We start from the raw sequence: 144,179 nt of genomic DNA, 5'->3' as shown, positions 1-144,179 counted from the left end.
TGCTCCATCAGATTCTACAGCCTGAAACATTAGCACTCGGGTCAAATGATCTGTGCTTCTATACATCTGATGGTGCTTTTATCTGGAAGGACTGTAAACTTTATGCCAACAGGCCTTTCGTTGTATGGTTGGAATTTATTTTGTTGTGATACAACATTTATGATGCTGCCTCAGGCTGCAGTAATTACGACGCTATTTTTGTATAGTGTAGGTTTATCTTAGTAATGTATTTGGCCGAAACCTTCGTAGGAGCCCAACATGCCAACATTCGTCGGGCCCATTCCAATTGGGCTAAAAACGATTACGGGATGAAATTGGCATGTAGCCCACTAAAAATATCTGGGCCTAAATCAGCATAAGCTTTCATATTTTCCTGGTAGGCCTGTGCCCATAGTGGGCCTTTACCAGGCCTAAACATAATTTGGGCCCTCAGTAAAAATAGGCCGTTTACAGGTGTAAATATCTCGAGCCCATAAAATACATGGGCCTTTAATAGACCGAAAGTGAGATTGGGCCCTGATTGTGCCAAATAACCCACTAGACTTTAACAAGCCAAAATTCGGACGGGTCGTAAATGCGCCGACCTAATACATGGGCCTTTAAAAGGCCGGAACTTCAGTCAAGCTAGATTATCGTCATTTTTATATGGGCCGTTAATGGGCCCGATATGACTTTGGGCCACATATGGCCCATGGATTTACGTCCGGCGTTAACAGGCCGAACATGACAATAGGCCGAAAGTGGCCCAAAGCTATAGTGGGCCACTAACAGGCCGAATGTCAGACATGGCCGAATATGACCCAAATCCTTCACGGTCGCTTATGGGCCGAAAGTTTTGATGGCCTGTAAATGGGCCCAAATGAAGCCGGACCTTTAACAGGCCGGAAATACACCGGGCCGTAATTCGGCCCAATTACTTAGCGGACTGTTAACGGGCCAGAAGTGACCATGGGCCGCGTTGATAACAAGTTTAGGACAGGTCGTTGATGGGCCGATTTGACAAAGAATGTTGGGCCTTTAGCTGGGCCGGCCCATTATGGTCGGCAGAATCTTGTGGGCCTTTAGCTGGGCCGGCCCATTATGGTCCGCAAAATCTTGTGGGCCTTTAGCTGGGCCGGCCCATTATGGTCTGCAAAATCGTGTGGGCCTTTAGCTGGGCCGGCCCATTATGGTCCGTTAAATTTTGTGGGCCTTTAGCTGGGCTGGCCCATTATGGTCCGCTAAATCTTATGGGCCTTCGGTTGGGCTGGCCCATTTAATCTTTGTGGGCCACTTTTGGGCCGCCCCACGTGTCAACATATCGTAGGCCCATCTCAACCGTTGGATGAGTGACACCTGTGCCAACGTGGAGCTGACGCGTGGATCCGTCAGCCAATGAGAATTTTACACATGGAAAATCGGCATTGGTCGTGGCTGTTAATGGGTTATCGGATCCAAAATCCGACCCGATAGCTTAACGGTGTTCCGTTACAGTGGATGCCACGTGTCAGTCACCCTTGACGAAAGCACTTCTGTGACGCGCGATTTATCGTCATGGAAGTGGATATTTCCGTGATGATAATTTTGGCAATGTCATGGAACACTTCTACGACAGCACAAGTATGACTATCTTGATTCTGTCATAAATTTGTCATGGATGTACATGCATGATAGAAAACGCACCTACTGTGACAAACACGTATCATCACGGAAGTGTATTTTTTTGTAGTGCCTCTACAGGGCGTGGAACCGTATTGGAAGGATGGCTCAACGGACCTTGCAAAATTCATAGTACAGCGGATACCATACCAACACACAGCCTTAGACCATGTTGGGTACTCCAGCAGGTGGCCAAAAGTGGTGAGGATCTTCTCATCCGAGATGCCACAGAGCACCATCCCGGGGAAAACAATACGGTATTAACAGTCTTTGAAACCTTCGCATCAAATAATAGGCGCAAGCGAACAGTCTGCAGCCTTGCCGAAATCTGCCACGTGGCAGCAATAAATCCATCGAGTGACACGTCTATTTCCTTCAATGCCAGTGCTGAACCTAAATTCCGAACAACCCGAGCACCAGCTGCACTGGTCCTCAGTCCAATTGTGGACGGATTTTGACTCACCAAAGTACTCAAGGACGGCGGCAGTGGATTAAACCTCATCTATGAGGAAACTCTTCAAAAATGGAAATAGACTGGAACCTTCAGAGGAATCATCCCCAGTCGGGAAGCACGTTGTGCTGGGAAAATCACACTAGATGTGGTATTCGGCACGCCGGAGAACTATAGGTCCAAAGAAATTACATTCCAAGTGGCCCCGTTCAGTAGCGGATACCACTCCATTTTACGGCGGGAGGCGTTCACGATCTTCCAAGCCATACCCCATTACGGGTACATGAAGCTCAAAATGCTCGGGCCCAATGGAATCATCACTCTCGCTAGTGATGCGGACACAACACTCTGTGCCGAAAACAAAACAGCCGCATTGGCCCACGAGGCATTATCTGAAGCCCTTTCGACCGAGGAATTAACTGCGCTACACTCCAAGTGGACAGGAACGACGTGATACTTGACAAGAGATCCAAGTCGACCTCTTTTAAACCAGCGGATAAAATAGTCAAATTCCAAGTCCACCCAACGGACCCTACAAAAACAGCCTCCATTGGGGCATAGTTAAACCCCGCCATGGACGCCGCACTACGAGAGTTCCTGCGCGAGAATTGGGACATATTCGCCTGGCACCCCTCAGACATGCTAGGAATCCCACGCAGGCTGGCCGAGCACAGCCTTAATATTCTAAAGGGATTCAAGCCGGTCTAGCAGACTCTTCGGCGTTTCTCTAAACCTAAGAGACAAGCTATGGGAGAAGAACTAGCCAAGTTATTTGTGACGCCCCGAGACCAATGTGCCAGGTGTCTTCCAGTTATTTGCTATTGTTGACATGTCATTTGCTTTGTGTTGCATTTCATCATGTCATCATGTGTATTGCATCATCATGTTTTCAAAACCTGCATCCGTCCGGGTTCCCCCAGTTCCGTCCGTTGTCCGTTCTGAGCCCAATCACACTTGCATGCGCCTGCGGCATGTCCGAAATAGTATTTTATAAGTGGCCGGAAAATGTTCTCGGATTGGGTTGAAAGTTGGAGTGTGGTCTTATTGTAGTGTAGATAGACCGCCTGTCAAGTTTCATCGCATTCGGAGTTCGTTTGATAGCCCAACCGTTAAACTATAGCGTCATTATAGTCGGTCAATCGTCGGACGTTTTCAGTCTCTGGAAACAGTTGCCGGGCCTTTCTCTCTTCTCTTTTCTCAGCCTAAGGCCTTCTGCACAGCCCACTACTAACCACCAGGCCCCGAAACCCCTCCTTGCACAGTGCATCGGCCCCTCGCGCGCGTCCGAAAGCTGTCCCGGACCCGACCCGGACAGTCGTCACCGTTGTGTCCGGATCATCCCCAAACATCTACAAAACGTCTCTGTTTTCTTATTTGGGCTCCCTAGCCTATTTTTCCCGACCGTCCGATTATGATCGAAGGGACGGATTAGCCCCTACCCAAATCCACTCGGTATTTATAACTAGATCAAACCCTAGAATCTAGGATCATGTCCCATCCATCCCATCCCCACGCCGCCGCCACTTCTCTTGTTCTCAGCGCCGAACCAACCAACTAACCAGCCTCCATCTTGCCTGATCCAAACCCAATCTCCATCGATCCAAAAATCCTTTCGGCCTCCATCCAGCGCCTCATCCCCCCTCCCGTGCCTTGATCGAGGATGGATCGAGAGCAGCACCGTCAGGCCCTAGCCACACCGCGCCATGGCCCTCGCCGTCAAGCCGCCCCGACCCGCAAGGCCTCCTCCCAGTTTTCTCGCTGTTTTTCTCTTCTGCTGCTACTAATCGCGTGGTGACCGTGTTTTCTCCTGCAAAGACTGCGCCACCAATTCAAGAACGTCGTCGGCCTTGTCAACTCTCCTTGTTGCTCGATCTGACCACATCCAGCATCAAGAACCTCCGTTCCGAGTCTCATCTCCGGCCTCCCTCGTTTTTCCCGCGTCACCGGAGATCGCGCCAAGTACAGCGCCGCCTCGTCCCCTTGAAGGAGCCGCGCCTGTCCATTGCTGCTCGTCTTCATCGAGCTGGCCAAGTCCAAGGAAACGCCATGGCCGCCCCTCTCCTCCTCACGGGTCCTGCACCCCTGCGCCTTGTCACCGGCATCCAGCGCCGCCATGGATTCGCGCCAAGGGTTCCTCACCACTGCCCCGTTTCTGCCGCTGCTGCCTGCGTCCTCTGCTTCTACCAGGACGCCGCCGCCTTGGCCTCCAGCTCCGCCCGGCCGCTTGCCTTCCTCGCCGGTTGGAGCAGCCACTGCATCGCTTGGAGTCGCCGTGGCTAAGTCCCTCGATCCCCAACCGGAGCCCACCTCCTTGCTGTTCCCAGCGCCGTCGCGCACCTACTCCCGCTGCTTCGAGGATGAGGACGACCAACGACCAGTGCACGCGTTAACTCCCTCCGTTTTGACCGAGCGGCCTCACTACCCGACTGGGCTGCCTCCCTTCCAGCGCCAAGGCACAGTGCTCGGCCTCCCGGCCCAGGCGCTTCCTTCCCCTGCCAGCCTCTACAACAGCAGGCCTGCTAAGGCCCAATGTGATCAGCTCCCCAGCTCTGTTCTAGATCCAGCCCGTTACGTGTTTTTTTTCGTCCAGCGATTTTCCTTTTATCTCAGGTTTTACAGTTTTACAGTATAGCCCCTAAACATCATGCATTTTATAACTCTCCAACCATGCATCGGATTAAAACAAACTTAATATGAAACTTGCTTAGAATTTCATCTAGTTTAATAATATGCAACTTTCATCTATGTTTAAAATGTTTAAAAAGTTGTTTGTTTAAATTTGCTTAAATAACTTGCTAAAACGGTTTAATTCATAACTAAATAACCGTAACTCGGTTTGTAACAAACTTTATATGTAAATGGGGTAGAAAAATGCCTAGTTTAACATGGTGTACTCACTTTGCATGTTTAATAACTCTAAAATTGTGTTTAGGGAAGACCAGTACCAAACCTATAATATTGCACATGAGGTTTTCCAGACTTGTTGTTTGTTGTTCCGGCCTCATTTAAACTTGCCTAGCTAGATAGTTTTCATTTGCTTCACCCTCTTGCCATGTTTAACAACATTTAATATTGTTGGGTACATAAACGAGATCAAACTAAATAACTTGAATGTGGTGTTCCGTTAATATGCAACCCGTTGCATATTGAGCTCCACTTAATTTGTAGGGTTGCTTGTGCACTTTGCCATGCCATGCTTCATTAAACTGGACATGCATCATACTTGTTTGCGCATTGTGCCATGCTTATGTGATGTTTGTTTACTATGTTGTTTGCTTTCTTTCGGGTGTACTTCTTCTCGGTAATCCGGTAACGTTGCGTTTGTGAGGATCCTTTGGCTACGTCTGTTTGTCTTCTTCATGGACTCGTTCTTCTTCTTGCGGGATTTTGGGCAAGATGACCATACCCTCGAAATCACTTCTATCTTTGCTTGCTTAGTTGCTCGCTCTTTTGCTATGCCTAATCTACGATACCTACCACTTGCTTTATCATGCCTCCCATATTGTTAAGCCAAGCCTCTAACCCACCTTGTCCTAGCAAACCATTGTTTGGCTATGTTACCACTTTGCTCAGCCCCTCTTATAGCGTTGTTAGTTGCAGGTGAAGATTGGAGCTTGTTCCATGTTTGGAACATGGTTATTTTGTTGGGATATCACAATATCTCTCATTCATATTAATGAATCTATATACTTGGTAAAGGGTGGAAGGCTCGGCCTTATGCCTGGTGTTTTGTTCCACTCTTGCCGCCCTAGTTTCCGTCATATCGGTGTTATGTTCCCGGATTTTGCGTTCCTTACACGGTTGGGTTATAATGGGAACCCCTTGACAGTTCGCCTTGAATAAAACTCCTCCAGCAAGGCCCATCCTTGGTTTTACCATTCGTCACCTAGCCTTTTCTTTCCCTTGGGTCGGCCAACCTATGGGTCATCTTTATTTTAACCCCCCCCCCACGGGCCAGTGCTTCTCTAAGTGTTGGTCCAACCCAGAGCACCGTGCGGGGCCGTCCCTTGGCAACTTGGGTCACATTGGCTCCCGTACGCTTAGCTTATCCGATGTGCCCTGAGAACGAGATATGTGCAGCTCCTATCGGGATTTGTCGGCACAACGGGTGGTCTTGCTGGACTTGTTTTACCATTGTCGAGGATGTCTTGTAACCGGGATGCCGAGTCTGATCGGATTGTCTTAGGAGAAGGAATATCCTTCGTTGACCGTGAGAGCTAGTGATGGGCTAAGTTGGGACACCCCTGCAGGGTTTTGAACTTTTGAAAGCCGTGCCCGCAGTTATGTGCAGATGGGAATTTGTTAATGTCCGTTTGTAGAAAACCTAAAGTTGATCTTAATTAAAATGCCCCAACCGCGTGTGTAACCGTGATGGTCTCTTCTCGGCGGAGTCCGGGAAGTGAACACGGTGTTGGAGTTATGCTTGACGTAGGTTGTTCTAGGATCACTTCTTGATCATAGTTTCTCGACCGTGCTTTGCCTCCTCTTCTCGCTCTCATTTGCGTATGTTAGCCACCATATATGCTAGTCGCTTGCTGCAGCTCCACCTCATAACTTTTCCCTACCTATAAGCTTAAATAGTCTTGATCGCGAGGGTGTGAGATTGCTGAGTCACCATGACTCACAGATACTTCCAAAACTAGTTTGCAGGTGCCGATGTTACCGAGCAGGTGACGCAACCAAGCTCAAGGAGGAGCTCAATGAAGATCTTATCCTTTGTGTTGTTTCGTTCTAGTCGACAAGTGGTGGAGCCCAGTTGGGGTCGATCGGGGATCTGTGTAGCATTTGGGGTAGTCTTATTTTATTTTGGTTCCGTAGTCGGACCTTGATTGTATCTGGATGATGTAATGCTTTATTCATGTAATTGTGTGAAATGGCGATTGTAAGCCAACTATGTATCTCTTTCCCTAATGTATTACATGGGTTGTTGTGAAGATTACCTCACTTGCGACATTGCTTTCCATGTGGTTATGCCTCTAAGTCGTGCTTCGACACGTGGGAGATATAGCCGCATCGAGGGTGTTACAAGTTGGTAATCAGAGCCTTCCCCGACTTTAGGAGCCCCCTGCTTGATCGAATCGCTGGCGTTGTTGAGTCTAGAAAAATGTTTTGAGTCATTTAGGATTATATATATATATCGGAGAGAGGACTTCTTTTTACTCCTCAGTCCCTTTGTCGCTCTGGTGAGGCATCCTGACATAGAGTTTTGACTCTTCTCTTCTCAAATTTCACTAAAAAAATTTAGGATCACGCGGGTATCTTGGAATCGTTCCGATGGTTTTGTGACGAGAACATTGTTCTTGTTGCCTCCTGACATTTAGGGGTTGTGGCAGTGTCCCGGGGAGTTGAGCTCCGAGGTGTTGCCGTCACAATTTTATCGTTGCAGTTCTGGAATACCTGAGTTCGCCGACATCAAAAATCTCTTTTATGCAGTTGTTGGTGAGATAACCTCGACGCCACTCAGTACTGGGGCAGGAGTTCGGGAGTATTGCCATAACTTGTATAACGGATACTTTTTGACGGTTGAGGTAAACGATTTCCGAAGGTTTATTGGTTATGTGTTGAAGGATGGATACAGTTGGATGTAGGATTTGTTAGTTTTGGGTGAGATATTATGCTTCCCCTGTATCCCCAACACCTGATTGCATAACCGGAAAGTTTCGGGAGTTTATAAGTGGGAATTCAAGTAGCTCTTAGGATATCTTTCCGACAGATGTATGATTTGAAATTGGGGTTCGACGTCTAGTGGTCCGCCTATCCACGGTTGGTTTTAAAGTGGTCTCGTTGTGCCTTAAAGAGTCCTTGGCTATGCTGACTCGGGGACGCTTCGTATGTCATGTGCACTGCCTTGTACATGATGGTTCTGCACGATCGAGCCTGTGTAGGCCCCACCACGAAAACTTCGGATGAAATCTCTATCATATGTTTGTTCCGGCTTATTCTGCAAGCCAATCCTTTTCTTTTTTGGAGTTGTGGTATTCGAGTTGCTTCGAAGTCAAATGTTGATTCCATACCTTTCCTAAGCGGTTTTCTCAAGTTCCTATGTGAATACCAGTCCTTCTCGATCATCGAGTCTGTCATGTCAATCCTTTTCAACCGGGGTGTTTTTCGCTTCAAGTGGATCCGATCATTTCAACATCTGCAAGATCAACTCACTTCTTCTAAACGGTGCTCATTTCATCTGTTCCAAGCTGCCTTTGTTTTTCCCGCCCTCCCACCCTTTTTCCTTCAAGGAATCTGATGTCTTAATCTAGCATCCTTTTATTCATGTGAAGTCTCTTCTTTCTTGTCAATCAATGTTTTATCCGGTGATTATCCGAAAGATTCTAACGGAGCTTCAAGATCATCATTCATGATTCTTTTCTTCTCCGGTGGATTCAAGTCAAGCTTTGTTGATCATACTTTTTCATCATTTCAATACCTTCTCATGCCGGTGCACCTCTTAATCATCCACTTCTCACTATTCAATTATTCCGGAGTGCTCAAGATATCTCGAAGATTAGTGTTTCCACTCTGCATTTCGTTTAAGATCTTTCGAGGATGTTCTCTCATTCAAGTCTTTTAATTCAACCGGTGCAATCTATCTTCCAAGCGACCTTTTCAACGGTGTTTCTTTTGAGTGGGCCCTAACCCACAAGTATTTTCCCAGGATCTTACCTGACTCTTCTTATTCTCCCGGAGTTTACTCTCAAATTCTTTTCCAAGTCTGACGTAAGAATTAGTTATCATCAGTCTAATGTTTTTCTCCAAGATTTTGTTTCAAATTCTTTTCATCGTTGGCTCAACCTCTTCGCTTTTGATTCTTCTAGAGTGCCTAATCAACTATCATGGTGGTGTTTCTCGTCATCATTCTCGAATCTGGAAGACCAAAGAAGAGTTTTACCTCCATATCTTATCCGTTCTCTCAAAGATTCGTCATTCTAGCTTGTTGCCATCCTCTCATAGTTGTTTTTGGATTGTGATAATTCTTGTCACCCATCCAGAGTTATTCAAGAGTCTTTTCAGTTTGATTCTCTGGAGGCCATCATTTCGGGATTATTCCTATTCAGCTTTCAGTTATCATTCTCCAACCATACCGGTGCATTGTTCAAGTGATCTCTAATCGGTCCGTGATCTATTCGTTTCACTTGTATCTAAATTCTCTCAAGCATCTTCGTTCATTTGAAAATTCTTCCCGGTGTTTCATTATCCTTTCTTCATTCATTTTTCAATTCTTCCAGTGGTCCGTTCAATACCTTCCCAAGTTGGCGCGATATCTATCTTAATCCTTTCTTCGAGAATAAGTAGTCTGCCAAATCCATGGTTTGTCATCTATTTAAATTGGTGAAGGATAAGCATAACGTAATTCCTATTCTTGTTTCACCCAAATGATTAATTCCTTATTCCGGAGGTTCATTAAATTCCTGATTTCAATTGTTTCATCTTCTCCTTTTCCCGGAGTTCCAACCTTTTTCAACTATTTCACCACACAGATTCATTTAAATCAGTACAAGGTTTCACCTTGTGTTTTCAACTTCTCCTTCATTTCGTTTGTTCGTTCTTTTCTTACCGGAGTTCTTCATGGAGGCACTACATGATGGTTCATAAAGGATTAAATCCTTCTCCAAGTGTTCATCTACATTATTTTCTAAGGAGCTCAAGCATTTCTTCATCTCGCATTCCGAAGTGCAATTCTTTCTTCCGTATCATTGGAGGTGGTATTATGTCATTCTTGATAATTTGAGTTCATGTTTCATGAGTCACATGTTGTTAAGAATGAGGTATTTTAAATCCATCAATCCCTTCGTTGGAGTTATCTTGTGTCATGTTTCACCTAAAGCCTTCCATAAGAATTGTTGCTATTTATGGTGCTCATAAATGACCCAAGTTCTCCATCTATCCTCCTGGTGAAATAGTTTCTCGTCTCCTTGTGAATATCAATCCAATCTATCGTTTCCGTCGGTGGCAGAATTTCAACTTAGTTTTGAGAGGTTCTCCATAAGCTCACCACAAGATTACTCTTTTTCGTTGTTGGTTTCCAACAACTCCATTCGAACCTTCTCCTAAAGATGCTTTTGCAAACACATTTAAGGTAGAAGATGTTGTTTTCTTCTCCGTTCTTTTGTTCCAACGATCCAACTTCTATTCTTTCTCCCGGAGGTCTAGTGAGGTTTCTATTTTCACTCCTCATCTCAGTTTGTCAAGATCATGTTCAATTCCTTCCTTTTCCAACCGGAGTGTCGTGTTTTCATTCAAGTATCTTCTCATCCTATCAAGTTCTTATTCAACTCCTTTTTCTTTTCAATCGGAGTGCTACCCGAAGTTGTTCTTTCTTGTTCCTCTTTTCTGACGGAGTGTTTTCAACTTCGTTCATCTTCGTTGTATTCTTTTCTCGAAATGGCTTAACCTTTTCAAGGTTCTTTGGTTTCACTCATTGGTCAAAGAAGCAACTTAGTTTTACCTCTTCTCTTTCTCTTCCGTTTTCCCTCCGGTGCCATTCTAGATCTCGGGACGAGACCTCTCGTAGTGGTGGAGTGTTGTGACGCCCTGAGACCAATGTGCCAGGTGTCTTCCAGTTATTCGCTATTGTTGCCATGTCATTTGCTTGCGTGTTGCATTTCATCATGTCATCATGTGCATTGCATCATCATGTTTTCAAAACATGCATCCGTCCGGGTTCCCCCAGTTCCGTTCGTTGTCCGTTCTGAGCCCAACCACACTTGCATGCGCCCGTAGCATGTCCGAAATAGTATTTTATAAGTGGCCGGAAAATGTTCTCGGATTGGGTTGAAAGTTGGCGTGTGGTCTTATTGTAGTGTAGATAGACCGCCTGTAAAGTTTCATTGCATTCGGAGTTCGTTTGGTAGCCCAACCGTTAAACTATAGCGGCATTATAGTCGGTCAATCGTCGGACGTTTTCGGTCTCCGGAAACAATCGCCGGGCCTTTCTATATTCTCTTTTCTTAGCCTGAGGCCTTCTACACAGCCCACTACCTACCACCAGGCCCCGAAACCTCCTCCTTGCACAGTGCATCGGCCCCTCGCGTTCGTCCGAAAGCTGTCCCGGACCCGACCCGGACAATCGTCACTGTTGTGTCCGGATCATCCCCAAACATCTACAAAACGTCTCCGTTTTCTTATTTGGGCTCCCTAGCCTATTTTTCCCGATCGTCCGATTACGATTGAAGGGACGGATTAGCCCCTACCCACATCCACTCGGTATTTATAACTAGACCAAACCCTAGAATCTAGGATTATGTCCCATCCATCCCATCCCCACGCCGCCGCCACTTCTCTTGTTCTCAGCGCCGAACCAACCAACCAACCAGCCTCCATCTTGCCCGATCCAAACCCAATCCCCATCGATCCAAAAATCCTCTCGGCCTCCATCCAGTGCCTCATCCCCCCTCCCGTGCCTTGATCGAGGATGGATCGAGAGCAGCGCTGTCAGGCCCCCAGCAACACCGCGCCATGGCCCCCACCATCAAGCCGCCCCGACCCGCAAGGCCTCCTCCCTGTTTTCTCGCTGTTTTTCTCTTCTGCTGCTACTAATCGCGTGGTCACCGTGTTTTCTCCTGCAAGGATTGCGCCACCAATTCAAGAACGTCATCGGCCTCGTCAACTCTCCATGCTGCTCGATCTGACCACATCCAGCGTCAAGAACCTGCGTTCCTAGTCTCATCTCCGGCCTCCCTCGTTTTTCCCGCATCACGGGAGATCACGCCAAGTACAGCGCCGCCTCGTCCCACTGCAGGAGCCGCACCTGTCCGTTGCTGCTCATCTTCATCGAGCCGTCCAAGTCCAAGGAAACGCCATGGCCGCCCCTCTCCTCCTCACGGGTCCTGGACCCCTGCGCCCTGTCACCGGCGTCCAGCGCCGCCATGGATTCACGCCAAGGGTTCCTCACCGCCGCCCCGTTTCTACCGATGCTGCATGTGTCCTGTGCTTCTACCAGGATGCCGCCGCCTTGGCCTCCAGCTCCGCCCGACCGCTTGCCTTCCTCGCCGGTTGGAGCAGCCACTGCATCGCCTGGAGTCGCCGCGGCCAAGTCCCTCGATCCCCGACCGTAGCCCACCTCCTTGCTGTTCCCGGCGCCGTCGCGCACCTACTCCCGCTACTTCGAGGATGAGGATGACCAGCGACCAGTGCCCGCTTTGACTCCCTCCGTTTTGACCGAGCGGCCTCGCTACCCGCCCGTGCTACCTCCCTTCCAGCGCCAAGGCACAGCGCTCGGCCTCCCGGCCCAGGCGCTTCCTTCCCCTGCCAGCCTCTAAAACAGCCGGCCTGCTAAGGCCCAATGTGAGCAGCTCCCCAGCTCTGTTCCAGATCCAGCCCATTACGTGTTTTTTTCGTCCAGCGATTTTCCTTTTATCTCAGGTTTTACAGTTTTACAGTATAGCCCCTAAACGTCATGCATTTTATAACTCTCCAACCATGCATCGGATTAAAACAAACTTAATATGAAACTTGCTTAGAATTTCATCTAGTTTAATAATATGCAACTTTCATCTATGTTTAAAATGTTTAAAAAGTTGTTTTTTTAAATTTGCTTAAATAACTTGCTAAAACGGTTTAATTCATAACTAAATAACCGTAACTCGGTTTGTAACAAACTTTATATGTAAATGGGGTAGGAAAATGCCTAGTTTAACATGGTGTACTCACTTTGGATGTTTAATAACTCCAAAATTGTGTTTAGTGCAGAACAGTACCAAACCTATAATATTGCACATGGGGTTTTCCGGACTTGTTGTTTGTTGTTTCGGCCTCATTTAAACTAGCCTAGATAGATAGTTTTCATTTGCTTCACCCTCTTGCCATGTTTAACAACATTTAATATTGTTGGGTACATAAACGAGATGAAACTAAATAACTTTAATGTGGTGTTCCGTCAATATGCAACCCGTTGCATGTTGAGCTCCACTTAATTTGCAGGGTTGCTTATGCACTTTGCCATGCCATGGTTCATTAAACCGGACATGCATCATACTTGTTTGCGCATCGTGCCATGCTTATGTGATGTTTGTTTACTATGTTGTTTGCTTTCTTTCCGGTGTACTTCTTCTCGGTAATCCGGTAACGTTGCGTTTGTGAGGATCCGTTGGCTACGTCCATTTGTCTTCTTCATGGACTCACTCTTCTTCTTGCGGGATTTCAGGCAAGATAACCATACCCTCGAAATCACTTCTATCTTTGCTTTCTTAGTTGTTCGCTCTTTTGCTATGCCTATGCTACGATACCTACCACTTGCTTTATCATGCCTCCCATATTGTTAAGCCAAGCCTCTAACCCACCTTGTCCTAGCAAACCGTTGTTCGGCTATGTTACCGCTTTGCTCAGCCCCTCTTATAGCATTGTTAGTTGCAGGTGAAGATTGGAGCTTGTTCCATGTTTGGAACATGGTTATTTTGTTGGGATATCAAAATATCTCTCATTCATATTAATGCATCTATGTACTTGGTAAAGGGAGGAAGGCTTGGCCTTATGCCTGGTGTTTTGTTCCACTCTTACCGCCCTAGTTTCCGTCATATCGGTGTTATGTTCCCAGATTTTGCGTTCCTTACACGGTTGGGTTATAATGAGAACCCCTTGACAGTTCGCCTTGAATAAAACTCCTCCAGCAAGGCCCAACCTTGGTTTTACCATTCGTCACCTAGCCTTTTCTTTCCCTTGGGTCGGCCAGCCCAAGGGTCATCTTTATTTTAACCCCCCCCCCCCGGGCCAGTGCTTATCTAAGTGTTGGTCCAACCCAGAGCACCGTGCGGGGCCGTCCCTTGGCAACTTGGGTTACGTTGGGTCCCGTATGCTTAGCTTATCTGGTGTGCCTTGAGAACGAGATATGTGCAGCTCCTATCGGGATTTGTCAGCACAGCGGGTGATCTTGCTGGACTTGTTTTACCATTGTCGAGGATGTCTTGTAACCAGGATGCCGAGTCTGATCGGATTGTCTTGGGAGAAGGAATATCCTTCGTTGACCGTGAGAGCTTGTGATGGGCTAAGTTGGGACACCCCTGCAGGGTTTTGAACTTCCAAAAGCCGTGCCCGCGGTTATGGGTAGATGGCAATTTGTTAATGTCCGGTTGTAGAAAACCTGAAGTTGATCTTAATTAAAATGCACCAACCGCGTGTGTAACCGTGATGGTCTCTTCTCGGCGGAGTCTGGGAAGTGAACACGATGTTGGAGTAATGCTTGACGTAGGTTGTTCTAGGATCACTTCTTGATCATAGTTTCTCGACGGTGCTTTGCCTCCTCTTCTTTCTCTCATTTGCGTATGTTAGCCACCATGTATGCTAGTCGCTTGCTACAGCTCCACCTCATACCTTTTACCCTACCTATAAGCTTAAATAGTCTTGATCGCGAGGGTGAGAGATTGCTGAGTCACCGTGACTCACAGATACTTCCAAAACTAGTTTGCAGGTGCCGATGTTACCGAGCAGGTGACGCAACCAAGCTCAAGGAGGAGCTCGATAAAGATCTTATCCATTGTGTTGTTTCGTTCTAGTCGATCAGTAGTGGAGCCCAGTTGGGGTCGATCAGGGATCTGTGTAGCATTTGGGGTAGTCTTCTTTTATTTTGGTTCCGTAGTCGGACCTTGATTGTATCTGGATGATGTAATGCTTTATTCATGTAATTATGTGAAGTGGCGATTGTAAGCCAACTATGTATCTCTTTCCCTAATGTATTACATGGGTTGTTGTGAAGATTACCTCACTTGTGACATTGCTTTCAATGCGGTTATGCCTCTAAGTCGTGCTTCGACACGTGGGAGATATAGCCGCATCGATGGTGTTACATTATTGGAGGCCGGATTCATTAGAGAAATAAAACACCCGGACTGGCTAGCAAACCTGGTGATGGTACCGAAGAAGGACAAATCCTGGCGCCTATGTGTCGATTTCAAGGACCTCAACAAGGCTTGCCCAAAGGATCCCTTCCCCCTCCCCTGCATGGATCAAATTATCGATGCTACCGCAGGACACGATTCATTGTGTTTCCTCGACGCATACTCCGGCTACCACCAAATCAAGATGGCGGAGTCCGACCAAGCCGCAAAGGCATTTATCACACCATACGACCCCTTCTGTTTCAACACGATGCCTTTTGGGCTCAAAAACGCCGGCGCAACATATCAGCGCATGATTCAGACATGTCTGGAGAAATAGATCGGCAAAACAGTAGAGGCATACGTAGATGATGTGGTCGTCAAAACCAAACACGTCGACTCTTTAATAGACGACTTGAGGCTCACATTCGACAACCTCCGAACATACGACATCAAGCTCAATCCGGAAAAATGCGTTTTCGGTGTACCAGCCGGAAAGCTCCTGGGTTTCATTGTCTCCAGTAGAGGAATTGAAGCAAATACGGCCAAAATCCGAGCTCTGTCACAGTTGGCTATCCCAATGGACCTCACACAAATCCAGAAATTAACCGGATGTGTGGCGGCTCTAAGCCGCTTTATCTCCCTCTTAGGACCAAAGGCATTACCCCTTTATCACCTCCTTCGGTGCACCAAACACTTCGAGTGGACGGACGCTGCCACAGCCGGATTGGAAGAAATAAAAGCCATACTAGCAACCAACCCAATCCTGGCCGCGCCAAACATCGGTGAACCAATGCTATTGTACATTGCGGCAACTCATCAGGTTGTAAGCGCAGTGCTCATCATCGAACGAGAAATAGACAGACATAAATCCCCCCTTCAAAAGCCGGTATATTATGTATCCACTGTCCTCACTCCATGCAAATCACGGTACCCACATTATCAAAAGATAGCCTATGCAGTATTCATGGCATCCCGGAAGCTGCGACACTACTTTCAAGAGTGTTCAATTACAGTAGCCTCGGAAGTGCCACTTAATGATATTACCAACAACCGCGACGCCACGGGCCGGATTGCCAAACGGGCCATTGAGCTCCTCCCGTTCGACATAACATACAAACCCCGGCGAGCCATTAAATCGCAAGTATTGGCCGACTTTGTCGCCGAATGGACGGACGCCGAACTCTCTAAAGAGTACGGCTTATACTCCATTGGATCATGCACTTCGACGGCTCCAAAATGCTGGCTGGTCTGGGGGCTGGCGTCGTCCTGACGTCCCCAACTGGAGATACAGTTCAATATGTACTACAGATACTGTATACAGACTCCAACAACGCAACCGAATACGAAGCCCTGTTACATGGTCTTCGGATGGCAGTTTCCATGGGCATTCAACGCCTGGAGGTGCGTGGGGATTCGAACCTCGCAATATCCCAAATAAATGGAGACTTCGATGCCAAGGATCCGAAGATACGGCCTATCGCAACACCGTCCAGAACATGTCAGCTCGGTTCGAGGGGCTCGAATTTCACCATGTGGCTCGGGAAAACAATCAGGCAGCGGATATCCTCGCCCGACTGCGCAAAACGCGATGCGGTCCCCCCAACATCTTTTTTGAGAGGTTGTTTAAGCCATCCGTGGTATGGGAAGGCAACACCGGTAACAATAGTCCGAACCCGGCCAAAATGCCTAATATCAAACACTCTGACATAATCGGAGGCTCTGCCACCGAAATAACACCTTTAGCCCACGTAATAATGGCCATCATCGCCCCGTGGACAGAACCATTCCTGGCCTACCTAACTAGGCAGGAGCTTCCCGAGGACCAAAATGAGGCACGCTGCATAGTGCGGCGATCTAAAGCCTACAGGGTCCACGAGGGAGAGCTGTATTAAAAAAAGCACTACCAGAGTCCTTCAAAGGTGCATCTCCGAAGAGGAAGGGCAGAAGCTTTTGGGAGAAATTCACGTAGGACTCGGCGGCCACCACGCCACAGCCCAGGCCCTTGTAAGCAAGGCCTTCCGTACAGGTTTTTATTGACCGACGGGCCGGGTAGATGCACAGGACTTGGTCCAACGCTGCATCGATTGCCAGCTTTTTGCAAACCAAAGCCACATGCCACCCACCGCCCTCCAAACAATCACCATTACCTGGCCCTTCGCGGTCTGGGGGCTTGACATGGTTGGACCCCTTAAAGGGGGAACCCATAAGAAAAAATACTTACTGGTCATGTTGGATAAATTCACCAAATGGATAGAAGCCAAACCTGTTAAAATGGCAGAATCCGCCGGTGATAGACTTAATATCCAGGGTTGTACACTGTTATGGCGTCCCCCACAGCATCATCACTGACAATGGCACGAACTTCACGGCCGACAAGGTAAAACTCTGGTGTAGCAACATGGGCATTAAGCTCGATTATGCCTCTGTCTATCACCCACAAACTAACGGCCAAGTTGAGCGAGCAAATGGTCTTATCATGAGCGGCATCAAACCCAAATTAGTGCGGTCCTTAAAGGAGTCTAACACGCACTGGGTAGAGGAGCTCGACTCCGTACTCTGGGGGTTGCAGACCACGCCGAATCGTACTACTGGATATACACCCTTCTTTATGGTGTACGGCGCAGAGGCGGTTCTGCCCTGTGACATAATTCATGACTCACCTCGAGTGCGCATGTAAGAAGAAAGAGAAGCCGAGCTTGATCGACAGGACAGTCTGGACACCCTGGAGGAGGAGCGCGACGTGGCAAAAGCCCGTTCCGCATTCTATCAGCAACAGGCTCGCAGATACCAAAGCAGAGAAGTACGGGCCAAAACTTATAACATTGGCGAGCTAGTTCTACGCCTGCCGGAGAAGAAAAAGACCAAGCTCGAGCCCAAATGGGAAGGTCCTTCATTATTGACCAAGTTCTGACCGGTGGAGCATACTGTCTGCGGGATGCATCGAATAATCGACTTGAGCCGAACCCGTGGAACGCAGCCAGGATCCAAAGATTCTACGCCTAGTGCCGGACTCTATGTTCGTCTCCTTCCCCTGTCCATTTTTTGCATATACATTATCTGTCTTTTTTCTCTTTCTTTCTTTTATTCTTTCTCAAGGCCTTCAAGGGCCAACTTGTGCCTTGCTTGCACACTATTGACGCGCTAACTGCGCTCATTATACCTTGGGGCTTCTTACGCAGAAGCTTAATTATTTATTTGGGCTTCATGCTCGCACATGTGTGATTCTTCTGCATGTACTTTTTCTTCGCCATTATATGCATCGATATGACTTAAGTTTTGGCCAAGCTGGGTCGCCTGGCTCTTGTATTAATGCCCTACGTTCCCGTTAATTCGGCTAGGGCATAAGGGGAGCACCTCTGCGATTGTTACTGCCGGGTCAGCCGGATGTGTACCTCAGACTAGGTGAAGCCGAAAGCTAGCGTTCTTAAGGGATATTCGGTCGGTGAACAAAAGATGATTTTTATTTATTTTCCATATGTGCCCCCAGATGTTTTTGCCTGCGTCTCCTCTCGCAGTCCGGACATGCAGTTTAGGGCACGCGTACCCAAGGAAAGGAACCCTTAACAGAACTATACTCCTTGGAAGATGTTTCTTACTACCCATGTAATATAACATAACTAGTTGGGTACTTGTCTGTTCAAGCACTAATGACCCCTACGCCTGGTTTCCATGCATACCTCGGTTCTTATATAACTGAGCGGGTATTCAGATACACTCCGGACTATTGGGTCCCGAGGTTGAAGCGAAAAGGTCCGCCATGACAAATGATTTACAATCCGGCTAGAAGGCATTATACATGTCACTTTAATTACATAGTCATGTAGACTGACTAAATTCCTCTTCTATACCATCCAACAGGCTGTCTAGCCTACTATCCTGTTGGGAATACTTTGCGGCTAATTCTTCTTGCCCATATACTAAGCTAACGGGGATCTCTTTCCCATCGGGCCCCACAGGTCTGGCCTCGGCCATGTGGTTTGGGTCAGCCTTGGTATACCGCGTCTTCACCATGGCTCAGGCTTCCCTGGCACCTTGACGGCAGGCCGATATCTTCCATAATCGGAAGTGCCGCGGTGCTCCCTTGAGCTTTCCCGCAAGCTCTCCAATGCCTGTTGGCAGGGAGACGGATGGCCACAAGGCCTGGGCAATACCTTGCATCACCTGCCGAACTTGTTCGTGCTGTTGTGAGAGCTCGGGTAGAAGATCACCCGCAGACCCGGCCATCTCCTCCACGGGACAACCCGTCAGCATATCTGCAGACATAACTCTGTTAGCCGACTTCTCCGCCGCACTATTTTAAGGGTTCGTTCAAGCCCTTACTAAAATTGCCGCGTCGAAGCCGCTTATTCTCCTTCACGGAGTCTGCAAGCTGGGCTCGAACATCTTTTAGTTCCACGCTCAGCTTGGTATTGGCGTCTTGGAGATTGTTTTTCTCCTGCATGGCCTTAGTCAGCACGCGTTCGCCAGCCTTTAGCTGTCGTACGACATGCTGGTCCTCCGGATTCTCTCTGGAGTCATCTGCAATATCTATTGTTAGATCTGCAGCCATGCCGCACACTATATGGTACCTATCATTCTTTGAAACAAATGTTACCAGCTGGGGACTTTTCAGGTTCCTTCAATGCGGCAACGGCGGCCCGAAGTTGGTTCTTGCATTCCTCTAGCTCCTATGACAGTCGAGTATTCTTCTCTATAAGAACCTGCACAATAAATGATCCTTAAATCAGTTGTGCCAACTGTTTCAAGTCTCAGGGACTACTGATATATATACTCATCAAATTTTCTTACCCGTACATCCTTTACATACTGGTCCATGGCTCTGGCTAGACCATGTTGAGCAGCACGGATGTACGCATCTCCCGAGTTGAATGCATCAAACACCCATCGGGAGAAACAAGCGTCATGGAGTACGGCTCGGCGACGCCTGTGATTCATGGCGCTCTCCACTTCGGAATTCGTAGCGGATATCTTATCCACATCCTCTGTAGAAGGAGCATCCGGCGTGTACCTTGTGTTAGCTTCCGCCTCTGTGTCTGGCCTTGGAGCCCGACTGGTAGAGGCGTGATCGGCGACCTCTCCGGATATTGTCCGGCGAGCGTTCTTCCTTCTAGGAAACACGGGTGTTATTATGTTTTTAAAGACAACAACCACAGAGTGAGGTGTTGCATCATACCTCTACGCCGGCGTCTCCGTCTGGACCGCCTTCCTTTCTAGCATGTCCGGCTTTGAAACCCCTTGTTGGCAAGTCGCCGCGGGCTCGGCATGGCGTCCCGAGGGCCTTCCCTATAAAACAATATTTGTATACGGTAGGTGAAGTGCATAAAAGGAAATCCTTTTCAAAGGTTGGGACTCCGGTCTCATTTACCTGCGAGGCTGGGAGTAGCCCAAGGTAGTCGGCTATAATGGCCACCATGGCGTCATCACAGCTTAGCTGATAGAAAATCCTATCAATCAGCTCCACGAATATGTCCGGATCCTCTTTCAGGCCGGGGTCGAGGACCCACTCAGGATCCTCCGGTTGTGGAGGTGGGCTATTGATCTTCCCTACCGCCTTACGCAGTTCCTGGAATGAAACGGCAAGGTAAATATTTATCACGAAAACAAGGGTAGGATGGAAGTAAAAAGAGCGGAAGCTCACCCAGCTTCGAGGGTTGTTCATGGAGAATCCATCCCGTGGCTTGATGTGGAGGAACTCCTCTTCTTCCCCCTTATACAGATCGGATAGAATTTTTGCTAGAGCGGCAACTGAGTCCAGTCCCTTGCGCCCGCAGCGAGTGGCATCATCTTCCCTGTTGAAGTGCAACATGGGGTGGCCTCGATATTGAAGTGGCTGCACCCCCTGCATAATGCATATTGCCATATCCTCGGTTATGGTTAGTCATGATTTGGCCAGCAACTTTATCCAGCCCATCAGATAAAATACGTCTCTATCATCTTCCTCCTTTGGGCTCCGTGGGCGCCAGCTTAGGCATTTCTTCAAAGGGGCGTTGTCGAACTCAGGAAGACCAATCCGGATAGGATCCGAGAGAGGAACATCCTCCATATAAAACCACTCCGAAGGCCAGTCCTCAGACGTCTTCTTCGGGGTACCAGACAGGTATCCGGTCCCGGCAATGCGCCCTACTTTGGCTCCGCGCACTTGATATATTGATCCCCTCTGTGTACGGGGCACAAGGCAAACCAACTTCTTCCACAACGCAAAATGAGCTTCGCAACCCAGAAACAGCTCGCAAAGGGCTAGGTAACCAGCGATATGCAGTATGGAGGCAGGGGTGAGGTTGTGCAACTGGAGGCCGTAGATCTCCAGGAGCCCTCAGAGAAATGGATGGATTGGAAATCTGAGTCCCCTTACAAATAAGGGACAAGGCATACCCGCTCTCCCTTAGAGGGGTTGGGAAAGCTCTCCGCTTGCTCCCCGCCATTATAGGTGGCGAGCCCGGCTCGAACCGGGACCATATACGCTGGAGGGAGGAATCCCTGTGTCTGTAGCTTCACTAATTGGTTGTGTGGGACGGAACACTTCTCCTAGTCTCCGGGCTTGGGGCTGCGGGGGCGAGAGGAGGAGCTGCACTGGCCAGCCTTGTTGGGATGGATTTTTTTGGGCACGCTCCGATGAATGCTCGCTGAGGGAGGATGGTGTGGTTTGGATCTGAGGATCCTCGTCTCTTTAATAGACAGTTCATTCACATAGATGGGGTGGTAAATGTAAAAACACCCTGGCTCCTCACATGCGCTTGACATGTGGAAGATGGCCATTATTGGACGCAGAAGCCAAGAAGCGCAACATTTACGAGAAGTGGGACACTATTTAGCAGGTACTCAGATTTTGAAGAAGAACCCGCCTTGCAATGCCGAAGACAATCAGCGCGCCGGACTCATCATCATTGAAGCCTGGTTCGGGGGCTACTGAGGGAGTCCTGGATTAGGGGGTATGCGGACAGCCGGATTATATCCTTTGGTCGGACTGTTGGACTATGAAGATACAAGATTGAAGACTTCATCCTGTGTCCGGATGGGACTCTCCTTGGCGTGGAAGGCAAGCTTGGCAATACGGATATGTAGATCTCCTTCCTTGTAACCAACTCTGTGTAACCCTAGCCCCCTCCGGTGTCTATATAAACCGGAGGGTTTAGTCCGTAGGACCAACAACAACAATCATACCATAGGCTAGCTTCTAGGGTTTAGCCTCTCTGATCTCATGGTAGATCAACTCTTGTACTACTCATATTATCAAGAGCAATCAAGCAGGACGTAGGGTATTACCTCCATCAAGAGGGCCTGAACCTGGGTAAACATCGTGTCCCCCGCCTCCTGTTACCATCCGCCTAGATGCACAGTTCGGGACCCCCTACCCAAGATCGGCCGGTTTTGACACCGACATGCGCCATCGGAGGCACTGCGAGCAATGGAGCAAGAAGGAGGAAGCAAGCAAGGAAGAGATGGGAAATGGGGGCTCCGCCCCCTCCCCATTTATAGCAAGAGAAGGCCAACCGGCGTCTCCCACGATCACAGGTAATGATGGTCTTCCTTGCATGTCGTAGGGACTTGTCAAGTCGTGCAGTCACCGAAGCAGCGTGGGGGAGCGGAGACGCCCACGTCCAATCAACCGCCACGCGTCAACCGAGGCTGCAGGCTTTGGGGGCCCGCGGCGCTTCGAGCTTGACCCTTGGCTTCGCCGCAAAGCCAAGCCTGCGTGCACCTTGGGCCCGGGGGCTACTGTTGGTGTTCTGGGAACGGGGGTCCCCAGACTTGCCTACCTGCGGCCTGCCGCGTGGCTAAGCCAGCAGGCCATATGGCCCATCCTCACCAACGAAGCGCCCAAGACCCTCGCGAGGGGCCAAGCCTCGCGAGGCAGACGACACAAGACCTCCATTGGAGCGTCCTAGCCCGGCAAGCTCACGAGGAGCGGAGATATCAAGGCAAGGCGAACCTCACGAGGTTCTCATGATGAGAGCCGTGATGATCGACACCAGGCGGGCGCCAGCGCGCACAGCGTCCTTGTTTCCTCTTTGGTGCAAAGGGGGCAAGCGCAGCCGCGGAGTACCAAGGCCTCAGGTAAAGGTTGCCATTTTAGTGCAACAAAACCAAGACCGAGGACTGCAAGACGGAGGTCACCGTGGAGCCTAGAACGGCGTCACCAATAGAGCTTTGTGCAGGCGAAGACTACCTATTGTCAGGATAGCTTGTACTGGCTGTCCCCCTTCAAATTAGCCCGCCATTGTTGGCTCCCTTCCCGTTCGATATTTGGGAAGAGGACCAGGGCCTCTATAAATAGGACTAGCCACCACAGTGGAAGGGGGATCCCCGGCCAAAAAGGAGAGACCACCTCACACACAAGCTCCCCGAGCACAAGAACGCCTCAACCTCAGGAGGCCGTTCTGCCCTTGTATTGTTCATCATCATCCCAAGAGGCAATCCACCACCACCACACTGGAGTAGGGTATTACACCACAACGGTAGCCCGAACCAGTATAAACCTTGTGTCCTTCTGTGTTGTGAGTTCATCGAGTTCGCCTGCGAGATCCTAGCAAGCTAGAGCGTAGATCAGTTGGAGGGAAAGACTTCGCGCGCACCCCAGTGTTCGAACCTTAAGGGTTTGCCGGGACCCCATACCCCAACATCATCACTTCCACATAGTTCATAGGTTCGTCGTGGTCTGGCAACATGACCTCCAGAACAAGATTACCATACCACTCTTGTCGTGGAAATGTCACGGCAGATGTCCTTAGTGTCAGGACTTAGTCGCGAGGCCAACGCATCTATGTGGTAGCTTGAGAGGGGTTGAGTGGGACGAGAGACACGATGTTTTACCCAGGTTCGGCCCCTCACGGTGGAGGTAAAAGCCTACATCCTGCTTCATTGATATTGATGATGATGATCACGGTTACAAGAGTGATCTATTTCGAGAGCTATTGTCTAAACCTAACTTGTCCCACTTCTGGAACTTGTCTATCTTCTCCCTTTTGGGGAGCCCTGCCCCTCGTTATATATGTTGGAGGGGCGGGTTACATGTGTAGTCCTATTAGTATTAGGACTAGTCTATCTCTAATACAAACCGGATATAAGTCCAGGTCTTAACTCCTTGTAGGACAAATATTCCTCATGCCTTTCCTCTTAAACCGGCCCACCGTTAAACGTGAACCGGCCTTCTAGGCCTTGGGCCTTGTCATCCGTCTGTCCCGCACGCCGGATCACCAGTGAGTCATAATGACCAGGTGGGTTGCTTGTAAACCACCAGGTCAGGGCGGGTCGCTAGTAACTCGCCAAGTGTCAGCGGGGTCTTCAGATAAACCGCCAAGTCCTGACCGGGTTAACTTCCGGCCGGTTTACGCCGCGGGGTATATCTCCGACAACTCTAGTGCGGATCTTACTCTGGTTGACCTACGAAGTTCGGTAGTAATTTGATCTGAAGTTTCATGATCATCATCATTAGCTTCCTCACTAATTGGTGTAGGTGTCATAGGAACCGGTTTCTGTGATAAACTACTTTCCAGTAAGGGAGCAAGTACAGTTACCTCATCAAGTTCTACTTTCCTCCCACTCACTTCTTTCGAGAGAAACTCCTTCTCTAGAAAGGATCCATTCTTGGCAACAAAAGTCTTGCCTTTGGATCTGTGATAGAAGGTGTACCCAAATGTTTCTTTTGGGTATCCTATGAAGACACATTCTCTGATTTGGGTTCGAGCTTATCGGGTTGAAGCGTTTTCACATAAGTGTCGCAGCCCCAAATTTTAAGAAATGACAACTTTGGTTTCTTGCCAAACCACAGTTCATAAGGATTTGTCTCAACGGATTTAGATGGTGCCCTATTTAACGTGAATGCAGTCGTCTCTAAAGCATAACCCCAAGATGATAGTGGTAAATCAGTAAGAGACATCATAGATCACACCATATCTAGTAAAGTACGATTACGACGTTCGGACACACCATTACGCTGTGGTGTTCCGGGTGGCGTGAGTTGCAAAACTATTCCGCATTGTTTCAAATGAAGACTAAACTCGTAACTCAAATATTCTCCTCCACGATCAGATTGTAGAAACTTTATTTTCTTGTTACAATGATTTTCCACTTCACTCTGAAATTCTTTGAACTTTTCAAATGTTTTAGACTTATGTTTCATCAAGTAGATATACCCATATCTGCTCAAATCATCTGTGAAGGTGAGAAAATAATGATATCCACCACGAGCCTCAACATTCATTGGACCACATACATCAGTATGTATGATTTCCAACAAATCTGTTGCTCGCTCCATTATTCCGGAGAACGGTGGCTTAGTCATCTTGCCCATGAGGCATGGTTTGCATGTACCAAGTGATTCATAATCAAGTGATTCCAAAAGTCCATCAGAATGGAGTTTCTTCATGCGCTTTACACCAATAAGACCCAAACGGCAGTGCCACAAATAAGTTGCACTATGATTATCAACTCTGCATCTTTTAGCTTCAATACTATGAATATGTGTATCTTCACTATCGAGATTCAAAAAGAATAGACCACTCTTTAAGGGTGCATGACCATAAAAGATATTACTCATATAAATAGAACAACCATTATTCTCTGATTTAAATGAATAACCGTCTCGCATTAAACAAGATCCAGATATAATGTTCATGCTCAACGCTAGCACCAAATAACAATTATTTAGGTCTAAAACTAATCCCGAAGGTAGATGTAGAGGTAGCGTGCCGACCGAGATCACATCGACTTTGGAACCATTTCCCACGCACATCGTCACCTCATCCTTTGCTAATCTTCGCTTAATCCATAGTCCCTATTTCGAGTTGCAAATATTAGCACCAGAACCAGTATCAAATACCCAGGCACTACTGTGAGAATTAGTAAGGTACACATCAATAACATGTATATCACATATACCTTTGTTCACCTTGCCATCCTTCTTATCCACCAAATACTTGGGGCAGTTCCTCTTCCAGTGACCAGTCTGCTTGCAATAGAAGCACTCAGTCTCGGGCTTAGGTCCAGACTTGGGTTTCTTCTCCTGAACAGCAACTTGTTTCCCGTTCTTCTTGAAGTTCCCCTTCTTCTTCCCTTTGCCTTTTTTCTTGAAACTGGTGGTCTTGTTGACCATCAACACTTGATGCTCCTTCTTGATTTCTACCTCCGCAGCCTTTAGCATTGCGAAGAGCTCGGGAATCGTCTTATCCATCCCTTGCATGTTATAGTTCATCACGAAGCTCTTGTAGCTTGGTGGCAGTGATTGAAGAATTCTGTCAATAACACTATCATCCAGAAGATTAACTCCCAGTTGAATCAAGTGATTGTTATACCCAGACATTCTGAGTATATGCTCACTGACAGAACTATTCTCCTCCATCTTGCAGCTATAGAACTTATTGGAGACTTCATATGTCTCAATCCATGCATTTTCTTGAAATATTAACTTCAACTCCGGGAACATCTCATATGCTCCATGACGTTCAAAACGTCGTTGAAGTCCCAGTTCTAAGCCATAAAGCATGGCACACTGAACTATCGAGTAGTCATCAGATTTCCTCTGCCAGACGTTCATAACATCTGGTGTTGCTCCTACAGCAGGTTTGGCACCTAGCGGTGCTTCCAGGACGTAATTCTTCTATGCAACAATGAGGATAATCCTCAAGTTACGGACCCAGTCTGTGTAATTGCTACCATCATCTTTCAACTCGCTTTATCAAGGAGCGCATTAAAATTCAACGGAATAACAACGTGGGCCATCTATCTACAACAACATAGACATGCAAAATACTATCAGGTACTAAGTTCATGATAAATTAATGTTTAGTTAATCAAATTATTAAAGAACTCCCACTTAGATAGACATCCCTCTAATCATCTAAGTGATCACGTGATCCATATCAACTAAACCATGTCCGATCATCACGTGAGATGGAGTTGTTTTCAATGGTGAACATCACTATGTTGATCATATCTTCTATATAATTCACGCTCGACCTTTCGGTCTCTAGTGTTCCGAGGCCATATCTACATATGCTAGGCTCGTCTAACCCGAGTATTCTGCATGTGCAAAACTGGCTTGCACCCGTTGTATGTGAACGTAGAGCTTATTACACACGATCATCACGTGGTGTCTTGGCACGACGAACTTTCGCAATGGTGCATACTCAGGGAGAACACTTGTACCTTGAAATTTAGTGAGAGATTGTCTTATAATGCTATCGTCGTTCTAAGCAAAATAAGATGCATAAAAGATAAACATCACATGCAATCAATATAAGTGATATGATATGGCCATCATCATCTTGTGCTTGTGATCTCCATCTCCGAAGCACCGTCATGATCACCATCGTCACCGGCGAGACACCTTGATCTCCATCGTAGCATCGTTGTTGTCTCGCCAAATATTGCTTCTACGACTATCGCTACCGCTTAGTGATAAAGTGAAGCCATTACAGGGCGATTGCATTGCATACAATAAAGCGACAACCATATGGCTCTTGCCAGTTGCCGATAACTCGGTTACAAAACATGATCATCTCATACAATAAAATATAGCATCATATCTTGACCATATCACATCACAACATGCCCTGCAAAAACAAGTTAGACCTCCTCTACTTTGTTGTTGCAAGTTTTACGTAGCTGCTACGGGCTGAGCAAGAACCGTTCTTACCTACGCATCAAAACCACAACGATAGTTTTTCAAGTTAGTGTTGTTTTAACCTTCTCAAGGACCGGGCGTAGCCACACTTGATTCAACTAAATTGGAGAAACTGATACTCGCCAGCCACCCGTGCGCAAACCACATCGGTAGAACCAGTCTCGCGTAAGCGTACGCGTAATGTCAGTCCGGGTCGCTTCATCCTACAATACCGCCGAACCAAAGTTTTCATGCTGGTAAGTAGTATGACTTGTATCGTCCACAACTCACTTGTGTTCTACTCGTGCATATAACATCTACGCATAAAAAAGGCTCGGATACCACTATTGGGGAACGTAGTAATATCAAAAAAATTCCTACGCACACACGGGATCATGGTGATGCATAGCAACGAGAGGGGAGAGTGTGTCCATGTACCCTCGTACATCGAAAGCGGAAGCTTTAGCACAACGCGGTTGATGTAGTCGTACATCTTCACGATCCGATCGATCCAAGTACCGAACGCACGGCACCTCCGAGTTCAGAACACGTTCAGCTTGATGACGTCCCACGAACTCCGATCCAGCAGAGCTTCACGGGAGAGTTTCGTCAGCACGATGACATGATGATGGTGATGATGATGCTACCGATGCAGGGCTTCGCCAAGCACCGCTACGATATGATCGAGGTGGATTATGGTGGAGGGGGGCACCGCACACGGCTGGGAGAGATCAACAGATCAACTTGTGTGTCTAGAGGTGCCCCCTGCCCTCATATATAAAGGAGCAAGGGGGAAGACCGTCCGGCCCCTGTAGGCGCGCTAGGAGGGGGAAAGGAAGGGGGAGAGGGAGAAGGAAAGGGGGGCGCCGCCTGCCCTAGGCCAGCACTCTCTTTCTCTCCACTAAGGGGGAGGGGCGCGTGGCCTGCCCTAGGCCAGCACTCTCTTTCTCTCCACTAAGGGCCATAAGGCCAACTATTTCTCCCGAGGGGGGGGGGTCCGGTAACCCTCCGGCACTCCGGTTTTCTCCGAAACCACCGAGAACATTTTCGGTGTCCGAATATAGTCGTCCAATATATCGATCTTTACGTCTCGACCATTTTGGAGACTCCATGTCCATGATCATATCCGGGACTCCGAACTACCTTCGGTACATCAAAACACAAAAACTCATAATACCGATCGTCACCGAACTTTAAGCATGCGGACCCTACGGGTTCGAGAACTATGTAGACATGACCGAGATAAGTCTCCGGTCAATAGCCAATAGCGGAACCTGGATGTTCATATTGGCTCCCACATATTTTACGAAGATCTTTATCGGTCAAACCGCATAACAACATATGTTGTTCCCTTTGTCATCGGTATGTTACTTGCCCAAGATTCGATTGTTGGTATCTCAATATGTAGTTCAATCTCGTTACCGGCAAGTCTCTTTACTCATTCCGTAATACATTATCTCGCAACTAACTCATTAGTTACAATGCTTGCAAGGCTTATAGTGATGTGCATTACCAAGTGGGCCCAGAGATACCTCTCCGACAATCAGAGTGACAAATCCTACTCTTGATCTATACCAACTCAACAAGTACCATTGGAGACACCTGTAGAGCACCTTTATAATCACCCAGTTACGTTGTGACGTTTGGTAGCACACAAAGTGTTCCTCCGGTAATCGGGAGTTGCATAACCTCATAGTCATAGGAACATGTATGAGTCATGAAGAAAGCAATAGCAGTAAACTAAACGACCAAGTGCTAAGCTAACGGAATGGGTCAAGTCAATCACATCATTCTCCTAATGATGTGATCCCGTTAATCAAATGACAACTCATGTCTATGGTTTGGAAACTTAACCATCTTTGATTAATGAGCTAGTCAAGTAGAGGCATACTAGTGACACTCTGTTTGTCTATGTATTCACACATGTACTAAGTTTCCGGTTAGTACAATGCTAGCATGAATAATAAACATTTATCATGATATAAGGAAATAAATAATAACTTTATTATTGCCTCGAGGGCATATTTACTTCATTGACAACCTCTTATAAGCGTCGGGTTGCAAGTATTTGTTCTTTGTGTGCAGGTAACGTTTACATAGTGGTGCTTGGTTCTCCTACTAGATTGATACCATGGTTTCATAACTAAGGGAAATACCTACATTAGTTGTGCTGCATCACCCCTTCCTCTTTGAGGAAATACGACGTAGTTCAAGCGACATCACTTGCGCAGTCATGGGGATTCATAGCGCACTTGCATCGCACATGGTTATACCACTACCTCCACCTCTGCTCGCGCTTGCGCAGTCATGGTGATTTCACAGCCCACTAGCATCGCACACGGTTAATCACTACCTACACCCTTGATCTCGCTTGGACAGCCGTGGTGATTTCACAACGCACTTGCATGGCACACAGTGAAGCCAGTACACCCGTGTCCATTGAGCATCATCCGAGTCTTTGCAGCAAAAAACGTCAGAGAGGGTCAGAAGACAGCCACACCAGCATGTGGCTCAAATATATATATATATATATATATGAGTGAAAAGGGTGGTCTATGATGTTCAAAATTCCAATGCACAACTTTGACCGCGTGGGCCCATGGTTGGGTGTGTCGTCGAAGATCGATGAGAGGGGTCAGAAGTCAAGAACCACCTGGAAGTGGCCAAATATATGTAGGAATATAGGGTGTGATGTTTAAAACTTTAAATACACAATGCACAACTTTGGTGGCACCTGCCTCGCAAACCCAAAAGCACCCTTGGATATATCTACAATGTCATAATGTTGTAGCTACCTAGCTAGGGTGCTTGACCCACCTCCCACTTCATGTCAGCGGGGCGGATGCACGTAATGATACTTTGGTCATACATGCATGTCACCATGACCTACCATGAGACGGACCAGTGAATCTATCGCCTGGTCAAAGGACAATTGTTGTTGTCGATAAAAAATGGATATATATATATATATAAACCGCTTGGGCCAATAGATTGAACCATCATCAAATAATCACACGAGAGGGACCACAAAACCAGCACCGCCTGGATGGGCCCCAAAATGATGTATGTCGGAAGGTGTGATTTGTGTTTTCAATATTGAATAATGTACAATTTAGCTGTGGCGCCTGCCTCTTGATACAGACAACAACCATGAAAGTCAGGTAATTAAGGACGAGATACGCAGGGTATGATGTCAGTCGAACCCACCAATCCGAGTGTGTGGGAGGGAATCCTGACAACGCATGAGGTCGAACTTTTGTTGAACGACATGTGACGGTGGCCGGCCCTAAAACAAACTAGGAGAAATCCTTTCATGGCCAACACATGTCCCTTGTTATCGGTCAAAGGGATGATATATACACTTTGAGAGCCCACAGATATGCGTGTCATCACAAAAAACTGCACAAGGGAGACGTGGTTGATCAGAAGACCCCCTATACACTGCATGCGGCCCGAAAATATGTATGGGTGGTGTGTGATGTGTTCAAATCCCCAATGCACAACTTTGATGGGGCACCAACTACATTACAAACTGAACACCATACCCGACCCCAAGCTAGGTTCAATATGTACGATGTCGGTTCCCCAACTTCGAGGCGCGCGGGGGGGGGGGTGTCGTCCAACGCATGTGCTCAAACTTTATTTGGTCTAACATAGCACACATAGCAATAGGAATCCATCATGATCAAACCCTTCTCGTATGTTGGGTCAAACAGATAGATTGTGTGGGCCCCCCTCGTTATCGGATAAGGATGATATATAGACCTCGGGGAGCCCACAGATATGTGTGGCGTCTATAAACCGCACAAGGGAGACGTGCTTAGTCAGAAAACCCGGCCCCCTATACCCTGCATGTGGCCCCAAAAAATGTACGTGTCTAGTATGTGATTTGTTCAAATCCCAAAAGCACAAGTTCGATGGGGCACCAACTACATCAGTAACATTACCAATAAAAAACATATTCTACAAATTAGCAAACAAGGATCCCAAGGTTTATATAATCGTCATGATAGGTCACTATAGAGACATTTAGATGGTAAATGTCTATAATGGTCATATCATAACGTTTAAATGAAGCTTGAGATACGCAACTTCCCACCGGGGTCACCCATCCTTAGACTAGTCCATCCCGAGCATGCTTAACTTCTGCATTCTCTTTGACTAGGTTAGCGGATGGGAAGCCGCCCCTTGCTGACAAGAATTGCCTCCTTGCCTTTAAGGCGTTTCACGCTGGTCACCGTATGGGACCTACTCCCAACTATCACACACGTTTGTGCTTTTGGAAACTGTGTGCAATATTTACATGGCCGGTGTGTCACCGCCTAGCCTTCCATGAGCACTAACACTAGCAGCGGGAAACCGATGGGAGAAGAGGCGGGAAACTGATGGGAGGAGTGGCGGGAAACGGTAGTGTGTTTGTATATATAACAACATTAATAGGGAAAACTTAGTAGAGAAGGAAGCGTGAGCTAGCACTACGCATGCGCACAATGCTTACCCACGGGTGATAGACGGTTGACCAGAACTGCTTTAAATATCCAAGGTTCGTTTGGCCTTTTTTATGAAGGAAATATGCCCTAGAGGCAATAATAAAGTTGTTATTTATATTTCCTTATATCATGATAAATGTTTATTATTCATGCTAGAATTGTATAAACCAGAAAGTTAGTACATGTGTGAATACATAGACAAAACAGAGTGTCCCTAGTATGCCTCTACTTGACTAGCTCGTTAATCAAAGATGGTTAGGTTTCCTAACCATAGATATGTGTTGTCATTTGATGAACGGGATCACATCATTAGAGAATGATGTGATGGACAAGACCCATCCGTTAGCTTAGCATTATGATCGTCTAGTTTTATTGCTATTGCTTTCTTCATGACTTATACATATTCCTCTGACTATGAGATTATGTAAATCCTGAATACCAGAGGAACACCTTCTATGCTATCAAACATCACAACGTAACTGTGTGATTATAAATATGCTCTACATGTGTCTCTAAAGGTGTTTGTTGAGTTCGCATAGATCGAGATTAGGATTTGTCACTCCGTGTATCGGAGAGGTATCTCTAGGCCCTCTCGGTAATGCACATCACTATAAGCCTTGCAAGCAATGTAACTAATGAGTTAGTTGCGAGATGATGCATGACGGAACGAGTAAAGAGACTTGCCAGTAACGAGATTGAACTAGGTATGATGATACCGATGATCGAATCTCGGGTAAGTAACATACCGATGACAAAGGGAATAACGTATGTTGTTATGCGGTTTGACCGATAAAGATCTTCATAGAATATGTAGGAGCTAATATGAGGATCCAGGTTCTGCTATTGGTTATTGACCAGAGATATGTCTCGGTCAGGTCTACATAGTTCTCGAACTCGTAGGGTTCGCATGCTTAACGTTCGATGACGATTTGTATTATGAGTTATGTGTTTTGGAGACCAAAGTTTGTTTGGAGTCCCGAATGAGATCACAGACATGACGAGGAGTCTTGAAATGGTCGAGAGGTAAAGATTGATATATTGGATGAACGTATTCGGACACCGGAAAGGTTTCAGGATGTTTCAGATATTTATCGGGGAACCGAGGGGTTACTGGAACCCCCCGGGGAAGTTATGGGCCTTAATGGGCCATAAGGGAGTAGATGAGGGCAGGCAACAAGGTGGCGCCCCCCCCCAAGGTAGTCCGAATTGGACTAGGGGGAGGGGGCGCAACCCCCTCTTTCCTTTCCCTCTCCCTCTCCTTCCCTCTCTTGGAATAGGAAAGGGAATCCAACTAGGATTGGGAATCCTAGTTGAACTCCCCCCTTGGCGCACCCACCTTGGCCGCCGGCCTCCTCCTCCCCCTTCTTTATATACGTGGCCAGGGGCACCCTAAAGACACATCAATTGTTCTTTAGCCATGTGTGGTGTCCCCTCCACATTTTACCACCTCGGTCATATTGTCGTAGTGCTTAGGCGAAGCCCTGCGCGGATCACATTACCAACACCGTCACCACGCCGTCGTGCTGACGGAACTCTCCCTCGACCCTCTACTGGATCAAGAGCTCGAGGGACGTCATAGTGCTGAATGTGTGCTGAACACGGAGGTGTCGTACGTTCGGTACTTGGATTGGTTGGATCATGAAGACGTTCGACTACATCAACCGCGTTACATAACACTTCTGCTTTCAGTCTACGAGGGTACGTGGACACACTCTCCCATCTCGTTGCTATGCTTCTCGTAGATAGATCTTGTGTGATCGTAGGAATTTTTTGAATTACTATGTTCCCCAACATTTTATACATTATAATTAAGTTTTATAAGAATTAATTTAATGTGCATAATTCGAATTACTGAACCAAAATGGCTACAAAAATCATACATGTGTCCTTGGATGCATGTTTAGGTCCCATGCAAAGAATGAGAATGAATTACAACTGTCTCGGCGTTTGGCTCGGCCTCGGACATTGAGAATCTCAGTTTTTAAATCCCAATAAATCCAAAACTCACCCGAAAATCGTGAAACTTGGCATGGTGTCACGACATGGCACATATATGTCGAGGAAAGAAATTGTTCATTTTGGGGCAAGTTTTATTACAAGCCATTTATAAACCCGAGCTTCTCTCCAGAAGCCTCGTGGTTTCGATAGGGAAACATGTCCCCCTTGTGGGCGAAACGATAATCACGGCCTCATTTCGCCTTGTATTTTTTACAGGAAACATGGAATGACAGGATTTGTTTGGCCTTTTGATACATTAATTGAGTTTCCTAGGCATTTAATGTCCATATTTCAAATCTGAACTACAGATACATTCCCCAGTTCACCAAAATGGCTAGAAAATTCATACATGTGTCCTTGGGTGCATGTTTAGGTCCCATGCAAGGAATGGGAATGAATTGCAACCGCACCGGCGTCCTGGCTCGTCATCTTGGTTTTTAAATCCCTGTAATCCAAAACTAACCAGAAAATCATGAAAGTTGGCATGGTGTCACGTCATGGCACATATATGTCGTGGTAAAAACATTGTCCAATTTGGGCCAAGATTTATTACAAACCTCTTACAAACTGGAGCCTCTCGCAAGAACCCTCGTGGTTTCTATAGGGAAACGTGTCCCCTTGTGGGCAAAACGATAATCGCTCCCTCTTCTAGCCTTATATTTTCTTCTACATGCGACATGGAACAATGGGAGATTCGCGCTGAACTTCGAAATTATTCAGGGTTCATTTGACCTTTTTATCCATTAATTGAGTTTTCTAGGCATTTAATGTCCATAATTCAAATCCAAACTACAAATACATGCTCCAGTGCACCAAAATGGCTAGAAAATTGTACATGTGTCCTTTGGGTGCGTGTTTAGATCCCATGGAAGGAATGGGAATGAATTCAACCGTCTCGGTGTCCTGGCTCGGCCTCAAACATTGCAAATCTTGGTTTTTAAATCTCCGTAAATCCAAAACTCGCCAGAAAATCATGAAACTTCGCATGGTGTCATGACGTGGCACATATATGTCGTGGTAAAAAAATTGTCCATTTGGGCCCATCTATATTACAAGACTCTTACAAACCAAAGCCTCTTGTGGGCGAAACGATAATTGCTGCCTCTTCTCACCTTGTATTTTGTTTTCTACGGGCAACATAGAATAACAAGAGTGTCGTGCTGAAATTTGAAACTGTTCAGGGTTCGTTTGGCCATTTTATATATTAATTCAGTTTTTAGGCATTCAATGTAGTCCATAATTCAAATTTGAACTACAAGCACATGCTAAAGTGAAGCAAAACGGGTGGAAAATCATGCATGTGTCATTGGGTGCATGTTTAGGTCCCATTGAAGGAAAGGAATGAATTACAAACGTCTCGCCGTCCTGAAACATTGAGAATCTCGGTTTTTTAATCCGAGTAAATCAAAAACTCACCCAGAAAACATGAAACTTGGCATGGTTTCATGACATGACACATATATCCCATGGTAAAATATCATCCAGTTTGAGACAAGGTGCACACATTAATAGCCAACGGTCCTTTTGAAACAAATAGCTGACACATTGATATCGCAAATGGTTGTATTATATGAACCGTGTGTTCCCGTGGATAGTACTACCTATGTCCTCGTTCATTGGTCATCTTTCTATTTTGTGCCAAAATTTAACCATACTCAGTGGCGTGTGTGCATCTGTTTGATTAGACGGGACGAGCAAGAGAAGTCCGCCATGCAGGCTGGACGGGACGCGTGCAAGCAGTCTGTCACGCAGGCTCGATAGGACGCATGCATCATGTCCACCTCGTAGGCTCGACGGGACACGTGCGAGCAGCAAGGCCGTCCATGCTCACAGGGAAGTGAGCTCTTTGACCTCCATCCACCAGCCGCCCGCCTCGCTCACAACTTCTCCATTAATGGAGGCCGAGCCGCTGTTTAACACACGGTTAATTAAAGCACCTGGACGGAGGGTGTTTGCTTGTGATCCCATGGCCCCGCTCAATGTTAGCATTTGCTTTGTTCGTGTTTTCAACTCGTATTCCGGATAATTTAAAATGCCACATAGGGCAAAAAATAATACGACAACGAATAAAATGGCAACGGATAATACGATGACAAATTTACTATGACGCGTATAATAATTGTCTTACATATTCTGGATAATTTAAAATACCACATGCGGCAAAGCCCGGAAGACACGGGGGCAAGTTAAGAAGGAAATCGCAGACAATTATCTGGCTCGCTACTGTCTCCACTCCTCGATGGATCGGCACGCGACGACATCCTCTAGCTCCTTCCAATTCCTCACAACTTTTCTTGACAGCAGCCATGGATTCCGCCACCTCTTGCTCGCGCTCGATTCGAAGCTTCCTCAAGTCACCCATCAGTTCCTTGACGACCTCTTTTAGAGTCATCCTCGAGGCATTGCTCTGCTCATGCAACATCTTCCAGTCGGCGGCCTCCTCCTTCTTCTTGGTGAGCACCTTGCGGAGCTCCGCATTGTCACCCATGAGTTGCTCGATGAGGCTGGTCGCCATCTCAACCGAGGCATCGCTGATCTCGAGTAGCTTCATCAAGCCGTCGACCAGCTCCTGCTGCTTAATGAGGCCAGCGAGAATGTCTTCGTCGCTGGCCAAGGACTTCAGCAATGCCAGCTTGTTGTGATCGCAGATGCGGTGAGTGCGCTTGTGAGAGCCCTCACATGCCGGTGAGAGCTCGCTTGAGGGCTCCGCAGCGCGCCGGGATATCTCTGTTGCGGCTGCGCATAGCGGCGGGACCTCTCTAGTGCTTCCACGGCCTTGGTCTTTGCTCCCTGGTTATATGTCCACCAAAAACTCCTCCTACCAGTCATGGCGGAACGACTTGATAAGAAAGGCCGGTTTTGTGGGTGATGAGCCATGGCGGAACCAGGAAAGTTGAATAAGGGGGGCCAAGTGTTGTTTAGCTTTGTTGGGTGATAAGTCTCCAACGTATCTATAATTTTTTATTGTTCCATGCTATTATATTATCTGTTTTGGATGTTTTATATGCATTAATATGCTATTTTATGTGATTTTTGGGACTAACCTATTAACCTAGAGCCCAGTGCCTGTTTCTGTTTTTCCTTGTTTTAGAGTTTCGCAGAAAAGGAATACCAAACGGAGTCCAATAGGAATAAAACTTTCGCGATGATTTTTCTTGGACCAGAAGACATCCAGGAGACTTGGACTGCAAGTCAGAAGAGCCACGAGGCGGCCACAAGGTTGGAGGACGCGCCCCCCGGCCTTGTGGTCCCCTTAGTGACCCCCTGACGTAGATCTTCCTCCTATACATATATTCTCAAATACCCCGAAAACTTCGAGGGGAGCCACAAAACCACTTTTCCACCGGTGCGACCTTCTGTACCTGTGAGATCCCATCTTGGGGCCTTTTCCGACATCTTGTCGGAGGGGGATTTGATCACCGAGGGCTTCTACATCAACACCATTGCCTCTCCGATGAAGCGTGAGTAGTTTACCATAGACCTACGGGTCCATAGCTAGTAGCTAGGTGGCTTCTTCTCTCTCTTTGTTTCTCAATACCATGTTCACCTCGATGTTCTTGGAGATCTATTCGATGTAATACTCTTTTGCGGTGTGTTTGCCGAGATCCTTGAACATTATTTGAATCTCCTCGGAATTCTTATATGCATGAATTGATATCTTTGCAAGTCTCTTCGAACTATCGATTTGGTTTGGCTAACTATATTGTTTTCTCTTGCAATGGGAGAAGTGCTTATCTTTGGTTCAATCTTGTATTGTATTGTTGTCATCGAGGATAACAAGATGGGGTTTTCATCATATTGCTTGAGTTAATCCCGCTACATCAGGTCATGTTACTTAATGTGTTACTATGTTCTTCTGAACTTAATACTCTAGATGCAGACAGGAGTCGGTCAATGTGTGGAGTAATAGTAGTAGATGCAGAATCGTTTCGGTCTACTTGACACGGACGTGATGCCTATATTCATGATCATTGCCTTAGATATCGTCATAACTTTGCGCTTTTCTATCAATTGCTCGACAGTAATTTGTTCACCCACCGTAATAATTTCTATCTTGAGAGAAGCCTCTAGTGAAACCTATGGCCCCCGGGTCTATTTTCCATCATATAAGTTTCTGATCTATAATTTTAGTTTCCGATTTACTTTCTTTGCAATCTTTTACTTTCCGTTCCATAAACCAAAAATACCCAAAATATTATTTAACCGTTTATCCATCTATATCAGATCTCACTTTGCAAATAACCGTGAAGGGATTGACAACCCCTTATCGTGTTGGGTGCAAGTTGGTGTTTGTTTGTGCAGGTATTCGGTGGCTTGTCACGTTGCCTCCTACTGGATTGATACCTTGGTTCTCAAAACTGAGGGAAATACTTACTCTACTTTGCTGCATCACCCTTTCCTCTGTGACACCCCAAAAATTTGGCCTTGTTTTAATGGATTAAAATTTTTGCCAGGAATTAAAACTTTGAATATCTGAGCTCCATTTTGATTTTTAAATCATTCCCTTCCCTGTTATGATGAGTTTTTCCCAAAGAGAAAACTTTTCAAGTATGTCATTGGACATATTTAATCTCTCAAGAGAAACTTTCCCTTATTTAATATAACTAATTAAATAATTAAGTTGCTTGATCTTTACTTTCTTGAAAATGGTTTTTCAAGGTTAAATGGCCATATTTGAACTACAACCATTTGATAAATTCACCTAAAATTCTAACCAAAATTTGGAGATGTCATGTGATGTTTTTAAATCACTTTTATGCAAAAATATATTTTATTCATGAAATATTTTGAGCTCTACACTCAATTTTTCTTCTCTAGTCCAGAGTGCAATTTGCACTACAACCCATTTAAATATTTCTTTCTGGCCTCCACCAAAATTATGGGATGTTGGTAGTAGCATATGAATCAACTTTATGCAAAAACCTAGTGCTGTTCTTTGAAAATTTTGAGTGAATCAACCTCATCTTCATTCTGGTCCAGCCTTGTGATTTCTACTACAACCCTATTAAATTTTGCTCCAATAATCTTGTGCTTTCTCCTACTTGTAGATAGCCCTACCAAACCCCTAAGTCCAGGAGCATGCCCCCATTGGCATATTTTTGGTTCATGAAATAATGTCATTTATTTCCTGTCCAGAATTGAAATTTTGTAAAACTTGCACTAGCAAGTTTCTCCTTTTGCCAAACTAACCTCACCACTCTCTCTTGCATCTAAAGAGACCACCATCTGGAGTTTTTGGCCACTCCAAGACCTGCCTAAGTGCCCCTAGCATTTTGTCGAACACTCTGAGTGCATAGCCAGATTTGGCATGGATTCAAGTTTACATTGTGAACGTGGCCACCTGACCTAACCACCATGCCCATTCATCCTCTATCTAACCCTAACCTAGTCCTGTTTCTTCCCAGCCTCAACCTCGACCTCTAGCATGCTCTGGCATTACGTCGAGCACGTCCCGTGCACGCCCGGAGCGCGAGCAAAGCGTGCGTTTGGCACGCACGTGCGCCGAGCCGACACGCTGGCCCCCACGGCTTTGGCTCGCTCTGCAGCACCACGCCACGCGCTCCCCTTCTCACCGCTACGCGCCAAGCCGCCCCTCGCCACGCCCGACAGGCCAAGAGCTAGCCGCTGCCGCCGCCCGACAGCCTCTACCCATGTCGGCGCCACCGAACCTTCCTCCGCTCGCCACCTGGCCCCTGGAGCAGTGCCCGCTCGTCCGCTAGCTCCTGCCGTCATCCCCAGCCACGCCACGATGCCCTGCTGCTACAGAACGTCGGTTCGCCGGAGAGCTTATCCGGCCGCCGCGGAACCAACCTCGACGAGCTATAAAAAGGAGGCCCCAAACCCATTCAAGCACACAGGCAACCTTAGAATGCTCCCCTAGTTCTCCCGTGGCAGCCAATCGATCCCGAGAGGTCTCCTTCCTCATCTCCGGCAACTGTAGCCGCCGCCACTGCCCCGGCCAATTCGGCACCACCAGAGCCTCCCACTCTCCGTTCTCTCCACCAAGAGCTTCCTCATCTTCCCGTAAGCCACCGGCGGCAGCTCCCTCCGTCCCCACCGGCCTGGCAACCACTGGGAGGACCGCACTGGAGTGGCGGATCCATCCCCGCCCTCGGGGCCCCGCGAAGAGCTGCCAGTCGCCGGCGACGATCGCCTGAGCTCCGCCTCCGCTCGGGACAGGGGAAGGAGGGGGAAAGAGAGACTAGTCAAACCTGACTAGTGGGGCTACCTGGACCCACTGTTAGTGTCTCACCGCGCCGTCCACGTGTTTAAGTGAAGGCGTAAATCCCCCCCAGTACGTTTTCCCCGCTCCGAAAGCGTATTCCCCTCTGAAACGTTTTCTTTTCTGTTTTATTTCAAATAACAGATTTTGACCAGATCTTTGACTGGCTATAACTTTTTAATTATAACTCCAAATGAGTTGATTCTTTTTCCTACCTTCCGCAAATTTGGTCTAGTTTATTTTAAGATTTATTTGAAAATTTTCCAAACAACTTTTTTGTACTGTTTTTGAAATGTGTGTTAATTCAAATATATTTTAAATAGGATTTTTGGAGAGAGAGAAGAAACTTTCAAAAGTTTTGGAGAGCACCTCACCCCTCCACAACTTAAAGGCAAGCATTCTGAACCCTGGCATAATGTTTTTGGTTGTGTTATTTGACACGTTTATAACACCACCTTACTTCGAGGACTTGTTATTTCATGTGACATGATCATTTGCATGGAAGCATATAGTGATTTCCTTGCTGTTGGAAATGAATATAATTGTGATGGTAATCATCCTCATGTGCCTTGCATGCATGCCGGAAAGGAATCCGGGAAAGCCTCGGCCTTGGGTAGGCGTGAGCTTGTCGCCGGTCCCCGTCGGGACGGTTATGTCCGGTATGGCATGGTAAGGTATATTGAGTGGTGATTTTGTTGATTGAAATATATTTGTTTACATGTCATGCAGGGAACTTATAAACCTCCTGAGTCGACCGTAGACCGAGTCTTGTTCCAGTAACCCCCATACTTGCTGTACTACCACTTGTCCCTGCCGCAGGTAGGGTATGGTTCAGTAAGTCGTCAACCCCTTTCACAGCACACACCGTACAGAGAGGCCATGGTGGAAGATATCGGTTGTAGCCGGTAGGCATGCCACCTGGTCCGGGGGCATGGGTGTTTCCGGTTGGGACCGAGAGGGGAGGCCACCCCTTAGAGCGCGCGATATAAATTTGATCCCATGCTACGCGAGGTTGTAGCCTCCCCACTTAGAGTTTTGCTTAACAAGTGTCGTGGGTGATTCCAGACACCGATGAGTTAAGCTGGTGTGTGCAAGTTAGGCGTGTTCTACTAAAAGACCGTAGACGGAATTAGTCCCGATGGACTAAAGGAATCCGTTACTCGTGGGTAAAGAGTACACCCTCTGCAGAGATTAAACCTATTCGAATAGCCGTGTCCATGGTTAAGGATTACAGTCTGGGATGGGTCAAGTGTTGGTCTTAGTGTCGGTCTTCGGAGGAGATATTGTTAAACCAAACTTGGATATCGACTGATTACTTGTGAACCATGATTATTATTTTGTGATGGACTAACCCGTTGCATTATTGTATTGTTGAGTGTCCCTGGGACGGTTCTACCTCCTGGATATTCATTGTGATTATTCTTATAAAGCCCTTTATGTGGTGTCGCTCAGACGCCCGACTGTGGCATTTCTTTTAAAGCCCTTTATGTGGTGTCGCTCAGACGCCCGACTGTGGCATTTCTTTTAAAGCCCTTTATGTGGTGTCGCTCAGACGCCCGATTGTGGTATTTCTTTTAATCCCTTTATGTGGTGTCGCTTAGACGCCCGACTGTGGCATTTCTTTTTAAGCCCTTTATGTGGTGTCGCTCAGACGCCCGACTGTGGCATTGCTTGTTATTTATTTATTTACTACGGCATATTATTTCTCACTCCATTATTGCTTATTCATGTTGCATGATAATAACCTGCTTGCATGCATAAAAGATGTTTTATTTATGACTGACGATGTGATCATAGAATATTTCAGTGCATGATTATCAATTATATTATCCCAGTGTTCATAATGTTTGCGAGTACATTCAAAGTACTCACTGGCTTGTCCCTGGCTATTGTCTTGGCCAGATATCTGCTTGGAGAGGAGCTGGCGATGACAGCCTCGAGACCTAAGCAACGGTGATAGCAGCCTCCCGAAGATAGGAGTTAACCTGGTCAGCTGTTCCTGTGGGAAATGGAGTCCCATAGACACTGATGTCTCACAAACCGCTTCCGCCATCAACCACTAGAAACCCAATTGTTGTACTCACAGGCCAGAAGGGTCTTGTACTACATATTTGGTATTTTTCTTGAGATTTATGTATCAAGTTTGGAGCCTCATCAGCTAACAGTAATCCTGGGGCTGATGAGCATGACGGTCTTTTCTGGAAATTTATGTCTGGAAAACCCGGTCGTGACAGACTTGGTATCAGAGCCAGGCTGACCATTGGCTAATCCTATCCTAGCCGGGTCTATAAACTTAGGCAAACCAACCCACCAAACCATAACCAAATCCCAGCCAAGCTTCTCGTGCAAGATAGCCACACAGTTACCCAACACTTTTTGGTAGTCGGTGCCCAACCTATCAACCTAACCTGTCGCTCATGCGCCAGTGATCGAATCTTAAATAGTCCTTTCTCGCAAGCGTGCGAAGGAAGACGCCGTCCCCTTTTTCCTATAAAAAGGGGCACACTAGTCCCAACACAGCACAGCACAACCTCTACCCCAAACCAAGCTACAATGCCTGGACCTGTCGTACACAATGAGACCACAGAAACCAACCTTGGAGGTTTTGTGACCATGCTCGCAAACCTCACCCGTCATGCCTATGCGTTAGAAGAGCCCCCAGAATATGTTGTGTACCAAGGACCCATGAGCGGTGAGAGCCGTCAATTCTGGGCCACTGTGCACATTTATGGTAGGGGACTAGAGCCCGAGTGCCCCTATAGGTTCACCGGAAGAACAACTTCCTTTGAGCTTCAAGCCATCCAACTAGCTGCTCGAGAGGCTATAGTTCATCTCCGGCACTTGTCGCCCAGAGTTAACTGTCGCTCGTTCCACTACTACCCCAGACGTGAAGGGTATGGTAGACCACCCCGAGTTGCCAACGGAGATCACGAGTCGGATCCTGCATTGTTGCACCTAGTGCGCTATGTAAGTGCACTAGAGCAACTGTGCGATCAAATCACTATTGATCTAATCGCAGCTTGCGGAGAGCTGGTTCGTCGAGCTCCGGCAAGAGAAGAAAACGAGCCCAACGCCGACAACCCAGTCGTGCTGTTTGGACACCCGATCGAGTCCCTGAGGCCTGCCCCAGCCATAGGCCAAGGTGCTGCGAAAACCCCAGAAATGCTTCGACGCATATTGGGAGCACACTCCAACGGGGTTGTGGCCAACAATCCCCGAGATGGTCATCATCGCTACCCCGGGCCTGCAGCCCCTCAACCCACTCCAGCTAATTCCGACGACGAGACCCGTGGAGGAACCTCAAGGCACGCCCGCTTGGATGTAAACGAGGTAGACTAAGTCAGCCGAGTCATATCGAGTTCCAGTGTACCCTCGCTTTGTAATCGTGTGGCCTTGTAATTTTAATGCCGCCTGTTGTCGTGCCTCTATTTTAATAGTAGCCTTGCCTGGATACGCCAGTATGCAGTGAAAGATTTCTATCCCGGGCACAGTTACCAAAAACCACCCCGTCAACCCCACAGTAACACATCACTATAGTGAAATGTGTGAATCTGTGACTTGACCCCGACCCTTGGGACAGAGCTGAAATTTTCTTTACCATTCACCTCGGTAAAAATGACCCAGCTCTGGTGCTATAAAAAGGCCACCGCGTGACCTTGCCAAGCACCTCTCACCTTGTGCACCACCCTCACAACCATTTCCTAGCCATGCCGAGCCCTAAAATTTATCTGAGAACCCCAGATGCAACCCCAGGTAGTTTTGTCAAGATATTGCGGGATTTTACCTGCAGTACCATGGGCGCTACCCAGCCACCCCAGTACGAGCTGTTCAAATCAAGGATCACCTCTTCCACCTCAAGATATTGGGCAGCAGTGCACATCCCTCCCGTAAACTCAAACCAAGACCCAACAGAGGTCTCCTTCGTGGGGAAATCTATGCCAACCTCACAGATGGCCATAGAAGCTGTAGCATATGAAGCGCTTGCTCGCCTTCGATTCGCGGTACCCTATGCCAGCGAACGAGGGTATTATTACTTCCCGAGCCGTGCAGCGCCCGGAGGAGTGACATCTTTTCCCGGTGGACGCATTGAGAGAGACCCAGTCTTGGCCAACCTTGTCCAGTACGTCATCGCTCAAGAGCATTTATCCCAACGTGTGATGGGTTATCTTCAGAGCCTCGCAGATTTAAATCCTCAGATCGCCATCGGCAGAGCACTAAGGCCCGACCAGGAGAGACACGTACATCGTCTGGTCAATCCACTTTCCTCGATAGAAGAGGAGTGTATCCCAGTACCAGAGACGTTTTCTAGGGACCCCATCCAGTTACCGTTTCCATTTTAAACGTTGCTGCGGTATTCATTATTGCAACATTTATTTATGTGTGTGACTTATGCGTGATACCCTGAGTTTGTACGACGAGTCAATTAATTGGCTTCTACTAATGTGTGTAGTTTTTGTTGTGGTTTATGCTCTTTTAAAATTAACTGTTTTTCCCTCGCAAAATCCTGGAGTGAGATTTCTTTCCCTGAATTGCCACATCTACCCTTTCTCACGGCGTGGATTTATTAATTTCACACAGCACCACGCAGCAGACTCACAACCATAATCATTCGGACACATACACTATTTGCAAAACTTTGCAACAGTGTTGCATCCAGCTAATCACCCCCTGACAACGGTTAGCACCCGGCACACCTCACCTACTCCTCATGATCACCACCACCACGGAGAGCCAACACCCGAGCAGCAGCGTCGTGACGGTCGTCGAGGATCATCGCGCACAGGAGCACAGAGAGCCCCAGTAGTGTCGCCGGCCCTCCAAATATCAGGATCGCAAACCAGTCCGGCATCGCCTTCGCCATTAGAGCCTCACCCGAGCTTCTGTAAGCCGTAATGGAGAAAGAAGGAGGAGGAGAAGTGAGGCCAGGTGTGAGTAAGAAGAGAGGGACACCCCGGCCGTTTTATAGCTCGAGCTCGGTGTACGGTGGGCAAAGTCCACCAACGCCGCTCGTCGCCGATCGCCGGTGTTCGGAGTCGAATCCGCGAGCAGTGCCGACAGCACGCTGGCCCGCGAGGTGAGTGCACGCTGCACCGGCAGCTAGCACGCCGCGCACTACCACGGTACGGCCTAGATGCCTACGCGCTAGGCGTCGCCGGTGGAAAAAGCACGCGGGAGAGAGGAAGAAGAGTGAACCAGAGGGAGAAGAAGAGACTGACTATGGACCCCGGGTCCACCTGTCGGCCAGAGAGAGCACTGTGCTCTCGGGTATGACCAGCGTATATTTAAATTTAGAAGTTATTCTAAATTTATATCCAGCATAGAAATCTCACGTTTTTGTCCCGAACCATAGACTTTTCCACGCAGCACCAGTATTCACACTGTGGTTTTTCACCACTTATTGCCCTCTCACTATAGCCACATTTTTACTGCTTATAGTTTTTCTTAAAACAGCTTTTAACAAATCTCGAGGACGAGATTTTTCTTAAGGGGGGTAGTGTTGTGACACCCCAAAAATTTGGCCTTGTTTTAATGGATTAAAAATTTTGCCAGGAATTAAAACTTTGAATATCTGAGCTCCATTTTGATTTTTAAATCATTCCCTTCCCTGTTATGATGAGTTTTTCCCAAAGAGAAAACTTTTCAAGTATGTCATTGGACATATTTAATCTCTCAAGAGAAACTTTCCCTTATTTAATATAACTAATTAAATAATTAAGTTGCTTGATCTTTACTTTCTTGAAAATGGTTTTTCAAGGTTAAATGGCCATATTTGAACTACAACCATTTGATAAATTCACCTAAAATTCTAACCAAAATTTGGAGATGTCATGTGATGTTTTTAAATCACTTTTATGCAAAAATATATTTTATTCATGAAATATTTTGAGCTCTACACTCAATTTTTCTTCTCTGGTCCAGAGTGCAATTTGCACTACAACCCATTTAAATATTTCTTTCTGGCCTCCACAAAAATTATGGGATGTTGGTAGTAGCATATGAATCAACTTTATGCAAAAACCTAGTGTTGTTCTTTGAAAATTTTGAGTGAATCAACCTCATCTTCATTCTGGTCCAACCTTGTGATTTCTACTACAACCCTATTAAATTTTGCTCCAATAATCTTGTGCTTTCTCCTACTTGTAGACAGCCCTACCAAACCCCTAAGTCCAGGAGCATGCCCCCATTGGCATATTTTTGGTTCATGAAATAATGTCATTTATTTCTTGTCCAGAATTGAAATTTTGTAAAACTTGCACTAGCAAGTTTCTCCTTTTGCCAAACTAACCTCACCACTCTCTCTTGCATCTAAAGAGACCACCATCTGGAGTTTTTGGCCACTCCAAGACCTGCCTAAGTGCCCCTAGCATTTTGTCGAACACTCTGAGTGCATAGCCAGATTTGGCATGGATTCAAGTTTACATTGTGAACTTGGCCACCTGACCTAACCACCATGCCCATTCATCCTCTATCTAACCCTAACCTAGTCCTGTTTCTTCCCAGCCTCAACCTCGACCTCTAGCATGCTCTGGCATTACGTCGAGCACGTCCCGTGCACGCCCGGAGCGCGAGCAGAGCGTACGTTTGGCACGCACGTGCGCCGAGCCGACACGCTGGCCCCCACGGCTTTGGCTCGCTCTGCAGCACCACGCCACGCGCTCCCCTTCTCACCGCTACGCGCCAAGCCGCCCCTCGCCACGCCCGACTGGCCAAGAGCTAGCCGCCGCCGCCGCCCGACAGACTCTGCCCATGTCGGCGCCGCCGAACCTTCCTCCGCTCGCCACCTGGCCCCTGGAGCAGTGCCCGCTCGTCCGCTAGCTCCTGCCGTCATCCCCAGCCACGCCACGATGCCCTGCTGCTACAGAACGTCGGTTCGCCGGAGAGCTTATCCGGCCGCCGCGGAACCGACCTCGAAGAGCTATAAAAAGGAGGCCCCGAACCCATTCAAGCACACAGGCAACCTTAGAATGCTCCCCTAGTTCTCCCGTGGCAGCCAATCGATCCGGAGAGGTCTCCTTCCTCATCTCCGGCAACTGCAGCCGCCGCCACTGCCCCGGCCAATTCGGCACCACCAGAGCCTCCCACTCTCCGTTCTCTCCACCAAGAGCTTCCTCATCTTCCCGTAAGCCATCCCCACTACTCGATTTTGATCGGGGCTCACTTCAGGAGAATTTTCACTCCGTCCCCGAAGCCTCCTCCGCCGCGAAGCTCGCCGCCGGCAGCTCCCTCCGTCCCCACCGGCCTGGCAACCACCGGGAGGACCGCACTGGAGTGGCGGATCCATCCCCGCCCTCGGGGCCCCGCGAAGAGCTGCCAGTCGCCGGTGACGATCGCCTGAGCTCCGCCTCCGCTCGGGACAGGGGAAGGAGGGGGAAAGAGAGACTAGTCAAACCTGACTAGTGGGGCTACCTGGACCCACTGTTAGTGTCTCACCGCGCCGTCCACGTGTTTAAGTGAAGGCGTAAATCCCCCCAGTACGTTTTCCCCGCTCCGAAAGCGTATTCCCCTCTGAAACGTTTTCTTTTCTGTTTTATTTCAAATAACAGATTTTGACCAGATCTTTGACTGGCTATAACTTTTTAATTATAACTCCAAATGAGTTGATTATTTTTCCTACCTTCCTCAAATTTGGTCTAGTTTATTTTAAGATTTATTTGAAAATTTTCCAAACAACTTTTTTGTACTGTTTTTGAAATGTGGGTTAATTCAAATATATTTTAAATAGGATTTTTGGAGAGAGAGAAGAAACTTTCAAAAGTTTTGGAGAGCACCTCACCCCTCCACAAACTTAAAGGCAAGCATTCTGAACCCTGGCATAATGTTTTTGGTGTGTTATTTGACACGTTTATAACACCACCTTACTTTCGAAGGACTTGTTATTTCATGTGACATGATCATTTGCATGGAAGCATATTAGTGATTTCCTCGCTGTTGGAAATGAATATAATTGTGATGGTAATCATCCTCATGTGCCTTGCATGCATGCCGGAAAGGAATCCGGGAAAGCCTCGGCCTTGGGTAGGCGTGAGCTTGTCGCCGGTCCCCGTCGGGACGGTTATGTCCGGTATGGCATGGTAAGGTATATTGAGTGGTGATTTTGTTGATTGAAATATATTTGTTTACATGTCATGCAGGGAACTTATAAACCTCCTGAGTCGACCGTAGACCGAGTCTTGTTTCCAGTAACCCCCATACTTGCTATGTACTACCACTTGTCCCTGCCGCAGGTAGGGTATGGTTCAGTAAGTCGTCAACCCCTTTCAAGCACACACCGTACAGAGAGGCCATGGTGGAAGATATCGGTTGTAGCCGGTAGGCATGCCACCTGGTCCGGGGGCATGGGTGTTTCCGGTTGGGACCGAGAGGGGAGGCCACCCCTTAGAGCGCGCGATATAAATTTGATCCCATGCTACGCGAGGTTGTAGCCTCCCCACTTAGAGTTTTGCTTAACAAGTGTCGTGGGTGATTCCCAGACACCGATGAGTTAAGCTGGTGTGTGCAAGTTAGGCGTGTTTTCAACTAAAAGGCCGTAGACGGAATTAGTCCCGATGGACTAAAGGAACCCGTTACTCGTGGGTAAAGAGTACACCCTCTGCAGAGATTAAACCTATTCGAATAGCCATGTCCATGGTTAAGGATTACAGTCTGGGATGGGTCAAGTGTTGGTCTTAGTGTCGGTCTTCGGAGGAGATATTGTTAAACCGAACTTGGATATCGACTGATTACTTGTGAGAACCATGATTATTATTTTATGATGGACTAACCCGTTGCATTATTGTATTGTTGAGTATCCCTGGGACGGTTCTACCTCCTGGATATTCATTGTGATTATTCTTTTAAAGCCCTTTATGTGGTGTCGCTCAGACGCCCGACTGTGGCATTTTCTTTTAAAGCCCTTTATGTGGTGTCGCTCAGACGCCCGACTGTGGCATTTCTTTTAAAGCCCTTTATGTGGTGTCGCTCAGACGCCCGACTGTGGCATTTCTTTTAAAGCCCTTTATGTGGTGTCGCTCAGATGCCCGACTGTGGTATTTCTTTTAAGCCCTTTATGTGGTGTCGCTTAGACGCCCGACTGTGGCATTTCTTTTTAAGCCCTTTATGTGGTGTCGCTCAGACGCCCGACTGTGGCATTGCTTGTTATTTATTTATTTACTACGGCATATTATTTCTCCCTCCATTATTGCTTATTCATGTTGCATGATAATAACCTTCTTGCATGCATAAAAGATATTTTATTTATGACTGACGATGTGATCATAGAATATTTCAGTGCATGATTATCAATTATATTATCCCAGTGTTCATAATATTTGCGAGTACATTCAAAGTACTCACTGGCTTGTCCCTGGCTATTGTCTTGGCCAGATATCTGCTTGGAGAGGAGCTGGCGATGACAGCCTCGAGACCTAAGCAACGGTGATAGCAGCCTCGCGAAGATAGGAGTTAACCTGGTCAGCTGTTCCTGTGGGAAATGGAGTCCCATAGACACTGATGTCTCACAAACCGCTTCCGCCATCAACCACTAGAAACCCAATTGTTGTACTCACAGGCCAGAAGGGTCTTGTACTACATATTTTGTATTTTTCTTGAGATTTCTGTATCAAGTTTGGAGCCTCATCAGCTAACAGTAATCCTGGGGCTGATGATCACGACGGTCTTTTCTGGAAATTTATGTCTGGAAAACCCGGTCGTGACATCCTCTTCAAGGGAAAAACCAACGCAAGCTCAAGAGCTAGTAAGAAGCATTTCTGGCGCCATTGCTGAGGAGATCTACGCCAAGCCAAGATATACCAAGTACCCATCATAAACTCTCATACCTCGCATTACATCATTCGCCATTCGCCTCTCATTTTCCTCTCCCCCACTTCTAAAATGATTTTCGAATTGATTTGCCTTTTCTTCGCCCTTCTTCCGTTCGTCTTCTTCTTCTGCCTTTCTCGCTTCTATGGCTAGTCCTCCCATCCTTGTTAGCACTCTCGATAATGAGGTTCTCAACTTTAAACAAAGGGAAGGAGATAATTTAAAGATGCTTGGTATAGAATTTGCAATGCTCAAAATAGATCTACTCGAAAGCAATCTACTTCTGTTCTTCTTCACAATTTTATGTAGGAGTTACTCCTTGGAATACATATGATCTAGATACCATTACTGGGGGGAATTTCTTGGGGAGCCATACTTTTGATTCTTACAATGCCATGATAGATTTTCTAGGCCCACCACCTCTTTTGGTTAATGGAACTATTTTAACCTTGGAACATGTGATGCAAAGATTAGATATTATTGAAAATAAAATTGCTACCATAGAGTTGATTGAACATTTGGGTAAAAAGATTCATAATCATATTACTCAATATGGATCTAAGGTAGGAGTTACTCTAAAGAACCTTAAGGAAAAGGAACCCATAGTTAATGAAAAAGATAGATCAAGATTCTACTAGAATTGGCAAACTAGAAGATATTATTACCAACTTGGGTTCCGCTTTTTCCTCCGTTAAAACAACTCCAAATATTCCTCCTAAGATTGCTAAGATTTCTTATGTTCCTAAAATTAAGGGCGAATCCTCTAGTAAAAAACAATGAAGATCTCAAATCAATTAGTGTTCACCCCAATTTTTTTGATGTTATTAAGGAACCTATTGTCACGAATGAATTTCTTGGTTTCTTGCCTAGGAGTTTGATCATTTATAAAACTAAAGAATATTCTAAGAATCGTAAGTGTGTAATTGAGGAATTGCATGCCAAAGATGACAATACTTAGATCTATTCGTGTTTTATGCCTAGCTAAGGGCATTAAACAATAGCGCTTGTTGTGAGGCAACCCAATTTTATTTTTGTTTTTGCTTTTTAGATTCTGTTTTGCAATAAATTTTTCATCTGGCCTCTGGTTAGATGTGGTTTTATGTTTTAATTAGTGTTTGTGCCAAGTAAGACCTTTGGGATAGCTTATGGTGATAGTTTATTTGATCCTGCTAAAAAATAGAAACTTTTGCACCCAGGAGATTAGTTGTTGTTTTTAACACAAGCGCGATAAAATACTGATTCTTTTGGCAGAGCATTTATAAACAAATTTCCCAGGACTTCCTAATTTCGTAGGATTTTTGGAGTTACAGAAGTATCTGTAACATCCAGATTTCTGTAGATTGTTCTGTTTTTGACAGATTCTGTTTTTTGCGTGTTGTTTGCTTATCTTGATGAATCTATGGCTAGTATGGGGGGGTATGAACCATGAAAAAGTTGGAATACAATAGATATTACACCAATATAAATAAAGAATGAGTTCACAACAGTACCAAAAGTGGTGATTTAGTTTCTTATACTAAAGGAGCTTATGAGATTTTCTGTTGAAGTTTTGTGTTGTGAAGTTTTCAAGTTTTGGATAAAGATTTGATGGACTAAGGAATAAGGAGTGGCAAGAGCCTAAGATTGCGGATGCCGAAGTTACCCAAGGTAATATTCAAGGAGGCCAAAGGACCTAAGCTTGGGGATGCCTCGAGAAGGCATCCCCTCTATCGTCTTCGTGTATCGGTAACTTTACTTGAGGCTATATTTTTATTCACCACATGATATGTGTTTTGCTTGGAGCGGCTTGTATGATTTGAGTCTTTGATTTTTAGTTTGCCACAATCATCCTTGCTGTACACACATTTTGAGAGAGACATGCATGAATTTTGATTTATTAGAATGCTCTATGTGCTTCACTAATATTTTTTGAGCTAGGAAAAATTGCTCTAGTGCTTCACTTATATCTTTTTAGAGCACGACGGTGGTTTTATTTTATAGAAATTGATGAACTCTCGTACTTCACTTATATTATTTTGAGAGCCTTTAGAACAGCATGGTAATTTGCTTTGGTTATAAAATTAGTCCTAATATGATAGGTATCCAAGAGGGACATAATAAAAACTTTCATATAGAGTGCATTGAATACTATGAGAAGTTTGATTCCAGATGATTGTTTTGAGATATGAAGATGGTGATATTAGAGTCCCGAAGCATGCACGTATGGTGAACCGTTATGTAACGAAGTTGGAACATGAGATGTTTTTTGACTATCTTCCCTATGAGTGGCGGTCGGGGACGAGCGATGGTCTATTCCTACCAATCTATCCCCCTAGGATCATGCACATAGTACTTTGTTTCGATGACTAATAGATTTTTGCAATAAATATGTGAGTTCTTTATGACTAATGTTGAGTCCATGGATTACACGCACTCCCACCTTTCCGCCATTGCTAGCCTCTCTAGTACTGTGCAACTTTTGCCAGTACCATAAACCCACCACATATCCTTCCTCAAGACAGCCACCATACCTACCTATTATGGCATTTCCATAGCCATTCCGAGACATATTGCCATGTAAATTTCCACCGTTCCGTTTATTATGACACACATCATCATTTTTTTATACATGTCGCTCTTGATTCATCGCACATCCCGGTACACCGTCGGAGGCATTCACATAGAGTCATATTTCTATTCTAGTATCAAGTTGTAATTTTCGAGTTGTAAGTAAATAAAAGTGTGATGATCTTCATTATTAGAGCATTGTCCCATGTGAGGAGAAAAAAGAGAAAGGCCAAAAAAAGGAGAAGGCCCAAAAAAGAGAGAAAAAAATAAGAGAAAAAGAGAGAAGGGACAATGTTACTGTCCTTTTTGCCACACTTGTGCTTCAAAGTAGTACCATGATCTTCATGATAGAGAGTCTCCTATGATATCACTTTCATATACTAGTGGGAATTTTTCATTCTAAAACTTGGCTTGCATATTCCAATGATGGGCTTCCTCAAAATGCCCTAGGTCTTCATGAGCAAGCAAGTTGGATGCACACCGACTTAGTTTTATTTTTGAGCTTTCTTAAACTTATAGTTCTACTGCATCCATTGCATAGTAATCCCTACTCACTCACATTGATATCTATTAATGGGCATCTCCATAGCCCGTTGATACGCCTAGTTGATGTGAGACTATCTCCTTCTTTTTATCTTCTCCACAACCACCGTCTATTCCACCTATAGTGCTATGTCCATGGCTCACGCTCATGTATTGCGTGAAAGTTGAAAAGGTTTGAGAACATCAGAAGTATGAAACAATTGTTTGGCTTGTCATCGGGGTTGTGCATGATTTGAATATTTTGTGTGATGAAGATGGAGCATAGCCACACTATATGATTTTGTAGGGATAAGCTTTCTTTGGCCATGTTATTTTGACAAGACATAATTATTTGTTAGTATGCTTGAAATATTATTGTTTTTATGTCAATATTAAATTTTTGTTTTGAATCTTACGGATCTGAACATTCATGCCACAATAAAGATAATTACATGGATAAATATGTTAGGTAGCATTCCACATCAAAAATTCTAGTTTTATCATTTACCTACTCGAGGACGAGCAGGGATTAAGCTTGGGGATACGTCTCCAACGTATCTATAATTTTTTTATTGTTCCATGCTATTATATTATCTGTTTTGAATGTTTTATATGCATTAATATGCTATTTTATATGATTTTTGGGACTAACCTATTAACCTAGATCCCAGTGCCGATTTCTATTTTTTCCTTGTTTTAGAGTATCGCGGAAAAGGAATACCAAATGGAACAAAACTTTTGCGATGGTTTTTCTTGGACTAGAAGACACCCAGGAGACTTGGAGTGCAAGTTAGAAGAGCCACGAGGCAGCCACAAGGATGGATGGCGTGCCTAGGGGGTAGGGCACGCCCCCGCCTTATGGGCCCCTCGGTAACCCCCTGACCTAGATCTTCCTCCTATATGTATTCTCAAATACCCCAAAAACTTCCAGCCACAAAACCACTTTTCCACCACCGCAACCTTCTGTACCAGTGAGATCCCATCTTGGGGCCTTTTCCAGCATCCTGCCGGAGGGGGATTCGATCATGGAGGGCTTCTACATCAACACCATTGCCTCTCTGATGAAGCGTGAGTAGTTTACCACAGACCTACGGGTCCCTAGCTAGTAGCTAGATGGATTCTTCTCTCTTTTATTCTCAATACCATGTTCTCCTAGATGTTCTTGGAGATCTGTTCAATGTAATACTCTTTTGCGGCGTGTTTGCCGAGATTCGATGAATTGTGGATTTATGATCAACTTATCTATGAACATTATTTGAATCCCCTCTGAATTCTTATATGCATAATTTGATATCTTTGCAAGTCTCTTCGAACGATCGATTTGGTTTGGCAAACTAGACCGGTTTTTTCTTGCAATGGGAGAAGTGCTTAGCTTTGGATTCAATCTTGCAGTGCTCGATCCTAGTGACAGAAGGGGAACTGAGACGTATAGTATTGTTGCCATCGAGGATAACAAGATGGGGATTTCATCATATTGCTTGAGTTAATCCCGCTACATCACGTCATCTTACTTAATGCGTTAGTCTGTTCTTATGAACTTAATAGTCTAGATGCAGGTAGGAGTCGGTCGATGTGTGGAGTAATAGTAGTAGATGCAGAATCGTTTCGGTCTACTTGACACGAATGTGATGCCTATATTCATGATCATTTCCTTAGATATCGTCATAACTTTGCACTTTTCTATCAATTGCTCAGCAGTAATTTGTTCACCCATCGTAATAATTTCTATCTTGAGAGAAGCCTCTAGTGAAACCTATGGCCCCCGGGTCTATTTTCCATCATATAAGTTTCTGATCTATAATTTTAGTTTCCGATTTACTTTCTTTGCAATCTTTTACTTTCCGTTCCATAAACCAAAAATACCCAAAATATTATTTTACCATTTATCCATCTATATCAGGTCTCACTTTGCAAATAACTGTGAAGGGATTGACAATCCCTTATCGCGTTGGGTGCAAGTTGGTGTTTGTTTGTGCAGGTATTCGGTGGCTTGTCGCGTTGCCTCCTACGGGATTGATACCTTTGTTCTCAAAACTGGGGAAATACTTACTCAAGTTTGCTGCATCACCCTTTCCTCTTCAAGAGAAAAACCAACGCAAGCTCAAGAGGTAGCATTGGGAAGGGCCGGCCTGTCAAATTACTCCATTTTAGCAGGAATTAATGACCTACTAACATGCATATTAGCTTGAATTCAAGGATGTTATGGGGGCCAGGGCCCTTGCTGGCACCCCTGTCTCTACCACTTGTGATGAGGAGAGGAACTGTGAAGTAATTTTCTAGTGGATAGTTTTTATAGCCCAGTGCTAAGTGTGAACACATTTAGGTTTGATCGGTGTGGATAGATTTGCTACTTATTGCATTGTAATCTAGAATGTGACGAGAAACAAGGTCAAAATTTATTGATGGTTCTGGGCTCGAAGCTCGAAACACAACTCCATATGGTTGTCTATTTCTGTTGTTCTAGCTCATCACAAACAGTTCTTCTGGATCAACCGTATGCCACGCATCGCACACACATCGAAAGCCCAAATGGGTTCCCGGATGGTGCACGTGGGCCCACGTTCTCAGATGTACAAGTACGTGTCTGCCCACTATCACACACGGTCCAAATAACACCATCGTGTCCGATGGATGCGCCTTCGCGCCTACCAGGGGTGCCAGAAGGTTGACCAGAATTGCAATATGCAGGTGTGGTTACTCGCCGTTGAGGCGGCCGCGGCGCGCTCTACTCGCTGTTGAAGCGGCCACGGCGTGCTCTGCCCATGTCCGTCCGCGCATTTTGCTCCCCATTGAGGCAGCCACGGCGCGCTCCGCCCTGGCGTCTCTCTGATTGCTCTACTCGCCGTTTAGGCTCCCTTGGGTCGCATCCCTCTGCACGCTCTGCTCACCGTTTAGGTGCCAAGGCTTGCTCGGGTCGCGTCCCTCCACGCGCTCTTTGCTAGCGGTTTGGGCCGTCGCACGACCACGTTGGGGACGTGATACGTCTCGAACATATCTATAATTTTTGATTGTTCCATGCTGTTATATTATCATTCTTGGATGTTTTATAATCGTTTTATAGTCATTTTATATCATTTTTTCGTATTAACCTATTGACATAGTGCCAAATGCCAGTTGTTGTTTTTTGCATGTTTTTTACATCATAGGAAATCAATATCAAACGGAGTGCAAATGCAGTGAAAGTTTTTGTGGATTTTTTTGGACTAGAAGACATCCAATGGGCCGAAGAAGCGCCTGGGGGGTGCTCTGAGGGGAGCACAACCCACCAGGGCACGCCTGGATGCCCAGGCGTGCCCTGGTGGGTTGTGCCCACCTCGGGTGCCTCCCGAACCAACTCTTTGCTCTATAAATACCCCAATATTCTAGAAACCCTAGGGGAGTCGACGAAAATCAATTCCAGCCACTGCAGAGTCCAGAAACATCAGATCCAATCTAGACACCATCACGGAGGGGTTCATCAAGCCCATTGGTGCCTCTCCGATGATGCGTGAGTATTATTTTGTAGACCTTCGGGTCCGTAATTAGTAGCTAGATGGCTTCCTCTCTCTTTTGATTCTCAATACAATGGTCTCTTGGAGATCCATATGATGTAACTCTTTTTGTTGTGTGTTTGTTGGGATCCGATGAACTTTGAGTTTATGATCAGATCTATGTTTTTATCCATGAAAGTTAATTGAGTCTTTTGATCTCTTATATGCATGATTTCTTATAGACTCATATTTCTTCTCCGATATTTGGGTTTTGTCTAGCCAACTTGATCTATTTATCTTGCAATGGGAAGAGGTGCTTTGTGATGGGTTCGATCTTACAGTGCTTGATCCCAGTGATAGAAGGGGAACTGACATGTATGTATTGTTGCCATTGATGATAACAAGATGGGGTCTATTTATACATAAATAGATCTTGTCTACATCATGTCATCATTCTTATTGCATTACTCCATTTCTCCATGAACTTAATACACTAGATGCATGCTGGATAGCAGTCGATGTGTGGAGTAATAGTAGTAGATGCAGGAAGGAATCGGTCTACTAATCTTGGACGTGATGCCTATATAATGATCAATGCCTGGATATCGTCATGATTATTTGAAGTTCTATCAATTGCCCAACAGTAATTCGTTTACCCACCATTTGCTATTTTTATCGAGAGAAGCCACTAGTGAAAACTACGGCCCCCGGGTCTCTTCTTTAATATATTTGCCTTTGCAATCTATTTTCCTTTGCTTTTATTTTCAGATCTATTAAAACAAAAATACAAAAATACCTTGCTGCAATTTATTTTATCCAAGATCTATTTTATCCTATCTATCATATTTTTATCACATCCGTTTGCCAATTTCTGGCGTCGTTACCCGAAAGGGATTGACAACCCCTTTAACATGTCAGGTTGCGAGTATTTGTTATTTGTGTGTAGGTGTTGTTTACGTAGTGTTGCTTGGTTGTCCTACTGGTTCGATAAACTTGGTCTCATCACTGAGGGAAATACCTACCGTCGTTGTGCTGCATCATCCCTTCGTCTTTGGGGAAATACCGACGTAGTTCTACCAGACATCAAAAGGAATTTCTGGCACCATTGTCAGGGAAACATCATCAACATCTACCAGGTTCCTAATCACAAATCTCATCTCCTTGCAATTTACATTATTTTCCATTTGCCTCTCGTTTTCCTCTCCTCCACTTCACAAAAAATTGCCATTTTATTCGCCCCCTTTTGCCTTCGCCGTTTTCTTGCCAGATCTATTTTTGAGTGCAATCTTGTTGCGTAGTCACCATGACTCAAGAGAACACCAAGTTGTGTGATTTCTAAAATACCAACAACAATGGTTTTATTGGCACTCCGATTGCTCCTCCCGCCACTAGTGCGGAATCTTGTGATATTAATACTGCTTTGCTGAATCTTTATATGAAAGATCAATTTTCTGGTACTCCTAATGAGGATGTCGCATCCCATCTTAACAATGATGTGGACAATGATGTTGTGAAGATGAAATTATGCGACATGCAAAAGAAAAAAAGATGTGGATAATGATGTTGTGAAGATGAAATTATTTCTGTTTTCTTTGCATGATTCTGCAAAAATTTGGTTTTCTTCTTTGCCCCGCAATAGTATCGATTCGTGGAATAAGTGCAAGGATGATTTTATCACTAAGTAATTTCTATTCGCAAAAATTATTTCCCTTAGAACCCAGATCATGAATTTCAAGAAACTTGAACATGAGCATGTTGCACACTTCTGGGAAAGGATGAAAAGGATGATAAGGAATTGCCCAACTTATGGGTTAAATCTTTGGATGATCATACAAAAAATTTATGTGGGGTTGAATTTTGTTTCTCGTATCTTCTAAATTCCGCCGCGGGTGGTACTTTTATGGAAATTACATTGGGTGAAGCTACCAAATTGCTTGATAATATTATGGCAAATTATTGACAATGGCATACCGAAAGAGCTCCTACTAGTACAAAAGTTAATTCGGTTGAAGAAATTTCTTCTTTGAGTGAAAAAGTTGATGCTCTTATGAAATTGGTTGCTAGTAAAGTGCTCCTACTGATTTCAATGATATGCCTTTGTATACTTTGATTGAGCAAAATAGTGATGTTGTAGATGTGAATTTTATCTCGCGAAACAATTTCAATAACAATGCTTATAGAGGTAATTTAATCCTAGGCCTTTTCCTAGTAATTCCTCTAATAATTATGGTAATTCCTATGGCAATCCTTCTTATAATAATGATAGGAACACCTCTTCTCTTGAGAATAATATTAAAGAATTTATCAACACGCAAAAGGTTTTCAACGCTACAATGGAAGAAAACTTGAATAAGATTGATGATTTGTCTAGAAGTGTTGATAGAATTTCTCATGATGTAGAAAATCTCAAGATGAAAATTTTTGTGCCTAAGGTTGAGGAATCAATTAAAGTCTTTATGTTTCTATGGATGGAAGTAAGAGATGAACCTCTATGCTTAGAGCTAGAAGAGAATTTTTAGAAAAAGCTTTTTCTAGTGATTGCTTTCATAAAAGTGATGAAGATCTTAAAATGATTGGTGTTTCTTCTATTGATTCCTTTTTTAGTAAAATTAAGATTGATGAAAAAGGGACTGAAGAAGAGTTAACTTTATCTAGAAGGCGTCCCGATAATTCGGAGGGTGAAAATCTTGTTGAGAAAATTGTTAAAAGTGGGTTTGAAGAGGTCAAGACTTTAACTAGTGATGTGCCCACTCTTTTGGATTACAAAGACTTTAATTATAATATTTTCTCTTTTATTGATTGTATTTCTTTGTTACAATCCATGATAAATTCCCGCCATGCTTATGAACAAAATAAAGCTTTTACTAAACATATCGTGGATGCTATGATGAAAGCTTTAGAAGAAAAATTGGAATTAGAAGTTTCAATTCCTAGAAAATTATATGATGAGTGGTAAACTACTATCAAAGTCAAGATTAAAATTTTTGAGTGTTTTGCTTTAAGTGACTTGGGTGCTAGTGTTTCTACACTTCCGAAATCTTTATGTGATGTGCTTGGTCTTACCGATATTGAAGAGTGTTCTTTAAATTTGCACTTGGCAGATTCTACTATTAAAAGGCCTTTGGGAAGAATTAATGATGTTCTTATTCTAGCAAATAGGAATTATGTGCCCATAGATTTTATTGTTCTTGATATTGATTGCAATATGTCTTGTCCAATTATTCTTGGTAGACCGTTTTTACACACTCTCAGTGCCATGATTGATATGAAAGAAGGCAATATTAAGTTACAATTTCCACTAAGGAAGGGTATGGAACATTTCCCTAGAACAAGAATTAGGCCACCATATGAATCAATCATGAGGGCATCTTATGGATCTAGGAACAAAGATAACAAAACTTAGATCCTTGCTTTATGCCTAGCTAGGGGCGTGAAACAATAGCGCTTGTTGGGAGGCAACCCAATGAATAAAATTTATTTTTGCTTTTTCTTCCTATTGTTGAGTGTTAGCACAATTATGCTACTGCTATGATTGTGTTTTTTGTGTTTTAGTTAGTGTTTTTGTCAAGTAAAGCCTTTAGGATCTTCTTGGGTGATAGTTGACTTGATCTTGCTGAAAACCAGAAACTTTTGTACTCACGAAAATAATTTTCATTTTTAGAGCGTGATAAAATACCAATTATTTTTTAAGAAGATTAATATAAAAATTTCCCAGGTCTTCCTAATTTTCAGATTTTTTGGAGTTACAGAAGTATTCGAAATACCCAGATTGCTACAGACTGTTCTGTTTTTGATAGATTTTGTTTTCTTTGCGTTGTGTGCTTGTTTTGATGATTCCATGGTTTTCTTTGAAGACTTTTTCCATAGAAAAGTTGGAATACAGTAGATATAATGCAAAAATAAAATATGAATTGGTTTTCAACAATACTTATAGTAGTGATTTGTTTTCTTATACTAACGGATCTCACGAAGGTTTTGTTGAGTTTTGTGTGATTGAAGTTTTCAAGTTTTGGGTGATGTTACGATGGATGAAGGAATAAGGAATAAGAAGAGCCTATGCTTGGGGATGCCCATGGCACCCCAAGCTATTATACAAAGAGAAGCAAGCAACTAAGCTTGGGGATGCCCCGAGTGGCATCCCCTCTTTCTTCTAACGACCATCGGTATTTTACTCGAATCTATATTTTTATTCGTCACATACAATGAGTTTTGCTTGGAGCGTCTTGTATGATATGAGTCTTTGCTTGTTTTTATTTGTGTTTTAAGTCTTGAATCCTTTCTGGACACACCTATTTGAGAGAGCCAAAATTATGCCATGACTTGTTAGAATTGCTCTCTATGCGTCACTTAAATCTTTATGAGCTATGGAATTGCTCTAGTGCTTCACTTATATCTTTTTGAGCATGGTGTGCTTTAGTATTTTTGAAGAAATGCTCTCTTGCTTCACTTAGATTTATTTGAGAGTTAGTAATTTTTTTAAGAAATTATCTCTTGCTTCACTTAAAATAATTGGAGAGAAATAAATATTATGCTCATGATCTTCACTTATATTTGTTTGAGCTTATCAAAAGCAACACATGAAAAATTAGTTCCAAAGTGATAGACATCCATGAAGGATATAATAAAAACTTTCATGAAGATCATTGGACAAAATAAACTTGATTCCTTGTAATAGTTTTGAGATATGATGTTGTGATATGTGAGTCATGTTGATGAGTAATTATGCTTTAGTAAGAATATTGGTGTTAAGGTTTGTGATTCCCTATGCAAGCACGAAAGTCAATAGTCATGCAATGAAATTACATCCTACTTGTGGTGCATTATTTGGTGTTAATTATGCTTAATGCTCGCTTATGAGGTTATTTGTTTCTTGGTTGGTCGCTTCTCAATCTTTTGCTAGCCTTCATTTTGCACTAAGTATGATCACTACTTGTGCATCCAAAATCCTTTAAACCAGTTTTGCCACATGAGTCCACTATACCTACCTATATGCGGTATTATTTTGCCATTCTAAGAAAATTTGTATGTGCCATCTCTAATTTTCAAAATAAATTTCTCTTTTGTGTGCTCGTACTGCTCGCGAGACGGTGATGGGTGGCCAATATTTTCCATGCTAGATGTGTTATTCTCACGATGCGTGTTTATTCACTTGTCATTGCACGATAGTAAGGCAAAGGTATTAGGGATGCCCAGTCCCGAAATGAAAAATGAATTTACTTTATGTTGTCAAGTAATAAATTCCTTGGAAAGTGTTGGTATGGAAGGCACCCGTGGATACGGTTAGCCATGGAAAGTGAAAGTATGGTGGAAAAAGGAATCTTTATTTTCTATTTGGGAACCGCCTATGATATATCTAGCATGGAAAGTGTTGGAAACTCTAAGTCGTTTTCGTTGGTGGGAAAAGTATGCCTACAAAAAAATTATCTCTCAATTTTTTCTTTGAGCTCTGGCACCTCTACAAATCCCTACTTCACTGTAGGAATCAGGCACTTTGCCGTCCGCCATGGCGGACGACAAAGGCATACCTGGCGGACGGCAAAGGCCTTCGCCGTCCGTCAGCAGACGGCAACAGGTCCGGCTGATTAGGCTACAATGAAGGCTTCTTGGAGTTCAAGGAGTATATATTCAAATAATATTACTATAGGCATGAGTTTATTTATTTTTCTGATAGGCCTGCCTGGTTGAGTCCCTTCCATGATAGTTGTGCAAGTTTGTATATTGTGACCTTTAAGCTGACAGCATGAGTAAGTTACTGTTGACTTTGTTATTATTTCTTCTACTAATCCTTTCTACCTTCCCATCTTCTTTGCTCTGCCTTTAGATTTTATATATTCTAGATCAAGGATTATTCTTCTTTCAAGTTGTCCTTCAGATTGTTGTGAGACAGTGTTGTTTGATTTTTCAGAAGCTTCATCATGAGGTGTTGCTAGCACCAGCTTTTCTACCCTGTCAATCTCAATTTCTGACCCTAAACTAGTTGTAATGACTAATCCTGAAAGTTCAAGGAGTATTGCATTCACTACCAACAACTGAACCACCACCACCACCAATAGAACCATGATCAGCATCGTCAAGGACATCAACTTCAGCAGCACCACCAATAATAGTCTTTGGCTGATCATAATAAGCCTAACAAGAACACAACGAATGAGATCACACACCTTCAAAAATAAATAAAATAAATTAACTAGAACATAGAGGAAAATAAAAAACAATGATAAAAACAGTGTCCTTGATGAAATGATCTGCAATCCTGAAATTCATGTTTCCCACAAAATCAAACATAGTATGCGCAACGACAAATCCTGCACTTGGAGTGTTACCACTAACTTACACAATGATGACGTTATCTACATCTCCAAAAGGAACATCAAGGAGAGCTCTGGAAACAATAGACATGTTGAAAACTGCACCTTTCTATAAAAAAGGATAAAAATAATCAAAATTACACACTGAACAAACAAAAATTGCACACTACACATAATATCAAGAACATAGATATGACCATGCAAACAAGACACAAGAAAAACACTACACCCATCCAATCTTTGTCACAAACCTTGGAACTCCCAAAAGAAGATCCACTGTCAGAACACTTGCACTTGACACTAGAAGAATGCTCCATAGCAATCTGAGCAACAAACAGAAAAATACTATAAATCAAAAAAAAAAATCATCGAAAAGGATGAAAACAGTATCACTTATACAAAAGTAAAATTACCTATCAGTCACATATCAAATTATAAACTGAGGACCAAAAGGCAACAAGCAAAAGAAAGCATGGAGAATAAGAAAAGGAAACCATGCAGCAGGAGAGTTAGAAAGAAGAAAGAGAGAAGGTTTAAAGCAGAAAAAAGGGGCAACATACTAGAAATTTGGGGAGTGGACACATAAACGTGGGGGAAGTGGTGTATGTTGAGGAAATTAGTGGGCTAACACAGTTCCTCTGACTGAAAAGAAAAATAATTACTCACACTCCAAAACATAGAAGTGTCAAAGGAAAAAACTAGACCAAAAAGGAAAGAGAAACTAAAATAATATAAGATACAACATAAATTTCATTAATTTAAAAGTTTTTAGTTCATGGTGAATAATTAAAAAACATGCGGGGGTCAATTTTTGATTGCTCCATAAATATTAAAGCAGACGAAAATAGTGAACCGCCAAAATTGCTTAAATCAATAAAATAAATAAATAACCAATAAAAAAAGACCACACTCAATGGTATATAAAGATCACTAACCGTTACAAAATAGTCATTTCTGAAACATTGCGAATAACAAACTAAAGTTTGACACATAAACCAGATACCTAACGAAAGATAAAAGGATACAAGACAAATACACCAACTGATAGTTCACTATGACATCGAGACAAAAAACTTCAAAAGCTAAATATCATCAACATAAATACTCTTAAAGACATGAGAAATTCTTCAAGTAGAACCACCAAGAAGATCAGTACAACCATTAGGACATGCACTATAGTGTTAGGATCATTTTCAACAGCTGAACTACTAGGCAGAGGGCGCATGATTTGAATCTTCCTGAAACCAAAAGAGTCACATTTGCAAGGCTTCAACTCAGACACTTTAGTAGCCATCATCAGTTCATAATTTTCACTGCCAATGCCTTGCTTGAAACTACGGCGATGTATAGTATCAACCCTGAAACGGTTGTCAAACTTAACCAAAACATGTTCTTTGATGTAATGATCAGCTACCTTAAAATATTGATCTCCAAAATAGTCAAACAATGCATACACAACACTAAATGATGCTACAAACATGATGTGAAAAAAGGGAAAACAAATAGATTGTCAACCACACCATAACTTAAACCAAGATGCTCCTTAGTTCCAACAACAACGTCAATAAATTCTGGTGATAGATCATACAAACTACAAAAAAATAGTAAAAACTTAACACAAATTTTTGAATGAACTGTAACCCTAATGATGGTGTCCAGGCCTAGGGGGTCCTAGCCCAACTGGACTAATGTATGGGCGGACTGCCAACCCACTAAGGAAGGAGGACTCTGGAGGCCTTCAAAGTGTTGCGATAGGAGACTTGGTGTGTACTTCAAGCATATCTGATTAAATTCGGCATGTAAATCCTTAGATGGCAACCGACCATGTGTAACCCAAGATACCTCTGGTGCCTATATAAACCAGAGGGTTTAGCTCGTAGAGGCCATCCATACACCCATTCATACATTCATCATACCCTAGGCTTTAAACCACAACTCACGATCTCATGGTAGATCTAGTCTATACCTTGATACTTCCATAATATAAGCAAGAGCAGGACATAGAGTTTTACCCCATAGAGAGGGGCCAAACCTGGGTAAACTTCATATGTGTTACTCTTGTTATCCATCGATGAGATCTAACAGCCCGGCCCCCTACCCGAGATCTGCCGGTTTTGACACCGACATTGGTGCTTTCATTCAGAGCACGATGTTTGATCACCTAGGGTCGATGGCTCATCTATAGATCAACAGTAGTATTGGATGTGGTGGCATCTTTGTCCCCGGACAACTTTTTGTTGGGAAACATAGCATGCAATTTCAAAAAAATTCCTACGCTCATGCAAGATCTCTCTAGGAGAAGCATAGCAACGAGAGGGGGAGAGTGTGTCTATGTACCCTCGTAGACCGAAAGTGGAAGCGTTTGACAAAGCGGTTGATGTAGTCGAACTTCTTCTCTTTCCGACCGATCAAGCACCGAACATACGACACCTCCGAGTTCTGCACACGTTCAGCTCAATGACGTCCCTCGAACTCTTGATCCATTAAAGTGTCGAGGAAGTAGATGAGTCTCGTTAGCACGATGGCTTGGTGATGGTGATGGTGATGTGATCCGCACAAGGCTTCGCCTAAGCACTACGAGAATATGACCGAGGGTGTAATCTATGGAGGGAAGCATCGCACATGTCTAACAGATATTGGTGTGTCTTCTAGGCACCTCCCCCCTCATATATATAGGTGGGAGGGAGAGGGAGTAGCCAAGGGGGCGCCCCAAGTAGGAGGAATCCTACTTGGGGGCCTTGTCCAATTTGCCCCCTTACCATAATTTCCGGAGGGGGGAGGAAGGAGGAGGGAGGAGGGAAGGAAGGGGGAGGCCTAATCCCTCCCTTTCCTTCTCTCTTCCCCTCTTTCCTTCCCATTCTGGTTCGACCTATATGGGGGGCACAACAGCCCCTGTTGGCTGCTGCGTTTCCCCTATTGGCCCATTAGGCCCATATCTTTGCCGGGGGTGCCCCGAATCCCTTCCGGTGACCTGATATGTACCCAATGCTCTCCGGAACACTTCTGGTGTTCGAATACTATCATCCTATATATAAATCTTTACCTCTCGACCATTTCAAGACTCCTCGTAATGTCTGTGATCTCATCCGAGACTCTAAACAACATTCGGTCACCAAATCACATAACTCATATAATACAAAATCGTCATCGAACGTTGAGCGTGCCGACCCTATGGGTTTGAGAACCATGTAGACATGACTGAGACACCTCTCTGTTCAATAACCAACAACGGAACCTGGATGCTCATATTGGCTCCTACATATTCTACGAAGATCTTTATCGGTCGAACCGTAAAGACAACATACGTTATTCCCTTTGTCATAGGTATGTTACTTGCCTGAGATTCGATCGTCGGTATCTTCATACCTAGTTCAATCTCGTTACCGGAAAGTCTCTTTACTCGTTTCATAATACATCATCTCACAACTAACTCATTAGTCACATTGCTTTCCAGGCTTGTTATGATATGCATTACCGAGAGGGCCCAGATATACCTCTCTGATACTCGGAGTAACAAATCCTAATCTCGATCTATGCCAACCCAACAAACACCTTTGGAGATACATGTAGATCATATTTATAATCACCCAGTTACGTTATGATGTTTGATAGCACACAAGGCATTCCTACGGTATCCGGGAGTTGCATAATCTCATAGTCGAAGGAATATGTATTTGGCATGAAGAATGCAATAGCAATAAAACTAAATGATCAATATGCTAAGCTTAATGATGGGTCATGTCCATCACATCATTCTCCTAATGATGTGATCCCATTATTAAATGACAACTCATGTCCATGGTTAGCAAACCTTAACCATCTTTGATCAATGAGCTAGTCAAGTAGAGGCTGAAGGAAATATGCCCTAGAGGCAATAGTAAATTTATTATTTATTTCCTTATATCATGATAAATGTTTATTATTCATGCTAGAATTGTATTAACCGGAAACATAATACATGTGTGAATACATAGACAAACAATATGTCACTAGTATGCCTCTACTTGACTAACTCGTTGAATCAAAGATGGTTAAGTTTCCTAGCCATAGACATGAGTTATCATTTGATTAAACGGGGTCACATCATTAGAGAATGATGTGATTGACTTGATCCATTCTGTTAGCATAGCACTTGATCGTTTAGTTTGTTGCTATTGCTTTCTTCATAACTTATACATGTTCCTATGACTATGAGATTATGCAACTCCTGTTTACCGTAGGAACACTTTGTGTGCTACCAAACATCACAAGTAACTGGGTGACTATAAAGGTGCTCTACAGGTGTCTCCGAAGGTACTTGTTGGGTTGGCGTATTTCGAGATTAGGATTTGTCACTCCGATTGTCGGAGAGGTATCTCTGGGACCACTCGGTAATGCACATCACTATAAGCCTTGCAAGCATATCAACTAATGAGTTAGTTGCGGGATGATGTGTCACGGAACGAGTAAAGATACTTGCCGGTAACGAAATTGAACTAGGTTTTGAGATACCGACGATCGAATCTCGGGCAAGTAACATACCGATGACAAATGGGAACAACGTATGTTGTTATGCGGTTTGACCGATAAAGATCTTCGTAGAATATGTAGGAGCCAATATGAGCATCTAGGTTCCGGTATTGGTTATTGACCGGAGACGTGTCTCGGTCATGTCTACATAGTTCTCGAACCCGTAGGGTCCGCACGCTTAAAGTTCGATGACGGTTATATTATGAGTTTATGTGTTTTGATGTATCGAAGGAGTTCGGAGTCCCGGATGAGATCGGGGACATGACGAGGAGTCTCGAAATGGTCGATACGTAAAGATCAATATATTGGACGATTATATTCGGACATCGGAAAGGTTCCGAGTGATTTGGGTATTTTCGGGAGTACCGGGGAGTTACGGGAATTCATATTGGGCCTTAATGGGCCATACGGGAAAGGAGAGAAAGGCCTCAAAGGGTGGCCGCACCCCTCCCCATGGGCTGGTCCGAATTGGACTAGGGACGGGGGCGCCCCCTTCCTTCTCCTTTTCCCTTCCCTTTCCTTCCCTCCTACTCCTACTACTTGGAAGGGCTCCTAGTTCTACTAGGAAAGGGGGAATCCTACTCCCGGTGGGAGTAGGACTCCCCTAGGGCGCGCATTAGAGAGGGCCGGCCCTCCCCCGCCTCCACTCCTTTATATATGGGGGCAGGGGGCACCCCAAAGACACAACAATTGATCGTTTGATCTTTGAGCCGTGTGCGGTGCCCCCCTCCACCATAGTCCACCTTGATATTACTGTAGCGGTGCTTAGGTAAAGCCCTGCGTCGGCAGAACGTCAACATCATCACCACGCCGTCGTGCTGATGAAACTCTCCCTCAACACTCGGCTGGATCGGAGTTCAAGGGACGTCATCGGGCTGAACGTGTGAAGACTCGGAGGTGCCGTGCGTTCGGTACTTGATCGGTCGGATCGTGAAGACGTACGACTACATCAACCGCGTTGTGCTAATGCTTCCGCTTTTGGTATACGAGGGTACGTGGACACACTCTCCCCTCTTGTTGTTGTGCATCACCATGATCTTGCATGTGCGTAGGAATTTTTAGAAATTACTACGTTCCCCAACAGAGGCTCACTAGGGACTCAGTGTCTATGTATTCACACATGTGTTAAGGTTCCGGTTAATACAATTCTAGCATGAATAATAAACATTTATCATGATATAAGGAAATATAAAATAACAACTTTATTATTGCCTCTGGGGCATATTTCCTTCACTTTTCCCCTTTGGCAGTATTGTGTTGCATGCCGATCCAACCGGACATCTAGGCTATGTGGAGAATTTCACCCCAAACCAAGTCATCACATTCGGAAGTCTGGAGTACATCACGGATGCTCGAGGAGATCTGGTCCTCTCGGGGTGGACCTCGGATTAGTATGAACCCTCCGGCGCCGGCCTATGATGGGATCCTTGGATCCAACCTCCTCCCAAAGCCGACCCGGAGATAGACCAGATGATCAGTACATCCGGCTTGAACACTAGGTCCTTGGATGTTTCCTTTGTGCCAATCTTGTCTTCAGACCCAGCAACGTAGAGCGCACCACCAGCAATCGATGTAGTAACTACTCTTGCTACCCAAGGGTCGACCCTGAGCGAGCAAGAGGTCGGCGCCACTGTTGGAAATATGCCCTAGAGGCAATAATAAAAGCATTATTATTATATTTCCTTGTTCATGATAATTGTCTTTATTCATGCTATAATTGTGTTATCCGGAAATCGTAATACATGTGTGAATAACAGACACCAACATGTCCCTAGTAAGCCTCTAGTTGACTAGCTCGTTGATCAACAGATAGTCATGGTTTCCTGACTATGGACATTGGATGTCATTGATAACGAGGTCACATCATTAGGAGAATGATGTGATGGATAAGACCCAATCCTAAACATAGCACAAGATCGTATAGTTCGTTTGCTAGAGTTTTCCAATGTCAAAGTATCTTTTCCTTAGACCATGAGATCGTGTAACTCCCGGATACCGTAGGAATGCTTTGGGTATACCAAACGTCACAACGTAACTGGGTGACCATAAAGGTACACTATGGGTATCTCCGAAAGTGTCTGTTGGGTTGACATGGATCAAGACTAGGATTTGTCACTCCGTATGACGGAGAGGTATCATTGGGCCCACTCGGTAATGCATCATCATAATGAGCTCAAAGTGACCAAGTGTCTGGTCACAGGATCATGCATTACGGTACGAGTAAAGTGACTTGCCGGTAACGAGATTGAACGAGGTATTGGGATACCGACGATCGAATCTCGGGCAAGTAACATATCGATTGACAAAGGGAATTGCATATGGGGTTGATTGAATCCTCGACATCGTGGTTCATCCGATGAGATCATCGTGGAGCATGTGGGAGCCATCATGGGTATCCAGATCCCGCTGTTGGTTATTGACCGGAGAGTCGTCTCGGTCATGTCTGCTTGTCTCCCGAACCCGTAGGGTCTACACACTTAAGGTTTGGTGACGCTAGGGTTGTGAAGATATGTATATGCAGTAACCCGAATGTTGTTCGGAGTCCCGGATGAGATCCCGGACTTCACGAGGAGTTCTGGAATGGTCCGGAGGTAAAGAATTATATATAGGAAGTGCTGTTTCGGCCATCGGGACAAGTTTCGGGGTCACCGGTATTGTACCGGGACCACCGGAAGGGTCCCGGGGGTCCACCGGGTGGGGCCACCTATCCCGGGGGGCCCCATGGGCTGAAGTGGGAGGGGACCCAGCCCAAATTTGGCTGGGGCGCCACCCCCCAAGGGCCCATGCGCCTAGGGTTGGGGGGGAAACCCTAAAGGGGGCGCCCCCTTGCTTGGGGGGCAAGCCGCCCACCCTTGGCCGCTGCCCCCCCCTAGTAGATTCCATCTACTAGGGCCGGCGCCCCCCCTAGCACCCCTATATATAGTGGGGGAGAGGAGGGACTTCATACCCCAGCCCCTGGCGCCTCCCTCTCTCCCCGTTATGTCTCCCTCTCGTAGTATAGGCGAAGCCCTGCTACTGTGATGCCCTGCATCCACCACCACGCCGTCGTGCTGCTGGATCTTCATCAACCTCTCCTTCCCCCTTGCTGGATCAAGAAGGAGGAGACGTCTCCCGTCCCGTACGTGTGTTGAACGCGGAGGTGCCGTCCGTTCGGCGCTTGGTCATCGGTGATTTGGATCACGTCGTGTTCGACTACATCATCACCGTTCTTTGAACGCTTCCGCACGCGATCTACAAAGGTATGTAGATGCATCTGATGACTCGTTGCTAGATGAACTCCTAGATGGATCTTGGTGTAACGAGTAGGAAAATTTTTGTTTTGTGCAACGTTCCCCAACAGTGGTATCAGAGCTAGGTCTATGCGTAGTTCTTCTTGCGCGAGTAGAACACAATTTGTTGTGGGCGTAGATTTGTCAACTTTCTTGCCGCTACTAGTCTTTTCTTGCTTCAGCGGTATTGTGGGATGAAGCGGCCCGGACCAACCTTACACGTACGCTTACGTGAGACCGGTTCCACCGACTAACATGCACTAGCTGCATAAGGTGGCTGGCGGGTGTCTGTCTCTCCCACTTTAGTTGGAGCGGATTCGATGAACAGGGTCCTTATGAAGGGTAAATAGAAGTTGACAAATCACGTTGTGGCTTTAACGTAGGTAAGAAGACGTTCTTGCTAGAACCCTAATTCAGCCACGTAAAACTTGCAACAACAATTAGAGGACGTCTAACTTGTTTTTGCAGCAAGTGGTTTGTGATATGATATGGCCAAAGTTGTGATGAATGATGAATGATCTATATGTGATGTATGACATGTTCATGCTATTATAATAGAAATCACGACTTGCATGTCGATGAGTATGACAACCGGCAGGAGCCATAGGAGTTGTCTTTATTCTTTTATATGACCTGCTTGTCATGGAGAAACGCCATGTAAATTACTTTACTTAATTGCTAAACGCGTTAGCCATAGTAGTAGAAGTAATAGTTGGCGAGCAACTTCATGGAGACACGATGATGGAGATCATGATGATGGAGATCATGGTGTCAAGCCGGTGACAAGATGATCATGGAGCCCCAAGATGGAGATCAAAGGAGCTATGTGATATTGGCCATATCATGTCACATTTATTATTTGATTGCATGTGATGTTTATCATGTTTTGCATCTTGTTTACTTAGAACGATGGTAGTAAATAAGATGATCCCTCATAATAATTTCAAGAAGTGTTCCCCCTAACTATGCACCGTTGCGACAGTTCGCTGTTTCAAAACACCACGTGATGATCGGGTGTTTTATTCAGACGTTCACATACAACGGGTGTAAGACAGATTTACACATGCAAACACTTAGGTTGACTTGACGACCCTAGCATGTACAGACATGGCCTCGGAACACAGAAGACTGAAAGGTTGAGCATGAGTCGTATAGAAGATACGATCAACATGAAGATGTTCACCGGTGTTGACTAGTCCGTCTCACGTGATGATCGGACACGGCCTAGTTAACTCGGATCATGTAATACTTAGATGACTAGAGGGATGTCTAATCTAAGTGGGAGTTCATTAATTATTTGATTAGATGAACTTTATTATCATGAACTTAGTCTAAAATATTTTACAATATGTCTTGTAGATCAAATGGCCCACGTAGTCCTCAACTTCAACGCGTTCCTAGAGAAAACCAAGCTGAAAGACGATGGCAGCAACTATACGGACTGGGTCCGGAACCTGAGGATCATCCTCATAGCTGCCAAGAAAGATTATGTCCTACAAGCACCGCTAGGTGAAGCTCCCGTCCCACAGAACCAAGACGTTATGAACGCTTGGCAGACACGTGTTGACGACTACTCCCTCGTTCAGTGCGGCATGCTTTACAGCTTAGAGCCGGGGCTCCAAAAACGTTTTGAGAGACATGGAGCATATGAGATGTTCGAAGAGCTGAAAATGGTTTTTCAAGCTCATGCCCAGATCGAGAGATATGAAGTCTCCGATAAGTTCTTCAGCTGTAAGATGGAGGAAAATAGTTCTGTCAGTGAGCACATACTCACTATGTCTGGGTTACATAATCGCTTGTCTCAGCTGGGAGTTAATCTCCCGGATGATGCGGTCATTGACAGAATCCTCCAGTCGCTTCCACCAAGCTACAAGAGCTTTGTGATGAACTTCAACATGCAGGGGATGCAAAAGACCATTCCTGAGTTGTTCTCAATGCTGAAATCAGCGGAGGTAGAAGTCAAGAAGGAACATCAAGTGTTGATGGTCAATAAAACCACTAAGTTCAAGAAAGGCAAGGGTAAAAGAACTTCAAGAAGGACGGCAAGGAGGTTGCCGCGCCCGGCAAGCAAGCTGCCGGGAAGAAGCCAAAGAATGGACCCAAGCCCGAGACTGAGTGCTTTTATTGCAAGGGAAGCGGTCACTGGAAGCGGAACTGCCCTAAGTACTTAGCAGACAAGAAGGCCGGCAAAACAAAAGGTATATGTGATATACATGTAATTGATGTGTACCTTACTAGTGTCCGTAGTAGCTCCTGGGTATTTGATACCGGTGCAGTTGCTCACATTTGTAACTCAAAGCAGGGGCTGCGGAATAAGCGGAAACTGGCAAAGGACGAGGTGACGATGCGCGTCGGGAATGGTTCCAAGGTCAATGTGATCGCCGTCGGCACGCTACCTCTGCATCTACCTTCGGGATTAGTTTTAAACCTTAATAATTGTTATTTAGTGCCAGTTTGAGCATGAACATTGTATCGGGATCTCGTTTAATTCGAGATGGCTACTCATTTAAATCCGAGAATAATGGTTGTTCTATTTATATGAGAGATATGTTTTATGGTCATGCTCCTATGGTGAATGGTTTATTCTTTATGAATCTCGAACGTGATGCTACACATGTTCATAATGTGAGTACCAAAAAATGTAAGGTTGATAATGATAGTCCCACATACTTGTGGCACTGCCGCCTTGGTCACATAGGTGTCAAACGCATGAAGAAGCTCCATGCAGATGGACTTTTAGAGTCTCTTGATTATGAATCATTTGACACGTGCGAACCATGCCTTATGGGTAAAATGACCAAGACTCCGTTCTCAGGAACAATGGAGCGAGCAACCAACTTATTGGAAATCATACATACTGATGTGTGCGGTCCAATGAGTGTTGAGGCTCGCGGTGGCTATCGTTATGTTCTCACGCTCACTGATGATTTAAGTAGATATGGGTACATCTACTTAATGAAACACAAGTCTGAAACCTTTGAAAAGTTCAAGGAATTTCAGAGTGAGGTTGAGAATCAACGTGACAGGAAAATCAAGTTTCTACGATCAGATCGTGGAGGAGAATACTTGAGTCACGAGTTTGGCACACACTCAAGAAAATGTGGAATAGTTTCACAACTCACGCCGCCTGGAACACCTCAGCGTAACGGTGTGTCCGAACGTCGTAATCGCACTCTATTAGATATGGTGCGATCTATGATGTCTCTTACCGATTTACCGCTATCTTTTTGGGGCTATGCTTTAGAGACTGCTGCATTCACTTTAAATAGGGCTCCGTCGAAATCCGTTGAGATGACACCGTATGAATTATGGTTTGGGAAGAAACCTAAGCTGCCGTTTCTAAAAGTTTGGGGATGCGATGCTTATGTCAAGAAACTTCAACCTGAAAAGCTCGAACCCAAGTCGGAAAAATGCGTCTTCATAGGATACCCAAAAGAAACTATTGGGTACACCTTCTACCTCAGATCCGAAGGCAAGATCTTTGTTGCCAAGAATGGGTCCTTTCTAGAGAAAGAGTTTCTCTCGAAAGAAGTAAGTGGGAGGAAAGTAGAGCTTGATGAAGTATTACCTCTTGAACCGGCAAATGGCGCAACTCAAGAAAATGTTCCTGAGGTGCCTGCACCGACTAGAGAGGAAGTTAATGATAATGATCAAGATACTTCTGATCATGCTCCTACTGAAATTCGAAGGTCCACAAGGACACGTTCTGCACCAGAGTGGTACGGAAACCCTGTCTTGGAAATCATGTTGTTAGACAACGGTGAACCTTCGAACTATGAAGAAGCGATGGCGGGCCCGGATTCCGACAAATGGCTAGAAGCCATGAAATCCGAGATAGGATCCATGTATGAAAATGAAGTATGGACTTTGACTGACTTGCCCGTTGAACGGCGAGCCATAGAAAATAAATGGATCTTTAAGAAGAAGACAGACGCGGATGGTAATGTGACCATCTATAAAGCTCGACTTGTCGCTAAGGGTTATCGACAAGTTCAAGGGGTTGACTACGATGAGACTTTCTCACCGGTAGCGAAGCTAAAGTCCGTCCGAATCATGTTAGCAATTGCCGCATTCTACGATTATGAGATATGGCAAATGGACGTCAAAACGGCATTCCTTAATGGTTTCCTTAAGGAAGAATTGTATATGATGCAGCCGGAAGGTTTTGTCGATCCTAAGAATGCTGACAAGGTGTGCAAGCTACAACGCTCGATTTATGGGCTGGTGCAAGCATCTCGGAGTTGGAACATTCGTTTTGATGAGATGATCAAAGCGTTTGGGTTTACACAGACTTATGGAGAAGCCTGCGTTTACAAGAAAGTGAGTGGGAGCTCTGTAGCATTTCTCATATTATATGTGGATGACATACTATTGATGGGAAATGATATAGAACTCTTGGACAGCATCAAGGCCTACTTGAATAAGAGTTTTTCAATGAAGGACCTTGGAGAAGCTGCTTATATATTAGGCATCAAAATCTATAGAGATAGATCGAGACGCCTCATAGGTCTTTCACAAAGCACATACCTTGATAAGATATTTAAGAAGTTCAATACGGTTCAATCTAAGAAGGGGTTCTTGCCTGTGTTACAAGGTATGAAATTGAGCTCAGCTCAATGTCCGACCACGGCAGAAGATATAGAAGAGATGAGCGTCATCCCCTATGCATCAGCCATAGGTTCTATTATGTATGCCATGCTGTGTACCAGACCTGATGTAAACCTTGCCGTAAGTTTGGTAGGAAGGTACCAAAGTAATCCCGACAAGGAACACTAGACAGCGGTCAAGAATATCCTGAAGTACCTGAAAAGGACTAAGGAAATGTTTCTCGTTTATGGAGGTGACGAAGAGCTCGTCATAAAGGGTTACGTCGACGCTAGCTTCGACACAGATCTGGATGACTCTAAGTCACAAACCGGATACGTGTATATTTTGAATGGTGGGGCAGTAAGCTGGTGCAGTTGCAAGCAAAGCGTCGTGGCAAGATCTACATGTGAAGCGGAGTACATGGCAGCCTCGGAGGCAGCGCATGAAGCAATATGGGTGAAGGAGTTCATCACCGACCTAGGAGTCATACCCAATGCGTCGGGGCCAATCAAACTCTTCTGTGACAACACTGGAGCTATTGCACTTGCCAAGGAGCCCAGGTTTCACAAGAAGACAAGGCACATCAAGCGTCGCTTCAACTCCATTCGTGAAAATGTTCAAGATGGAGACATAGATATTTGTAAAGTACATACGGACCTGAATGTAGCAGATCCGTTGACTAAAACTCTCCCTAGAGCAAAACATGATCAACACCAGAATTCCATGGGTGTTTGATTCATCACAATGTAACTAGATTATTGACTCTAGTGCAAGTGGGAGACTGTTGGAAATATGCCCTAGAGGCAATAATAAAAGCATTATTATTATATTTCCTTGTTCATGATAATTGTCTTTATTCATGCTATAATTGTGTTATCCGGAAATCGTAATACATGTGTGAATAACAGACACCAACATGTCCCTAGTAAGCCTCTAGTTGACTAGCTCGTTGATCAACAGATAGTCATGGTTTCCTGACTATGGACATTGGATGTCATTGATAACGAGGTCACATCATTAGGAGAATGATGTGATGGACAAGACCCAATCCTAAACATAGCACAAGATCGTATAGTTCGTTTGCTAGAGTTTTCCAATGTCAAAGTATCTTTTCCTTAGACCATGAGATCGTGTAACTCCCAGATACCGTAGGAATGCTTTGGGTATACCAAATGTCACAACGTAACTAGGTGACCATAAAGGTAGACTACGGGTATCTCCGGAAGTGTCTGTTGGGTTGACATGGATCAAGACTGGGATTTGTCACTCCGTATGACGGAGAGGTATCACTGGGCCCACTCGGTAATGCATCATCATAATGAGCGCAAAGTGACCAAGTGTCTGGTCACGGGATCATGCATTACGGTATGAGTAAAGTGACTTGCCGGTAACGAGATTGAACGAGGTATTGGGATACCGACGATCGAATCTCGGGCAAGTAACATATCGATTGACAAAGGGAATTGCATACGGGGTTGATTGAATCCTTGACATCATGGTTCATCCTATGAGATCATCGTGGAGCATGTGGGAGCCATCATGGGTATCCAGATCCCGCTGTTGGTTATTGACCGGAGAGTCGTCTCGGTCATGTCTGCTTGTCTCCCGAACCCGTAGGGTCTACACACTTAAGGTTCGGTGACGCTAGGGTTGTGAAGATATGTATATGCAGTAACCCGAATGTTGTTCGGAGTCCCGGATGAGATCCCGGACGTCACGAGGTAAAGAATTATATATAGGAAGTGCTGTTTCGGCCATCGGGACAAGTTTCGGGGTCACCGGTATTGTACCGGGACCACCGGAAGGGTCCCGGGGGTCCATTGGGTGGGGCCACCTATCCCGGGGGGCCCCATGGGCTGAAGTGGGAGGGGACCCAGCCCAAAGTGGGCTGGGGCGCCACCCCCAAGGGCCCATGCGCCTAGGGTTGGGGGGGGGACGGGGAAACCCTAAAGGGGGCGCCCCCTTGCTTGGGGGGCAAGCCCCCCACCCTTGGCCGCCGCCCCCCTAGTAGATTCCATCTACTAGGGCCGGCGCCCCCCCTAGCACCCCTATATATAGTGGGGGAGAGGAGGGACTTCATACCCCAGCCCCTGGCGCCTCCCTCTCTCCCCGTTACGTCTCCCTCTCGTAGTATAGGCGAAGCCCTGCTACTGTGACGCCCTGCATCCACCACCACGCCGTCGTGCTGCTGGATCTTCATCAACCTCTCCTTCCCCCTTGCTGGATCAAGAAGGAGGAGACGTCTCCCGTCCCGTACGTGTGTTGAACGCGGAGGTGCCATCCGTTCGGCGCTTGGTCATCGGTGATTTGGATCACGTCGTGTTCGACTACATCATCACCGTTCTTTGAACGCTTCCGCACGCGATCTACAAAGGTATGTAGATGCATCTGATGACTCGTTGATAGATGAACTCCTAGATGGATCTTGGTGTAACGAGTAGGAATTTTTTTGTTTTCTGCAACGTTCCCCAACAGCCACGTCAAGTGGACCAGACAAATTGTTCCAGTTCAGTCCTACATACACACGGGTCCTGGATATCGAGGCGCTCTTGCAAATCAATGATGTGCTAGATAGCATCCAAAACATGGCGATCTCATCCGTTGTTTATGATCAGATCGGATGTAAGCCAACGATCGGGAAATTTTTATCCCACCCACCACCCATCTAGTCGCCACGGTGGAAGACCTGACTGATACGCCCAACCACAGCTTCGACGAGGCCACCGACATGGACAAAGACGTCGGCGGCGATTCCGGATCAGATTCACTCACGGCCATACCCCATACAAGAATTGGGTCGCAGCGTCCACATATGACGTGTACATGGTTGATACTCCAAAAGAAAAGTCTAAGGAGAAACCCAATGAAAACCCTAAGCATTTTCGCCCTAAAAGGCGATCCAAGGGTCACAAGGGAAGTAGCAACATGACCAGCACCTTGGGTGCCACCGATAATGGTGCTGCCCTTGAGGCCCTTAAGAACCTAGGCGAGGACATTCAAGCCTCCCCTACCCAGTTGAATGGGCCCGCTAGAACACCTGCAGAGGAAAACCTCGAGGACATGGGCACTTTCGACGATGAGTCGGACAAGGACTATATGCCAAAGTATGAAAACAATGTAAGCCTCGGACCCGAAGACTTCGTCGTGCCCATAAACCCATCTGAGCAAGTGCGGTTTTAGCGATAGCTAATTGCAACTGGGGGGGCATGAAAAGGAAGCAATAGTAGCTATACATTCATGAGAATGCACTCAATAACAAATGGATGCAAATCCTGGCACTTGAAGCAGACCTCGAGACCCAAGGCGTGGCCCCCAAGTCATTCCCAAAAAGGCGTCTGTTACCTGACTTCGACGACGAGACCACGGATAACGAGCCACTCATGCACGACCATGTAGGCCAAGATAAGCAACCACCTAGAGGGCGAGATTGGCCAACAGGGGCACCTAAGGTACCCCTTGTTAAAACCCACCCTCACGGCAAGACTACGGTCGAGCACCCAAAGACCTTCGATCTGCGTGATAAGCTATAGGCCAATAAGGCCCCTTCCCAATCCATTATGGGTCGCGGAGGCGCCTACCAGCTAGTCTGGACGGTTATGACGCTTGGCTGGACATGCACGAAAGGACCCGAGAACAAGTTTGACCTACAACCATGGCTCATGCTCAACGAGACACAACTCATTTTTGAGGGCCCGTGCATCCTGTATGTTTTACAGATGAGGTCATGGAGCACCTATTCCATGAAGAGTTCAAGCCCATCAACGTCGATCAATATGAAGGAACAACCAACTCATATATCTGGAAAGAGGATTTCCTTATCCAGATCCACATGGCCCGAGGATATGACCTCCATGCCATAAAATATCTACCCCTCAAGATCAAAGGACCGGCAAGGTATTGGCTTCACAGCCTCCCTGGAAATTCTATCAGAAGCCGGGAGGAGCTCGAGGAGGCTTTTAGGGACAATTTCCATGGTACCTATGTACGGCCCCCAGATGCCGATGACCTTAGCCATGTAGTCCAGAAGGAGGGCGAATCAGCTAGGAAATTCTGGAATCAGTTCTTAAATAAAAAGAACCAGATCGATAGATCGGAGAGAAATACAAAGCTATATTAGTCATGCATAAAAGAGTTCAGAGAAGACTCAAATAATATTCATAGATAATCTGATCATAAATCCACAATTCACCGGATCGCAATAAACTCACCGCAAAAGAACATTACATCAAATAGATCTCCAAGAACATCGAGGATAACATTGTGTTGAAGATCAAAGAGAGAGAAGAAGCCATCTAGCTACTAGCTATGGACCCGTAGGTCTGTGGCAAACTACTCACACATCATTCGAAGGGCAGCAAGGTTTGTGTAGAGGCCCTCCGTGATCGAATCCCCCTCCGGCGGAGTACCGGAAAAGGCCCCAAGATGGGATCTCACGAGAACAGAAGCTTGCGGTGGCGGAAAAGTATTTTTGGTGTGTGCTACCTCTTGAGCACTATGTTGGTTTTCCCTTGAAGAGGAAAGGGTGATGCAGAAAAGTAGCGTAAGTATTTCCCTCAGTTTTTGAGAACCAAGGTATCAATCTAGTAGGAGGCCACACGCAAGTCCCTCGTACCTACACAAACAAATAAGAACCTCGCAACCAACGCGATAAAGGGGTTGCCAATCCCTTCATGGTCACTTACGAGAGTGAGATCTGATAGAGATAATAATGATAGGATAAATATTTTTGGTATTTTTATGATATAGATTGAAAGTAAAGATTGCAAAATAAAATAGATTGGAAACTTATATGATGGAGAATAGACCCAGGGGCCATAGGTTTCACTAGTGGCTTCTCTCAAGATAGCATAAGTATTACGGTGGGTGAACGAATTACTGCCAAGAAATTGATAGAAAAGCGAATAATTATGAGAATATATAGTCATGATCATGTATATAGGCATCACGTCCGTGACAAGTAGACCAACTCCTACCTGCATCTACTACTATTACTCCACACATCGACCGCTATCCAGCATGCATCTAGAGTATTAAGTTCATAAGAACAGAGTAACGCCTTAGGTAAGATCACATGATGTAGACGGATAAACTCGAGCAATATGATATAAACCCCATCTTTTTATCCTCGACGGAAATAATACAATACATGTCGTTTCCCTTTCTGTCACTAGGATCGAGCACCGAAATATTGAACCCAAAGCTAAGCACTTCTTCCATTGCAAGAACGATCAATCTAGTAGGCCAAACCAAACTGATAATTCGAAGAGACTTCTAAAGATAACCAATCATGCATAAAAGATTTCAGAAAGAATCAAATATTGTTCATAGATAGACTTGATCATAAACCCACAATTCATCGGATCTCGACAAACACTCCGCAAAAGGAGTTACATTTAATAGATCTCTAAGAAGATCGAGGAGAACTTTGTATTGAGATCGAAAGAGAGAGAAGAAGCCATCTAGCTACTAGCTATGGACCCAAAGGTCTGAAGTAAACTACTCACACATCATCGGAGGGGCCATGGAGTTGATGTAGAGGCCCTCCGTGATCAATGCCCCCTCTGGCGGAGCTCTGAAAAAGGCCCCAACATGGGATCTCTTGGGTACAGAAGGTTGCGGCGGTGTAAATAGGGTTTCGTGGTGCTCCTGGATGTTTTCGAGGTATGTTGGGGATATTACTACTGGACGTAAACCGGCCAGGGGCAGCCGGGTTAACTCTATGAAGATTAGAGGCTCATAAAGACGTAAGGATGGTGGCGCTTTACAAAGGCCCAAGGCCCAAAGGCGGGTTAAGGCCTGTAGATGTAAACTGACTTTCTCATGTAACTTGTATTGTAAGATAGGGAGGATAGAGACCGAGTTGGACACATTGATGATCCGGCCCCGGGACTCTGTAAACCGATGGGAGTCGACCTATGTATATAAAGGGACGACCCGATGGCGGTTTAGGGACAACAGACAACAACTCGAGAGCCAGGCAAAGCGGATTCGCTCCCTGGTCATCGAAACCCCAGCAATACCAACACAACTAGACATAGGCTTTACCTTCATCGAAGGGGCCGAACTAGTATAAACTCTCGTGTCCCTTGTCTGGTTTAACCCCTTTAAGCTAACCCGTAGCGATGGCTCCACGACTAAGTCCTTTCACGAGCACATCTGCCGTGACAAAACCACGACAGGGTATGTGAACATATATAGGAGGAAGAAGTAGGTCGATTGAGCCACGAGGGGCCCACGAGGGCGGAGGGCGTGCCCAGGGGGGTAGGCGCGCCCCTGCCTTGTGGACTCCTCGTCCGTTTCTTGACGTCCACTCCAAGGCCTCCGGATGATGTTTGTTCCAAAAATCACGCTCCCAAAGGTTTCATTCCGTTTGGACTCCATTTGATATTCCTTTTCTATGAAACACTGAAATAGGAAAAAAAACAACAATTTGCATTGGGCCTTGGGTTAATAGGTTAGTCCCAAAAATAATATAAAAGTGCAAAATAAAGCCCATTAACATCCAAAACAGATAATATAATAGCATGGAACAATCAAAAATTATAAATACGTCGGAGACGTATCAGCATCCCCAAGCTTAATTCATGCTCGTCCTCGAGTAGGTAAATGATAAAAACAGAATTTTTGATGTGAAATGCTTTCTAGCATGTTCTTCAATGTATTTTTCTCTATTGTGGCATGAATGTTCAGATCCGAATGATTCAAGATAAAAGTTTATTGTTGACATAAAAATAGTAATAGTCCAAGTATGGTAATCAAGCAATTATGTCTTATCAAAATACCATAGCCAAAGAAAACCTATCCCTACAAAGTCATATAGTTTGGCCACGCTTCATTTTCATCACACAAAATGCTCCCATCATGCACAACCCCGATGACAAGCGAAGCAATTGTTTCATACTTAGCCTTTTCAATCTCTTTCAACTTTTACGCTATATATGAGCGCGAGCCATGGACATAGCACTATGGGTGGAATAGAATATGATGATTCAGGTTGTGTGAGAAGAGAAAAAGGGAGAAAGTCTCACATTGACTCAGCTAATCAATGGGATATGGAGATGCCCACCGATTGATGTCAATGCAGGGAGTAGGGATTTCCATGCAACGGATACACTAGAGCTATAAATATATGAAAGCTCATCAAAGGAACTAAGTGGGTGTGCATCCAACTTGCTTGCTCACGAAGACCTAGGGCATTTGAGGAAGCCCATCATTGGAATATACAAGCCAAGTTCTATAATTAATAATTCCCACTAGTATATGAAAGTGACAAAATAAGAGACTCTCTATCATGAAGATCATGGTGCTACTTTGAAGCACAAGTGTGGAAAAGTATAGTAACATTGTCTCTTCTCTCTTTTTCTCTCATTTTTTTGTTTAGGCCTTCTTTTTTTTATGGCCTCTTTTTTTATTTTTTATTTTTTATCCGGTGTCTCATCCCGACTTGTGGGGGAATCATAGTATCCATCATCCTTTCCTCACATGGGACAATGCTTTAATGATGATCATCACACTTTTACTCACAACTCAAGAATTACAACTCAATACTTAGAACAAAATATGACTCTATGTGAATGCCTCCGTCGGTGTATCGGGATTGCGATGAATCAAGAGTGACACGTATGAAAAATTAAGCATGGTGGCTTTGCCACAAATATGATGTCAACTACATGATCATGCAAAGCAATATGACAAAGATGATGCGTGTCATAATAAATGGAATGGTGGAAAGTTGCACGGCAATATATCTCGGAATGGCTATGGAAATGCCATAATAGGTAGGTATGGTGGCTGTTTTGAGGAAGATATAAGGAGGCTTATGTGTGATAGAGCGTATCATATCACGGGGTTTGGATGCACCGGCGAAGTTTGCACCAACTCTCAAGGTGAGAAAGGGCAATGCACGGTACCGAAGAGGCTAGCAATGATGGAAGGGTGAGAGTGCTTATAATCCATGGACTCAACATTAGTCATAAAGAACTCACATACTTATTGCAAAAATCTATTAGTCATCGAAACAAATTACTATGCGCATGCTCCTAGGGGGATAGATTGGTAGGAAAAGACCATCGCTCGTCCCCGACCGCCACTCATAAGGAAGACAATCAATAAATACCTCATGCTCCGACTTCATCACATAACGGTTCACCATATGTGCATGCTACGGGAATCACAGACCTCAACACAAAAATCTACAAGTCATCAAAACCAAGCACTACATGCATGCTCCTAGGGGGATAGATTGGTAGGAAAAGACCATCGCTCGTCCCCGACCGCCACTCATAAGGAAAGCAATCAAAGAACACCCCGTGCTTCAAATTTGTCACATAACGTTTAGCATACGTGCAAGCTATGGGACTTGCCAACTTCAACACAATTATTCATCAATTTCACAATTTTTGAACTAGCACACCTCTAATATTACCACCTTTATATCTCAAAACAATCTATCAAGCATCCAACTTCTCTTAGCATTTAAAATTTATAACCAAAGTGAATTACCATGCTGTTCTAAAGGACTCTCAAAATAATATAAGTGAATCATGAGAGATCAATTATTTCTATAAAATAGAACCACCGCCGTCCTCTAAAAGATATAAGCGAAGCACTAGAGCAAAAATTATCCAACTCAAAAGATATAAGTGAAGCACATAGAGTATTCTAATAAATTCCAATTCATGTGTGTCTCTCCCAAAATGTGTGTACAGAAAGGATGATTGTGGTAAACTAAAAAGAAAATACTCAAATCATACAAGACGCTCCAAGCAAAACACATATCGTGTGGTGAATAAAAATATAGCCCCAAGTAAAGTTACCGATGGACGGAGAGGAAAGAGGGGATGCCTTCCGGGGCATCCCCAAGCTTAGGATATTGGTTGTCCTTGGATTTTACCTTGGGGTACCTTGGGCATCCCCAAGCTTAGGCTCTTGCCACTCCTTGTTCCATAATCCATCAAATCTTTACCCAAAACTTGAAAACTTCACAACACAAAACTTAAAAGAAAATCTCGTGAGCTCCGTTAGTAAAAGAAAACAAACCACCACTTCAAGGTACTGTAATGAACTCATTCTTTATTTATATTTTTGTTAAACCTACTGTATTACAAATTTTCTATGGTTTATAAACTCTATTACTAGCCATAGATTCATCAAAATAAACAAACAACACACGGAAAACAGAATCTGTCAAAACAGAATAGTCTGTAGTAATCTGTAGGTTTCGAATACTTCTGGAACCCCAAAAATTCTAAAATAAATTTATGGACGTGAGGAATTTATCTTTTAATCATATGCAAAAATAATTAACTAAATAGTACTCTCCAATAATAAATGGAAGCAATTCTCGTAAGCGCTAAAGTTCCTGTTTTTTACAGCAAGATCACAAAGACTTTCCCCAAGTCTTACCAAAGGTTCTACTTGGCACAAACACTAACTAAAAGCATAAAACCACATATAAACATAGGATAGATGGATTATTTGTTACTAAACAAAATCAAAAAGTAAGAAACAAAAATAAAATTGGGTTGCCTCCCAACAAGCGCTATCGTTTAACGCCCCTAGCTAGGCATAAAAGCAAGGATAGATCTAGGTATTATCATCTTTGGTATGCAATTCTTCAATAGAACACTCATAACCCTTAGGAGTTTCCTTCTTTATATTAATGATTAAACTCCTAAGCAAGAAATCAAGAAAATCATTTGCAGCAAAAGGTTCCTTAATGATAGTGAGAAAGTTGGGGCGAACACTAATGGATTTGAGACCCGCATTTTCCTTACTTGAAGTTTCACCCTTATTTTTAGGAACATACATAATTTTGGCAACTTTGGTAGGAGGATTTGAAGTGTTCCTTATGGCAGAAAAAGCGGACCCCAAGTTGGTAATAACCCCTCAAGTTTATCAATTCTAGTAGAATCTTGGTCTATTCTTTCATTAACCACGGGTTTTTTTCTTTAAAATATTTCAGAGTAACTCCTACCTTAGATCCATATTGGGTAATTTGGTTGTGGATCTTTTTATCCAAATTCTCAATCAATTCAATAGTGGCAACTTTATTTTCAATAATATCTAGCCTTTGCATAACATGTTCCAAAGTTAACATAGTTCCATTAACCAAGAGAGGTGGTGTGCCAAACAAATCTATCATAGCATTATAAGAATCAAAAGTGTGGCTACCCAAAAAAATTTCTCCGGTAATGGTATCAAGAATATATATATATATATATATATATTCCAAGGAATGATGCCTACATAAAAATTGCGAAGAAGAATGGAAGTAGATTGCTTCCTAGTAGATCTATTTTGCGCATTGCAAATTCTGAACCAAGCATCTTTTAGATTTTCTCCCTCCCTTTGTTTAAAATTAAGGACCTCATTCTCGGGAGATAAAGGGGTAGATAAAGGACTAGCCATAATGACGAAGAAAGCGAAAGAAAAGGCGAATGGAAAAAGGGCGAATAAAACAGCAAGGGTGAAGTGGGGGAGAGGAAAACGAGAGGCAAATGGCAAATAATGTAATGCGAGGGATAAGAGTTTGTGATGGGTACTTGGTATGTCTTGACTTGTGCGTAGACTCCCCGGCAACGGCACCAGAAATCCTTCTTGCTACCTCTTGATCACTGCTTTGGTTTTCCCTTGAAGAGGAAAGGGTGATGCGGCAAGGTAGCGTAAGTATTTCCCTCAGTTTTTGAGAACCAAGGTATCAATCTAGTAGGAGGCCACACGCAAGTCCCTCGTACCTACACAAACAAATAAGAACCTCGCAACCAACGCGATAAAGGGTTTGCCAATCCCTTCATGATCACTTACGAGAGTGAGATCTGATAGAGATAATAATGATAGGATAAATATTTTTGGTATTTTTATGATATAGATTGAAAGTAAAGATTGCAAAATAAAATAGATTGGAAACTTATATGATGGAGAATAGACCCAGGGGCCATAGGTTTCACTAGTGGCTTCTCTCAAGATAGCATAAGTATTACGGTGGGTGAATGAATTACTGTCGAGCAATTGATAGAAAAGAGAATAATTATGAGAATATCTAGTCATGATCATGTATATAGGCATCACGTCCGTGACAAGTAGACCAACTCCTACCTGCGTCTACTACTATTACTCCACACATCGACCGCTATCTAGCATGCATCTAGAGTATTAAGTTCATAAGAACAGAGTAACGCCTTAGGTAAGATCACATGATGTAGACGGATAAACTCGAGCAATATGATATAAACCCCATCTTTTTATCCTCGATGGCAATAATACAATACGTGTCGTTTCCCTTTCTGTCACTAGGATCGAGCACCAAAATATTGAACCCAAAGCTAAGCATTTCTCCCATTGCAAGAACGATCAATCTAGTAGGCCAAGCCAAATGGATAATTCGAAGAGACTTGCAAAGATAACTAATCATGCATAAAAGATTTCAGAGAAGAATCAAATATTGTTCATAGATAGACTTGATCATAAACCCACAATTCATCGGATCTCGACAAACACACCGCAAAAAGATTTACATTGAATACATCTCTAAGAAGATCGCGGAGAACTTTGTATTGAGATCCAAAGAGAGAGAAGAAGCCATCTAGCTACTAGCTATGGACCCGAAGGTCTGAAGTAAACTACTCACACATCATCGGAGGGGCCATGGAGTTGATGTAGAGGCCCTCCGTGATCAATGCCCCCTCTGGCGGAGCTCCGAAAAAGGCCCCAAGATGGGATCTCTTGCGTACAGAAGGTTGCGGCGGTGGAAATAGGGTTTCCTGGTGCTCTTGGATGTTTTCAGGGTATGTGAACATATATAGGAGGAAGAAGTAGGTCGGTTGAGCCACGAGGGGCCCACGCGGGGGGAGGGCGCGCCCCCTGCCTCGTGGACTCCTCGTCCGTTTCTTGACGTCCACTCCAAGTCCTCTGGATGATGTTTGTTCCAAAAATCACGCTCCCGAAGGTTTCATTCCATTTGGACTCCATTTGATATTCCTTTTCTATGAAACACTGAAATAGGCAAAAAAAACAACAATTTGCACTGGGCCTTGGGTTAATAGGTTAGTCCCAAAAGTAATATAGAAGTGTAAAATAAAGCCCATTAACATCCAAAACAGATAATATAATAGCATGGAACAATAAAAAATTATAGATACGTTGGAGACATATCAGTGTGCCCTCTGGTATAGGGGGGATATTTGGGTATTTAAGGAGCTGGAGTTAGGATTAGGAGAGCCACGGGGGGCCCACATGCTGTCAGCATTCTGGGAACCAGGGTGGCCAGACTTGCCTGCGTGCAGCCCACGGAGTGGCTCCTTCAATGGCCCGGTATGGCACGTCTCCAATACTATCAAGACAAGAGCCTCGCAAGGGTCCAACCCTCGTGAGGCGGACGACACCAAGACCTCCCGAGGGAGCGGCCTCCCCAGGCTGCCTCCTGAGGAGCGGAGATTTCTATGCAGGTACCCAACCTCATGAGGTTCAGATGACGCAAGCCATGACGACTAAGGCAGGCGGACACCAGTGGCTGCAGAGGAGGCAGCTTCCTCTTTGGTGCTAAGGAGGCAAGAGCAGGCATGGGTTCCCGAGGAATCTGGCAAAGGTTTCCATTCCGATGCTACGAGACCAAGACCACCAGCACGGCGGGACATGTGTCATCGCTGAGCCCACCTCTGCATCACGACCACAGCCTTTGCAGGCGAAGACCACCTCTCGTCAGGATAAGATGTACTACTTGTCCCATTTCAAATTGGACACTATGGGATCCCTTCCCGCCTACGTTTTGGGGGAAGAGGACCAAGGCCACTATAAGTATAGGTTAGCCACCACCGTCGAGGGGGCCGACTCATTTCCCTCACCCCCGAACCTCGTGAGGTTGTTCATTCCTTGTACTAGTTCATCCTCAGCCCCTCGTGAGGTTAATCCACCACAAAGCAGGATTAGGGTCTTACACCGGAAGGTGGCCCGAACTTGGGTAGACTGTCGCATTCATCTTCGCCCTTGTTCACGTGAAACGAGCTAGGCCGTGGGGCGACGGGATGGTATGCTAGATAGGTTGAGTTCTTCACACATGCCCCAGAGTTCGAACCTTTCTTGGGGCTATGTAGCCTTGAATCCGACATTTGGCGTGCCAGGTAGGGGCATGTCGAAGCTTCTCTTCCACCGTTCACTTCGCCGCCGTTCCGTCGATCCTATGGCTGACGCTCGTTGTGTTCGTGTCGAGCACCAGGCCGCTCGTGTCGCTCAGACGACACCCATGGGCAACAACGCTCCTCGCCGGTCCGCCTCCCTGGTGGCTAACGCCGCCACTGACCCTGCTCCTCTCGAACAGCAGGACTCGTCGCTGCCACCGTCTATGCAACGCGATGGCCGTTGATACGTCTCCAACGTATCTACTTTTCCAAACACTTCTGCCCTTGTTTTGGACTCTAACTTGCATGATTTGAATGGAACTAACCCGGACTGACGCTGTTTTTAGCAGAATTGCCATGGTGTTATTTTTGTGCAGGAATGGAAGTTCTCAGAATGACCTAAAAATCCATGGAGACACGTTTTGGAATTAATAAAAAATACTGGCAAAAGGATCAGCATCAGGGGGCCCACACCCTGTCCACGAGGGTGCAGGGCGCCCCCCTAGGGCGCGCCCCCTGCCTCGTGGGCCCCCTGAGACTCCACCGGCCTCAACTCCAACTCTATATATTCACGTTTGAGGAGGAAAAAATCTGGGAGATGGATTCATCATGTTTTACGATATGGAGCCGCCCAAGCCCTAATCTTCATCGGGAGGGCTGATCTGGAGGCCGTTCGTGGCTCCGGAGAGGGGAATCCGTCGCCATCGTCATCATCAGCCTTCCTCCATCACCAATTTCATGATGCTCTCCGCCGTGCATGAGTAATCCCATCGTTGGCTTGCTGGACGGTGATGGGTTGGATGAGATTTACCATGTAATCGAGTTAGTTTTGTTAGGGTTTGATCCCTAGTATCCATTATGTTCTAAGATTGATGTTGCTATGACTCTGCTATGCTTAATGCTTGTAGCGACCAGACCTCAGATGGTCCAATCTCTGTGCTCAGGTGTCATCCCTGGATGAGTAATGCTGACACCACACAATACTTGAAGGATTTATAACAGAGTAGCAGTCACACACTTATTACATCGAGAGTCTCAAAAGAGAACTTATTACAATAAATATGGCTTGAGGCCATCTAATAAGGATAACAACGAAAGGCTTGGAACATAAGTGAGTCCATCAACTCCAACGGCATCACTGAGTATAGAACCACGACCTAAAAGCACCTTAGTCGTCGTTGGAAAAGTCTGCAACATTAACGTTGCAGCCCGAAACGGGTCAGCACATGGAATATGCTGGCAATGTAACACATAGAGAGTAATGGAAGAAAATAGGCTATACTATATGCATATTTGGCTGGTGGAAAGCTCTATGGTTACAGTTTTGCGTAAAGCCAATTTTTCCCTACTGCAAAGGAATAAATTTTATTTAACTATCATGGTAGTGTTAAACATTGAGAATGGTTGACAGCATTCTCAATCCCAATTAAACATCATCATTAAACAAAACCCAACAATATTTATTTTAGAGTAACATGATGAGATTCACATGATAATCCAGGTACTAGATACTCAAGATGTCCATAACCGGGGACACGGCTAACCATGATTAGTTTATACACTCTGCAGAGGTTTGTGCACTTTTCCCCACAAGACTCGGTCGCCTCCGTTTGATTTCTCACACTACATGGTGTTTGAGAAACGGATGACCGAGTCATAGTCTTTCAGAAGCGCTAGCACGTTACGATCGGATAGACCGTTACACCTACTTTCCCCTACATCTGCTAGTCTACCACTGTAAGAGTTCGCACGACTTAGTCAACTATGCTAGAGCCCATAGTAGCTTGTGGCTGCACACGGAAGTTTCTAGCATGAATAATCTCATGATCCCTTTGAGCCTGGGTGGCGGTCCAAAAGAAAACAGGCAATCGCTGGAATACCCAGGTGCCTCAATCCACCTAGATGTGTATTTAATTTGCCACCTTAGATAAACCATTTAATTAACAATCTCGCATCTGTCATGGATACACTCACCCAATCCACGTCTACTAGCATAGCATGGCATAATAAGCAAACGTAGAAGTAACTCCCAAAGGTTTGATGATAACATGTAATAGGTACTACCTCATCTACTTCCCAAACCCACAATTTAATTAGCTCCTAATCATGCAATGTGTGAGGATTGATCTAATGCAATAAAAACTGGGTTGTAGGAGGTATGATCAAAGTGTTACTTGCCTTGTTGATGATCCGCAAAACCTAGCGATTCGAAGTAGCAAGCGGCGTACTACGGGTACTCTATCACAAATAAACAAGCATACAATAAGTACTACACTAAAGCACACGTAAACTCAAACAAGAGATCTAACCAGAAAGTTCAACTTAAGAACTCCGATTGGCAAAAAGAATCAAATCAAACGAAGCAATGAAAAACAAACGGCAAAAGAAACAAGCTTCGTTTACTATTCTAGACTCTAGGGCAATTTTTACAGTGGCAAAAACTTGTTTGAGTTGGTTAAACGGAAAGAGGGTTTTGAGACGAAACTCCAGGCGCTTGAATCGCCTGATTTCGATAAACGAGCGAAAAGTTATACTAGAACGAAAATTGGATTAGGAATCGCGATTAGAAAATCACGGATTTAATCCGAGAAAAAGAAAGACGACGAATAGATTAACGAAGAACGTTCGTTAAGTGGGTCTACACGATGAACGCGTTCGTTAAAACGAACGAACGAGCGAACGCTCGCTAAATAAATAAATTGGAAAAACCGATCTATTTAAAAAAATGAAACTAAAAAAACAAACAAAACCGACGGAAAACCGATCGGTTTTTCATGAAAAACCGGCGGCGCGAGGTCTACCTCCGGCGACTCAGGCGAACGGTGGCGGCGGCGGTTTCGGCGATCGTCCGCGGCGGGCAGCGGGGCGTGCAGGCGGCGGCGCGGTGGCGGCACGGCGCGGCGGCGGCGACGCGGGGGTGGCGGCGGCGGCGCGGTGGGGCTAGGGTTAGGGTTTGGGGGCGGGGCGACTTGGGCTGGCTCGGGCCTCGGGCGGCACTATTTAAAGGCCCGGCCAGGCGGAGTCCTGGCCGGTTACGGCCCAAAGTCGGTACGGATTTTTTTAAAATAGTTACGCTCAGAAAAAAACAAAAGGAATACTAAACGGACTCCAAAAATCCCGAAATAAATTTTCCCCGGCTTCTAAAATCAAGCCGCACAGGATGAACATTTATTTGTGGTCTAAGTGCAATTTTAAAAAACACACATTTTTCCTAAATTCAAATAAAATTACAAAAAATCCCAAATAAAATCTTATTTGATTTTTTATTAAATCCTCAATATTTCTTTAGTTTGGGAAAGTCATTTTATTCCCTCTCTCATATTTTGATAATAGAAATAACTGAAGATAAAATAAATAAAATCAAATGATCCTATTTTCAAAATTTGAGAAAACTCAAATATGAAAATAACGAAATCCCCAACTCTCTCCGAGGGTCCTTGAGTTGCGTGGAATTTTCTAGGATCAACCAAAATGCAGTAAAATATGATATGCAAGGATGATCTAATGTATAACATTCCAAATTGAAAATTTGGGATGTTACAAACCTACCCCCCTTAAGATGAATCTCGCCCTCGAGATTCGGGTTGGCTAGAAAACAGGTGAGGGTGGTCCTTCAGCAATTCTTCCTCTCGCTCCCAAGTGGCTTCATCCTCCGTGTGGTGGCTCCACTGAACTTTGCAACACTTGATAACCTTGCTGCGGGTGACTCGACTGGCATACTCTAGAATCTTAACTGGTTTCTCCTCATAGGTCAAATCATTGTCCAACTGAATCGCTTCCAGTGGCACTCTATCTCTCAGCGGCATATCAGCCATCTCTGCATGGCACTTCTTCAACTGGGAAACGTGGAACACGTCGCGAACTCCTGACAATCCTTTGGGCAATTCCAACTTGTAAGCAACTTCTCCCATACGCTCCAAAACTTTGTATGGTCCCACAAAACGTGGCGCTAACTTTCCCTTAATTCCAAAGCACTTAACTCCTCGAAGTGGAGATACTCGAAGATAAACTCAGTCTCCGACTTTGTAAACTGTCTCCTTGTGTTTAGAATCTGCGTAGCTCTTCTGCCTGGATTGAGCTACCTTGAGCCTACCACAAATCAATTTCACTTTCTGATCAGACTCCTTAATCAGATCCGGTCCATACAACTGGCGGTCTCCAACTTCATCCCACGACAATGGGGTTCTGCACCTCCTTCCGTACAAGGCTTCAAAAGGGGCCATCTTCAAACTGGATTGATAGCTGTTGTTGTAAGAGAACTCTGCATGCGGCAAATTCTCGTCCCAACTAGATCCGTAATCTAGCACACAAGCTCTCAGCATATCCTCCAAAATCTGATTGATTCTCTCGGTCTGTCCATCTGTGTGTGGATGGAAAGCTATGCTGAATTCTAGCCTGGTACCCAAAGTTTCATGCAACTGATTCCAGAACTTTGAGGTAAATTGGGTTTCTCTATCTGATACAATGCTCCTTGGAACTCCATGCAGACATACGATTCTGGTCATGTATATATTTGCCAACTTTGCACTGGTATAGGTAGTCTTCACTAGAATGAAATGAGCTACCTTTGTCAAACGATCAACTACAACCCAAATCGAGTCATAGCCTGAACAAGTTCGGGGCAAACCCGTAATAAAATCCATGCCTAATTTATCCCACTTCCACTCGGGTATCGACAATGGTTGTAGCAATCCTGCTGGTTTCTGATGCTCAGCCTTTACTCTCTGACACACATCACAAACCACTACGTACTCCGCAATATCCTTCTTCATTCCAGTCCACCAGCAAAATATCCTTGAACTCCAGATACATCTTGGTATTTCCTGGGTGAATCGAATATGGTGAATCATGGGCCTCTTGCAGAATCAACTTCCTGATCTCCGGGTTATTAGGCACATAAACACGGTCTTCAAACCATAAGGTATCGTGCTCATCTTCACGAAATCCCTTATCTTTTCCTTTGCTAATTTTCTCCTTTATAGAGGCAATCTCCTTATCAGTCTTCTGGGCTTCTCTGGTCTTATCCATCAAGGTAGACTGAATCTCCAATGCTGCTACATAGCCTCTCCGGACTATCTCCAAACATAGCTCACGAAGATTTTCGGCTAACTCCCTTGGTAAATCTCCCGTCATTAAGGTGTTGACATGAATTTTACAGCTCAACGCGTTGGCTACTATGTTAGCCTTCCTGGGGTGATAATGCAATCTCATATCATAATCCTTGATGAGCTCCAACCATCTTCTTTGCCCGAGATTCAACTCCTTCTGTGTGAAAATATACTTCAAACTCTTGTGATCCATGTACACCTCACAATGGTTTCCAATGAGAAAGTGTCTCCAAGTTTTCAATGCATGCACTAAGGCTTCTAACTCCAAATCATGCGTAGCATCATTTAACTCATGAGGCTTAAGCTGTCGTGAGGCATATGAAACAACTCTTCCTTCCTGCATAAGCACTGCTCCAAGTCCTCGACGTGAAGCGTCATAATACACCTCATAATCCTTGGTCTGATCTAGCAGAATCAACACAGGTGATGTAACCAAACGTTTCTTCAACTCCTGGAAACTAGCCTCACATTCCTCGGTCCATATGAACTTGGTATCCTTCTTCAGCAACTCTGTCATAGGCTTTGCAATCTTCGAGAAATTCTCAATAAACCTCCGGTAGTATCCTGCAAGTCCAAGAAAACTCTGGATCTCTCCAACTATTGTTGGCACTTCCCAATTTGTCACAGTGTCAACCTTAGTGGGATCTACTGCTATCCCTTCTCCAGATATAACGTGTCCGAGAAATCCAACTTCCTTCAACCAAAACTCACATTTGCTAAACTTGGCATATAACTGATGTTCTCTGAGCTTTCCAAGAACCAAACGCAAATGCTCCTTATGCTCCTCTTCATTCTTCGAGTAAACCAGGATATCATCAATGAACACTATGACGAACTTATCCAAAAACTACATAAACACTTTGTTCATCATGTTCATAAAATATGCAGGTGCGTTAGTCAGTCCAAATGACATAACGGTATACTCGTACAGCCCATACCTGGTGGTAAAAGCCGTCTTGGGTATATCCTGTTCTCGAATCTTCAACTGGTGGTATCCTGATCGCAGATCGATCTTGGAAAATACCTTAGCTCCTTACAATCGATCAAACAGATCATTGATCATCGGTAGTGGGTACTTGTTCTTGATGGTTACTTCATTCAAACCTCGATAATCAACAACCATCCTTAATGATCCCCGAGGCGAAGAACTTGGGCGGATATATCCCTTATCTAGTAACTCCTTAATCTACTTCTTAATCTCCACCAAATCCTTTGCGGGCATCCTATATGGTCTCTTTGATATTGGCCCTGTGCCTGGCAAAAGCTCAATCAAAAACTCAATATCTCTATCCGGTGGCATGCCTGGCAATTCTTCTGGAAATACATCAGGGAAATCTTTCACCACTGGTACTTCCTCCTGCACAACTCCTGTTAAGCAATTTACTTGAGTCCTCTTCGGCACATGCCGGGATACATACTTGATCCTTCTCCCTTCCGGGGTGGTAAGCAAGATCGACTTACTGGCGCAATTGATGTTTCCTCCATACATCGACAGCCAATCCATACCCAGAATTACATCCAATCCTTGTGATTCCAAAATGATTAAATCCAAGGGAAACACATGCCTACCTATACTCAATGGCACTTGAAAACATCCTTGGCTAGCCATATACTCCGCTCCTGGTGAGCTTACTAACATAGGTGTTCTAAGAACTTTGGTGGGCAGATTATACTTATCAACAAATCCCCTTGATATGTATGAATGCGATGCAACAGTATCAAAAGAACGAGTGCAGCAAATGACTTAACCAAAAACTTACCGGTTACTGCATCCGGCTGCTCTTCAACCTCCTCCACGTTAACGTGGTTCACCTGTCCCCTGCTGAAAGGGTTCGGCTTCTTCCCAGAGCTTCCATTGCCATTTCCATTCTGGGATTTAGGACATTCATTGGCATAATGTCCAGTCTTGTGGCACTTAAAGCAAGTGACTTGGCTCAGGTCTCTCTTGGCTGGGGTTGGTGTGGTTCTGGCCGTTGCTTCCTCCATTCCCATTACCATTTTTGGTGCCATTGTGATTGTGCAAGCTACCCCCTCCATGGGTATGCTGAAAATGTCCTCCCGGTCTAGGGGTAAAACGTGGCTTTTGCTGAGCTCCTGAATTCTACTTCCCTTGTCCATACTTCCTCTTGCGATTCTCAATCTGCTACTATTTCCCTTCAATCATGAGAGCACGGTCTACCAACTCCCTGTAGTTGTTGAAGGTTGTTACCATCAACTGCATGCTCAACTCATCATTCAGTCCTTCCAGAAACTTGTCCTGCTTAGCTGCATCCGTAGCAACGTCATCTGGGGCATAAAGTGCTAACTTACTAAAGTCCTCCACGTATTGGCCAACTGTCCGTCCTCCTTGGCGCAAGTTGCGAAACTCTCACTTCTTCATGGCCATAGCTCCTGCTGAAACATGGGCAGTATGAAAAGCTTGCTGAAACTGGTCCCATGTGACAGTGTCGACAGGGAAAGTGGCTGTGAAATTCTCCCACCATGATGCCGCGGGTCCTTCAAGCTGATGTGCGGCAAATTTCACCTTTTCCGCATATGTGCATCCTGCCATGGTCAACTCCCTAGCTGTCTTGTGGAGCCAATCATCTGCTACTATCGGCTCGGTGCTACTGGAAAACACCGGCGGATTCAGCCTAAGAAAACGGGCTAAGTGATCAACAGGTGGTGGTGGTGGGTTGTTGTTGTTGTTCCCCTGATTCTGATTCTGGACTAGCAACTGCATCAATGTGTTCTGCTGCTGGATCAACTGGGTGAGCTCCGGTGGGAAGGTAAATCCGGGGTCACGTCTCGGAGGCATCTGAGGGTTTAGAAAAGATGAGATTTAAGAATAGAGAGGGGTCTAGAGAGAAAACACTACCCATATGCACATGAGGCAAAAGCAAACAATTCACTTCATTCAATCAATCAAACAAGGGCATACAATCGATCTAACTATCGCAAAAGTACTCGGACTACTATATTTACATGGTGGACTACTACTACTGTTGGGGTGGTCTACTAGAAATTTTCTTCGGTTGCAGACTCCATGATATCTGCTCCAGCTTCATCAACATAGTCATCATCGCTATCATCTGGATCCGAGTCGGTGTAGTCGATGATGATGTAGTCTTCCGGGTGAATTTCATTGGGTTCTTCGTCTTCTTCTACTGGTGTAGGGCCTCCCATAAATATTCCAATCTTCTTGATCAGATCTTCATTCTTCTCCACTAATACTTCTATTTCCTCTTCATAATCTTCATGTGTAGCCTTGAGTTCTTCCTCTAGTTCCTTCATTCTTGTCCTCGCCTTCTTCAGATCTGTCATATCTGTGCACATCTAGTTCTCCTGTCGTCATATGTGCTGGTTTAACTCCCGGATAAAAGCTGCAACTGATCTATCCTTCCTGGTGCTGATCATCTCCCAGTGCTCATCTCAGCGCCCACAAATCTGGTAGATAGTATCCTTGAGATCATTGCGGTAAACTTCTCCAATGCGTCCCATGGCGATGTGAGCTGCCATGCTCTTTCCTAGATTCCAAGTTGGTGCATCAAAAGAAAACTCTATGGGCTCAGTGACTGGCATGAACGTCCTTCCTGGAACTTGAACTTGAATCATCCAGCGCTCTTCTTCAGGTAGAGTGGCATTGTAGGTTCCGGTGAAGCTTGGTACTCCTATGTTCAGGTATCTAGTGACTTCCTTCATGTGACGTCCAAAGGGTGTATCTTCATCCGGTTGCGTGAACTTGTTCCTTCCATCCGCCATCCTAGAAGAGTAGAAAAGAAGAGAGGTCAGAGTGAGAAGAGTGAGTAGTGATCTAGGTATTTAGCTTAGTGGTCGTGTCCTACGGTCAGCGTGTGCTCTGATACCATCTTGTAGCGACTAGACCTTAAACGGTCCAATCTCTGTGCTCAGGTGTCATCCCTAGATCAGTAATGCTGACACCACACAGTACTTGAAGGATTTATAACAGAGTAGAAATCACACACTTATTACATCGAGAGTCTCAAAAGAGAACTTATTACAATAAATATGGCTTAAGGCCATCTAATAACGATAACTGCGGAAGGCTTGGAAGATAAGTGAGTCCCTCAACTCTAACGGCATCACTGAGTATAGAACCACGACCTAAAAGTACCTTAGTCGTCGTCTGAAAAGTCTACAACATTAACGTTGCAGCCCGAAACGGGCCAGCACATGGAATATGCTGGCAATGTAACACATAGAGAGTAATGGAAGAAAATAGGCTATACTATATGCATATTTGGCTGGTGGAAAGCTCTATGGTTACAGTTTTGCGTGAAGCCAATTTTTCCCTAGTGCAAAGGAATAAATTTTATTTAACTATCATGGTAGTTGTTAAACATTGAGAATGGTTGACAGCATTCTCAATCCCAATTAAACATCATCATTAAACAAAACCCGACAATATTTATTTTAGAGTAACATGATGAGATTCACATGATAATCCAGGTACTAGATACTCAAGATGTCCATAACCGGGGACACGGCTAACCATGATTAGTTTATACACTCTGCCGAGGTTTGCACACATTTCCCCACAAGACTCGATCGCCTCCATTTGATTTCTCGCAATATAGGGTGTTTGAGAAATGGATGACTGAGACATATCTTTCAGAAGCGCTAGCACCATACAATCAGGTAGACCGTTACACCTACTTTCCCCTACATCTGCTAGTCTACCACTGTAAGAGTTCGCATGACTTACTCAACTATGCTAGAGCCCATAGTAGCTTGTGGCTGCACACGGAAGTTTCTAGCATGAATAGTCTCATGATCCCTTTGAGCCTGGGTGGCGGTCCAAAAGAAAACAGGCAATCGCTGGAATACCCAGGTGCCTCAATCCACCCAGATGTGTATTTAAGTTGCCACCTTAGATAAACCATTTAATTAACAATCTCACATCTATCATGGATACACTCACCCAATCCACGTCTACTAGCATAGCATGGCATAATAAGCAAACGTAGAAGTAACTCCCAAAGGTTTGATGATAATAGGTAATAGGTACTACCTCATCTACTTCCCAAACCCACAATTTAATTAGATCCTAATCATGCAATGTGTGAGGATTGATCTAATGCAACAAAAACTAGGTAGTAGGAGGTATGATCAAAGTGTTACTTGCCTTGCTGATGATCCGCAAAACCTAGCGATTCGAAGTAGCAAGCGGCGCACTCCGGGTACTCTATCGCAAACAAACAAGCATACAATAAGTACTCCACTAAAGCACAGGTAAAACTAAAATAAGAGATCTAACCAGAAAGTTCAACTTAAGAACTCCGGTTGGAAAAAAGAATCAAATCGAACGGAAAAAGAAACAAGCTTCGTTTACTATTCTGGATTCTAGGGCAATTTTTACAGTGGCAAAAACTTGTTTGAGTTGGTTAAACGGAAAGAGGGTTTCGAGACGAAACTCCAGGCGCTTGAATCGCCTGATTCCGATAAACGAGCGAAAAGTTATACTAGAACGAAAATCAGATCAGGAATCGCGATCACAAAAATCGCGGATTTAATCCGAGATAAAGAAAAACGACGAACAGATTAACGAACGAACGTTCGTTAACTGGATCTAAACGATGAACGCGTTCGTTTAAACGAACGAACGAGCGAACACTCGCTAAATAAATAAACCGGAAAAACTGATTTATTTAAAAAACAAAACTAAAAAAACCGAACAAAACCGACGGAAAACCGATTGGTTTTTCGAGAAAAACCAGCGGCGCGAGGTCTACCTCCGGTGACTCCGGCAAACGGCGGCGGCGGCGGCGGGCAGCGGGGCGGGCAGGCGGCGGCGCGGTGGCGGCGCGGCGCGGCGGGCAGGTGGCGCGGGGGTGGCGCGGCGCGGTGGGGCTAGGGTTAGGGTTTGGGGGCGGGGTGACTTGGGCTGGCTCGGGCCTCGGGCGACACTATTTAAAGGCCCGGCCAGGCGGAGTCTTGGCCGGTTACGGCCCAAATTCGGTTCGTATTTTTTTTAAATAGTTGCGCTCAAAAAACAGCAAAAGGAATATTAAACGGATTCCAAAAATCCCGAAATAAATTTTCCCCGGCTTCTAAAATCAAGCCGCATAGGATGAACATTTATTTGGGGCCTAAATGCAATATTGAAAAATACACATTTTTCCTAAATTCAAATAAAATAGCAAAAAATCCAAAATAAAATCTTATTTGATTTTTTTAATAAATCCTCAATATTTCTTTAGTTTGGGAAAGTCATTTTATTCCCTCTCTCGTATTTTGATAATAGAAATAACTGAAGATAAAATAAATCAAATCAAATGATCCTATTTTCAAAATTTGAGAAAACTCAAATATGAAAATAACGAAATCCCCAACTCTCTCCGAGGGTCCTTGAGGTGCGTAGAATTTTCTAGGATCAACCAAAATGCAGTAAAATATGATATGCAAGGATGATCTAATGTAAAACATTCCAAATTGAAAATTTGGGATGTTACAATGCTTGCCACTAGGGCCTGAGTGCCATGATTTCAGATCTGAACCTATTATGTTTTCATGAATATATGTGAGATCTTGATCCTATCTTGCAAGTCAATAGTCACCTACTATGTGTTATGATCTGGCAACCCCAAAGTGACAATAATCGGGACCATTTCCGGTGATGATCGTAGTTTGAGGAGTTCATGTATTCACTAAGTATTAATGCTTTGGTCTGGTACTCTATTAAAAGGAGGCCTTAATATCCCTTAGTTTCCAATAGGACCCGGTGCCACGGGAGGGTAGGACAAAAGATGCCATGCAAGTTCTTTTCCATAAGCGCGTGTGACTATATTCGAAATAGGTGCCTACATTACATTGATGAACTAGAGCTAGTTCTGTGTCACCCTATGTTATAACTGTTGCATGAGGAATCGCATCCGACATAATTATCCATCATTGATCCAGTGCCTACGAGCTTTTCACATATTGATCTTTGCTTAGTTACTTTTCCATTGCCATTGTTACGACTGCTACAAACTACTACTGTTACTTTTGTCACCCTTACTGTTACTTCCATACTACTTTCCTACTAAATACTTTGCTGCAGATATTATGTCTTTCAGGTGTGGTTGAATTGACAACTCAACTGCTAATACTTGAGAATATTATTTGGCTCCCCTTGTGTCGAATCAATAAATTTGGGTTAAATACTTTACCCTCGAAAACTGTTGCGATCCCCTATACTTGTGAGTTATCAAGACTATTTTCTGGCGCCGTTGCCGGGGAGCATAGCTCTATTCTTTGAGTCACTTGGGATTTATATCTGTTGATCACTATGAGGAACCTGAAAGATGAGAGAACCATGAGTTTTCCCTCAACTACGAGGGGAGGTAAGGAATTGCCATCTAACTCCGCACTTGACTCTCCTTCTGTTTTGAGTAAACTTGCGACACCTACTCCTGCTATTGATTCTGATATGTCGCATGTTATTGATGATGCCACTTCTGCTATGCATGATGCTTATGATGAAACTACTTCTATGCTTGATAATACTGTGCCATTAGGTGAATTTCTTGATGAACAACTTGCTAGGGTTAGAGAGAATGAAATTATTGAAACAGATACTATTGATGAAAGTGATGATGAAGATTCTCCCCCTAGATATGAATTGCCTGATGTGCCTGAGGGTTATGTTATGGATGAAGAAACTGCTAGAGACCTTTTTGCTTGCAAAAATAGATATGATCTTAAGAAACTGTTAGCTAAGCTGAAAGAAAAGTCTTTGAATGCTAAAATGAAATATGACCCTGCTTTTGCTACTTCACTTATCTGTATTTCTGATAAGGATAATGATTTCTTTGTCGATCCTGAGTTAATTACTTTGGTTGCATCTGATCCTTTTTATGGCTGTTGAATCTGAAACTGTAGTGGCACATCTTACTAAATTGAATGATATAGCTACAATATTCAGTCATGAGGAAAAAATTTGTTACAACTATATCCTTAAGTTATTTCCGTTCTCATTAAAGGGTGATGCTAAAACATGGTTTAATTCTCTTGCTCCTGGTTGTGTGCGTAGTCCCCAGGATATGATTTATTACTTCTCTGCTAAATATTTTCCCGCTCATAAGAAACAAGCTACCTTAAGGGAAATATATAATTTTGTGCAAATTGAAGAAGAGAGTCTCCCACAAGCTTGGGGAGGCTTCTCCGATTACTTAATGCTTTGCCTGATCATCCTCTCAAGAAAAATGAAATACTTGATATCTTTTGTAATGGACTAACCGATGCTTCCAGACACCACCTGTATAGTTGTGCTGGTTGTGTTTTTAGAGAAAGAAGTGTTGAGCAAGATGAATTGCTATTGAATAATATATTGAGTAATGATAATGATTGGACACTTCCTGAACCAACTCCTAAGCCAACTCTGGAGAAAAGGGGTATTCTATTTCTTAGTCCTCAAGATATGCAAGAGGCAAAGAAATCTATGAAAGAAAAGGGTATTATAGCTGAAGATGTTAAGAATTTACCACCTATTGAAGAAATACATGGTCTTAATAACCCGACATAGGTAGTTAAGGTAAATTCTTTCTATAGATTTGATGAAGGTGATATTCCTCGTAATAAATCTGCTAGCCAATGCTTGGATGAGTTTGATAATTTTATTGTTAAACAAGAAAACTTCAATGCTTATGTTGGTAGATAATTGAAACATAATGCTTATATGATTGAACACTTGAGTGATTATATGTCTAGAGTTAAAGGTTAGCTTAAACTTATTAGTAAACATGCTTCTATGGTTACCACTCAGGTAGAACAAGTGCTTAAGGCACAAGATGATTTACTCAAAGAATTAAATAATAATAAAAATGATAATGCTGTTAGAGTTATGAATAGAGGGGGTAAAATTAATCAGAAACCTTTGTATCCTGAGGGCCACCCTAAGAGAGTTGAGTAAGATTCGGAGAGAACTAATGTTGATGCACCTAGTCCTTCTAAGAAGAAGAACAAGAAAAATGATAGGACTTTGCATGCTTCTAGTGAACCTGTTGTTGACACACCTGAGAATCCCAATGATATTTCTACTTCTGATGCTCAAACACAATCTGGTAATGAAGATGAGCCTAGTGATAATGTTAATGATGATGTTCATGTTGATGCTCAACCTAGTAATAACAATGATGTAGAGATTGAACGTGCTGTTGATCTTGATAACCCACAATTAAAGAATCAACATTATGATAAGAGAGACTTCATTGCTAAGAAGCACGGTAAGGAAAGAGAACCATGGGTTCAGAAACCCATGCCTTTTCCTCCTAAACCATCCAAGAAAAAGGATGGTGAGGATTTTGAGCGCTTTGCTGAAATGATTAGACCTATCTATTTGCGTATGCATTTGACTGATATGCTTAAAATGAATCCTTATGCTAAGTATATGAAAGATATTGTTACAAATAAAAGAAAGATACCGGAAGCTGAAATTTCCACCATGCTTGCCAATTATACTTTTAAGGGTGGAATACCTAAGAAACTAGGAGATCCAGGGATACCAACTATACCATGCCCCATTAAAAGAAACTATGTTAAAACTGCTTTATGTGTTCTTGGAGTCGGTGTTAGTGTTATGACTCTCTCTTTATATCGTAGACTTGATTTGAATAAGTAGATACCTACTGAAATATCTTTGCAAATGGTCGATAAATCAACTGCTATAACTGTCGGTATCTATGAGGATGTGCCTGTTGTGGTTGCAAACGTCACTATTTTAACGGACTTTGTTATTCTTGATATTCCTGAGGACGATAGTATCTCTATTATCCTTGGTAGACCCTTTTTGAATACTACAGGGGCTGTTATTGATTGCAATGAAGGCAATGCCACTTTTCATGTTAATGGTAATGAGAATACGGTACACTTTCCAAGGAAACAACCTCAAAGTCCACATTACCAATTCAATTGGAAAAATTTCAACGATTACTATTGGAGGTTTTGAATTCCATGTTCCTACTGTCAAGAAGAAATATGATATTCTTATTATTGGGGACATGCACATCTCCGTTGAGGTAACCTAGTGTTATTTGAAAACTCTCCAGTTTCATGTTATTTGGAAAGAGTTTGTTAACAAGACTTGATCAACCTTATTAGTGGATTCCTTTTGATGAGTATGAGAAGGATGAACTTAGAAAGCACAACTCTCTGTACCCTCCTTTTACTTTCTGTTATTTAGATTAAATAAAGCAAAAAATAGTATTTTCTATCTATTTTCTGAATTATCCTTGCAATAAAAATACCCAAAAATAAAAGTTCTCCAAAGGTCCTGAAAATGATATATGATTTTTTGTAGAATATTCAAGAATTTTTGGCACTCAGAACACACCAGGGGGGCCCACCATTTGGGCGCGCCCCTGCCTCGTGAACCCCACATGGATCCCCTCCACTTATTCCAGCACCAACTCACTGTCTTCCTCCAGAAAAAAATCCTCCCGTAGCTCAAACCCGTGTTCTAGCTCATCTTGCTGCCATTTTCGATCTCCATGCTCAAAGCTCCATTCACAAAACTGTTTGGGGAGATTGTTCTTCAGCATGTGACTCCTCCCATGGTCCAATTAGTTTTTATTCTAGTGCTTTATTTGTTGCAAATTTTTGCTGCTAAGGTGAACCTGTTCTTGAGCTTGCATGTCAAATTTATATGGTCCAAAGTAGTTTTAATGCATGATATGGCCTCTAGGAACTTGTGGGAGTAGTTGCTATCAATTTTGTTGAGTTTGGTTCACTTTTATTTTGAGTCACTAAAAATTTCAGAAACTTTTCAGAAAAAGAAAATGTTGAAGAGATTATTGAGGGGCTCTTAGAGCCGAAGGATAAGCAGAATGAGGAGAATAAAAAGCTAAAATACAATCTTCCTCACACTGCGAAGGTTCGGGCGTGCGAATGGCCTTGTGATGCGTTCTTAAGAGCCGTTGGAATTCATGATGACTTTTATTACTTGGCTGAGAATGCAGGCCTCACCAACTTCCTCCACGACCAGCGCAAACAGTATCTCCTACTCACTAATATTTTCATGCAAATTTTTTATTTCCATGCTAAGAAGTCACCACCTTCAGCGGAGTTTCACTTATATGATGAGGTTAAGGAGATGTCACTCCATGATTTTTGTCTGGTCTGCAAGATAACCTTTGAGGGCAGCATCGAGGAATCACATCGTAGTGATGTGGATGGGTTTATTGATAGAATTGCTGTAGGAGAAACTAGGAAAGTTTCCGATGCAAGAATTACTAGTATACATTTTCCTGTTCTACGTTACTTTGCGATATTTTCTAGTAGATGCTTAATTGGTCGCGGGAACAGTGGAAATCTTAGTGCTCCTGATATTTTCATTTTGCGACATGCTTTGTTTCGTGATACAACTTTCAGCTTAGGTGCTATTGTTGCTAAATGATCATGCCTGAACCATACAAAGGGCCCCATCTTCGGAGGCATCTTTGCTTCACACCTTGCTGAACACTTTGAGATACCTATTAGGCATTATGAGAAAGAGGAAAAGTTGCCGCCCCCTATTTTTCTAGATTATAAGAGTATGGTAGCACATGATTTTATTGTTAAAAATAAGAAGAAGATGCTTAAGTATAATTTGATATTTGATAAAACTCACTGTGAGATATTACCTTACCTGCACCCTCTTTGTTTAACGTACTTTCAGGCACATACCTCATCTTACCCAAGGACATTTATGCATACTAGACGCTGACACAAGTCCTAGAGCCCGAGCCTGAGCCACCACTTGACCCATATCGACAATCAGTTTATCAGTGGGATCCGGAGGAGATCGCCAACTAGTTGCACCCTGAGGACCCTCCTCAGTACAACGGAGAGAGTAGCTTCGACCCGTGGGCATTGACCAACTTAGGCCAAAAGCCGAAGGTTGGGGGAGTACATATTTCTCACCGACATTACATTCATGTTCACACACTCATTCCAGTTGTCGGTGCTCATGCTTTTTCATTGTACCATCCATGCTAGTTTATTTTATTTTCTAAACCTTCTTCATGTGTGTTTGAAAAACCTTAAGAAAAACCAAAAAAATAGTTGTAGCTTTTAGCTAGTTTACTTTCTGTCGTGGTTTGGTCACGGCAGATGTCCTTGTGAAAGGACTTAGTCGTGGATCCATCGCTACGAGTTAGCTTAAAGGGGTTAAAGCGGACAAGGGACGTGAGAGTTTTATACTGGTTCAGCCCCTTATGATGAAGGTAAAAGCCTACTCAAGTTGTGATGGAATTGCTAGGGTTTTGATGAGCTGGGAGCAAATCCGCTTTGCCTGGCTCTTGGTGTCGGTGTACTAGAGTAGGGGTACCCTAGTATCCCGAACTTGTGCACGGGCAGTCACAGCATCCCGCGGCAAGGCTTGCCGGGTGGCCGCCAAGACCCTCCGCGGGTACTTTGAAGACCATTCAAGAACAAAGTATTCAAAACAAGGCCCCGGCAAGAGGAGCTTGCCGGGAAGGCCAACCAAGGCCCCGGCAAGAGAAGCTGGCCGGGAAGGAAACAAGACCCCGGCAAGAGGAGCTTGCCGGGAAGGCCACTCAAGGCATACCAAGAAAACTTACCGCGACGCGCCTCGCGTCCCGGCAAGGCCCGGTGAGCGACAAGCTCCCGGACACGCCAAGACGACGATCGCGGCAAGGAGCTTGCCGCGGGAAACCCCCACTTCGTGCCCGCGCTACAGCACACCTGCCAACGTGTCGCTCTAGGACCCTCCGGAGCACACGTGGCAGGGGGCCGTGCAGCTAGGGGTGCGAGGTGGCAAGCAGGCGCTGACAAGATAACCACCGTGGCAAACGGTGGCGTCCCTAGCGGTCCCTTTCGGTACTGTCTAGGCGACACAGACGGGCAATTAATGCCCTTGTCCCCTGCCGCCAGGGTTAGGTATGATAACACTGTAGCAGGTAGCTGTACCTACCACAAGCACCTTTCCATTTTTGCCCTTTACCTCCGTTGCTATGTCGGTAACCCCTTGAGCATATAAAAGGAGGCCCGAGTGCAAAGAGAGGGGAGGTTAGCCACTTCGTCCACTCGCGCTCGGTCTTGCTAGCCGCCGGTGTGTACTGTAGCACTCCACGCTCCCGAGCTAGAAATCAATACAACACCACAAAGCAGGAGTAGGGTTTTACGCATCTGTGCAGCCCGAACCTGGGTAAATCGCCCGCGTGCTTCGCCTCGATCTGCTCTTTGCGCGACCTCCGCCCCTGCCGAACCGAAAGGGTCCCGGTCCGCCGGTCCCATAGGTGCCCGTGGATTTAGCAGCCCCGGCATCTCCGGCGCGCCAGGTAGGGGGCGTCGAAGTTGTGTGAACCAGATCCAGCGTTCTTGCGAGCTAGATCTTCATCATCTTCATCAACATGCCGCCGAAGAAGAAAGTTTCGGAGGCAGCTGCTCCGTCCGCGCCGAGCCAGCCACCGCCGGAGCAAACGGTTGGTGGGGCAGGCACCGGCGGAAGAACACGCGTCGACGAGGGGACTCACGGTGCTGCCAGGTCCCAGGACAAGGCTGCGCTGCCCCCCGGCGGCGTAGCCGGCTCCCACAATGACCGGGAGCACTCCAAGACCTCAGCGTCCGTGCATGCACCACGCCCATCTCAGGAGGCGCGGGACCGGCAGCATCATGGTACTCACGGTACCATGCGTTTGCTAGATCCAGATCAAGTTGGTGGATCTCGGAGCGCTCTGGACCGCCATGCACGTCAACCTGCTGACGAGTAAGGGAGATAAGTTGCCAAAGTTTGAGCAATCAGATTTTTTAAATTTCAAGTTATCTCCCTTGAACGACCGTGCTTTGTATGTAAAACCTGTGCGCGGAGGAACCAACTCGCAGCTAGCTGCGCCCTTGCGTTGTTTCGAGCTCGCTCAACAACATTAAGTGAACTGCGACTAGTTGCTTAACTAGCCGCGCCCTTGCATTGTTTCGAGCCTGCTCAACAACGTAAGTGAGCTGCGACTAGTTGCTTAACTAGCCGCGCCCTTACTTTGCTTCGAGTCCGCTCAGCAACTTAAGTGAGCTGCAACTAGTTGCGACAAGGTTTCTTGCCGGTAGCGGCACCGCCAGCAGGCTGCTGATGTTCCGCACTCAGCGCTAGCGGCTCGGGTGCCTACACCGGCAAGTTCCCTAAAAGCGTAGGGCAAAAACATACAAAGGAAGGAATCAAGTAAAGGGAGTAACGTGAGGAAGGCGACCTTGTTCTTTGGCGCGTTCGTTCCGCCAAGCATTCCAACAAGTTGACGCCGAAGTGGGAAAGCCCTTACCGGGTGAAACGAGTCACTAGGCCCGGCGTTGTCCGCCTTGAGACCGAAGATGGCATTCCGGTGAGCAACTCCTGGAACATCGAGCCTCTTCGTAAGTTTTACCCGTAAGGCGCGGTTGTCGGACCCTGTCCGGCAACCACCCTTTTGTACAAAGTCTTGCCGCTGTTGCATGTGATCCTTTGTACAAAGCCGGGCGCAGATCCCGTGCATAAGTAAAGCCCGTGTGCTCTGCACATTTTGTCAATTTTATGCTTTCTATTTTTCGGCATATATGATTTGACACTTTGTGCAGCTCCTACTCCACGGTAAGCAATAGCGAGCCATAAGGCTCCATATCTGTATTTTCTCTTCTTTCTTTTTCACAAGGAAAGGAAGGCTTCCTCGCGCACAAGTTTGCCGGGGGGGAAAGGAGAAGAAAAGGGTATGGACCAGGCGTCGTTTAAGAATTTCGCCTTACCGGGAAGCAAACAACAGAAAAGATAAGTTGCCAAAGTTTGAGCAACCAGATTTTTTAAATTTCGAGTTATCTCCCTTGAACGACCATGCTTTATATGTAAAACCTGTGCGCGGAGGAACCAACTCGTAACTAGCCGCGCCCTTGCGTTGTTTCGAGCTCGCTCAACAACATTAAGTGAGCTGCGGCTAGTTGCTTAACTAGCCGCGCCCTTGCATTGTTTCGAGCCTGCTCAACAACGTAAGTGAGCTGCGACTAGTTGCTTAACTAGCCGCGCCCTTACTTTGCTTCGAGCCCGCTCAGCAGCCTAAGTGAGCTGCAGCTTGTTGCGACAAGGTTTCTTGTCGGCAGAGACACCGCCAACGGGCTGCTGACGTCCCGTACTCAGCACTCGCGGCAAGCGTGCCTGCGCCGGCAGGTTCCCTAAAAGCGTAGGGTAAAAGCATACAGAGCGAAGAGTCAAGTAGAGGGAATAACACTGCAATGGCTACCCAGAATCAAGTTATATTACAAAGATAGCTTGTCGCAGCTCTAACGGATCGTTTTCATGACATAATGGGCAGCGACAAGAAAAAATGAAATGAGCGGCCTAATCTGCGCGATCGCCTTCGACCCGCTTGATCCCGCTCACCTTGTCCACAATGGGTGCGACAAGGGCCTTGAGCTCCTCCAGATCAGCTTCGGGCGGGAAGGACCTCAGGATGTTGGTGAGGCGGAGGCCCGGATTGCGGAAGGCCACCTTCATCAACACTTTCTCCAGGGCTCCTGCGCAGATCTCGCGCGACTCGTCAGCTAGTTGCTTCGGGATCCTCTCCCGGAGTCGCTGAAGGGCCGTCGCCACGCCCTTGAAGAACAGGACGAGCTTGGCGCTGGGTTGGAGGTTGTCGTCGGTGGAATACCCGAGATCCTCTATCCCCAGTTGCGCCAACTCCTTGTCGATGTCCGTGGCGGCGTTCACAAGGCTCTCCGTCCAGTGCGTCACGGTCTCCCTGAAGGCGTCCTGGGCGGTGGCAGCGCTCTCCAGCAGCGCCTTGTCGGCCTTGATTTCCTCCTTCAAGGCCGCCTCCCGCTCCTTGGCGCTGTCCAGAGTCTTGGTCAAAGTGTTTAGCTTCAACTCAAGATCCACGTTGGAGACCTTGGCGGCGCTGAGCTCCTTGCCCTTCTCGGAGAGATCGGCCTCCAGCCGCGCCACCTTCGTCTTCAACTCCTCCTTGGCGGCCTCAGCAGCGGCGGCAGCGTCCTCCGCTTGCTTGAGGGCTCCGCCAAGCTTCTCTTCGCGCGAGGCAAGCTCCTCCTCGTGGGCATCGAGATTGACCTTCCGCTGCGCCAGCTCGCCCTCTTCCGTGGCTTGCTTCACAGCGGCGAGTCGCTGGCGCTCTTCGGCTTCGGCCCTCTCGAGGAGGAAGGCCTTCTGCGCTTCAACGAGCCGCTCACGCTCCTCCGCCAGGGATCGGAGGGCTTCTCGGTGGAAACCCGCGAGCTCTTCCGCGCGTTTTTCAATGTCTGCCCCCGCCTTCGCGATGAGCGCCTCGCGGGACTCCATCTTGGCTTGTCGCGTGCGGTAGAGCGACATCAACCTGCGTAGCAGCCGCTCTTCTTTAGGCTCGTTGCTGCTGCCGCTTGGCTCGTCGACCAGCTTCAGCCCCGCGGAGGCGAGCACTTCTCCGTCGAAGACCTCCCCCTCGACCGGCGCTCTGGAGCTTGATGCCCAGGGAAGATTGATGAAGACGTCGTCGCCGGCCTTCAGGTAGACGCCTGGCTGGGGCTCTCCGGAGCCTGGTGCGGCGGCAGCGGCGGACGGGTCGGTGGTCGGTGTAGCGCCTGGCGCTCCTGCGGCCTCAGGGCCGTCAGTACGATCGCCGGACCCCTCGCCGGTTGCCGCGGCGTCTGCCTTGGCGGCCTCTGCACCGGCGGCGTCGCCACCACCGGTTGCCTCGTCAGCAGCGACCTCGGCTTCCATCTACTCCGCAGCGGGTGGATCTGTCGGCCGGAAAGAGGGGGAAGAGTCAAGCAAAATCCAGCAAAAACTCATGAAGACCAAGAGAAGAACCCAAGGGAAGATTCGAAGCGAGAGGAGTACCTGCATTCGTGGTCTCCGCCGTCGGGGGGCTACTGGCGTTGTCCCTCGCCGGAGATCCCTCCCTAGCCGGAGACCTCTCCCTTGACGGAGAGCCTTCCCTTGTCGGAGAATTCTCCCTTGTCGGGGGATTCTCCCCTGGCTCCTGGTGGAGCTGCTCGGCTCCTACATAAGTCAACAAGTAGATATCAGCAAAGACAAGTACCCATGCACGCCTCGCCGCGGAAAATAATTCACACACTTACGCTGGGGGCTGCCATGGAGGAAAGTCGCCAGGTCCGGCAAGCTTGTCTCGGGCGCGCCACCTGCTGTCGCAGTGGGCTGGTCCTCGACAACGATCACCGGGGCCTTGGCTCTCTTTGCCGCTCTCTGGGCCAGAGTCCTAAGAAGGAACAAATTCGGAGCAAAGCAAATGAGATACAAGACCAACAGCAAGAGTTGAAGAAATGCAAGTACAACAAGAGAAGCTTACTCTTCTTCCTCTTCCTCGTCGGAGCTTAACGCGGAAAAGTCGAAGCTCGGCGTGCGCCCGGCGCAATGAGGCGGAGGAGAAGCTTCCCTTGGCCGCTTGGAGGGAGCAGTGGCGGCGGCCTGAGACAACCCCGCTCCGGCTGTTGGCACGGCGCGAGTAGCGGCAGGGACTGAAGCGGTGGTCCGGCTAGACTCCGCTCCAGTTGTCGTCGTAGCACGAGGCGCTCCCGCGGCAGTGGTGTCTGCCGTGGTCGAGCGTGTCACGCGGCGCGGCGACTGTCAGCCCGCTTGCCGCTCCGCCACATCACAAGCCTTGCGGAGACACCTTCTTGGCGGGGGTGGAGGCCCTGCTTGTGGCAAGCTGCCTGAAGGCGAGGAGGAAGAAGAGTTGATTTCCAACGAGCCGCTCGTGTCCCCGGCGGGCTTGCTCGGCTCGGCGTCACGCCTGACAAGCTCCTTCTTGCCGGCGGCGTCCCCTCGCTCGGCATGGCTTGCCACTTCCGCTGCATCAGCCTCCTCCACAGTAAAACCGAACTCGCCCGCGGCTGCGGCTGCCGCTGCCTCCTCCATCCTGGTGGCGATGAGCGCCAACTCCGCATCCGTGGTGTCGCGGGTGAGGCCGTCCTTCTCGTCGAGACGGATTGGCACTTCCACCAAGTCGTCGAAGAACTGCTGCACGACCTCGTCGGCGGGTTCCTGCTAAGTTGGCACAATTCCATGCGAGTCGCACTCCGGCATCATTGCGCGGATGCGGTCGAGCTCGGAATTGTTGCACAAAGGCACGACGCCCCCCGGCAACCTGAACACCTCGGGATGCTGGGGGTCATATCTGAATAGCTCCTGCAGCATCGCATCGAGTTCCAGGACTGTGAAGTTGTAATTGAGGCCTGGCCGCAGCCTCATGATGTCTGCCGCGTTCTTGAACTCCCAAGTGGGCCTCCCCCGTTCTTGCAAGGGGGCGATGCGGCGGCGAAGGAAGTCTGCACCAACAGCGCCAACAGTAAGCCCGGCAAACCTCAGGCGCAGGATCCTGGTGACGGCAATCTTCAGCCTGGCGTCCTCTGGAGCCATGTCACTCCAATCGCCGCCGAGAGCTACTGGGGCTTTGTGCTGGGAGGTGAATGGCTGCGGATCCTCATCGTCAATCTAGCACCAATCCGCTCTCCACTCCTCCCACTTGCCGCGGAACTCTCCATCCAGATAGGTCTCCTTCATGCCGGACCTTGAGATCCAGGCAATCCCGCCGGATAGAGGCTCTCCTCTTTCTACTCGGGGTATGAAGAAGTGGCGGAAGAGGGCTACGTTGGGAAGGACCCCGACAAAGTTTTCGCAAAGGTGTGCGAAAACTGCCATTGTCAGGACGGCGTTGGGAGTGAAGTCAAGGAGATGGAACCCGTACGCATTCATGATATCGCAGAAGAAATCTGAGAAGGGCGGACAGAGCCCGCAGTAGAAGAACAGAGCAAAAAAGGGGTATCCGTTCGGAGCCTTCTTCCAAGCGATGGCGGGGAATACCTTTGTGCGCGGATGCGCGCGCGTCTCCGCCGACCAGAAGAGGTAGTACTTCTCCTTCAGCTCCTTCGCGGAAAGCTTGGGGGGGAAGACTGCCCGCTCCTTCCGCAGCGTCGCGAGCCACTGCGCCTCGGTCGACTTCACGGCCTTCCCCTTGTCGGCTTTCAGAGCCATGGCGGAAGCAGTGGAGGAGGCCGACGGCGTTGGTGATGCTGGCGGCGATGGGGAGCGGGGCGCTGCTCTCTCTCTCTGCTCTGGGAAGGCGAGGGAGCGGCGGAGGTTTCTGAGATTGGAAACAGCAACGGGCGAATGTGCGAACCGCCCCCATTTCCTCTGCTTATAAAAGGGGAGGGGGGCGGACGTTCCGCGTTTCCGAATAAAAAAACCACCCACGATCTCGCCCGCGACGCCACATTCGACGTGTGCCGTTCCGGGCGTGCGCGGTAGAAGCGGAGAGATGTGCGGCGTGACCTAGGCCGCGCGTGCCCGTGCACTGTTTTGGGCCTGGCCCAACAGTGCTAGGCACCGTGTCTGGCCCAGGCCCGGGGGCTCCTGTCGGTGTACTAGAGTAGGGGTACCCTAGTATCCCAAACTTGTGCACGGGCAGTCGCAGCATCCCGCGGCAAGGCTTGCCGGGTGGCCGCCAAGACCCTCCGCGGCTACTTTGAAGACCATTCAAGAACAAAGTACTCAAAACAAGGCCCCGGCAAGAGGAGCTTGCCGGGAAGGCCAACCAAGGCCCCGGCAAGAGAAGCTGGCCGGGAAGGAAACAAGACCCCGGCAAGAGGAGCTTGCCGGGAAGGCCACTCAAGGCATACCAAGAAAACTTACTGTGACGCGCCTCGCGTCCCGGCAAGGCCCGGTGAGCTACAAGCTCCCAGACATGCCAAGACGACGACCGCAGCAAGGAGCTTGCCGCGGGAAACCCCACTTCGTGCCCACGCTCCAGCACACCTGCCAACGTGTCGCTCTAGGGCCCTCCGGAGCACACGTGGCAGGGGGCCGTGCAGCTAGGGGTGCGAGGTGGCAAGCAGTTGCTGACAAGATAACCACCGTGGCAAACGGTGGCGTCCCTAGCGGTCCCTTTCGGTACTGTATAGGCGACACAGACGGGCAATTAATGCCCTTGTCCCCTGCCGCCAGGGTTAGGTATGATAACACTGTAGCAGGTAGTTGTACCTACCACAAGCACCTTTCCATTTTTGCCCTTTACCTCCGTTGCTATGTCGGTAACCCCTTGAGCATATAAAAGGGGGCCCGAGTGCAACGAGAGGGGAGGTTAGCCACTTCGTCCACTCACGCCCGGTCTTGCTAGCCGCCGGTGTGTACTGTAGCACTCCGCACTCCCGAGCTAGAAATCAATACGACACCACAAAGCAGGAGTAGGGTTTTACGCATCCGTGCGGCCCAAACCTGGGTAAATCGCCCGCGTGCTTCGCCTCAATCTGCTCTTTGCGCGACCTCCGCCCCTGCCGAACCGAAAGGGACCCGGTCCGATGGTCCCATAGGTGCCCGTGGATCTAGCAGCCCCGGCACTTGGGTTGTTGTGTGTTCTCCCTAATCCGCCGCCGGGTCGCCCCTTTATATACATAGGTCGACGCCCGTCGGTTTACAGAGTCCCGAGGCCGGATCATCAACGTGTCCAACTCGGTCTATATTCCTCCTATCTTACAATACAAGTTACAGGATAATGACGGTTTATGTCTACAAGCCTTAACCCGCCTTTGGGACTTAGGCCTTCATAAAGCGCCACCATCCTTTGTCTTCCTGGGCTTCTAATCCTCATAGAGTTAACCCGGCCACTCCTAGCCGGTTTATGTCCAGTAATAATATCCCCAACATTAGGCCCCAGATTGATTTGAACTTGTTCATGTCAATCTTCAACACTTAGAAAAATTCCTCCCCTTGCACCTTTGCATAGATCTTGTAAACCACCCTGACGTCATCCTCCGGATTTGTAGTAAACCGCCATGACATCACCTGTTCAATTAAAGCTGAAGATACCCCTTTTATTAATGAGCATCCAACAATCGAGGCAACAATCTCGTTATCTATCCATTTTTGTGCTCCTCGATTCCCGCGCCTGCCGCTTATCTCTTTGTCCTTATAAATAAGGCGGAGGACCCCTTCCTTTTCCTTCCATTGCCTCTTCATCCCTTCTTCTTCCTCGCAACGTCTCTACACCCGAGCGCCGCCGCCATCGTCAAGCCTCGCCTCTGCCTCACCGTCGGCCGCTGCATCAACCTGTTCGCACCAGAGAACCGCAGCGCACCTCCGCTGCTTCTGCAGTCGTAGTAAGTCCTTCCCTCCTTCCTCTGTAGATCCATTTTAGGGTTCCTATAGGTTCATGGCGTTCCTCTCTTGTTCTTCGTCAGTCCCTAGACAGTAGACCTTAGGCTTGATACGCTCTGTGCGATAGCTCTAGTGCTCCCTTTCTTGGTTATCAAAGAAAGTTTTTATACGCATAAAAACTTTGATCTGTTCCTTAATGAACTGCTCCAGGACCAACCTTTTATAGGTCTAAATCTTTTTCTTTTCCTGGCTTGTAGTAGATCCAAAACACGAACGTGATTATGTGAAACCTATTTTTCTTCACTTAGCCAGTTTTTCTTCAGATCTGTACCTTCTTTACCTGCACAGGCGGTTTATCTCTGTAGAAAATAATCTGTCATATGCCATTAGTCCCCTTGTAAACCGTTCATCGCTTTACCACTTATATACACTCTGTCGTAGGCAGTTTACCACTTCCTCCAGTTTATCAATTTTACATGCTTGAATTCCTTTTTCCTCAACCTGTTGTACTTTATGCATTGTCATTAATGAATCATAAACCGGCATTATTCCTTTCTAGCTCTTCACTTGCAATGGCCAAACAATTATATTCCTGTAACTGGGCCCCTCCCCAGGTTACTAAGGAGCAACTAAACGGATGTATCAAAATTGGTACCTTACCGAAGAAGAATGAAATCCGGTGGCGAGTTCCTGGTCCGGAAAATCCTCCAACCCCGAGAGATGGTGAAGTAGTAGTGTTTGCTGATCATATGGGTCGTGGTTTTAAACCGCCTGGATCCAAGTTTTTTCGGGTTGTACTTGCCAGCTTTCAGATCCACCCTCAAGATATTGGACAAACTATGTATCCAATATCTGCAACTTTCAGGTGTTTTGTGAAGCCTATCTACAAGAAGAACCGACTGTCGGGCTGTTCCGGGATTTCTTCCACTTAAACCGTCGCATTGAATTCGTAGACGGGCCAAATAATGAACTCGGTGGCATCTCCATTCAGAAAAGGAAGGATGTTAGCTTTCCTCACGCCAAACTTCACAGTCACCCAAAGGAGTGGAATCAAACGTGGTTCTATTGCAAGGACACCTCTCCTGAAGATGAGAACCATCTGCCAGGTTACCGTGATCACCGACTTGCCAATACTCATCCGCTTCCGCAAGACTAAGTGCCAAGGAATGGGTCTCGTATGCACCACAAATCGCCAAGCTTAGAACTTTCATGGCCAACGGTTTAACAGGTGTGGACTTCGTTCGTTGCCGGATAACCTGGAGTATCTTGCCGTGAAGTCGCCGCTCCGGTTTAATGTGCGAGTACACCGGTGACGTAAAAGACTCCCAACGTCATATTGAGATTCAGCTAATAGATGATGAAGTTATTGATTCTATCAAGAAAATGCTGAATGAACCGGAAGCTATGTGTAGCAAGACCGGGTTAAGTCCCTTTTACACACAGAACAAACTGCCCGCTGTAAGAATTGTTTTGCTTCCGCTTTACACCTGATATTTTTGAACTGTGCAACTTTTAATACCCTCTGCCCATCTTTTAAACAGGGTGATGACCCGTTCTGGAAAAAGAAACCTCAGGAGAAAACAGTTAAGGCTCGTCATCAAAAAATGAAGGTTGTTAAGAAATCTTCCAAGAGGAAGGCAACTGAACCAATCGGTTTAGAACTTGATGACGACCCTGATGAACCGGAAGCAGAGGTAGAACTTGATTCTCTTGGTTCACTTTTCATGCACCTCATTGACAATCATATTTACAGGAGGACGCTGAGGGCAGCCAAGCTGACGATGTAGAGGTAATTATCCTTTCCTCTGGTTCAGACCCTGTGCCAACACAAAAAATCCGTCAAGCAGTCCGGAAAGTAAGATTTTCTCACACTCTTGCTCACTTGGATCCAAAATTTCTTTTGAAGAAGCAGCAGCACGAGGCTCGCCGCACAACCCAGCACAGTGGCCAAACGGTCACTTCGACCGGTTTATCGAACACCCCGGTTCGAAAACGCCGACCTGAGGTCTCACCCACTTCTGACACTTCTTATCCCAAGGCATGCTATTTTCGACAACCTCTTAATCCGTCCGATTTGAATTATCAGGTAACACCTCCTTCATCATCTGGTGAATCGACGACCACACAACTCCCTCCTCTTAAGACCATTGCTGGGTAAGTATTTCAACTCAATCTTTTGATGCTTTACACTTTGTATGCTATGCTAACCTTTGCATCTGTTCTTTTTTGAGCCAAGGCTAGACCCAGTAAGAAGGCTCGGGTGAATAACCTGTCGTGGGTTTGTCACGGCAGATGTCCTCGTGAATGGACTTAGTTGTGGAGCCATCGCAACAGGTTAGCTTAAAGGGGTTAAACCGGACAAGGAGACACGGGAGTTTATACTAGTTCGGCCCCTTCGATGAAGGTAAAAGACAAAGTCTAGTTGTGATTGGTATTGCTAGGGTTTCGAAGGTCAGGGAGCGAATCCGCTTTGTCTCGCTCTCGAGTTGTTGTTCTCTCTAAACCGCGGCCGGGTCGTCCCTTTATATACATAGGATGACGCCCGCCGGGCTATAGAGTCCCGAAGCCGGATTATAAACGTTTCCGGTTCGGCCTCTCTCTTTCTATCTTACTATAGAAGTTACATGACTAGGCCGGTTTACATTTACAGACTGTAACCCGCCTTTGGGCCCTCCGTAAAGCGTCAGCATCTTTACATCTTCATGGGCTTCTAATCTTCAAAGAGTCAACCCAGCTACATAAGGCCGGTTTACCTCCAGTAGTAATATCCCCAACATTAGGCCCCATATTGGTTTGAACTTGTTCATGTCAATCTTCCACACTTTAGAAAAAATCTTCTCTCTTATCTTCATTTTTGATCTTGTAAACCACCGTGACGTCATACTTCAAAATTACAATAAACCGCCGTGACGTCATCCATCCGTTGATGTCAGAGATTTCCTTCATTTAATATATATCCAGTCATCGAGGCGACACCTTTATTAACTTATCCAGTTTTTGGGCTCCTCGATTCCCGTACTTGCAATTTTATCACTTCGCCTTATAAATAGGGCCGAGGGGTCATTTTCACCGTTTCCCCCCATGCCTCTTCGCGTCGTCTTCCTCGCGCCGCTCAGCCTCTAGAGCTCCGCCGCCACCGTCGACCGTCGCCTCTGCTCCGACCTTGGCCGCTGCATCACCCTGAACGCACCAGAATACTGCGGCGCCCTTCCGCTTCCTCACCAGCTCCGGTAAGTTCTCTGCTTCTTTCACCATAGATCTGTTCTAGGGTTTCGACATTATTCGCAGTTCTTCCGAAGTTCATCAGTGCTATTCTTCCGTGTTCTTCCTTTTAATAGATGGACACTTCATGCTTGATGCATCACTTGCCGTAGCTTACCTACCATGGTCATCACAAATCCTTATGCGCAACGAACTGATCCAGTCTGTCAAAAATTGCTTCAGTTCTGCACCCCTTCAAGATCTAATTATTTTTGCTTTTCTGTCTTAGCTTTAGATCCAAAAGTTTTATACATCACTGTGAGATCTGTTTCTATGCTCCTGTGAGATCCGTTTCTCCTCGCACCAATATAAGCGGTTTAGCATTGTATAAATAGTCTATGCCATTAGCCCTCTGATAAACCGGAAGAGCATGTTACCTTCACAATTATGCTCCGTTTTAACAGTGTCTGATCAACCATGTGCTAGCATTACCTTTCTCTCTCATTATACTAGTCTCTGGATTGTACCATTTACCATATCAGCATGTTTCTTACTCCCTTGTCTCTTGTGTATAATCATGCGTAATTTATAAACCGGCCTTTCATTTTCAGTTTGTTCGCTTTGCAATGGCCAAACAATTCACTGCTTGCAACTGGGCTCGTTCCCGGGTTACTGAGGATCAATTAAATGAGATGGTTAGCATCGGCTCTCTGCCTAAGAAAACTGAGATCAAATGGCGAGTTCCAGGAACAGAGAATCCTCCAACCCCAAGACAAGGCGAGGTGGTAATATTTGTTGACCATATAGGCCGTGGTTTCAAACCGCCAGGGTCAAAATTCTATCGAGATGTACTTGCCAGCTTCCAACTGCATCCACAAGATATTGGTCCCAACTCAGTCTCCAACTTATGTAATTTCCAAGTCTTCTGTGAAGCCTATTTACAAGAAGAACCAACTGCAGAATTGTTCCGGGATTTCTTTCACTTAAACCGGTGCACAGAGTTTGTGAATGGCCCGAACACAGATCTTGGTGGTGTCTCGATTCAAAAGCGGAAAGAAGTGGAATTTCCTCATGCCAAACACCATAGCCACCCAAAGGAATGGAACCAAACATGGTTCTATTGCAGAGACACTTCGCCTGAGGATGAAAATCCCCTCCCCGGCTTCCGTGATCATAGATTATCCAATACTCACCCAATGCCACAATGCTTGAGCTCTTCAGAAAGGGCAAAATACGCTCCTCAAATCGCCAAGCTCCGGGCCTTTATGGCAAACGGTTTAACGGGCGTGGATTTTTTGCGCTGTTGGATATCCTGGAGTATCTTGTCGCTAAGCTGGCGTCCCCGTTTAATGTGCGAATATACCGGCGAAGTTGACGATCCTCAATGCCACTGCAATATCCAATTATCTAAGGAAGAAGTTATCGAAGGTGTAAAGAAAATTCTGAATGAATCAGAACTGGTCTGTAGTCAAACCGGTCTGAGTCCTTTCTATACCAAGAACAAACCGCCTGCTGTAAGCATTACACTTCCTCTTCATCTCTAATATCTTTAAGTTATATAAGCTGTAACCCTTCTTCTTTGTATATATATAGGGTGATGGCCCTTTCTGGAAACGGAAATCCATAGAGAAAGCGGCAAAGCCAAGTAGAGACAAAGTGGTCAAACCAACCCGCCCGAAGACCAAAGCCGTAAAACGGACGTCAAAGCGGAAAACAGCTGACCGGATTAATATGGAACTTGATGATGATACTGATGACCCAGAAGTTGAGGTAGAACTTGACTCACTTGGCTCTCTTTTTATGCATCTTGTTAATAATGATCTTCCTCAGGAGGAGGCAGAAGCTAGTCAGGCTGATGACGTAGAGGTAATTACCCATTCCTCTGGTTCAGACTCTATGCCAACACAAAAAACTCGCCAAGCAATCCGGAAAGCAAGCTTTTCTCATCCTCTTGCTCACTTGAATCCAACATTTATTTTGAAGACTCAACAGCATGAAGCTCGCCGGACAACCCGGCATAGTGGCCAACAGGTCACCTCTACCGGTTTACCTGATACTCCAGTTCGGAAGCGCCGGACTGAGGTCTCTCCTACTTCTAACCATTCTTACCCCAAGGCAGGTTATTTCAGACAGCCTCTTAATCTGTCCGATTCAAATTATCAGGTGACACCTCCTTCCTCTTCTGGTGAATCGACAGCAACTCAACTCCCCCCTTTGAAAACTATGGTCGGGTAAGTTATGAAAAAACCTTTCCTTTCAATGCGCCTTACATCTTTTAAACAGGATGTTAATCCTTTTTTATTTTGTTTGCAGGGCCAAGGCGAGACCTAGCAAGAAAACTCAGGTCACCAATCCGCCATAAGACCCTGTTGCTGAAGAAGAAGAACCAAGAGGTGAACCGGAGCAGACTGGTGAACCGGAAGGCCTCCATCCTAAAACAACTTTTGATGATCCGCCCCTTGATGGCCAACATATTGACGAACCAACAGATGCTGAGCCTGCCGCCCCTGATACTGATCCGGCAGAACCAAACCGGGCTAATCCAATGAAAGACACTGAAATTCCATCATCATCCACCAAAAATCTTGAAGGCCAAGGTGATGACGTTATTATTACTGGAACAGGCCATAGCTCTCCTGGTCATCCCGTCATTTTGGCTCAACATAGTGCCAAAGAAGAGAAAATTGTCAGGGATAAAGGTAAATGGAGCAGCGACTTATCAAACTATGCTCATCTTAACGCTGATGAGCTTCATTCTGGCTTCTTGAACCGTCTGCACTCAAATCGGGATTATGAAGCCGGTTTGGTGAATTTGATGAAAGAATGATATGAGGTAAATGCTTCTCCCTTGTACATTGATTTATAGCTGAAATACTATTCCAAGTAGCCTCCAAGAGCCGTTTTATGATTGTTAATCATAAACCGGGTCTTTGTAACACTTCAAGCATCCCATCATTGATCCTTGCAAAGGCGTGTCCTCAATCATAGATAAGACTCATATTTGAAAAAGAATTAGATAACATTCTGCAGCATAACCCCCAAAGGACGGTTTAACTTGGCAAGTTAATCCGGCTTTTAATCCACACCGCCGGTTTAGAACAAACATACATTAGCCCCCAAGTGTCAAGGATAATGCTTGCATTGTTTTGGAGACTTGTATAGAGGGTAGTATTTGAGAGCAAATAGGCATTAGCCCCCAAGTATGAAGTGGATAACTTGTTATATGCTTTATACTTTGTGCATAAATATGTTGTTTTGTTGAATATACCTTCAATGTTGCAGGCTGAACTGAGAAGCAAAGATGCCCAAAACTCTAACTTGCAAGAAAATGTGAAGTCCCAACAAGCCGAAGCTGCAAAAGCCAAAGAGGAGCTGACGCAGGCCTTGGCTGGAATGGAAAAATTGAAAGAATCCTTCAACCGAGATCGTGCTGAATGGGAAACCAAAAAAGCCAGTTTGACCAAAAGAGCTGTAGATGCCGAGGAAGCTCTGAAACCGGTGGTTGAAGAACTAGCCGGTTTGAAGCACCAAATCAACGCTATGACCTCTGCTATCTTTGGTAAGTGTCTACTTATGTATGTTGCACCAGTCAATGAATCTTAAAACTGACCAAAATGTTGATAAAATCTTTGGCAGGAACTCGGATCACTCATCTTGGTGCAGATATGCGGATGAAGCTCAAAGCGGCATATACATTGGTTGAGCAGCTATACTCTAGATCTCAGTGAGCCATTAGTACCGCGGCTTATAACAAAATTGCGCCAACATTGATTAAGGAGACCCTTGAGAAGCTGGGCATGTTACCGGCGCGTATTGTCGAGTTGAAAAGAGCCACTGCAAGAGCAGGAGCATTAACCGCCCTTATTTGAGCCAAGGCCTGGATTCCATACCTTGAAGCGGAGGATATGATTAAAGGATATCCAGGCATTAAAGAAGACGGTTCAAACTTTGACAATGATGATCTTCGGTGGCTGACCAAACAGATGCGGCCAGCAGCCAGCAAATTGGCCGAGGACACCGATTTGTCCCATTTTCAACCGTTTTATGATGCAGAAGGGAAAAGACAGCCGGCTGATATCCATGAAGTCGAAGAACTTGTGCCTCCGATTCGTAAGCACACTTATGCCCCTGATATTAACCCTTCTGATCTGATCCATGGGGAGGCAGTGTTCCAAGCTTTAACCGGAATCGACTGGTCAACGTCTGATTTCCAGCGGCTGGGGAGGGATGAAGAAGTTCCAACACCAAATGATCCGCAACCATCAAACCGTCGTGATGAAGAGTCCTGATCCGGTCGCCGGTTTATATGGCTACTGTGAAAAACAATGGCACTGTTTGAACCGCTTTGAAGCTTCATGTAATAGGATAGCTGAAACTTTGTTTATCTGCCATGCCATCAAGCATGTTTCATAATGTTTTGTGACAATCTGTGCCGCCCATCAGGGTATATTTTATGCATAGCCTATGATGACTTGCCTTCCTGGGTCCAAAAAACTTAAAAGTGTCTAGCGGTTTACCGCTAAACATGTCATGATATCTAAGAAGTATATAGTACTTTAGCTGAATAATCAAGTGTTTGTACAAAAAATAATGTACAGAACATACCTCATTGATTGACCAAACGTGTATACAGCAAAGGTGTTTAACACCAACCCGATACGTTTGGTAATTTCATCTTCATAATGTCGGTCTATCTATTAAACCGGACTGGTATAACTACCGGATTTTCTTTATAACACTGGTGATTTAGTTAAACCAGACCGAGTCAATGACCACCGGTTTATAATTGATCATGTGCCAACAACTGGTGGTTGGAAAGCAAGCCGGGTCAAGGACGCCGGTTTATCAAAAAAAAATACTTATGATTGTCAACAAACAAAATTCAAATAGGAAAGTATGCGAAGCCTTTTACAAGCTGCCAGGCTCCAAATCGAGGCTTTTCATGGGCTGCCAGGCCTCTGAGTTAAACCATTTAACAAAGCCTTTTAAGATGGGCCTCCAATTAACCAATCATCGTTTTAACTGTGACAAGTTTAGGGTCTGTAAAAGATTGACTTGTCAAACGTTCGATGGGTCATGCCAGGATTACCTGGATAGGAGTGGCTTACTTGATGAAGGCAGGTTAACCCGTGGTTTTAGGTGAATACACCAGGCTTCCAAGCCGTGGCTTGATAGCCAATTACGAGGGTCCTTTCAAACTCTTTGTTGCTTTGCAAAAAAGAGCCCCCAAGTAACTTTGTGAGCGATGCTCAGCGTGTGCCTATGTTTGAGTCTGTACTGTGTACAATACCCTCTTTGGCTCCACAAATTTTTCCTTATGTGGTTGAAATGCCTATCAAGATGTGTAGCTGTGGTTCAAACATGACCAAGCCCCCTAGTGATTTTCTTTATCTTTATGCAGCTGCTAAAGCCGGTTTAACAAAGACTCCGCTTTGACCGTTAACTTGTAAAAGCACACATATGATATAAGAAAGAACAGATACCCCGCTTATAATGGAGGCTCTGGTTTATTATATGGTATATACACTGTCATAAAGATGTACAGGTGAAGAGCCTATGGCTTCAAGTATAGTAAGGCCAAAGGAGAGCTACGTTCCATGGCCGCTTTGTCTCCTCCTCCGATTGATGTGAGTCTTCATGCTCTCGAACATCAATGAGGTAGTAGGATCCGTTGTGCAGATTTTTGCTGACCACAAAGGGTCCTTCCCAAGGGGGGATAACTTGTGCATATCAGTCTGATCCTGGATGAGCCGGAGCACCAAATCACCTTCTTGAAAGGTTCTAGTTTTAACCCGACGGCTGTGATAACATCGAAGATCTTGTTGATAAATCGCCGAACATGGTGCTGCAAGATCCCGCTCTTCATCCAACAGGTCCAGAGAATCCTGACGTGCCTTCCCATTATCAGCTTCAACATAAGCTACCACACGGGGAGAATCGTGACGGATGTCACTAGGAAGAACCGCCTCCGCTCCATAAACCATGAAGAAAGGCGTGTAACCCATAGAACTATTGTGTGTGGTGTTGATGCTCCATAACACAGAAGGTAGGTCCTTGACCCAACAACCCGGCGTCCGCTTTAAGGGAAGCATAAGCCTTGGTTTGATACCCCGTAGAATTTCTTGATTTGCCCTTTCCGCTTGACCATTAGATTGGGGGTGAGCCACTGATGCTAGATCAAGCCGGATGTGCTCACGTTGACAGAATTCTTCCGTCTCCCCTTTTGATAAGTTAGTACCATTGTCTGTTATAATGCTATGTGGAAAGCCAAACCAGAATATCACCTTTTTGATGAATTGAACCGCCGTGGCTGCATCATACTTGCTGACTGGCTCTGCCTCTACCCATTTAGTGAATTTATCAACTGCTACTAATAGATGGGTCTTCTTGTCCTTGGAGCGCTTGAAGGGTCCAACCATATCCAGCCCCCAAGTTGTAAACGGCCACGTAATTGGAATCATCTGCAACTCTTGAGCCGAAACGTGCACACGGCGGGCAAACTTTTGACATCCATCACATCTTTTGACTAAATCCTCCGCATCAGCATGCGCCGTCAACCAGTAAAAACAGTGGCGAAAAGCTTTGGCAACCAACGACTTTGAACCGGCATGGTGACCGCAATCCCCTTCATGAATTTCTCGCAAAATCTCACAACCTTCTTGAGGAGAAACGCATCGCTGAATTGCTCCTGAAACACTGTAACGATGTAACTCCCCATTGAGTATGGTCATGGACTTGGACCGCTGGATTATCTGTGGAGCCAACGTTTCCTTAGCTGGTAACTCGCCCCAGTTCATGTAATCCAGATATGGGATCGTCCAATCCGGTATGGCATGCAGAGCTGCCACCAACTGAACCTCCGGATCAGGAATAGCCAAATCTTCTTCGGTTGGTATTTTGACTGACAGACTGTGCAATACATCAAGAAAGACATTGGGCGGAACCGGTTTACGTTGGGAACCAAGACGACTTAAAGCGTCCACTACTTCATTCTTCCTCCGGTCTATATGGTCCACCTGATAACCTTTAAAGTGACCAGCCACTGCATCCACCTCTCGTCGATATGCAGCCATGAGTGGGTCCTTAGAATCCCAAGTGCCAGACACTTGCTGAGCCACTAGATCTGAATCGCCGAAGCACTTGACCCAGCTCAAATTCATCTCTTTAGCCATCCGAAGACCGTGGAGTAAAGCCTCATATTCAGCTGCATTGTTAGTACAAGGGAACATTAAACGGAGGACATAACAAAACTTGTCACCTCTTGGGGAAGTTAATACGACTCCAACCCCCGAACCCTCTAACTGTCTGGATCCATCAAAATGAATAGTCCAATACGTATTATCTGGTTTCTCCTCAGGTGCCTGTAACTCTGTCCAATCGTTGATGAAATCTACAAGTGCCTGGGACTTGATCACTGTGCGGGGTATATATTTGAGCCCGTGAGGTTCAAGCTCAATGGCCCACTTGGCAATCCGTCCAGTTGCCTCTCTGTTTTGAATGATGTCACCCAGAGGGGCTGAACTGACCACTGTGATAGGATGGCCCTTAAAATAGTGTTTGAGCTTCCGGCTTGCCATAAACACCCCATACACCAGTTTCTGCCAGTGTGGATACCTCTGCTTTGACTCAATGAGCACCTCACTGATATAATAAACCAGCTGTTAAACCGGATACTCTTTGCCAGGCTCCTTGCGCTCTACCACAATGGCTACGCTGCCAACCCAGGCATTAGTAGCCACATATAATAATAATGGCTCTTTATGATCGGTGCTACCAGCACGGGCGGTTCCACTAGCTGCCTCTTCAGATCTTCAAACGCCTTATCAGCTGCTTCACTCCAGACAAAGTTATCTGTTTTCTTGAGCATCTGATATAAGGGGATGGCCTTCTCTCCAAGGCAGCTGATCAACCGGCTCAAGGCTGTAATCCGGTCGGCCAGACGTTGCACATCGTTAATACACGTCGGTTTAGCCAAGGACGTAATTGCTGCAATCTTTTCTGGATTAGCCTCAATGCCTCTGTTTGAAACCAGAAAGCCTAAGAGCCTGCCTGCCGGGACACCGAGAACAGACTTCTCCGGATTGAGCATCATCTTCTAAACCCGGAGATTGTCAAAGGATTCCCGTAGATCATCTATCAATGTCCCCTCCTTTCTGGATTTAACCACAATATCATCCACATACGCATGAACATTGCACCCAATTTTCTTATGAAGGCAATTCTGAACACATCGCTGGTAAGTTGCCTGGGCACTCTTGAGTCCAAAGGGCATGGAAGCATAGCAGAAGGCTCCAAAGGGAGTTATAAAGGCTGTCTTCTCCTGGTCCTTAACTGCCATTTTGATCTAATGATAACCAGAGTGAGCATCCAAAAAACACAAACGGTCACAACCCACCGTAGCATCAATTATCTGATCAATGCGAGGGAGAGCAAAGGGGTCTGCAGGGCAAGCCTTGTTTAAATCTGTGTAGTCCACACACATGCGCCAAGTGCCGTTTTTCTTAAGAACCAGCACCGGATTGGCTAACCACTCTGGATGAAAAACTTCCACAATAAACCCAGCATCCAACAAACGGGCTACCTCTTCACCTGTAGCCTTGCGTCTTTCCTCATTGAAACGGTGGAGGAACTGTCGGAACGGTTTGAATTTAGGATCAATGTTGAGTGTGTGCTCAGCGAGTTCTCTCGGTACACCTGGCATGTCAGAAGGTTTCCATGCAAAGATGTCCCGATTCTCACGGATGAACTCGATGAGCGCGCTTTCCTATTTGGGATCCAGGTTAGCGCTGATGCTGAACTATTTGGATGAATCGCCAGGGACAAAGTCAACCATTTTAGTGTTTGTAGCTGATTTGAACTTCAATGTTGGATCATGTTCCGTAGTTGGCTTTTTTAAGGAGGTCATGTCTGCCACATCAACTTGCTCCTTATAGAATTTTAACTCCTCCGTGGCACAAACCGACTCAGCATAAGCCGTATCGCCTTCTTCACACTCTAAAGCAATCTTTCTACTTCCATGTACTGTGATAGTCCCCTTATGACCTGGCATTTTAAGCTATAGGTAAACATAACATGGCCTTGCCATAAACTTAGCATAAACCGGCCGCCCAAACAAGGCATGGTACGGACTTTTGATCTTCACTACCTCAAATGTTAATGTTTCTGACCTTGAATCGTAGTCATCTCCAAAAGCTACCTCCAGAGCTATCTTACCAACAGGATATGCAGACTTACCAGGCACCACACCATGAAATACCGTATTCGACGGTTTAAGATCTTTACCTGTCAACCCCATACGGCGGAATGTATCATAATACAAAATATTGATACTACTTCCCCCATCCATGAGCACCTTAGTAAACTTGTATCCCCCAACTTGAGGGGCTACCACCAATGCCAAATGACTTGGATTATCAATCCGGGGCGGGTGATCCTCTCTACTCCACAAAATAGGTTGCTCCGACCAGCGTAAATACTGAGGTACTGCTGGCTCAATAGAGTTGACTGCCCTTTTGTGAAGCTTCTGATCACGTTTGCACCAACTAGTAGTGAAGACATGATATTGCCCGCTGTTCAGCTGTTTGGGATTGCTCTGATAACCCGACTGCTGCTGCTACTACTGACTCCCCTGATGGTTGTAACCTCCCTGGTTGCCTTGGTGTCCTTGATTGACGTGTCCAGTTTGATTGCCTGGAAACCCTGAACCAGAACCACCACTTCCATAACACGGCCCGTGGAAACCTCCTCCTGAACTGCCAGGCGGGCCGCTGTCATATTGGAACATATTGGAATTCTTGAAATCCCGCATGATATAACAATATTTCCAGAGATGTGATGCCGGTTTATCCTTCGATCGGTGCTTTGGACAGGGCTGATTTAACAAACGCTCCAAACTGTTGCCTGGACCTCCACCCCTCTGGGGCTTCTTGCCTTTACGGCGCTGGCCGTTCTCCTGCACGTTGGTATTTGCGACAAAGTCCAAACCACTGTCGGCCTTGCGCTTACCAGCGTTTCCATGGCCTGCCGGATTATGTTGTTGGCCTTTGGCATTGCCGTTTTTCTTACCCTTCTCCGGTTTATCCTCCTCTGAATCTGGATCCTTGGTATTATCTGAATCGACATATTTAACCAAAGCGGCCATGAGTGTTGACATGTCGTTGCAGTGACGTTTGAGCCTTCCCAACTTCTGTTTCAACGGTTTGAACCGGCAATTGCCCTCTAGCGTTAACACTGCGGTGTCTGCATTGATACGATCTGATGAATGCAAAATCGCCGAGACCCGTTTGACCCAATGGGTTGTGGACTCCCCTTCCTCTTGGACACAAGCGTCCAGATCTACAATTGACATTGGCTGCTTACGCGTATCCTTGAAGTTCTGGATAAACTGATGCTTCAGTTCGGCCCATGATCCAATAGAGTTGGTCGGCAAGCTCTTCAACCAAGTGCGAGTTGTTCCTTCCAACAACATGGTGAAATATTTAGCACACACCGCTTCATCCACATCTAACATCTCCATTGCCATCTCATAGCTCTCCACCCACGCCTCTGGCTGCAAATCAGCGGTGTAATTTGGTACCTTACGAAGTCCCTTGAAATCCTTGGGTAGTCGCACATTACGCAAAGCGGGAGTTAAACACGGTACCCCTAAGGAACTGAACGTCGCCCCTGGCTCCATGGAGGCAGTGGGGTGAACCGGAGTATGCTGTCGTGCTCCGTGTTGAGCTGTCAACTCGGCCTCTCGACGTGCGTGGCCATGGTCCACAACATCTTGCGCATTAGTACCTCCCCCAGCCGGGTTGTTCCCTCGTGACGAATTTCGGCGACATGCACTACTGGACACGGCCGGTTCGTCCTCTACGTGTCTGCGATAACTCCAGCTTGGATGGGGAGTGGAATGGATCCTCTCACGGCTGTGTGAATATGCTTGCTGTTGATTTAGTGTTGTCTGAAGGAGATCCCTGGCCCGACGCGCTTCCACTGCAACTAGTGACTCGCCATCGGTTGGGAGGGCCGCTAGGCGTGAAGCGGCGGCCACAATGTTGTCCAATGGGTTGGAATAATGCCCGGGCGGCGTTGATGGCACAATGTTGTTCTGGCGAGGCAGGTCCATCGTGCGCGGCTGAACCGGCGCTCCTACTCCCGGCTCCTGCACCTGGCGTGTTGAAAAGATTCTGCGGCTCATAAACCGACGGGAGACGTGATTGGTGCCTTCTTCTCATGACTTCCTCTGAAGCATTCTGATCCAGTCTAATCCGGTAAGCCTGTGCTTCCAACTCGGCCCGCTCCGTAGCCATCCTGGCGTTCTTTGCTACTAGCCGCTTTAGCCTGGGCTATCTGATCTTTCACTTTTACAATCTCCGCATCATGCTGATCCCTGGCTGCTGCGTCTACCTCTGCGGACATCAATGTTGCCAGAGCATCAAACAAATCAGACAAGACTTGGGCCAGAGGTGGTGCCGAGCTTCCTGCCCCCGCTGGTGTGGCCGTCGTTGAACCGGAGAGCATTGCTGTAGCGGTAGATGAATGAGGCGCCCATGGTGTGCCAGCCATGAAGATGGTGGTCCGGTTTGGCAGACCGGGGGAATCCGGAATACTGTTGCCCTCGGATCCTCCCTCAATCCGGCCGTCCTGCAACTGGTAAAGCGATTCGGTTTCTCCATAAGACTCGTCATCAGAGCAGACTATGGTTTCTCCATCGGACATCGGTCCGTCCTCGTACCCCGATCCATGGACGACACCTATGAAAACGTGCCTTGCCTCGGGCTGAACCGGTGAAGAACTTGCACGCTGAGCCGTTTCGATGATGTCGGTGCAGATGTCCGGCTTGGGGGCCGGTTCGCCGATCTTGCCAATGAAGACGTGAATCCCACCAAAGGGGACCCGGTACCCGTATTCGATTGAATCGGCCTCGGGACCCCATCCTGCGTTGTCGATGTAGAGCTTGCCGCGGCGACTCTTCATCATCCGGCCCACAGCGTATCCCTTGAGTCCATCGAAGCTGCCCTTCAAGAACTCAAAACCATCGTGCGATAGCCCCACGGTGGGCGCCAACTGTCGTGGGTTTGTCACGGCAGATGTCCTCATGAAAGGACTTAGTCGTGGAGCCATCGCAACAGGTTAGCTTAAAGGGGTTAAACCGGACAAGGGGACATGGGAGTTTATACTAGTTCGGCCCCTTCGATGAAGGTAAAAGCCTACGTCTAGTTGTGATTGGTATTGCTAGGGTTTCGAAGGCCAGGGAGCGAATCCGCTTTGTCTGGCTCTCGAGTTGTTGTTCTCTATAAACTGCATCCGGGTCGTCCCTTTATATACATAGGTTGATGCCCGCCGGGCTACAGAGTCCCGAAGCCGGATTATAAAAGTTTCCGGTTCGATCTCTCTCTTTCTATCTTACTATACAAGTTACATGACTAGGCCGGTTTACATTTACAGACTGTAACCCGCCTTTGGGCCCTCCGTAAAGCGCCAACATCTTTACATCTTCATGGGCTTCTAATCTTCAAAGAGTCAACCCGGCTACATAAGGCCGGTTTACCTCCAGTAGTAATATCCCCAACATAACCCGTCTGACGACCATGTGGTGATTGAACCGGAGCCGACTACGGAACCGGAAGGTCCAAATACTGAGGCCACATTTGATGAACCGCCCCCTCAAGATCATAATGTTGATGAACTAGCAGAAGTTGATACCACTATGCAAGCTGATAAACCGGCAAGTCCAGTCCGAACTGATGATGGACCTTCTAGTCCATTTAAGGCTACTGATATTCTATCAACTCCAGAAAAAGGCTGTTGGCGACAAGGAAGATGAGGTTATCATTACTAGCGCTGGCCACACCTCCCCTAGCCATCCTGTTGTACTGGCAAAACATAGTGCCAAAGAAGTACATGCTACCATGGAGAAAGGCAAGTGGAGCACCGATTTATCAAGCTATGCCCACCTTAACGCCCAAGAGCTCCATTCTGGTTTTCTGAACCGTCTATACACAAACTATGACTATGAAACCGGTTTAGTGAATTTGATGAAGGAACGTTATGAAGTAAGTACAAATACTTTTCTCTCTTAAGTCCAATTGTAAGTACCAATTCCAGTAGCTCCCAAGGGCCGATTTATGATTGTAATAAAAAACGGGACTTCATAATACCATACTTCTGCATACTTATCCTCCAAGGGTCGGTTGATCCTTTAAAAATGAACCGGTACTTTAGCATTGTATCCTCGTAACTTTCGCCTGTGTAGTCCCCAAGGGCCAGTTTACCTTTCCATGGTGAACCGGGACTTTAACCACTATTACTTTTGAGCAGATGTGCATTAGCCCCCAAGTGCGAAGTGCATAACTTGTTATACACTTGGGACTTGAAATAATTTTCTAGAATGAAGCGAGTAGGCATTATCCCCCAAGTGCAAAGTGCATAACTTGTTATATGCTTGGTACTTCAAATATATACAACCTGTTGATGACATGTCTGTTCTTTATAGGCTGAGCTGAGCAAAAAGGACTCCCAAACCGCTGATCTTCAAGAGAATATCAAATCTCAGCAAGCGGAGGATTCTAAAGCCAAAGAGGAACCGACCAATGCCTTAACAGCCATGGAGAAGCTGAAGGAAAACTTCAAGAAGGAACGTGCAGATTGGGACAGGGAGAAGGCCCCTTTAGTAAAAAAAAAGGCCGAAGACGCAGAGGCGGCCCTTAAACCGGTGGTCGAAGAACTGACCGGTTTAAAGCGGCAAATAAATGCTATGACCTCTGCTGTATTTGGTAAGTATCCTCATCTGATATTTTTCAAGTCATTCTACTATATAAATTACCGGTTTACTGATGCTTGCAATGTCACAGGGACCCGCATTACTCATCTGGGCTCTGACATGCGGATGAAGATGAAGGCAGCCTACACCTTGATAGAGCAGTTGTATTCCGGATCCCAACGGGCTATCTGCACTGCTGCTTATAACAGGCCTCCTCCAACACTGATAAAAGAAACTATCAAGAAGATGTCCATGTTGCCTGCCCGGTTGGATGAACTCAAAAGATCAGCTTCAAGATCAGGCGCGCTGACTGCGCTAATCCGGGCCAAGGCATGGATTCCAGATCTTGAACAGGCAGATATGTGCCAAGGCTACCCCAGCATGAAGGAAGATGGTACAGAATTTAACAACGATGATCTCCGAAGGATGACAAGGGAAATGCGACCCATAGCGAGCAAATTGGCGGATGAAACGGATCTGTCTCATTATCAGTCGGTTTATGATGTTGATCAGAAAAGATATCCTACGTCGATACATGATGTAGAGGATCTTGTTCCGCCAATTCGTAAGCACAATAATGCCCCTGACATTGATCCTTCCCCCCTTATAAGTGAAGAAGCCGTTTTCCAAGCTTCAACTGGAATCGATTGGACAACCATTGACTTCCAGCCACTGGGTAGAGAGGAGGAGGATGCACCGACTCAAGATGACCCGCAATCTTCAAGTCATCCCGGTGATGAATCCTGAACCGGAGGCCGGTTTAAATCGTTGTGGCCTACCATTCTTGCTGAAACAATCATCTTGTGTGGGCATAAAAACGCCTTGTAATAGGCTAGCTCAAACACTTTGTCTGTTATGCCATCGAGCATACTTTTTTTGCTGGATACTGATAACTCACCATGCTTTTGGGTTTTTATTATAGGCATAATCCGCAATGGCTATGTGTTAACTTCTTCCTGCATATAAGAGATTGAAAAAGGGTCCTGGCGGTTTACCGCTGGACGGGTCATGATGCCCAAATATATGGCCTAGGTGTAGAGCCAAGGTTGTTTTTTAAAAACAACCAGATATACAAAATAGAGAATACATGTTACCTCGTTTATTTGACCCATGGTTGTTCGAAAAAGGATGATGACACCAATCTTTAGTATTTATGACTCCTTCCAGGGTTGCCGGTTTACGAGAAAACCGTACTGGGTCATGATAAACACTAGTTTTATCCATATACTACTGGTGACTTGTAGTCAAAACCAGACCGGCGCAATGAACGCCAGATTATAACTGAACGTGTACAAACAATTTAGCATTGTAAGCCACGACGGGTTGTAATAAACGCCGGTTTATCAGAAAATACTTATGAATATAAAAAAAGAAAAACTTTGCAAAAAAACACAAGAAGAATATGCAAGGCTTTTCATGGGCTGCCAGGCCCTAAATTGAGGCTTTTCATGGGCTGCCAGGCCCTAAATCGAGGCTTTTCATGGGCTGCCAGGCCCTAAATCGAGGCTTTTCATGGGCTGCCAGGCCATTGAGTTAAACTATTTTTCAAAGCCTTTTAAGATGGACCTCAATCTTTAACCAATCATCGTTTTAACTTTGACAAGTTCAGGGTCTATGAGATTGACTTGTCAAACGTTCGACGGGTCATACCAGGTTTACCTGGACGGAGTGGCTTACTTAAAGAGGCAGGATAACCCGGGGTTTTAGGTGAATACACCTGGCTTCCAAGCCTGGGTTGATAGCCTATTGCAAAGGTGCAGACTCTTTGTTCTTTGAGAAGCAAAGAGCCCCTAAGCAACATGTGAGCTGTGCTCTGCGGGTGCCTATGTTTGAGTTGTGCTGGTGCAACACTCTCTTTGGCCCCACATAATTTCCTTTTGGCCTTAAGCCTATCAAGAGGTGTAGCTATGGTGTAAATACAACCAAGCCCCCTAGTGATTTCCCTTTGGCTTTAATCCGATCAAGAGGTGTAACTCAGGTTCCGATACGACCAAGCCCCCTAGTGATTTCATATGTGTGGCTAAACAAACCGGATCAGCAGAACTGCGCGTTTATGAACAGGAGCCCTTATGTAAACATACTGGATGTAAAGACAACAGAGACCCTGCTTTAGCTGAGGCTCCGGTTTATTATATTGATCATAATATATACATTGTCATAATTATGTACATAAAAAAGAGCCTATGGCTTAAGTATAGTAAGGCCGAAGATGAGCTATATTCCACAGCCGCTTGGTCTCCTCCTCCGATTTACGTGAGTCTTTGTGCTCTCGAACATCGATAAGGTAGTATGATCCATTGTGCAAACTTTTTCTGACCACAAAAGGCCCTTCCCAAGGTGGGGATAACTTGTGCATATCAGTCTGATTCTGGATGAGCCGGAGCACCAGATTGCCTTCTTGAAAAGTCCTGGTTTTAACACGGCGGCTGTGATTACGTCGCAGATCTTGTTGGTAAATCACCGAACGTGCTGCCGCAAGATCATGCTCCTCATCTAACAGGTCCAGTGAGTCCTGACGTGCTTTCTCATTATCAGCTTCAACATAAGCCGCCACACAGGGCAAGTCATGACGTATGTCACTAGGGAGAACTGCTTCTGCTCCGTAAACCATGAAGAAAGGTGTGTAACCCGTAGATCTGTTTGGTGTAGTGTTGATGCTCCATAACACGGAAGGTGACTCCTCCACCAAACAACCTTGTGTCCGCTTTAAAGGAACCATAAGCTGGGGCTTTATACCTCTCAAAATTTCTTGATTGGCCCTTTCTGCCTGACCATTCGACTGGGGGCGAGCCACTGATGACACGTCAAGTGGGATGTGCTCTCCTTGACAAAATTCCTCCATAGCACCCTTGGAAAGATTAGTACCGTTATCAGTGATAATGTTGTGTGGAAAACCAAACCGGAATACCACCTTTTTGATGAATTGAACCGCCGTGGCTGCATCACACTTACTGACTGGCTCTGCCTCTACCCACTTGGTAAACTTATCAACTGCTACCAACAGGTGAGTCTTCTTGTCCTTGGACCTCTGAAAAGGTCCGACCATATCGAGCCCCCAAGTTGCAAACGGCCAAGTTATTGGGATCATTTTTAATTCTTGGGCCGGAACATGAGCACGGCGTGCAAACCTTTGATAACCATCACACCTCTTTACCAAATCCTCAGCATCAGCATGAGCCGTCAACCAATAGAAGCCGTGACGAAAAGCCTTAGCCACCAAGGATTTTGAACCGGCATGGTGACCACAATCTCCCTCATGGATCTCACGCAAGATCTCACAACCTTCTTGAGGAGAGACACAACGCTGAAATGCTCGTGTGATGCTACAATGATGTAGCTCCCCATTGACAATGGTCATTGACTTGGATCGCCGTATTATCTGCCGGGCCAAGGTTTCGTCATCTGGCAACTCGCCCCGGTTCATGTATGCCAGGTACGGGACCGTCCAATCCAGAATAACATGAAGAGCCGCCACCAATTGAGCCTTCGGGTCGGGCATAGCCAAATCCTCCTCCGTAGGAATCTTCACTGACGGATTATGCAGTACATCGAGGAAGGTATTGGGTGGCACCGGTTTACGTTGAGAGCCTAAGCGACTTAAAGCGTTTACTGCTTCATTCTTCCGCCGGTCTATATGGTCCACTTGATCACCCTTGAAGTGACCAGCCACTGCATCCACCTCTCGTCTATATGCTGCCATAAGTGGATCCTTGGAATCCCAAGTGCCAGATACCTGCTGAGCCACCAGGTCCGAGTCACAAAAGCACTTAACCCAGCTTAAGTTCATTTCCTTAGCCATCCGAAGACCATGGAGCAAGGCCTCATACTCAGCTGCATTGTTAGTACAAGGGAACAATAAATGGAGAACATAACAAAACTTATCACCTCATGGGGAAGTTAATATGACTCCAGCCCCCGAACCCTCCAATTGCCTGGACCCATCAAAGTGAATAGTCCAATAAGTGTTGTCTGGCTTTTCCTCCGGTGCTTGCGACTCTATCCAATCATTGATGAAGTCCACAAGTGCTTGGGATTTGATTGCTGTGGGAGGTGTATATTTTTGCCCGTGAGGTCCAAGCTCAATAGCCCACTTACCAATCCGGCCAGTTGCGTCTCTGTTTTGGATGATATCTCCCAGGGGGGCTGAACTGACCACTGTGATAGGATGACCCTAAAAATAATGCTTGAGCTTCCGGCTGGCCATAAAAACTCCATACACCAGTTTCTGCTAATGTGGGTATCTCTGTTTGGACTCGATAAGCACCTCGCTGATATAATAAACCGGCCGTTGAACCGGATAATCTTTCCCAGCCTCCTTGCGCTCCACAACAATAGCCACACTAACAGCTCGGGCATTAGCAGCCACATATAGCAATAAGGGATCCTTATCAACCGAAGCCACAAGGACAGGTGGCTCGGCTAACTGTCTTTTCAGATCTGCAAGTGCTTCATCAGCAGCATCACTCCAAATGAAGTGATCCATTTTCTTTAACATCTGATACAAAGGGATAACCTTCTCTCCAAGGCGACTGATAAACCGGCTTAAGGCTGCAATCCGGCCCGCCAAACGTTGAACATCCTTAATGCACGCTGGTTTAGCCAGAGACGTGATAGCCGTGATCTTCTCCGGATTAACTTCAATCCCCCTGTTAGACACCAGAAAACCCAAAAGCTTGCGTGCCAGTACACCAAAGACACATTTGGCCGGATTAAGCATCATCTTATAAACCCGGAGGTTATCAAAAGTTTCCCTCAAGTCACCTATCAATGTCTCCTCCTTTCTGGATTTCACCACAATATCATCCACATATGCATGTACGTTGCGCCCAATCTGTTTATGTAGAAAATTCTGAACACAACGCTGGTAAGTTGACTGGGCACTCTTGAGCCCGAAAGGCATAAATACATAGCAGAAGGCTCCAAAGGGAGTTATGAAGGTTGTCTTCTCCTGGTCCTTAACAGCCATTTTGATCTGATGATAACTAGAATAAGCATCCAGAAAACACAAACGGTCACAACCTACTGTAGCATCAATAATTTGATCGATTCGAGGGAGAGCAAAGGGGTCAGCTGGACATGCTTTTGTTTAAGTCTGTGTAATCCACACACATACGCCAAGTGCCATTTTTCTTAAGTACCAACACCAGATTAGCTAGCCACTCAGGGTGAAAGACCTCCACAATAAACCCTGCTGCCAAGAGCCGGGCTACCTCCTCACCAATAGCTTTACGCCTTTCTTCGTTGAAGCAGCGAAGAAACTGCTTGACCGGTTTAAACTTATGATCTATATTAAGGGTGTGCTTAGCGAGTTCCCTCGGTACACCTGGCATGTCAGAAGGCTTCCATGCAAAGATGTCCCGGTTCTCACGGATGAACTCGATGAGCGCGCCTTCCTATTTCGGATCCAAGTTAGCGCTGATGCTGAACTGCTTGGATGAATCGCCGGGAACAAAGTCAACTAGCTTAGTCTCCTCGGCTGATTTAAACTTCAGTGCCGGATCATGCTCAGTAGTTGGCTTCTTCAGAGAAGTCATATCTGCCGGATCAACATTATCTTTGTAAAATTTCAGCTCCTCCATGGCACAAACTGACTCAGCGTAAGCTGCATCACCTTGTTCACATTCCAAAGCAATCTTCTGGCTCCCATGCACCGTGATGGCCCCCTTATGACCCGGCATCTTAAGCTGCAAATAAACATAACAAGGCCTTGCCATGAACTTAGCATAAGCCGGCCGTCCGAACAGGGCATGATATGGAATCTTGATTTTCACCACTTCAAAAGTTAACACCTCTGATCTTGAATCATGATCGTCTCCAAAAGCAACTTACAGAGCTATCTTGCCAATCGGGTATGCCGATTTACCAGGCACTACCCCGTGAAACACCGTGTTCGACGGTTTAAGATTCTTATCTGTTAACCCCATGCGACGAAAGGTTTCATAGTAAAGGATATTGATATTGCTTCCTCCATCCATAAGCATCTTGGTAAATTTATACCCCCCAACTTGGGGTGCCAGCACTAAAGCCAGATGACCCGGATTGTCAACCCAGGGTGGATGATCCTCTCAACTCCACATGACGGGTTGTTCAGACCAGCACAGATAACGAGGTACCACCAGTTCAACAGAGTTCACAGCTCTTTTATGAAGCTTCTGATCGTGCTTACATAAGCTAGTGGTGAAGACATGATACTGCCCACTATTCAACTGTTTTGGATTGCTCTAATAACCCGATTGTTGCTGCTGTTGATTCCCCTGATGGTTGTAACCTCCTTGGTTGCCCTGACTGTTCTGATTGCCATGTCCGGTTTGGTTGCCCTTGAACTCTGAACCGGAACTGACACCACCATAACTCGGCCCATGGAAACCGCCTCCTGAACCGCCGGGCTGTCCATTATAATATTGAAAAAGATTTGAATTTTTGAACTCCCGCATAATGAAGCAACCTTTCCAAATATGTGTAGCAGGTCTCTCCTTTGATCCGTGCTTTGGGCAAGGCTTATTTAACAGGCGCTCTAGATTGGGGCCTGACCCTCCACCCCGCTGGGGCGGTTTACCCTTACACCGCTGACCGTTATCCTGGGTGTTGGTGTTAGCCACAAAGTCCAAGCTATTATCTGCCTTGCGTTTACCATTGTTCACATGACCTGCCGGATTATGCTGCTGCCCCTTGGCGTTTCCGCTCTTCTTTCCTTTCCCTGTCTTGTCATCCTCAGACTCGGGGTCGCTGGTACTATTAGAGTCGGCATACTTCACCAGAGCCGCCATAAGTGTTCCCATGTCATTACAATGACATTTAAGACGTCCCAATTTCAGCTTCAAAGGCGCAAACCGGCAATTGCCTTCCAATGTTAAAACGGCTGTGTCAGCGTTGATGCGGTCTGACGAATGCAAAATCTCCGAAACCCGGCACACCTAGTGGGTTGTTGATTCACCTTCTTCCTGGACACGGGCAGCTAAATCCACGATTGACATGGGCTGTTTGCACGTATGTCACGACCGGTTTTCCAATAAAAATATTTATTGAGAAACCAATCTTTTGAGTCCAGTATGGAAAAAAAATACTCCTTACCGGTAGACAAAATCTTGATACAATAAGCCAGTAGCATAAAATATATTACAGGGTTGAGCTACGGTTGCTCAACCAAATTATTACAAGCACGCCAATAATTATACATAATGGCGGACATGACACAGTGGTGTGGAGGCATACTACTGACTCGAGGATAGGGTGGTGGTGGAAAAACACAGCGGGGAGTGAGATACATGACTCTAAAACTGGCATCTCATCGAGCGTCGAGGTGAGGATCGATGAATTTATTTGGTAGCGGAAGCGGATATAATACAGTGACCAAATCCAGGGTCGTACGAGACTGACTGGGATTCCTCTAGGCGTCGGACTTGCTATCAAAATCTTCATCCATGAGATCGCCTTCGTCAGCATCTGGCCAAATCAACAAGCCAGGTGAGTACTTTGAAAGTACTCGCAAGACAGTTCGGACGTAAGATATAACAAATGCATGCATGAATGCGTCACGATTAATTCACCAATGTACATTCAAAAATTAGCATAACGAAGTAAGTAAAAGGGAAACGGCGGTAGTCCGCCTGAAATCCCAACAAAACATAAATGAAAACCGATCGGGTGTCTGAAGCGACGCCTCGAAAGGTGAACAAATAAATATAAGGAAATGATGCCACAGTCGGGCGTCTTAGCGACACCACATAAAGGGCTTAAAAAAATGCCACAGTCGGGCGTCTGAGCGACGCCACATAAAGGGCTTTAAAAGAAATGCCACAGTCGGGCGTCTGAGCGACGCCACATAAAGGGCTTTAAAAGAAATGCCACAGTCGGGCATCTGAGCGACGCCACATAAAGGGCTTTAAAAGAAATGCCACAGTCGGGCGTCTGAGCGACGCCACATAAAGGGCTTTTAAAAGAAATTCCACAGTCGGACGTCTGAGCGACATCACAGAAAGGGCTTTTATTCACAAGTAAATAATACTCATAATAAACATTCAATTCATGAAAATAAACGGGTTAGTCCATCCACAGGAATAATCATTTAACCGGACTTAGCACTCATGCGATTCACCGGAGTCTCTGTCATCAAACTGGCACTTGTCAGGATAAGATAGTACTGAACTTGGACATGGAATAGATGATTCAAGGAATATATGACTCTGCAGAGTTTGTACAAAAATTTCCCACAGCCAACGGATTTCCGTAGTCACGAAGGACTAGTTCCGTTTACAGTATTTCGGAAGAAAACGCAGCTAGCCAGTACACACCCATCCTACCTCTCGATGCTAGGAATCACCCTAGACATCGTCCAAGAAAAACTTTTGAGACGGGGAGATCACAATCTCGAATAGCATGGGATCAAATTTATATACGCGCGCTCTAAGGGGTGCCCCCCTCTCGGTCCCAACCGGAAACACCCGTGCCCCCTGACCGGATGACTGGCTTTAATCCAGGGCCATGGAACCATCATCCTGGCCTCTCCTTTTGGTGTGTACCAGGAAAGCGGTTTGCAGCTTACTAAGCCATATTCCTTGCGGAAAACATGTGGTAGTACAGGGAAGGAAATGGGAGGAACTGGACCGATACGTTTTGACACTGTAGTCATACAGCCTGGCATAAGACTGGCATGCTACAACACTGCCATCTTACCCATCCTCATGCCAACACATGGCCATTCATACTCACATCCATCCACTTATGGATCATCGAACTCACTTACCTCAACAATGCATGGAAATGACGTTCATCGGTATGCTCAACAACATGCCATGAGACTAACTAAATGCAAAACATGCCAAGACACTCATCATATCAAAAGTTCAAACATGCTTGCCTGGTTCGGAGTAGTCGGAGCCTAGCTCGGTGAAGTTCGCGGCTCCGTCACCTCCTTCGGTATCTACTGTATAAAGAAAACATATGCGCTATCGTAAATACCAAGAGGTGCACAAAAATTATTCCAAATATTTTTCAAATAAATCTGATAAAAAACTAGAAAAAATTTTAAAGAGGACAGAAAAAGAATCAATCAAAAATACTATTCTGTTTAAAAGTTATAAAGGTTTTTGTCCAGGGACTCATCTGTAATGGAACAGAAAGTTTCCAGGGGCTAGCTTATAAAAAACAGAAAACGTTCCAGTCTTGAATACGCCAGCCCAGAGGGGAAAGCGTATTTTGCCCGAGGGCGTTTTCAGAAAACGATTCGTTTAGAAAGATCTGAGAGGCTGACGGGCAGGTCCCACTCGTCAGGTTTAAACTTTCAAACGGGGGACGAAGCTCGTCGGCGCCCGAGAGCCGCGGTGGTCGCCGGCGGCGATCCACGGAGAGGCAGGGGGATCGGAGGGTACCTCCGTGTTCAGGGCACCATTCCGCGTCGGTTGGTGGTGGTGGTGGTCGCCGGCGAGTACCACGCCGACGGCGAGCCCTGCTCCGGCGGACGGTGGTTCGGGTGATCGAGGGCCTCGTCGGAGAGAGCTGCGGAGATCAAATTGAGGAGGGGGTTAGGCTTCTGGTAGCTAGAGGGAGTAACTGACGGGGTTTGGGCGCCGGAGACGGCCTCACCGGAGCGAATCGAGGTGGAGGCCGAGGCGGATCGGGGCGGCCGGAGTTGGGGGAGGAGACCTCCTCGAGGTCCTCCTAGTGGCCTGGCGGGGCTTTGGTGAGGTGTAGTGGTGGTGCGTGCTCGAGGGTGAGTTCGGGAGCCCTTTTTATAGGCGGTCCGAGGCGGTGGCCATGAACGGGGATCTCCGGTGAAAGTTACGGTGGCGCAGAGCTTGGTCGGGGGTGATTAGGGAGTTGGGCGTCATCGTGGAGGTCCACCGGTTCCATTTAGGTGCTAACCAGGCTTGGATTCGGTGCTTTAGGCGAGCTCGACAGAACGGGGCGGCGCGGGCCCGTCAGCGGTAGGGAGCACGTTCCGTGCTTGCCGGGCCATGGCGACGGTGCCACGGCATGCGCTGGCATGCATGAGCCACGCGGAGAGCAGAGGAGCGTTGGGCGGCGCCGAACGGCGTTGAGCCGCCGTTCTGTTCCCTATCAGCCGCTACGGTGGTTCGGCCGCCGCAAGACAAGCCGGCGCGGGCGGCTCAGGGCGCCACCGACGCCAGGAAGACGCCAAGCGCACGTGCGGGGGTGCTGGCTAGGGAGAAGGGGCGGCGAGGAACGTGCCAAGGGCACTGTGAGCATGTGACTGAACTTCTGACGAAGATCGACACTGAATTCTGAATTTTTCTGAATATGAAGAGCAACAGTGCATGCAAGGTGTTCGACAGAATGAATTTGGCATCTGGGGATTTTTCCTTGAGCTGATTTTTGGTGGAGTGGCTACTCATTGCTCCAGTAGGCTGCCTGAATTTTGGTGGAATTTTTGGAGAAGTGTAGATATGAATTTCACCAAATTTGGCAAATCTGGTCCAAACTTGCAGAGACTGAATTTTGAAAAATTTGAAAAATCTGGTACAAAGGACTATCCAGGAGAGTTGGTTTGAGGTCAAAACTCAAATGCAAAAGGGTACTTGCTTTGAAATTCTCTCAGGCTCCAAATAATTTGCAGAAATGATTTGAGGGGAAAAATAATTAGAATAAAATCCAAAACTTGCTTGGATTAGTTGGGACAGATAACTTAGGTTGATTACAAGGAGGAGGGGAGGTTTTGGAGGGGTTTTACCACATGGGCAAAATACAAAGTCATGGGTGGTTTCCAAGATATGAAAATCCCAAATTTTCATAGAGTTTCTTTTTAAAAGAAAAAAAGATTAAACTCCAAAAATAATTTGAGAGGGAACCAACAGAGAAGAAGTTTCAAAAGATCAAACACCATAGTTTGAAGAAAAATAAAATCCTTGCCAAAGAAAAGGAAGTTTTTAAGAGGAAGGATTTCTGGAAAAGACATTTTTAATGCCCTCTATAAAAAAATCCAACAAAGTTTTTGATGAAAACCAATCAAATTTTTTTTTCGGAGTGTCACAATGTATCCTTAAAGTTCTGGATAAACCGGGCCCTTAACTCAGCCCACGATCCAAAAGAGTTGGCTGGCAGATTTTTCAACCACGTGCGAGTTGTCCCCTCCAACATCATGGTAAAATATTTGGCACACGCTGCTTCGTCCACATCCAGCATCTCCATTGCCATCTCATAGCTTTCCACCCACGACTCGGGGATAGATCGACAGTGTAATTCGGCACTTTGCGTGGGCCTTTGAAATCCTTGGGCAACCGTACATTGCGCACTGCTGGGATAGGACATGGCACTCCCAAAGAACTGGAGGTAACCCCTAGTTCCACCGTTGTTGCTGGACGAACCGGAGTGAACTGACGAACCGGCATGAGCTGACGAACGGAGCTTTGTGCTGTGCCGCTAACTCGGCTTCCCGACGTGCCCTAGCGCGATACACTACATCCTGGGCATTGCCACCGCCACCCGCCGGGTTATTGCCACGGGGCGGATTACAATTCCTCGCATTGCTTGATACGGTCAGTTCATCGATATGCCCGATGTAGCTCCGGCTTAGGCGGGGAGTAGAATGAATCCTTTCGTGGCTATATGAATAGGCCTGCTGCTGAGTCAAAGCCGTCTGAAGGAGCTCCCTAGACCGTTGTGTCTCAACCGCTACTGGGGACTCGCCATCAATCGGGGGAGCTGCCAATCGTGAAGCGGCAGCAACGATGTTATTCAATGGGTTAGAGTAATGACCCGGAGGTGTTGAGACGTGTCGTGATGGAATGTCATTTTGACGAGGCGGAGGCGGCGTATCCGTCGCACGAGGCTGAACTGGTGCCCCGGTCCCAGGTGCCTCCGCCCAGTTTACCACAGGTTGGTTGCTGGTGCCCGCACCTGGCGTGTTAAAGAGATTCCTCGCCTCCAAGATCGATGGAAGGCGCGACCGGTATCTTCTCCTCATGACGTCATCTGACGCACTCTGATCCAACATAAGCCGGTACGCCTGAGTGTCCAATCCGGCCTGCTCTGCAGCCATCCTGGTGTTTTCTACTGCTAGGTCCGCTTTAGCCTGAGTTATCTGATCCTTCACCTTTGCAAACTCTGCTTTGTGCTGATCCCGGTTTGCCACGTCCACCTCCGCTGCCAGCAACGTTGCTAAAGCGACGAACAGATCAGACAAAATTTGAGCCGGAGGCAGTGCAGAGCCCCCTACTCCCACTGGTGTTGCTGTTCCTGAACTAGAGATCATTGACGCGGCGGTAGAAGAGCGCTGCGCTGGTTGTGTACCGGCCATGAAGACCGCGACCTGGTTTGGCAGATCGAGGGGGTCCGGAATACTGTTGCCATCGGAACCTCCACTAATCCGGCCATCCTACAGCTGGTACAGCGATTCGGACTCTCCGGTTGAAGACTTGTCGTCAGAGGAGACAACGGTTTTGCCACGAGATGCTGATCTATCCTCATATTCCGCTCCATGGATGACACCTACGAAGACATGCTTTACAGTGGGCTGAACCTGGGAAGAGCTTGCACGCTGAGCCATCTCAATGATGTTGGTGCAGATGTCCGGCTCAGGGCCCAGTTCGCCGATCTTGCCGATGAAGACGTGAATTCCCCCAAAGGGGACCTGGTACCCGTATTCAATTGAACTGGCCTCGGGACTCCATCCTGCATCGTCGATGTACAGCTTGCCGTGATGACTTTTAGTCATCCGGCCCATAGCGTATCCCTTGAATCCTTCGAAGCTGCCCTTCAAGAACTCGAAACCATAGTGCGATAGCCCCACTGTGGGCGC

This window comes from Triticum urartu, chromosome 3 (assembly GCF_003073215.2).
Source record: "Triticum urartu cultivar G1812 chromosome 3, Tu2.1, whole genome shotgun sequence".
Lineage (NCBI taxonomy): Eukaryota > Viridiplantae > Streptophyta > Magnoliopsida > Poales > Poaceae > Triticum > Triticum urartu.
Note: the sequence above shows the minus strand (reverse complement) of the source record.